This window comes from Hylobates moloch, unplaced genomic scaffold (assembly GCF_009828535.3).
Source record: "Hylobates moloch isolate HMO894 unplaced genomic scaffold, HMol_V3 SCAFFOLD_14, whole genome shotgun sequence".
In the NCBI taxonomy this organism is placed as follows: domain Eukaryota; kingdom Metazoa; phylum Chordata; class Mammalia; order Primates; family Hylobatidae; genus Hylobates; species Hylobates moloch.
The window spans coordinates 50247741-50370268 of NW_026652289.1; the positions used below are offsets into that span (position 1 = coordinate 50247741).

General features: G+C 42.1%; 2 protein-coding genes across 5 annotated transcripts in view; both read right to left on the minus strand.

Annotated features, from left to right (window-relative positions):
- The window catches only part of HYKK (hydroxylysine kinase), a 28629-nt gene extending 15144 nt beyond the window's left edge, over window positions 1–13485 (minus strand). The window contains exons 1-3 of the mRNA XM_032176008.2: window positions 13391–13485; window positions 7684–8025; window positions 6038–6177 (exon numbers count right to left, since the gene is read on the minus strand). Coding sequence (XP_032031899.1) covers window positions 6038–6177; window positions 7684–8020 — 477 coding nt within the window. The 5' untranslated portion in view covers window positions 8021–8025; window positions 13391–13485. The remainder of the gene's footprint in view (window positions 1–6037; window positions 6178–7683; window positions 8026–13390) is intronic.
- Window positions 13486–19886: 6401 nt separating this feature from the next.
- Window positions 19887–82793, minus strand: IREB2 (iron responsive element binding protein 2). 4 transcript variants are annotated; one of them, XM_032176009.2, is made up of 22 exons: window positions 82653–82793; window positions 81127–81216; window positions 57823–57988; window positions 55519–55656; window positions 54423–54641; window positions 50338–50407; window positions 48995–49178; window positions 47593–47732; window positions 44887–45058; window positions 42853–42953; window positions 37836–37952; window positions 36354–36513; window positions 35449–35584; window positions 33467–33551; window positions 32940–33096; window positions 32502–32626; window positions 30745–30849; window positions 30510–30652; window positions 27265–27412; window positions 27057–27179; window positions 24025–24210; window positions 19887–23306 (listed from the first exon to the last, which is right to left on the minus strand). In XM_032176009.2, the coding sequence occupies exons 1-22, from the start codon at window positions 82669–82671 to the stop codon at window positions 23196–23198; spliced, it is 2895 nt and encodes a 964-aa protein (XP_032031900.1). In that variant the 5' UTR covers window positions 82672–82793; the 3' UTR covers window positions 19887–23195. The 4 variants fall into 4 exon arrangements, with proteins under 4 accessions (XP_032031900.1, XP_058283393.1, XP_032031901.1 ...); XM_058427410.1 differs by having other exon boundaries at window positions 33048–33096; window positions 82653–82791; XM_032176010.2 differs by lacking the exon at window positions 82653–82793 and adding an exon at window positions 82153–82553.
- Window positions 82794–122528: the final 39735 nt, after the last annotated feature.

Consider the following 122528-nt stretch of genomic DNA (forward strand, 5'->3'; position numbering starts at 1 on the left):
TGAAAGATAATATTGGGTTTCCAGTGGAGCGACAGTCTACTCGGGGAAGGCTCTGAGTCCGCTTCTGAAATGATGGCACGATTGACCCACGCAGCTGTAGAACTTCTCAGCTCTAGTATGGGGTACTGGGAAGAATCCTGGGGTTGACTCAGAAAGATCTAGGTTTCAACTGGCTCTACCACTTAATATCCCAGATTTTAGTTTCCTTAGATAGCAAAATCAAGCTATCAATTACCGGCTTTACAATCAATTGTGGATTCACTAAGACATGAAATGAAAACTTCATACATATAGGTGCTCAATACATGTTTGTTAAAATCAGTGTTGTCCTTATCTGCCTGACTTCTCTGGCTTTTCTATCCACTTGGCTCCTTGCTACACCAACCTGAATTCTTGATAATTTAATCAGCACTCTTTATTAGCCTATCTTAGCCCTCCTCTTGTTATTAGGTTGGTGCAAAAGTAATTGCAGTGTTGCAATTAAAAGTAATGGCAAACCTGCAATTACTTTTGCACCAGTAGAATAACTCCCTCATTCTCCACCCCATACCCCAGCTCCCATTTCCCATGCATCTTGTTTCCTCTAGTACAAAGCTTTGACCACAATCATACTCATAAGCCTGTCCTATATTTTCTTCTTTCTTATAGTTAATGAAATCTCCTGAGATTGACTTCCAGCCCATCTGTGGACCAAATGGCAACCAAATTCCAGTACTAGTTGGTCCCTTCACTTGTTAACTCCTCAGTTCTGGCCCCTACAATCCCCAGAACTCCTGCCTACTTTGGATCCCACAGGCCTACCTGACCAACTGCTGGAAGCTTCAATGGCCCAACCATGTCCCCAGCAGAGCAGCCACAGCCTCGGCCATGCCTACATGACTAAAATACCACACTTGTGTATTATCTTTCATAGACTCTACAGTTCTTAGTACTTATAGAAAAACTAAGAACTCAGCTCCTGCAAAGGCATGGGGTGAGACTGGGTGAGGGGATGAGCAACAGGAATAATGCATGATAAAATGCATGTAATGCCAAATGAAGAATGCTTGGTTCCCTCTAGAGCTCCCTTGTCCTCTGTAAGACAACTTAAAGTAAGTTGCACAGCAAAGCAGCAGGTGGCTAAATGCATAGCAGAATTGACTCACTGTCAGCAATGATGTGGTGCTATTTCCCTCTGAAACTGTATTACTTTTTCAGAATATAGCAGGAAAAGTTGAAAGTTCAGTGGCCATAGGCATATGAATGAAGCCCACAGTTAGGGCAGAAGGAAAGGTTGCTGGTAAAGGAAAACTATTATGTAACAGACAGTCATTTAAACCTCAATAGTAGGTTTAAGTTTGAGGAAGGTAGACAGACTTTATTGAGCACTACAATCAGTTCAAAGGTTTCGGTTTTTGTTTTTGTTTTTTTGAGACGTTGTCTCACTCTTTCACCCAGGCTGGAGTGCAGTGGTGTGGTCTCACCTCACTGCAACCTCCACCTCCTGGGTTCAAGTGATTCTCTTTGCCTTAGCCTCCCAAGTAGCTGGGACTACAGGCACCTGCCACCACGCCCAGATAATTTTTGTATTTTTAGTAGAGATGGGGTTTCATTACGTTGGCGAGGCTGGTCTGAAACTCCTGACCACAAGTGATCCACCCACCTTGGCCTCCCAAAGCGCTGGGATTATAGGAGTGAGCCACTGTGCCCGGCCAAGTTCAAAGGTTTTTCTAAATAAAATTAATATGTGAAGAAAATTTCCTAAAAATATATTAATTAGAACGGGCTATTTAAATCCAACTTATATTATTGTGAACAAATGAACATTTTAACGAAAGTCCACAAATGAATTTGCTCAAACTTAATTGAAATCTATTTCAACGGAAATGTGTAATATGTTTACCACCCAAACCCTTGCAGAAGCTCAATAAATATTTGTTGAATAAATGGATAGAGTGCAATATAAAATGGTGATTATTGTAAGTATAGAAAAAGGTCTGTGGGTTTATAAACATATGCTGAGCACCACGTATGCCCCTGGGGCTATGGAATAGTGTGGTACATGGAATAAATGGTTCAGAGAATGTCATCTCTGGATGATGGAATTAGTGGTAACTTAATTTTTCTTTGTGTTTTTATCTGGTTTTCTTTAAATAATGGATCACCGAAGGATTTTTAATCAGAAAAAAAGGTTATAATATTTCTATTTGAGGATCTAAGGATAAATGAACACTATTTACACCGCAACAGGGGCTTCAGTTTTTTTTTTTTTTTTTTTTTTTTTAGACAGAGTCTTGCTCTGTCTTGTCCAGGCTGGAGTGCAGTGGTGCAATCTCGGCTCACTGCAGCCTCTGCCTCCCAGGTTCAAGTGATTCTCCTGTCTCAGCCTCCCCAGTAGCTGGGATTACAGGCGCCCGCCACCACACCCGGCTAATTTTTGTATTTTTAGTAGATGGGGTTTCACCACGTTGGCTAGCTGGTCTCTTAACTCCTGACCTCAGGTGATCCATCCACCTCGGCCTCCCAAAGTGCTGGGATTATAGGCATAAGCTACTGCGCCTGGCCTGGTCTTCAGTTTTTGGCCAAGAGGGGTGTAATGGGGGGTTTACCCTCCTGCCAGAAAAAGCAAAAACAGTGGACAAAATACGTTAAACACTGGTTTTCAAGTTATTAGATGTTAGGCAATGAAAAACAATGATCCCTGAGAGGATGGAAACAAACAAGGGGCCCAGGTGTGGTGGCTCACGCCTATAATCCCAGCACTTTGGGAAGCCAAGGTGGGTGGATCATTTGAGGTCAGGAGTTCAAGACCAGCCTGGCCAACATAGTGAAACCCTGTCTCTACTACAAATACCAAAAAATTAGCTGGGCTGTTGTGGCAGCTACTCAGGAGGCTGAGGCAGGAGAATCCCTTGAGCCTGGGAGGCGGAGGTTGCGGTGAGCTGAGATGGTGCCACTGCACTCTAGTCTGGGTGACAGAGTGAGACCCTGTCTCAAAAAAAAAAAAAAATAAAACACACAAGGGCAGTTTGCCCTAGCTCACTGCCTTGACAGAGGATGCAGTGCAGAGAGGGAAGACCCACGCGGAGCCCAGAGGACTCTCTGAGTTGAGGAGGTAGAGTTGAGAGTCCGGGGAGACCAAAGTAGTTTGAGTTTGCAGGACAGATTACCAGGGATGGGAGAGCTGCAGAGAGAGAGCACTCCAGGGATCTGCATTATGTCCCCCTTGAGAATTTAGCAGATGGGTGTATGACCCATGTGTAAATGTGAGGAAACTACTCAAAACTAGGGAAAGAGCCACCTGAAAAGATTAGAGGAAGAGTACACGGCACACACAGGGCCAGGAAGAGTGCCTGTTCCTACCGCCCGCACTGGAAAACCTCACAGCTCACAGGACACTGAAGGATTTTGATCAGTAGTAAATTGGTCCTTGGTCCCATCTATCAAGTAGTAAAAGCATGACCCAAAAGGATCAAACTGCTTCCAAGTAACTTCACTACATCCACTCAAGGAATCCCAGTGAATGGCAAGCATAACAAACATGAGGAAAACTATGCAAGTCATGCCTTAATCAAACTGCTCAAAACTGGAGATAAAGAGAATTTTTTTTTTTTTTTTAAGATGGAGTCTCAGTCTGTCACCCAGATTGGAGTGCAGTGGTGCAATCTTGGTTCACTGCAACCTCCGCCTCCTGGGTTCGGGTAATTCTCCTGCCTCAGTCTCCAAAGCAGCTGGGATTATAGGCGTGCACCACCATGCCCAGCTAATTTTTGTATTTTCAGTAGAGACGGGGTTTTGCCATGTGGGCCAGGCTGGTCTTGAACTCCTGACCTCAAGTGATCTGCCTGCCTCAGCCTCCCAAAGTGCTGGGATTACAGGTGTGAGCCACCCCACCTGGCCTCAAGAGAAAGTTTTAAAAGCTGCCACACACATACAAAAGACACATTACATTCAGAGGAACAATCTGATGGCAGATTTCCTCTCAGAAATAATGCAAGCAATGAGCCCGGGAGGCAGAGGTCACAGCATTGCACTCCAGCCTGGGCGACAGTGGAAACTCTGTCTCAAAAAAAAAAAAAAAAGAAAGAAAAGAAAAGAACAGATGCAAGCAAGAAGTGGAGCAATGTCTTTCTTTCTTTCTTTTTTCTTTTTTTTTGAGACAAGGTTTTGCTCTGTCACCCAGGCTGGAGTGCAGTGGTGCGATGACAACTTACTGCAGCCTCAACCTCCTGGGCTCAGGTGATCCTCCCACCTCAGCCTCCCAAGTAGCTGGGACTATGAGCATGCACCACCACGCCAGGATAATTTTTTGTATTTTTAGTAGAGACAGGGTTTCACCATGTTGCCTAGGCTGGTCCCAAACTCCTGGCCTCAAGTGATCCTCCTGCTTTGGCCTCCCAAAGTGCAGGGATTACAGGCGTGAGTCACCGCACCTGGCCTAAACCTCTTTTCTGTATAAATTACCTAGTCTCAGGTATTTCTTTATAGCAGTGCGAGAATGGCCTAATACAAAAATCAACCCCCTGGCTAGGCATGGGGTAGCTCATGACTGTCATCCCAGCATTTTGGGAGGCAGAGGTGAGAAGATTGCTTGAGCTCAGGAGTTTGAGACCAGCCTGGGCAACATGGCGAAACCCCATCTCTACAAAAAATATAAAAATAAATTAGATGGGTGTAGTGGCACACTCCTGTAGTCCCAGCTACCCGGGAGGCTGAGGTGGGAGGATTGCTTGAGCCTAGGAAGTCGAGGCTGCATTAAGCTGTGACTGTACCACTGTACTCCAGCCTGGGAGACAGAGTGAGACCCTGTCTCAAAAAAAAAAAAAAAAAAAAAAAGACCAACCCTTCTCTTCCTCCTCCTCCTCAGCCCACTCAAAATGAGGATGACAATGAAGACCTTTATGATGATCCATTTCCACTTAATAAATAGTAAATATATTTCCTTTGTCCTGTGATTTTTTTTAATAACATAAAAGGTACTCAGTCAATATTGAATAAATGAAGATGTTTTATGGGTGAGTCTAAAAGGTACCTGTCATACATTATATTGTTTCTGTAGGGCAAAAACATCCTTAACATACATCATTAATCCATTTGCAACCTCGTATTGCTTCATATGGAGCTGCAGCTGATTATACTGTGACTGGATGAAATCTTCAGGCTTCCATTTGTGAATATTAACTGTTTTCAGTGAGCAGCATGAAGAATATCATGAATTTCTAAAAATTTAGGTAATCTTTCCAATACACCAGTAAGATTTATTTATTTTTTAATTTTAAAAATTTTTTTGGGCCGGGGGCAGTGGTTCATGCCTGTAATCCCAGCACTTTGGGAGGCCCAGGTGGTGGATCACGAGGTCAGGAGATCGAGACCATCCTGGCTAATATGGTGAAACCCCGTCTCTACTAAAAATACAAAAAATTAGCCGGGCGTGGTGGTGGGCGCCTGTAGTCCCAGCTACTTGAGAGGCTGAGGCAGGAGAATGGCATGAACCCGGGAGGCGGAGCTTGCAGTGAGCCGAGATCACGCCACTGCACTCCAGCCTGGACGACAAGAGCGAGACTCCATCTCAAAAAAAAAAAAATTTTTTTTGGAGACAGTGTTGCTCTGTTGCCCAGGCTAGAAGTATAGTGGTGTGATCTCGGCTCACTGCAACCTCCACCTCCTGGCTCAAGCAATTCTCCTGCCTCAGCCTCCCAAGTAGCTGAGATTACAGGCACACGCCACCATGACCTAAATTTTTGTATTTTTTAGAAGAGATGGGGTTTCACTATGTTGGCCAGGCTGGTCTCAAACTCCTGGCCTGAAGTTAGATCCCTCTACTTCAGTATCCCAAAGTGCTGGGATTACAGGCGTGGACCACCACACCCAGCCTACACCAGTAAGAGGCAGAAGTTAGCTTTACTGTCATAAAATGTATGCACTCTAGGACTCCATTCCCTTCATAACATACCTTAGGTAGCACCATACATAAAAAGAGAATCTGATTCTTAGTTTTTTTTTAAAATAAAATAACAAACAAACGTCCCTTAGAATAAAATAAAGCCCCAAATCTTACCTGCAGTGTCTCATCCAATTTGGCAGCTAGTCTTCCAATTTCATACAATAGCTGGGGGCTGATGGGAAGCTCAGCGATGGGTGTTCCTGGGAGGTAAGTCAGCAGCCTCACCAAGTAGCTTTTGATTTCAGAGCCACTATCTAAATAGATGGAATAAAATATCCTTTGACTAAATATATATATATGGAGAGAGAGAGAGAGAGGTATTTAGATATAATAGAATTAGAAGCTATTCTGCCTCTGCAAGTATTACTGAAAAGAGCAGAAATTACAGAACAACAACAAAAATGTGCTAATCTAAAACAGCTCGGCAGGATTCTATGAAGTAGAGTTGAGTGGATGAAGCAAGAAGGTAGAATATACAAACCTTCAAAACATTGGAACTGGCCATTTACATACCAATGAAATTATAGCCCTAACTCTGCTGGCCTTAGCTCTACACAAAAATTACCTAGTGTGGTAAATGAAAGCAAAAACACATACTCTTTCATAAGTTCACAATTGAGGCGAGTGAGGTACAAATAAATGACTTCCAGAATCAGGCTTCTTATGGGACAGCCTGTGTTTGCAACACAGGACAATAACTGTGTCTCAGGGACCACAATGGGCCTCAGGTATTTGGAGCAACGCAAATTAAGAAAGAATGGTGAATAATTAAGAGAAAAAAAGACAATCAAGATTTTGAACCTTTAAAAAACTTCAAGAAATTGGTTTTAGCCTGTGCTTAAAGAGCTGAATTAGGTCCATTCTTAGCATTTTAGTATTTAGAGGTGAAAAGGGCTGTCTCACAGATGAGGACTGGTGGCCTTAGGGATTTAAGTGGTCTGTGTGTCCAAGGTCACATATACAGTAATGACAAAGCTAAAATCTAAAATTCCTGATTTCCAGTATTATATTCTTTCTACTATACCACAGCACCAGAATTTATAGCTTCTCTAAGTAATAAAAATGTTTTATTATTTTTCTGGTTAAAAAAAAAAAAACAGGCCAGGTGTGGCGATTCATGTCTGTAATCCCAGCACTTTGGGAAGCCAATGAAGGCAGATCACTTGAGGCCAGGAGTTCAAGACCAGCCTGGGCAACATGGCAAAACCCTGCCTCTACAAAAACACTACAAAATTAGCTCTGTGTGGTAATGCACACCTGTAGTCCCAGCTACTCAGCAGGCTGAAGTGGGAGGATCACCTGAGCCCAGGAGGTCAAGGCTGCAGTGAGCTGTGACTGCACCACTGTACTCCAGTCTGGGTGATAGAGTGAGACCCTGTCTCAAAAAACAAACAAACAAATAACCCCAAAACCACCACCAACAAAACAAAATAAGTGAAACAAACACAAAATGTTCCCCTGATTTCCACAAATGTTCCCCTTAGTTACTATCTGTCAGGGCCTTTCTAAACAGAAAACTTACACCACACTGGGCTCTAACTACTACTCAATCAGAGGACCAATCACCACTTTGATGACACTGTAGCTTCTCCCAACACTGAAAACATAACCACCTCTAAGGGTGTACTATTGAGGTTGCTAAAAAATAATAACCACATCTACACTTGGAGTTATGAACCTGCTCTTCATAGTTCTACTCGTGGCCAAAATGCAGTGATGTGTCTGGATAGGTAATGATCGGCGAGTTGTTCATCTCTTACCTACAGACACGAGAGAAGCTGTGTCGTCTCCTTTAGTGCGACACACAGAGGCTGTTGGAAATCCAGCTGCTTTCAGAAACATGATGATGCGATTCTGCACTTCAATCAGGTCTGGATTTTTGCTAGCCTTGGTGTTGCTTATTTTGAGGACATATTCAGTTGGGCCATCTTTGGTTTTTGAAACGTAGACATGAAAGTTTTGGTCATCATAGCTAGGAAGTGGCTGGACCTTGGAAACTTTCAACCCAAACACTGACTCCACTAACGCAGAAGCTTGTTCCTCACTGAAAGTGGGTTTGCTAAGAGCCTCTGACTGCTGATCATTTCCACTTGACATTACGTCTAGGGGAACAAAAAGCAACAAACAGAAAGGGGACACAGGATGAATATATTTATTTAAATGATTTTTCTCAAGACAGACCAATAATGTTTCTGTTGATTCTGTACTTCTTTTGATTGTTAAGTTTTACTCATAAAGTTAAAAAAAAAAATCAAATCAGTGAATGAGATCAAGAAGTAGATGTTTTGGCAACTGCATACAAATTCTTATAGGACACATTATTTTTAAACTTACCTCGCAAACGCAGACTAGAAAAGCACCTTGGTATCACCTCGTCCAATCCCTCCTCCTCCCCCATTAATTTTATAGAGGAAATTTTGGTCCTGAGAGGTTAAGTGACTTGCCCAAAGTTACACATTAAGTCACAGTAAGAATTCAGCTCTCGGGCTGGACGTGGTGGCTCAAGCCTATAATCCCAGCGCTTTGGGAGGCCGAGGCAGGCAAATCACCTGAGGTCAGGAGTTCGAGATCAGCCTGACCAACATGGTGAAACCCTGTCTCTACTAATAATACAAAAATTGGCCGGGCATGGTGGTGGGCGCCTGTAGTCCCAACTACTCGGGAGGCTGAGGCAGGAGAATCACTTGAACATGGGAGGTCGAGGCCGCAGTGAGCCAAGATCGCACCACTACACTCCAGCCTGGGCAACAAGGCGAGACTCCATCTCAAAAAAAAAAAAAAAAGAAAAAAAAGAAAAAAAAGAAAAAAAGAATTCAGCTCTCCAGACTCTAATCCATGCTTATGTCCTTTTGACTATATTCCTACCATCTTAGGTTAAACAATAAATTCAAATACAGTGATCTTTTATAGTCACAGTTTGGTTAAATTATAAGGATCATCATCTAATTTATTACACATATTTCAAACAGAAAAACATAGACTGATGAGCTAAGTATTGTGTGAGTCACTGGAGGAGATAAGGCCGGAGAGCCGAAGACAACCCTGTATTAACTATAAGTATTAACCTGAAATGACTGAATCAACACTGAAGTGACTGAGTTTACCTTAAATTGTAAAGAATATGTTTTCCACTGCTGAGAGGAATAGGGGCTTAAAATTAAAATTAAGGTCAATTACAAAAAAAAGGTACATTTGAGTTTGTGACCTATGAAATTAATATCTGCCAAAACTGTGACAGAAGCTGAGAGGGAGAGAAATTACTACAGCCTAAGGGAAGACATTCTTCAGAAGATAGATTTGAATTTTTATTTTTAAAGATAGAGATGGGGGTCTCACTTTGTTGCCCAGGTTGGTCTCAAACTCCTGGTCTCAAGTGATCCTCCCACTTACGCCTCCCAAAGTGCTGGGATTACAGGTGTGAGCCACTGGACCTGGCCTGAATTAATTTTTTTTTTTTTTTGAGACAGGGTCTCGCTCTGTCGCCCAGGCTGGAGTGCAATAGTGTGATTACAACTCACTGCAGCCTCAACCACCAGGCTCAGTGATCTTGAACCTCAGCCGCCCATGAACCTCAGCCTCCTAGGTGGCTGGGACTACAGAAGCCATCATTATCAGGCTAATTTTTTGTATTTTTTGCAGAGACAGACTTTCACCATGTTGGCCAGGCTGGTCTTGAATTTCTGGGCTTAAGTGATCTGGCCGCCTCCGCTTTGTAATCCCAAAGTGCTGGGATTACAGGCATGAGCCACCACGCTGGGCCTTGAATTTTTAAGTATGATTTGGATACATGGGCCGGGGAGGAGACTGTTTTCTTTCACTTAGTAATTCCACCCTCTGCTACCCATACCTGGTATATTTTCTGAGCATCCAGCTACATATGAAAGACAATGTAGTGCTTCTGAACATGCTTCACGAACCAAATATTTAAGGTCATTAGAATCTCATGCTGTTTTCCCAGAATAGTTTTATTCTAATCCTTCTTTCATACTAAGTTGTAAATAATTGATAACATTGTGAGGGTGAGCTGCATTTTAGGGTATGTTTTGATTGCTGTTCAGGGGATACAGTATTATATAAAAATAATCTTATGGGCTGGGCACAGTGGCTCATACCTGTAATCCCAGCCAGCACTTTGGGAGGCCAAGGTGGGAGAATCACTCAAGGCTAGGAGTTCGAGACTAGTCTGGGCAACATAATGAGACTCTGTCTCTAGAAAAAAAAAAAAAAAAAAAAAAAAGAATCTCACGAAGAGTTAGCTTTTGTGGAAAGTGGAAGATGTGTTGCTTCTGACAGGGAAGGGGCACGAGAGAACTTTCTGAGAGGCAAGTGTTCTACATCTTGATTAGGCTTTGGTGACATGGCTTACATTTGTCAAAACTTAACTTAAAACCTAAGTAAACTAGTAAGATCTGTGAATATCACTGAATGTAAAATTTACCTTTAAAAAAGAAAGCGCTTCTGAGAAATTGGCTAGGACAAGGGAGGTGGATCTTAGGACTTTCTTGGAACTCCAAAAATCAGACCATATGTCTGTTAATGCCTAATTTATTTGGCTGTATCACAGCAAAAACCCACCTAACTCCAGTGAGGGAAAGGGGATAACATTCAGGGAGATACACCAGAAATCTCCTATATGACCCCCTCCCTGCCTCAGTCCCAGGACTATAGCCTGATGGCTCAAGTTAAAATAAGGGTAGGTAGAGACAGTGGCTCACGCCTGTAATCCCAGCACTTTGGAAGGCTGAGGTGGGTGGATCACCTAAGGTCAGGAGTTCGAGACCAGCCTGGCCAACATGGCAAAACCCCATCTCTACTAAAAATACAAAAAAAAAAAAAAAATTAGCCGGGCATGGTGGCCAGCGCCTATAATCCCAGCTACTCAGGAGGCTGAGGCAGGAGAATCACTGGAACCCAGAGGGGTGGAGGTTGTGGTGAGATGAGACTGCATCACTTCACTCCAGCCTGGGCGAAAGAGCAAAACTCCATCAAAAAGAAAGAAAAGAAAAGAAAGAAAAGAGAGAAGAGAGAGAGAAGAAAGAAAGAAAGGAAAGAAGACAGAGAGAAAGAAAGAAAAGAAAAGAGAAGAGAAAATAAGGGAAAGGTAAACCTCAAACGCTAACCACCCCCTAGCCCCCGCCATGGCCTTCCCTGATCCTCCTACCCAAAGTGATTGCTCCAGCCTCTTAACTTGCATAGCTTGTGCCACTGATCGGTTTCCATCACCTGTTACTGCAAGTTAATGCATTCTTGACAATCATGTTTCCTGTTTACTTTCTAACCAGGCATTTGCTTTCAGAAGCAAGTTAAGCCGTTCAGATTTTGTTCACTGAAGACATTGTGACAAAGCCTAAATAGAGTTTCAAAACAGTCTTTGCACCTGAAACTTCTGGGAACCAACATATCCTGTCACACTGTATTTAGGCTTAAAACTTTACAAGGAATTTTAACATTCCTTCTGGAGATATGTAAACTGGCGTAAGGTAAGTATTCAAAATGTAATATGAACTGAAGCATTAACTCTAAGATGAAATCCTGGAGTCATTTTCAACTCCCAAAGCATTAAAGATGTCAGAATAATTCTGAATTTGAAATGAATGATAAGTTCTTAAAGTTGTAAGGAAGCTTAGAGGCAACTGGTGAAGGCCAGTCTCCTTTCTATTCCAGATGTTCCCATACAGTCTTTGACTTGTTAAGCTCCTCTTAGGAGAGCCCTGTTTTCCATAGCCGTGTAAAGCAAGGTTGTTAGCTCTGGCCATCCAAATAGACTGATGTAATAAAAGGTTGTGCTGGGAGAAATAGGACATATTTTAGTCCCAGCTCTGCTACCTAACCTCTGAAACTCTGGACTAGTCATGTCTCCTCTAAAACAGAGTTGGACTAGATTATTACTAAAAGTCTCCTCTAGCTCTAGTATTCTATGCTGCTAAAGTTCATTTAAGTTTGCCTTTTTTCTTTATACAAGGGCTCTAAATCATAGAACTAATGGCACAGATCAAGTCAACTCCTGAAAGTAAATAAAAACAAAGAAAAAAATATGTTTATCAGACATGTCTGTTTTAACCAAATGTCTCCTTTGTATGGAGGGGAATTTTTTTTTTTTTGAGACAAGGTCTCTGTCACCCAGTCTGGAGTACAGTGGCACAATCACTGCTTACTGCACCTTCCAACTCCTGGGCTCAAGGGATCCTCCCACCTGAGCTTCCCAAGTAGCTGGGACTGCAGGTAGGTGCCACCATGCCTGGCTTTTTTTTTTTTTTTTTGGAGAGACAGGGTCCCACTATTTTGCCCAGGCTGGTCTCGAACTTCTAGGCTCAAGCAATCCTCCTACCTTCGTCTCCCAAAGTGCTGGGATTACAGGTGCAAGCCATCATGCCTGTCTTTTTGATTTTATTATTTTTATTTTTTTAGAGACAGTGTCTCGCTATGTTGCCCACTCACACATTTTTAAAAATTATTAACTTTTTTTCCTACTTCATTCAAAGGGAGAGGAGGAATTCAGGTACTACAGATTGTGGGTCTATATATCCGGCCAACAGTATTTAGCTCCTGAAAAAGCCAACAGGAAGCAAGTGTGATTTCCAACTCCAAGATCTGCGCCAGAATCTCACCACCTTTGTCCTACAGCCAGGGGGGCTGGACCTTAAGCTCTGTACTTTGTGCAAGGTATACCAGACAAGAAATAGGAGTCATTCTTGATTCTTTCCTGTCCCTCACTCCCAACGTGTAACAAAGTCTAGTAAATTCTACCTTAGCATGTCTTCCAACTCTACCTTTCTTCTCCTACATTCCCTTTTGCTGCATCCTTCCAAGGGATTATACCCAGTCAATCTCTGTATTCTCAGCCCGTAGGCTAGTCCCTTATTTAATATTAAATGGTGAACCAAGGGTGACCTTCACTCCACAGACCCACGGGGCAGTTCACCCCCAAGGGGATCATGAAACAGAAAGGTGGTGAATCTAGCATCTGTAGTTTTTCAAAGACAACAGTGCATTACTAGGTGCTTTTAAGGGTCTTCCTGGTGGGTGAAGGGGAAAGAGCGGTGGGTGAGCGGGCTGCAGAGGGGTTGCTGAACCAAGAGGCAGGAAAAGAGAGGAGGAGGGCGCATGAGTAAGTGAGGTCCAGTGGAGCTCAGAGACTGCTCCCAGTAGACACCTGCCAGGCGCCGGCACAGCCCTTGGCCAGCGACCCCACACAGACCCGGGAGGACTGGCCTCGACAGCTTCTCGGGTGCCACGCTTTCATTCTGGGGGCCCAGCTCAGCCCTCGTAGGTTACAAGTGAGGTCCGGGAAGAAGGGTGACTTGCCCATCACGCACGCAGCGAGCTGACGGTAGTGCGGGCTGGAGAAGCCTGAGGCATAGGACTCCCGGCTCCACGCTCGCAGCGAACCTCCCTGCCCTCGGGGGCGCCCCCGACTCCCGCAGCGGGGACGCCGGGCTCGTTTCTGCTTCCCCCTCCTTGGCTCACCGGCAGCAACCCGACGTCCTGGGGTGGATCCCGCTTTCCAGCAGCCAGATATTGCGGCCTCGGCCCCGCACTGGCGCTAGGAGGTAGAGCAGGGGCCGCAGCGTCCGCGCCCCTCCTCCAAGCCCCGCAAGTCCTGACTTCTGATTGGCTCCTCCGGGTCCCTCGCCGCCCAGTCAGCGCAGACTACTGGAAGGCGGGGCGCGGCCGGGAGCCAGGATTTTTTCCTGGCCCCGCCTGGGAGGCTGCGAACAGAAATTCAGAGATCCAGCTTCTGTTGACTTTCTGCAACTCCGCCCCGCCTCTTCAAAGTGAGTATCCGAGTCAGAATCCGGCTACCTTTTAATGAACCGGACTCCTTATTCCTGATTGGCTCTCCGGGTTGCCGCCCCACCCCCGAGTGGGCAGGCTTTCGGCTCTTGAGTGGCACCTCCGAGTTCCGCAGGGTCCACGTTGTCGTCGCGGTAACACTGACAGCTCCTCACCCGCATCCACGTTTTCGTTTCCTAGCCTTCCTTCTGTTGGAGGCACGTATCCTGGAAGTGATACGTTTAGAAAACGTGGCCCCAGGGAGACTCGACCCCATCCCAGCCCCAGGAACTGCAAGGGTCCTGATTGGAAGGCCTGAGTAAGGCCTGGCTGCGTTCCGCAGGAGGATGCTGGAATGTTAGAACCCGAACAGTTTAGGCAGGGCACAGGTGGCTCACGCCTGTAATCCCAGCAATTTGGGAGACCGAGGCGGGAGGATCACCTGAGGTCAGGAGTTCGAGACCAGCCTGGCCAACATGGTGAAACCCCATCTCTACTAAAAATACAAAAATTAGACTCAGGGGGTATGCCTGCAGCTGCAGAAAGATGTATGGGAACAGACACACAACTCTCCCTCCGAGATAAGCACAACAAAGAGACACAGAAGCAGTCCAAGCCTCTGATAAACTCTCCCACCCCGAATCCTTAAAAACTTACTTAGTCTGTAAGAGAGTGTGCCTCTGACCTAACTTGGCCAGACGGCCCTCTCAGGTTTGTTTTCTCTAAAATAAACCTCTCATGACCGCCAAACCACTTTTCGTGTTTCTTTCCTCTTTCTTTAATTCTTACACGGAGTAGCTGGGATTACAGGCACCCACCACCACGTCTTTATCTAGGTAGTGGAATCAGTGGGCTGTCTTTCTGCGGGAAAGTCCGCAGAGACCCCATGATTTTCAGAAAGCTGCATGAGATTCATAGGGTAACAGCCAGGTTAGTTGGATGATCTTAACTGTCAAGGGCATGAGGCGCTGATAAATAGCTTGATGCTCTTCTCCAGCCAAGCAGGACTTCTCCGATAAGTCAGAGCACTCTATCTACTGTAGGCTACTGGAAGAGAGTCCTTGGCACTGGTCCACTCATGCCTGCAAGTTGGTCTCTATTTTGTTTTTGCCAACGCACATCCACCCTTTGTTTTCTGTCAGGATATAACATGCTCAGATTATCTATAGTCACCCTGATTAACTTGGATGATTCCCAAACCCCTATCAACGACCTACTGAGGGAGGCTTCTTCCCCTGCTTTAGATATGGTTCTTACCTGCTTCACTTCTCATCTCCAAAAGGCAGGGCTGTTTTTCACAACCCCAGGGGAACATAATTAATATCTCATTCCTTCAGATTGTCAAAGAGTGATTTCGACTTGGATTTTTCTGTAACCAGAACTAGAATCCTATTGGCTCCCTTAGGCCCCTCTGCATGCTTTTTGCCTTGAGTGGCTTCTGAGTTATTTCCACCCGTCATTATCCCAGCTCTATTGGTCTTTTTCTACTTCTCTTGGGATGAGGGAATGGGAATTAACATTGAATCTGGAAATTGTGAGAATCGGAGGCAGGACTATTGGATCCACAACTGCCCTCCTTGTTTTGTGCGTTTCAACTCCCCGAATTCTTTTGAAATATTGTATTTGGTAGGGTGTGGTGGCTCATGCCTGTAATCCGAGCATTTGGGGAGGCTGATGGAGGTGGCTTACTTGAGTTCAGGAGTTTGAAACCCGCCTGGATAACATGGTGAAACCCCATCTCTACTAAATAGACAAAAAGTAGCCGTGCGTGGTGGCCAGCGCCTGTAATCCCAGCTCCTAGGAGGCTGAGGTAGGAGAATCGCTTGAACCTAGGAGGTGGAGTTTGCAGTGAGCCGAGATCGCACCACTGCACTCCAGCCTGGACGACAGAGCAATGCTCTGTCTCAAAAAAGAAAAAAAAATGTACTTTGTAAATTGCCTTTTTCGCTTTAAGTGACCATTTCCTTGTTTTAAATAATATCCTCGGCCGGGTGCGGTGGCTCACGCCTGTAATCCCAGCACTTTAGGAGGCCAAGGCGGGCGGATCACAAGGTCAGGAAATCGAGACCATCCTGGCTAACACGGTGAAACCCCGTCTGTACTAAAAATACAAAAAAATTAGCCGGGCGCGGTGGCGGGCCCCTGTAGTCCCAGCTACTCGGGAGGCTGAGGCAGGAGAATGGTGTGAACCCAGGAGGCGGAGCTTACAGTGAGCCGAGATCGCGCCACTGCACTCCATCCTGGGCGACTGAGTGAGACTCTGTCTCATATCCTCATACATAAATCTTTCGTGCACTTTATGTGTTTAAACTGCTCAGAGTCATATTACTAGGTATAAGAGAATAAACACTTTTTTTTTTTTTTTTTTGAGATGGAGTCTCGCTGTGTCGCCCAGGCTGGAGTGCAGTGGCGCGCCGCCTCCTGGGTTCACGCCATTCTCCTGCCTCAGCCTCTCCGAGTAGCTGGGACTACAGGCGCCCGCCACCGCGCCCGGCTAATTTTTTTGTATTTTTAGTAGAGACGGGGTTTCACCGTGGTCTCGATCTCCTGACCTCGTGATCCACCCGCCTCGGCCTCCCAAAGTGCTGGGATTACAAGCGTGAGCCACCGCGCCCGGCCGCTAATAAACACTTTTAAGGCCTTTTTATTTTTTTTGAGACAGGGTCTCTGTCGCTCAGGAGTGCAGTGGCGCAATCTCAGCTCACTGCAGCCTCCGCCTCCTGGGCTCAAGGGATCCACCCACCTCAGCCTCCTGAGTAGCTGGGACTACAGGTGCGCATCACTACGCCTGGCTAATTTTTTGTGGAGACGGGTTTCGCGATGTTTCCCACGCTGGTCTTGAACTCCTGGGTTAAGCAATCCTCCCACCTCAGCCTCGCAGAGTGTTGGGATTACGGGCGTGAGCCACAGCACCTGGTCTAAGCCTCTCAATCAATACATGTTGCCAAATCATGTTTTCCTCTCAATAATGCCAACATTGGATTTTCAACATTGACGACATTGACAACATTTTAAAAAGTTCCACCAACGTAAGACAAGATGTGTTGTCATTTTTTTTTTTTTTGAGACGGAGTCTTACCCTATCACCCAGCCTGGAGTACAATGGTGTGGTTTCTGCTCACTGCAACCACCGTCTCCTGGGTTCAAGCGATTCTCCCGCCTCAGCCTCCCTAGTAGCTGGGAATACAGGCACATGCCACCATACCCAGCTAATTTTTGCATTTTTAGTAGAGACGGGGTTTCACCATGTTGGCCAGGCTGGTCTCGAACTGACCTCGTGACCCACCCACCTTGGCATCCCAAAGTGCTGGGATTACAGGCGTGAGCCACCGTGTCCGGCCAGATATGTCATTTTAAGCCAGGCATGGTGTTGCATGTCTATAGTCCCAGCTACTCCAGGAGGCTTGGGCAGGAAAAGTGCTTGAGCCCAGGAGTTTGAGGTCAGCCTGGGCCACATAGTGAGACTCGTTTCTAGGGGGGAAAAATGTCATGTCATTGTATTAACGTTTCTTCAGTTGGCTACTGGAGCACTTTTAAGTAGTGGCTCTCAAACATAGCTCAGTGGCTGGTCATGGTGGCTCAAGCCTGTAATCCCAGCAGTCTGGGAGGCTGAGGTGGGAGGACTGATTGAGGCCAGGCATTCAAGACCAGCCTGGGCAACACAGTGAGACCCCCACCTCTATTTTTATAATTTAAAAAAAAAAGCTCAGTGATTAAAAAAAAAAAACTGGAGTGAAACAAAATGAACAATTTGCAGTGAGATTATAGACATGATTTTACATTATAAAACAATGTCCCATAAAACAATATCCGAGCAGTTTTACGATACTTCCTTTATATATTACAAGTTGTTTAAAATGCTCAAAATTGGCTTTAGTCTCCACAGTGGGCTACAGCTAAAGCAGCGCTTAGAGGAAAATTTAAATATTTACATTTACATTGGAGGAAAAGTGTTACAAAGCTGGGGGAAAGGAGGAAATTAAATAAGAAACAGAAAGGAAATACTTAAGAGCAGAAACCAATAAAACAAAACAAACCAGGCACGGTGGCTCATGCCTGTAATCCCAGCACTTTGGGAGGCCGTGGCGGGCCGATCACATGAGGTCAGGAGTTTGAGACCAGCCTGGCCAACGTGGTGAAACCCCGTCTCTACTAAAAATACAAAACAAATTAGCCGGGCATGGCGGCGCATGCCTGTAATCCCAGCTACGCGGGAGGCTGAGGCAGGAGAATCGCTTGAACCCGGGAGGTGGAGGTTGCAGTGAGCCGAGATTGCACCACTGCACTCCAGCCTGGGCGACAGAGCCAGACTCTGTCTCAAAACAAAAACAAACAAACAAACAAAAAAAACCAAAATCAAACAAAAAACCAGAAAACAATGGAGAAAATAATGTAAAAAGTTGGCTCTTTAAAAAATTCAATTTTCAACGCTTTAGAAAGACTAATCAAGGAAAAAATAGAAAACACAAATTACCAATATTGGTAATAAAAAGGGACCCTGCCACAGATCATACAGATATTGATAGGGAAATATTGAAAAAAATGCTTAAAATTCAGTACTAACACCACATAAATACAAAATTCACAGTGACAACACACTTATTTAAGAGACAGGGTCTTGCTGTCACCCAGGCTGGAGTGCAGTGGCATAAATCATAGCTCGCTGCAGCTTCAACCTAGGCTCAAGCGATCCTCCTGCCTCAGCCTCCCAAGTAGCTGGGACTACAGGTGCACACCACCACACCAAGCTAATTATTTTTTAAGAAACAGGGTCTTGCTATGTTACCCAGGGTGGGGTCAAATTCCTGATTTCAAGTGATCCTCCTGCCTTGGCCTCCCAAAGTGTGAACCACCTCGCCTGGCCACACTTGTCATTATACAAGCAAATTTTGTGAGAATTACATATACATCTGCTTTTGCAATAAATGCATTTTTCAAGTATAGAACACAGGTTTACAACATACGGCAAATCAAAATGGTAAATCTGAAGCTACTTTGTAATTAAAAAGCAAAATTAGCATCAAGTGAAAACTGTAAACCAACTAAATGCTACACTGATGAAGCTCTTAAGTTTCCTCCTATACTGGATATTCAAACTATCAGCTTGTGCCTATGTTGGTATTAGCCTTTAGGTAATGCAAACTTAGAATACTAAATTGGAATCCTTAGAAAATTCTAATGAAGTGCCAATTATTGTTTATGATTTCTGAATTCTAAGAAATAAACCTTACTCATTTAGGTTGCTAATAATAGTGGGAAGAAAGGATATGTCTTTTTCGATGAGTGTCCCCGCCCAAATCTCATGTCGGATTGTAATCCCCAGTGTTGGAGGTGGGGCCTGGTGGGAGGTGACTGGATTATGGGGGCGGTTTCTTATGGTTTAACACCATCCCCCTTGGTGCTGTCCCAATAGTGAGTTCTCTGGAGATCTCGTTGTTTAAAAGTGTGTGGCACCTCCCCTGTCTCTCTCTTCCTCCTGCTCTGGCCATGTGAAGTGCTTGCTCCCACTTAATCTTCCACCTTGATTTTAAGTTTCCTGAGGTCTCCCCAGAAGCCAAGCAGATGCCAGCATCATGCTTCCTGTACATACTGCAGAACAATGAGCCAATTAAACCTCTTTTTAAAATAAATTACCCAGTCTTAGGCATTTCTTTATACCAAGGTGAGAACAAACAAATACACCTGGGATCCTGGCTCCCAGCTTCCGATGACTTGCCTCATGAACACTAATGAACAGGCAGCACAGGGAGCAGGCATCCTCAGCTGCTCCCGTAGCACAGAGGCACAAGAACACATAGCATCTGGATGGCAGCACATTTCTTTTTTTTTTTTTTTTTCGAGACAGAGTCTCGCTCTGTCGCCCAGGCTGGCGTGCAGTGGCGTGATTTCCACTCACTGCAATCTCTGCCTCCCGGGTTTATGCTATTCTCCTGCCTCAGCCTCCTGAGCAGCTGGGACTACAGGCACCCGCCACCACGCCCGGCTAATTTTTTGTACTTTTAGTAAAGACGGGGTTTCACTGTGTTAGCCAGGATGGTCTCGATCTCCTGACCTCGTGATCCGCCTGCCTCAGCCTCTCAAAATGCTGGGATTACAGGCGTGAGCCACTGCACCCAGCCGGATGGCAGCATATTTCTTACATCATGTTGTTTTATTTTCAACTACTACAAAATGGAACAAGAATCAAATGTGATAATACAATTTTCTTTATTAAAAATAATTTACAGCATCAGTAACATATACACAATTGTCATCAACTGAACTTTGCCTCCAATATATTTCTATACAATACTTAACATTATTGAACTTAAAACTGTTACACTGTTTTGTTGGCTTTAAATAATAGACAATGATTTTTGTCTATTACTTAGTGATAGACAAAGTGATTACTTTGTCTGTTACTTAAGTGAGATATATGGTTTCATAGCCACATATTATATGTAAAATTGATAGAAACATCAGCAATATCACTCTTTAGGGGAAAAAACACTGAAAAAGCCAAAGTCTACCCTCTTCTTCTCTCTTATTACTCCAACCAAACTAAGATAGGACAAACATCCAGTATCTTAGTATCTTCTCCTAAACCTAAAGACAAAAGAAAGGTGTCTTCTATTCAACCACAGAAAAATGTCAAATAATTTCTTCTCATCCTCTCACTCATCACTGTGAAAGCAAATGCACACAACCTTGTTACCATATATGCAGGCAACTATGATTCTGATTTAGGTCCTAGCTTTACTTTCCTTTAGTACAACTGTTGTTTGATTACCAACGAAAAACTAAGCAATCTGGCTAGAGGGATACTAGTACCTTCTTTCAAATGTCAGCATGGAGATAAAACAAAATAGTGACAACTGTCATCTTAGAAACTTTTTAGATATAATAATGGCAATTCAGTGGCTGGATGACATTTTCATTGATTCCATTGTATAAGAGTAGCAAAACCCCAAAATATGAAAATGGCAATGATATGTAGCATAATGTTTTTAAAGTATAAAAAAAAAAACCTGCTGTTGGTAATGACCTTTGAAATTGTACTTTAAGCTTACAACACTGATTTGCTTTTCTTGTGTGTCTGACATTACACTTCCTTATTTTTTTTGGTAACACAAAATTACCCAGGTATAGTCAACAAAGAAGATACAGACAATAAAAACTAACAGATGCCACATTTTGCAAACATAGCATTTGGCTAGAGGCAGAATTATAAGGTATACATATTAAAACATACATCCAAGACTCTCCTCCTCGATTTGAAACCATGTTTATCAAGTTTTTACTTCATTGTATATAAGCCCAAAAATTAAGAGAACCTTGATTTGTTCCTGAAATACAAGATTTGCTTGTATTATTACTGGACCAGGTAGACTGGATATGTGAATGTTTAATTCATAGTTAGCTAGCTTTACCATCATCTCCTGAATCAGCTGCTGAGGATGCCTGTGCCTCTGCCCATAACTATATATAGAGTATGCCTTCAAAACCATATAGGCCGGGTGTGGTGGCTCACGCCTGTAATCCCAGCACTTGGGGAGGCCGAGGCGGGCGGATCACTAGGTCAAGAGATTCAGATCATCTGGCCAACATGGTGAAACCCTGTCTCTACTAAAACTACAAAAATTAGCCGGGTGTGGTGGTGCACGCTTGTAGTCCCAGCTACTCAGGAGGCTGAGGCAGGAGAATCGCTTGAACCCAGGAGGCGGAGGTTGCAGTGAGCCAAGATTGCGCCATTGCACTCCAGCCCAGCGACAGAGCAAGACTCCGTCTCAAAAAAAACAAAACAAAACAAAACAAAATAGATTTGTTTCCCCCTGCACAATCTGGAATTACCATTTCTTCAGAGCACATACAGGCATTTCATCTTTCAACCTGTAATTTCTCCTAACTCATGTTTTCATGTAAATTAAAAACACATGCACTGACAAATAAATATACAGCATATATCAAGAACACAATATAATTGAAAGTGTCAAAGAAAATACTTATACAAAATTTAAATAAAGAAATCATTTTGTCAAACTCTAGTCCATCTTATTGTCTAAACACATATTTGCAAAATATTTTCAAAAGATTGTATGATTATGTGCAAAGTTCTTAGTGGTCTTCATCCACTGGTTTGGTAGTTTCAGCATTTTGCTTAAAACAAGTAATTCTTTATGCAATGTGAACTAATTCTGAATTGCAGTAACTAACTAGGTCATAGAAAGGTATCTATGTGAAAAAAAAATCACTACAATTAACCTTTAGCCTGCTAGATTTAGTTTCTTAATTAAAAAACGGTATAGAACCTTCTATAATTAATTTTCCAACCTTTTTTAAAAAAATTGCCAAACATCTTGTTGACAGAACATTTGATGTGATGGGCAGACATGCATATTGAAGATATATAGTACTCAGCAACAACTTAAGTGTTTTATCCTTACAGTCAGCTTTGGTTAAAACAGTAACATAACAAAATTAATAGAATCATGCATTGCAGGTGATAAATGATTCAGAATGACAGGAAATCAATTTGATTAAGAAAAAGCAACACTTAAAAAACGCATAGGGTTGAGCACCCGTATAATTGAGGGTGGATAATTTAAATGTATAGAAGAAATCAGTTCAGAGTTTAATGATTGAATAACATTCTCTTTAGCAACTATGAGTGTGAAATTTTGGTTAATGATACTGAAAATATTAGGTTATAGGAAGTTACAGTATTACATAAGGTGAGCAAAATAATCTAATCCAATTAATATAATGCCATCTGGGGGCTTGCCAGATAGTCACAGTGGCAAACTGCTGAAACATTAAAGGCTGCATCATATGTGATACATATTTCCACTGCTAATACATGGTGCCACACAATCAGTTGTATCTTGCCATGGTCCATCTTCATATGTGGAGAGAACCTTAGCTGGATTGGACAGAATGATTGTGACCTGGGGCAGGTTCTATCCCTTGCAGTTAGACTAAGGATAAACCTGGTTATATGACAAACTAAGAATGCCAAATGTGTCCAGCTCAATTCTGAAGAGGAATTAATATACCTAAAAGGTCCATTTATAAATGAGATTCCAATGACCACAATTTTAGAGTCTAATCTGGCTTCTTATATTTCAATCTGCTACTCTTAAACCAACAAACAGTAGTACACAGTTTTATTGGTGCAAAACTAAACAAATCCAGGAAGGTTACTCATATAAGAATCTTCAACACAAATTCTGCCTTTATTTACAAAATGGTCTGATAAAATATCGCCCCCCCATACTTACAGGTCTCTTCCACAACACACTTCACACGTTGATTTTAGCAATGTTAATAGCACCATTCGTATATTATTTAAAATCAAGAAGATTTCATTTCAGTTACTATGTTGATTCATCATCATTTACATCCATGGATGAGATAAGTGAGTATACTGGGACTATCTGCTGCTCCATGGTAAGGATTCCTGGGTCCAGCACAAAAGGCTTTGCAGTCACCAGTTATGAAAGGTATCCATGGTAAGTAGATACTATGAGAATTTTCGTGCCACAAAGTTTAATAATCCTCCATGTTTGTATAATGTTATTTCCACATCATCTTCAAACGAAGCAATCACGCTGAATACTTTTCCAGTGCTTGTCTTGAAAGAAACAAAAACATCTCATGTGAGCAAGTAAATCTTCCAGGTGCTACTTGATGGTTAAGACCATTTGTCTTCACATTTAATGACTGTACTTGCCACAGATTCTGTCTGATTTATGCTGGTTCTAATTTCTTATACTCTGATTGCCTGAAACTTTTCTGCTGCTTGAAAAACACCTGAGATACCTGACCATGGGCTTCATAGCTAAGTAGAAAAATAGCTGCATTTAGATTTTGACTTATTAATTGGGGAAGTTATACTCACTACTCATTTCATTTTACACCAAATATTGATTGCATGTAATCAATAACACCTACTCTTTCCCCTTTTTTCTTAGTTGTAAAGTCTGTTTTGCTCTAACTTTGAATGTTCAACTTTGCTCTCTCTTTGGAGTGGTATGTATGCCTGCGTTAAGATTAGATCAGGACAGCAAAAAAATGACCACCATGAAAAGGAAGCTGGCACTTGTTAAGTGGAAGTCAAGATTCCCCTTCATGTGTTCTTTTTTTCTGGTATAAGCATCCAGTTCTTTCCACTTTTCCTCAGAGAACATGAACTATTAACATAGCTACATCTAAGTATGGAAGAGTCATCTTAAATGGCAACTTAACATTCATTAAGTGACATTAGTATATAATTTACAGCAATTGATTCTTACTCAATAATTCATAAACATTTGAGTACATAATCATATATTTGAAAAATTTAGAGATACCTGTATATTCAATATAATTCCAGGAGATAGTTCTTCAGGAAATGTTAAAGAAAATGTTTCTCTACCGGAGAGGCCCAAGGAATCTGCATTTTCTCCTGGAAGGAACTGAAGTGGAGCTATGCCAATTCCAATCAAATGATCTTTGTGTATTTTTTCATAACTTTCGGCCAAAACAGCTTTCACACCCTGTAATAAATGTGCATTTTATTCCCTCTAATCACTTCTGAAAGTTATTTATTGAGCATTTAAAGGGGGCAAAAATCTACTTTGGCCTTTGTCTAAATACTTGTAGTCTAATACCTCATACTGAATCAATATTTTATCAAAGTATTTACAGATTATTTTTCTGATTTTTTACGGAGCTCTCTAAATTATTCTGATCCCTTTCTGCTGCTCTAGGGTTAAGTACTGCTGCTGCCTACCACATCATAAGAGCTCTATAAATGGGCTGGCTCCTTTGATTCCAAAGTAGGGCTCAGAAGGATTTCTATTTAAACATGGCAGATCTAACGCGTTTTCAACACTCTTGAAATGCCACTAAAATAAAGGAATAAAGAAGGTATATGGGGCCAGGTGCAGTGGCTTATATGCTTATAATCCCAGTACTTTGGAGGCTGAGGCAGAAGGATTATTTGAGGCCAGGAGTTTGAGACCAGCCTGGGCAATATAGCGAGACCCTGTCTCTACAAAAAAAATAAAAAATAAAATAAAAAAAGTAACAAGAATAGGCTGGATGCAGTGGCTCACAACTGTAATAATGCCAGCACTATGGGAGGCCGAGGTGGGCAGATCACTTGAGGCCAGGAGTTTGAGACCAGCCTGGCCAACATGGCGAAACTCCATTTCTATCTAAAAACAGAAAAATTAGCTGGGCATGGTGGTGCACACCTGTAATCTCAGCTACTATGGAGGCTGAGGCTGGAGAATCACTTGAGGTTGTAAGTGGAGGTTGCAGGGAGCTGAGATCATGCCACTGCATTCCAGCCTGGGCAACAGAGTGAGACCCTATCTCCAAAAAATATAAATAAGTAACAACAATAATGAAGAGGGTAAGAGCCCATAGCAACAAAGGGAATAGGATGAGAGAATTCTATAAATATTTAGAAAACAGAGATAGGTAACTGATTTAGAAGACAATGTTGAAACCACAGAATGATAAAATGAAATTAGAGAGTGATACCAGTAAGGTCTGAGTTAATGTGCAACACAAGACCCAGGAAAAGGATTGAGATTCAGAGGCATGAGGTTCTCAGAATACTCGTGGATAAGGGTTACAAGGCCATACAAAGCAGTCAGATCCAGCTCAATCCCCACTCCACAAGAGTAGAGGTTTATTCTCTGGAAAAAATGAGCCAAAGCCTCTAGACTTGTGTTTTTCAACTTTTTTCTCCACTGTCTACCTAAGGAGTCTTTTAATACTTTTTTCCCCCGAATTGTGTCTTCTTGTTCACCTCCCTTCTCTCCAAAATTTTAGTACCACTAAGATGCCGTGTATCTTTTAATGTACTCTTATCTGTACTTTATGTGCAAAAAGTAGAATTTTTTTTTTTACCACCTGAGAACCAATTTTTGTTCTTTTTTACTCATTTTTTACAAATTTTTACTCATTTTTTATTATAGCAGAAATAAGGAAGAGAATACATTCTCTAAACTGACAAACACTGGGCACAGGGGCTTGAGAATACCAGATTGAAAACGGGACTAAGTAGATGTCTACATACTGAACGAGTCTCTTTCCTTCAAGAAACTGGATGGCCTCAAAGAAAATACAGATAATGACATATAGAATCTCTTAATGAAAAAGGTAGCTTATCACCCAGTCACCTATAGTAAGGCCCAGTAACTGACAAAACCCAGCCCCCATCCACAGCTTGTAATCAGTTTTTTAATGTCTAACAAATGGAGGGCCAAGCATCACCTGCCATATGAGGAAAGCTTCCAACAACAAAAACAAACACACTAAAACAATTTCCAGAATAAAAATAACCTATACCTATCATTAATACTCATAATAATACTTATAATTAGTATCTTAGAAGGATGAGATTTTGGTTTATTCCCATAGCCCCTCAGAGTATTTACATTTTAAAGGAGATATTAAAGATTAAAATAAGAATGAGGCCTGCATGATATCTGTGTTTCAGCCAGACTTTTTACAGCTACAATTGTAAAGAGAAGCATTTGTGAATATGAAATGGCAAAAAGCACATGTCACATGACTATTCCCCCCAGCAGATGGCCTATTTGCTCTGCAACAAGGAAACAGTCTCAGGAGAAATGTCCTCCTGGCAGACAGCCAGGCACCACAATCTCCTATTTAGGGGGAAAAAAGGTGAAACTTGGCCCACTACTTCTGAGTCTTTTACCCATTGATGGGGCAAATCGGAGAAAATTAAATCAAAAGGAGGCAAGTAAAATTAACAGTGGGGGCCTGGCACATGGCTCAAGCCTGTAATCCCAGCACCTTGGGAGGCCACAGCGGGAGGATCACTCGAGTCCAGGAGTTCAAGATCAGCCTGAGCAAAATAGGGAGATCCGATCTCTACAAATAATACAAAAATTGGCCAGCTGTGGTAACTCATGGCGTAGTCCCAGCTACTTCGGAGGCTGAGGCAGGAGAACTAATTGCACCTGGGAGATCATGGCTGCAGTGAGCAGTGACTGCGCCACTGCACTCCAGTCTGGGTGACAAGGACACGGTCTCAAAACCAAAAAACCAAAAAAATATGATCAATAGGTATAAATAATTATAAAACAATAGTTTAAAACAGAATTTCCTTTCCCTCTATTATACTGACTTCTTCACATAAGACTGATGTAGGTTTAACCAAACTCAGAGTATTAAAATGATACTAACTAGATGAGTACAAAATATTACCAAAGATCACTGAAACAAACAAACAAAACCCTCTATACCTATAAGGTTCAAATAATGATAAAAAAGCCAACTAAACTTTGACAGGATGTTACTGACAAAAGGGAACATTTAAAACTCTTTGAAGCTTAAGATGATAAATTTTAAGATTCAATACCAGTAAATACGGTCCTTTGGCAGCCCAGTCTCTGGAGTTTCCTGAACCATATTTCTTTCCTGCTAAAATAATCAGTGGGATACCTTCTTTCTGGTACAGCTCTGCAGCCTCAAATACATCTAGCTGTAGATTAAAACAAACACAAAAATCTTTAATACAAATTTTGATCCAGTTATAAATTGTCTAAATACTTTGTGTGCATCCTCACCGTCTGTCCTGATGGAAAATGAATTGTTTTAGGAGCTGGTTTTCCAATAAACTTATTAAAAAGCTTGATATTTGCAAAAGTGCCTCTTGTCATTACAGCATCATTACCTCTTCGAGCTCCGTAAGAGTTGAATTCACGAGGGGTAAGGCTACAAGAAAGTAATGAAAGTCAGTTTTCATTACATGTGGAAAATAATCATATACTACTGAGTTGTAAGACCTATTGAAAAATTTTTTTATCACAGAAAATTTCAAACACAAACAAAAGAAAACAAAACCATGAATGTCCATGCGCCTATCACCAAGCTGTAACTTAATGGACTCTTGGTTTCTTCTACAGTCAACCCCATTAGATTATTTTGAAGCAAAACTGAGATATATTTTAACAGCACACTTTTCAGTACATTTCACTAAAAGATGTAGACTCTTAAAAAAAAATCTTTACACCAAAAAAAAACACAATAGTTTCTTAACATCAGATAGTCAATATTCAAATGTCACTGATTATTTCCAAGCTACTTTAAGTTGGTTTGTTCAAATCAGGATCCGAATGCAGTTCATAAATGTGTTCAGTTGATCTCAAGTGTTTTAATCTACAGTTGACCTTTAAACATGAATTTGAGTTGTGTGGGTCCACTTATACATCGATTTTTTTCAACCAAATGCTGACAGAAAATATATTATTCACAGGATGCAGAAAACTGCAAATACGACTTTTCATATATGTGCCTTCTGCAGGGCTAACTGTAGGAATTCAGTACGTGTGGATTTGGGTATACATGGGTGGTACTGGAACCAATCCCACATCTACACTGAGGAATGACAATATATGTTCCCTCTCCTTCCTCCTGCTTGTGCTCTGATGAAATAAAGTTACTTGTATAGTCTTCTGTACCCACATTGTGTTGACTGCATCTCCACGGATCATTTAACATGTTCTTCTGCCTTATGTTCTTGTAAATCACATGTCAGATCCAGTGGTTTGATAAGATTTGGGGTTTTTAATTTTTGGCAACAATGCTTCATAGGTCATATGTACTTCTATTAGGAGGCACAAGACAGCCAACTGTCTTTTCCTGGAATGTTACCAGTGATTGCTCATTGTGGTCTAGATTGCTTATTAGAGACTGTAAAATAGTGATACTGTAATTCACTCTTTCCTTCTTCATTTTTTAGGTACAAAAGTTCTATAAAGAAAAACTTCCCAGCAGGCATGGTGGCTCATGCCTGCAATACCAGCACTTTGGGAGGCCACAGTGGGAGGAATGCTTGAGCCCATGTGTTGGAGACCAGCCTGTGCAACAAAGGGAGATCTCATCTCTACAAAAAATTTAAAAATTATCCAGGCATGACGGTGTGAGCCTGTAGTCCCAAGCTACTCAGGAAGGTGAGACAGGAAGAATGCTTGAGCCCAGGAGTTCCAGGCAGCAGAGGGCCAACTGCCACTGCTTTTCAGCCCAGACAGGAGTGAGACCCTGTCTCTAAAAACAAACAAAATGACAAACTTTCCTTCATCAATGATTTGGTTATGCTGAAATACATTCCATACATGAAAGGCTGGTTAAAGAATTGATTATTTACCAGTTTTCAAGCTAATGAGCTGGTCCTGGCCCTGAGACCTTTAGACTGATGGTCTCTGACAACTCCCTTGTTTTTGGTAATCTTGGTAATTTTTGGTAAAATCGTGTACATTTTCCAGTCCCAGATCTGGAATCAATAATTTCTCCATGAAGCACTGGTTCACTATACTGGGAAATAGTATTTAGAAATCATAATCTGGGTGCTAGGGGTATTGCTACTGGATTAGTGACTATATATAACTTTTTAGGGAAAAATAACTGAACATAAGTATCTCAACAATCAACAACTGACTTATCAGCCTCTGATTTGGTCTTTTATGCAAAGGCAACAATACTCTAAATTTGTGCATTTAAATTCTTACTTCAGGATGGGAGTGGCAGGAGGTTTGAGTGTCTTTATTTTTAGAAAATTCTAATTGATGAGCACTACTGGATTAAATATGCTAAGAAATACATATCAGAAGGCATAATAATTACAAAAATTGTACAGTTGAGAGAAGTGTTGACCTTTTTTTTTGGAAGTATGTCACAATTATGATGAAGGTGGAAATCACAACCAAAAAAATATTTACAGGAAAGAAAACATTTCTCACCACTTTATAATAAAAGCTATGCAATATTATCACACGTCAAGACAAGCTATATTGACATTTTGGCTGGGCACGATGGCTCATGCCTGTAATCCCAGCAATTTGGGAGGCCGATGTGGGCGTATCACTCGGTCAGGAGTTTGAGACCAGCCTGGCCAACATGGTGAAACCCCATCTCTACTAAAAATACAAAAACTTGCTGGGCATAGTGCCGCGTGCCTGTAATCCAAGCTAGTTGGGAGGCTGAGGCAGGAGAATTGCTTGCACCAGGGATGCAGAGGTGGCAGTGAGCTGAGATTGCACCACTGCACTCCAGCCTGGGTGACAGAGTGAGGCTGTCTCAAAAATAAATAAATAAATAAATAAATTTCAATGAAAAAGCTTGTCATTTTAATTACTCAAGCATCAAAACAAGCATCCAATAAGCTAATCAGGTAGCAGTACTACAAATTCTGCTTTTAGCAAAACTTTGTCTCTATTGTCAAAACAGTCCTTTGATAACAGGGCAACTCTACATGATTAATCATGTAGAAATGAAATAAAATCTTACCAGTTTTAAATTTATATCTCCAATATAAATGGCCTTTACGTTTATTGTTCCTATAAAATTTTAGGCTCATGAAGCAGATATTCATTGTCTTTTGATTTGTACATATCATTCCCAGCCTCACACATGTATATTTTATAGCCCATGAAATACACATTTAAATTCCTTACTCCAATAATGGGAAGTTGGTTTTAACCAAATGAGCAGGCTTCATTTGGTAGGTAAAACCAAGCTGACTTTTCAATAAAGTAGCACTGAAAAAGAAAAGTCTTATTTCCAATCAGCTATTTAGACTATAAGGGCTCAATTTAAAATTGCAATTTCATTTTCTAAAGTCACAAGCAAAGACAAGTACAGAAGGTACCCCCCCACCCTGCCACTCTCCATTCTTGCTTAAGACAAACACATTGGGAGTCAGATACCTACGATAGCACGTATTTACTGGAAAAAAGGAACATGACCAATAGAAGCCTCTTAATCAGTAAGAAACAAGAAAAAACAAAAACACTCTAAAGCCATGTACACATACCCTCGGTTTGTCAAATACTTAGCGGCAGCACTATTCCTAGCGATACTTCCTGCAGGTGATATATGATCTGTTGTGACAGAGTCTCCCAAATATAATAAGACATGGGCATTTTCAATAGCCTGGAGTGCAACTGGCTCTTTGGTCTAGAAGGTAAAAGTTCAAGGCATTTAACTCTTTACAAGACTTCTTAGTTTATAACAATCTTTAAAAGATCAAATAGTAAGACAGTACTTACAAGTTTATCAAAAAATGAAGGGCATCTGATATAAGTAGACTTTAAGTCCCATGGAAACAAAACTGAATCCGGTGCCTCTAAGGAATTCCACCGTTTATTCCCCATCTGTGAACACAGTTTTGGTTGATGAACCAAAGCAAAGATAAAAGGACTCAGAAAAAGAGGCGCATGAAAATGATCAAGGGAATAAAATAGTACTTAGGTTACAACAACAACAAAAATAGGCCTTATCCATTTGGAAAGAAAATTAAGAGTGTATTCTTTTCTTTTTTTAAAATTTAAAATTTTAATTTTTGCCCAGGCTGGTCTTAAACTCCTCAGCTCAAGCGATACGTGCGCCTTGGCCTCCCAGAGGGTTGGGATTATAGGTGTTAGCCACCATGCCCAGCCAAAACAGTGTGTTCTAAAAAATCATGATGTTTTTGGACAGAATGATTAAAAATTTGCTCCTCAAATTCTAGCACACTAGATCTTCAGGAACACTCCAAGGGGCAAGTTTCAATATAAACTGAACATAAAGACTTCACAGAGTCCAAAAAAGTTAAAGAATTTAGAAAGATTTCTATGTGTTGCTACGGAGAGATTAAGCATGTATGAGGTATGCTGTTAATGTCTAAGAATGTTATAATGGAGAAAAACCTCTGCTTTTTCAATGTATTTGCTCCACATCAAAGCCTTCAAACTACAGCCAAAAATCTCACCATTTCTTAGGCCAGGCACAGTGGCTCGCGCCTGTAATCCCAACACTTTGGGAGGCTGAGGTGGGCGGATCACTTGAGTCCAGGAGTTTGAGACCAGTCTGATCATTTTTTATTATTTTACAAACAATAAAAAATTAGCTGGGCCTGGTGGCGAGTGCCTGTGGCCCCAGCTACTCGGGAGGCTGAGGAGCAGGATTGCTTGAGTCCAGGAGGTTAAGGCTGCAGTGAGCTGCTTCAGGCCACTGCACTCCAGCCTGGGTGACAGAGTGGGGTGCCATCTCCCAAAAAACACCAAAAAATAAATAATAAAAAATAATAAATATTGCATAATTTATCCAATTATTCTCTTTACAGCTTATTTGCCTCTCCCCAGGAGAATTTTGTGTTTTGTTCAATGATGCATTCTAAACACCTAATCTATTCTTTCTTTTCCCCCTCAACTTTTATTTTAACTTCTGGGGTACCTATGCGGGATGTGCAGGTTTGTTACATAGGTAAATGTGTGCCATGGTGGTTTGCTGCATGGATCATCCAATCAACACTAATGAATTCTGATACTCTAACACATGTTCTTTCTTTTTTTTTTTTTTTTTTTTTTTTTTTTTGAGGCAGAGTTGCACTCTTGTTGCTCAGGCTGGAGTGCAGTGGCGCGATCTCGGATCACCGCAACCTCCGCCTCCCGGGTTCAAGCAATTCTCCTGCCTCAGCCTCCTGAGTAGCTGGGACTACAGGCATGCGCCACCAAGCCTGGCTAATTGTTTTGTATTTTTAGTAGAGATGGGGTTTCTCCATGTTGGTCAGGCTGGTCTTGAGCTCCGGACCTCACGTGATCAACCTGCCTCGGCCTCCCAAAGTGCTGGGATTACAGGAATGAGCCACTGTGCCCAGCCGCCATCTTCTTTTTAACTACAGATTCCAGATACAAACTTACTATTACACATTAAAAACTGCATTCAAAATAATGTAATTTTAATTTTTATTCTGTTCAGAAGATATATGAAATAAAAGAACACTGCAAATTGATCAAACTATTTAAGAAACACATAAGACTCTTACTTCTATTTTATCTTTTAATGCTTTAAACATGGATAGTATAACATGTTCTTCCTCTACTCGATGAACTTCTTCTCGACTAGGCCAAATATCATGCAGGTAAATGTTCTTGCCGGTGGGGTCAGTACCTGGTTAAAATTTTTGAACATGATACTCAGTAAAAAAAATAACTCTCTGAAAATGTTCATACCTTTTCAAAGATATATCATGGAAATCAAGTAAATGATTCAACAGGGTGCTTCAGGCTTAAGCGGCTGGAAGAACTAATTACCTGCACATTTTATTTTCTTCACACAAACACAGAAATTAACAACTATATATTATCATATGTCTTCCTGAAATAATTCAAAGAATAGACGGTCTAAGAAACATTTCAAAAATATAACGACTTCTACTGGGAAAAGTATGTGTAGGTATACATATACATAAAGGAAAAGATACCTAAAGGTTCTGTCTGGAAATCTATATTCACTGTGCCTGCTATGGCATAAGCTACCACTAAGGGTGGAGAGGCAAGATAATTGGCACGAACACAATCACAAAGACGACCTTCAAAATTTTTGTTTCCAGATAAAATTCCACAGGTAACCAAATCACCCTGAAAAAAAACACAAACACACAAACAAATAAATTCAATTCTAGAGATGGTACAAATTTGGATAATCATATATAAGCAATCTTAAATATTAAAGTCTGAGGGCGAGATTAACCAAAAAACATATTACTAATTTTTAAATACAGAACTATCCATCTTGCAAATAAACTAAATCAATTCCTTGTATTATGAAGGAATTATCTCAAGGCTCTACAAATGACTCTTTGAATCATTTAAAGATTCACAGGTTACTATTGCCAAGAGATGCAGAGTTTACAGAAATATAAACACATCAATATATATTTTCTATAATTTAATAACAAAACATAGTTAAGAAAATCATTTAGATGTCTTGCCAATCCACACATTTTACCTGTTTTACTGCATTTAAAACTGCGTCTGATAAGGGCGCTGTATTTCCCACACAAGTTGAACATCCATAGCCAACGATTTCAAATCTACATTTCAAAAAAAAAAATGACTGAATAGCACATCACAACATTTATAGAGAAAGGACAAGTCTTATCTTGTATTTCTATCACTGCAATAAGATTACTTAAAAGACTATACATGACACATGGATTAACCTTCATCAATATATTCACTTCAGAAGATTCTGAGCAATCAAGTCTAATTCTCAGGCATGCTATTTGAACCAGTTCACTGCAGCCTTAACCTCCTGGGCTCAAGCAATCCTGCTCCTCGGCCTCCTGAGTAGCTGGGGCCACAGGCGCTCGCCACCAGGCCCAGCTAATTTTTTTATTTTTTGTAAAATAAAAAATAAAAATGCTCAGGCTGGTCTCAAAGGTGAATGCAAACCTTTGAAGAGCCTTAGAGCCTTAATAGCACTTATCACTGTACAGGAGAATTCCCCCAAATACTACTTGCTAGGAATATAACATGACCTTTTAAAATAATTGATACTGTACTTCCATCAAAGAGTTTAAAATGTAAAGAGGACCTGGCTATAATAACCTGACCAAAGGTCCCAAAAGAGGCATTGTAATTGGGCACTCTGATAGGAGTAATCTCTCAATTATCAACCAGTTAAACCCAAGAAGAGTCTCTGACAATAAATCCAAGATAATATAACTAAAAGATTACAGGCACAGTCCTCTAAATTACTTTCGGATGCTAGTCTAAAAGCAAAAAAATCTAAAATTTATCAGTTTTGCAAAAGAATTGATGACTCATATGTTCCAAAATACACACTGAAAATATAACTAGGCTGGGTGTGGTGGCTCAGGCCTGTAATCCCAACACTTTCGGGGGCCAAGACGAGTAGATCACTTGAGGCAACGAGTTTGAGACGAGCCTGGTCAACACGGTGAAACTCTGTCCCTGCTAAAAACATAAAAATTAGCTGAGTGTGGTGGTGCACACCTGCAGTCCCAGCTACTCAGGAGGCTGAGATAGGAAGACTGCTTGAGCCTAGGAGGTCGAGGCTGCAATGAGCTGTGACTGCACCACTGCACTCCAGTGTGGGCAATAGAGCAAGACACTGTCTCAAAACCAAAAAATTCCCACACAACTAGCATCAATTGTTTTGGATTACATAAAAAAACGTAGGTTACATTTTTTTTTTCTTTTTGAGATGGAGTCTCGCTCTGTTGCCCAGGCTGGAGTACAGCAGCACGATCTGGGCTCACTGCAACCTCCGCTTCCTGGGTTAAAGCAATTCTTCTGCCTCAGCCTCCTGAGTAGCTGGGACTACGGGCGTGCATCACCATGCCTGGCTAATTTTGGTATTTTTTGTGGAGATGGGGTTTCACCATATTGGCCAGGCTGGTCTCAAACTCCTGGCCTCACGATTTGCCTGCCTCGGCCTCCCCAAGTGCTGGGATTACAGGCGTGAGCCACTGCGCCCAGCCCAAAAAACAAAGTTACTATCTCCAAAGTTCAGGGGCAATTTAAACTTATGTATTATAGACCCAATAACCTCATAAAACTAAAATTAAGACAATTTTCAGTTAATAAATGCAAACTGTTAAGATTTCTTTCTTTTTTGAACTGACCTACACAACTCACAGAAATTGTGCATACTTGGTATCGTCTCTTACACTGTAACTGTTATTTGGTTGTACTTGTTTGTCTTGTCTTTCCAACTAAGTATCTTGAAGCTAAGACCACATCTCCTACTTCTGTGTATCCAACCTGGTGCTTTGCTCATTTGATATGCCCAATAAGTGTTTCCTGAGTGATAAGGCGTCAAAAATTGTATGGTAATGGCAAGGCAGCAAGTAAAACTAAAGCATATTTTTTCTATCTTCTCTTTGTATATGAAAGGCACAAACAAGCAGCTTCAATACCTACTGAACACCAGTATCAATATGAAGAGCGATAGCTGTCACTTACCCAAGCTTACTGAGATATGGTAATACTCCACTTGAACTGAGGTAATGTGTAACCATCCCACTGCCTGGAGATAAACTTGTTCTTATATAAGGTTTAACACGCAGACCAGCTTCAACAGCCTTTTTAGCCAAAAGACCTGCACAGCCAACAAACAATGATTTATTATGGCAATGTTTCTTTCCCTCTCTCACTCATATTAAAGTAAAAAGTGAGAAGTAATTTATTTAACAGATTAAAGTATGAATTCATAAACTTATTGTCATTATTTTGTCCAATTTATTCTACTGATTTGCTTCATTTACAATAAATTTAAAATTACAGCCTTTATTTTGAAAATTATTAAGATACAGGCTGACATCATTCACACAAATGTAAACAAAAGATGCACATATATAAGTACATGTTAACAAAACAATTTTTTTCTCTTCTTTTTTCTAAAGCGAACTATTTTAAAGTCACAATTAAAATAAGCTAAGGGCAATGTAACACATTATACATGATTTTATACAACTAAGGAATTGTTCCAATGGGCATACAAATTAATTTCATTTACAATCCTTGCCAAGACAATGATCTTTTACTACTTTTATAACTTTTAATGAAATCTACCACACTGTTATGGTTAACTTCTAGATAATCAAGAAATACCTGCTAATTAACTATAGTTCTAAATTAACAAGAGAAGCAGATACAACCTTTATAGTAAACAGTAAATTTACCTTCGGTATAATAAAAACAACATAAATCAAACTCAGGCTCCTTAACATCTAACTAAAATACTAGAAAGTCTCTCAGTATCAAATGTAGACACTCATGCATCATCCAAGAAACAGAAAGTTACAATAACAGAAAAGCTAACAATAATTAAGGAAAAAGAAAAAGTATGGCCATAAACCACAACCCACCTGCAGCAAGCATAACAGATGGATTGCAATTATTGGTACAACTGATAACTGCAGCAATGACCACTGATCCATGAGACAGCTTATATTCACTTCCTTCATAATGAATGGAGACAATATCCTTCTGTTTTTCAGCTGCAATTTGGAAGCCTTTAAATCCAACCTACACAAATTTCCACAAAAATATAACCTAAATATTCTGGGTATGTACAGAATAAAAGACCGGCAGAAAACATAGCAGACACCGGACATTTGATGATTTAACATTAAAAAATCCTTTTTGTGAGTGATGCTAAAGGCCCGTAACATTCAGTAGTTGTAATTCAGCTGAAGCATAAATCTGCATAGGCACGATAGGAGTCTGGTGATGTTCACAAGCAAAACTTTTATCTCCTAAGCGAGTCCAGCCTACCACCCAGAATCCAGATCTTATTTGGCTTTGTTGTTCTTAATCATCCCTGTTTATAGTAATTCTCAAGAGATGGCACAGATTTTTTTCTTTTAAAATGACCCCGAAGATTTCTTCCAAAGGGATCCTATGTGTGTGAGTGTAGCATAGCTGAAACAAGACTGGCTATGAGTTGCTAATTATTGAAGCTAATTGACAGGTACATGGCAATTCAGTGGACTATTTTGTTTTTGTACAAGTTTAACACTTTCTGAACAAAAAGTCAAGAAATCATAAAAAGGCTCTGAAAGGAAAGCCAAGTACTAGAGATCTCAGAATAGAGAAAGTGACAAGACTAAAACTGTGATTCTCAGACAGAAAATACAAACCCCCAAAAACCAGAGACCACTTGCTATTCGGTCACATTTACCAAATTTTATGACAGTAGGCCAGGTGCGGTGGCTCATGGCTATAATCCCAGCATTTTGGGAGGCTGAGGTGGGCAGATCACTTGAGGTCAGGAGTTGAAGACCAGTCTGGCCAACATGGTGAAACCCTGTCTCTACTAAAAATACAAAAGTTACCCAGGAATGATGGTAGACTCCTGTAATTCCAACTACTTTGGGGGCTGAGGCAGGAGAATCGCTTGAGCCCGGGAGGGGGAGGTTGCAGTGAGCCGAGATTGTGCCACTGCACTCCAGCTTGGGCAACAAAGTGAGACCCTGTCTCAAAAAAAAAAAAAAAAAGTTTCTGTGATGATGTAACTATTTAATTATCTATGCTGTTCATCAATACAAGACCCATATGTATTCAGCATTTAAAAACGAGACCACTGTGACTAAGAAACTCAATTTTAAATTGTATATAATTTTAATTTAAATAGACACAATCAATCACTGATCCTCACAATGGAACTGAGAACAAGCTTACCAAATGACTGACTTGCACATTAGACAGAAGGAAAATAAGGGGGCTGCTGGTGTGTGCCATAATATATAAAACATAGCAGTGAATTGAGTTTATGGGTCACCTTGTTGGTTCTTTACTACTTAGCACAAAGCGGGTTGAAAAACACGGATAACAATAAAGTAACCTACCTTTTCATTTAAGCAAGCCTGGAAATCGCTTTTCATATCTGTCACAGCAACTCTATCCTGAGGTCTTTTTGGACCACTAACAGATGGAACTATTGAATTCAGATTAATCTGGATCACCTAAGTAATGAGAAAGAGAAAAAACAAGGAATTAGAATTCCTTACAACAGATTCCAATTGAAGCATTACTTTCTAAAGCAGAGTAAGTATATGCAATTTATTTTAATAGTATAATACACCCTCAACCCCAAGAAATCAAGATTTTAAAACAAGCACATTTAAATGTATGAAACACGAAAATTTGCTAAAATCAAGACTAGTAGATCAGTATGCAATTAAACTACCACAACACCAATTGTACTGCATATACAAAATCTGGGGCTGGGCGCGGTGGCTCACACCTGTAATCCCAGCACTCTGGGAGGCCGAGGTGGGCGGGTCACGAGGTCAGGAGATCAAGACCATCCTGGCTAACACGGTGAAACCCCGTCTCTACTAAAAAATACAAAAAATTAGCCAGGTGTGGTGGTGGGCGCCTGTAGTCCCAGCTACTCGGGAGGCTGAGGTAGGGGAATGGCGTGAACCTAGGAGGCGGAGCTTGCAGTGAGCCAAGCTCACGCCACTGCACTCCAGCCTGGGCAATACAGCGAGACTCTGTCTCAAAAAAAAAAAAAATCTGGTTTCCCAAGTATTTTTTCCCACAAAGATAAACACTGTCTTAACAGATGTCCAATGATAAAATAGATGCCTGTGCCAGCTGTCAACTTATTGCCTCTGGGCTCCAAATTCACCCTCCTTTGCCCGCTCTGTGATCACAGAGGTAAACGGTTAGTAAACATTTCTCCTTTGTCAGCACACATGATGTGAAGACTGGTCACTAGAGGGTGCTGAAGGGACACAGCAGAGAAAGAGTTCTTTTTCCTGTTCCAGAGGGTTTCACTGGCCAGCCTGCTGCAACCCAGGCTTTTATTCCTTGGTTAAGAAATGTATTTTTTGTTAAAAACCCCACTTCCCAACTAGATTTCTATTTATTTCTTCTGGTATTTCTATCATTTCCTTCATGCATTTTATGTGAATATAACCATCTTGAAACTTTTCATCATGGCTTTCAACATTATTTTATATCCCTGTTTATTCTGACTGATCCAACTACTTACACTTTATTTATTTATTTATTATTATTATCATTTTTATTGAGAAAGGGTCTCACTCTGTTGCTCAGGCTGGAGCGCAGTGGCACAGTCAGGACTAAATGCAGCCTCAACCTCCTGGGCTCAAGTGATCCTCCCGCCTTAGCCCCACAAGTAGCTGGGACTACAGGCATGCACCACCACGCCCGGCTAAGTGAATTTTAGTAGAGGTGAGGTCTCACTATGTTGCCCAGGCTGGTCCTGAGCTCAAGCAATCCTCCCACCTCAGCCTCCCGAAGTGCTGGGATCACACGCATGAATAACCACACCTGGCTTACTTATACTTTCATTTAATGGATTCAGGCGATCCTAGTCTTTGCCCATAAATATTCATTTAAGAAGTTTCTCTTGAAATCAACATCCTAATGATTTTAGTTTTATTTCTTTATACAGTCAGGTTTGTTTTTGTTTTTTTCTTAAGAGACAGGGTCTTGGGCCGGGCGCCGTGGTTCATGTCTGTATCCCAGCAACTTGGGAGGCTGAGGTGGGTGGATCACTTGAGGTCAAGAGTTTGAGATCATCCTGGCCAACATGGTGAAACCCCGTCTCTACTAAAAATACAAAAAATAGGCCGGGTGCGGTGGCTCACGCCTGTAATCCCTGCACTTTGGGAGGCCGAGGCAGGTGGATCAGGAGGTCAGGAGATCGAGACCATCCTGGCTAACACGGTGAAACCCCGTCTCTACTAAAAATACAAACAATAGGCCAGGCGCGGTGGCTCACGCCTTTAATCCCTGCACTTTGGGAGGCCGAGGCAGGAGAATGGTACGAACCTGGGAGGCAGAGCTTGCAGTGAGCCGAGATCGTGCCACTGCACTCCAGCCTGGGTGACACAGCGAGATTGTCTCAAAAAAAAAAAAAAAAAAAAGCTGGGCATCATGGCGCATGCCTGTAATCCTAGCTACTCGGGAGGCTGAGGCAGGAGAATCACTTCAACCCAGGAAGTGGAGGTTGCAGTGAGCCGTGATCACGCCACTGCACTCCAGCATGGGTGGGTCTTGCTATCGCTCAAGGCTGGAGTGCATTGACTCGATCATAGCTCACTGCAGCTTCAAACTCATGGGCTCGGGCCATCCATCCCCTTTCTCTAGGGACAGGGCCTTGCTTATGATGCTGGTCTTGAACTTCTGGCCTTAAGTAATCCTCTTGCCTCGGCCTTCCAAAGGGTTGTAATTACAGGCATAAGCCACCACACCTGGTCTGCTGGGAAATTTTTTTTTTTTTTTTTGAGACAGAGTCTCGCTCTGTTGCCCAGGCTGGAGTACACTGGTGCGATCTCAGCTCACTGCAACCTCTGTCTCCCAGGTTCAAGGGATTCTCCTGCCTCAGCCTCCTGAGTAGCTGGGACTACAGGCGCATGCCACTACGCCCAGCTAATTTTTTGTATTTTTAGTAGAAATGGGGTTTCACCGTGTTAGCCAGGATAGTCTGGACCTCCTGACCTCATGATCCGCCCGTCTCGGCCTGCCAGAGTGCGGGCCTCCCAAAGTGCTGGGATTACAGGCGTGAGCCACCACACCCGGCCAGATTTTTTTTTTTTTTTTTTTTTTAAAGACAGTCTCACTCTGTTGCCCAGGCTGAAATGCAGTGGTGTCATCTCGGCTCACTGCAACCTCCGCCTTCTGGGTTCAAGTGATTCTTGTGCCTCAGCCTCCTGAGTAGCTGGGATTACAGGACCCCAACCACCACACCTGGCTAATTTTTTTTTTTTTTGTATTTTTAGTAGAGATGGGGTTTCACCATGTTGGCTAGGCTGGCTGTGAACTCCTGACCTCAGGAGGTGATCTGCCTGCCTCAGCCTCCCAAAGTGCTGGGATTACAGGCGTGAGCCACCACACCTGGCCAAGGGTTTTTAACATGCATATTTATTTCTTTTTATTCTACCACCAAAGTTTTCCCATTGTTCTTATTCTTTCCATTTATGTATTTTAAAAAATGTGAACAAGGAAAAAAAATGGATGAAGTACTAGATCTAATAAACAGAGGTGAAAATGATTGGAAAATGATCAGAAGTAAAAAGATCTGCCCAAAGTAGCACACATATTCAATTTCTATGGGTCCTATATGTATTCATTTATTCACCTAACATGTTTACTGAATATCTACTATGTGCCAGCATTGTTCTAGGAGCTGGGGATACAATACCAAACCAAAGTTGCCGTCCTCATGGAGTTTAATATACAGTTAACCAAAACTGTAAAACCATGTTGTTAGAAATCCTTGCTGCGCTCCTAGAAAATGAATTTTATTAAAATTAAGGCTTCCCTGGAAGTGAATTCTGCCTATTTTGATATAAATTTCCAACAGATTTTTTTTTTTTTAGACAGGGTCTCACTCTGTTGCCCAGGCTAGAGTACAGTGGCACGACCACAGCTCACTGCAGCCTTGACCTCCTGGGCTCAAGCCATCGTCCCCACTCAGCCTCCTGAGGATCTGGAACCATGGGAGCATGCCACTACTCCTGGCTAATTTCAGGTAAGTATTTACTTGGATTGTAAAATATCTTTAAAACTAACATGTAAGACTGCATAATAGTGTATATCTTTAATAGCGGAATTTTGCAAAATACACAAGTAAACCAGATGCAGATAACATCAAAACTGATTATTCTGAAGGGAGATATTACTCTTATCATAAAGTAAAAATAAATTAGAGCAAAGAATTAAGAGTCACTATTATTTTAAACACTAAAAAATTAGACTTCATAGGCTAGGGCTTGGTGGTTCACACCTGTAATCCCAGCAATTTGAGAGGCCAAGGCAAGAGGAATTGCTTGAGGCCAGGAGTTTAAGACCAGCCTAGGCAACACGGCAAAATCCTCTCTCTATAAAAAAAAAAACCCAAAAACCACAACTAGACTTCATAAGATATTACAAAATTCACTATAATAAAACTCTATGTAAAAGTAATGAATAAAAAGCACTGGGCTACAATAACATTACTTAAATAATAATAATAATAATAATAATAATGATAGCTACCCCCTCAGCCAGGTCCAGCGGCTCATGCCTGTAATCCCCGCACTCTGGGAGGCCAAGACTAGAGAATCCCCTGAAACCAGAAGTTTGAGACCAGCCTGGGCAGTAAAATGAGACCCTGCCCAGAGTCCAAAAAATAATAATATTAAAAATAGTAATATTAAAACAAAACAGGGGTTAAACATGGTGGTGGCTCATGTCTATAATCCCAGCAAGGTGGGAGCTTGAGCCCAGAGGCTGAGGCTACAGTGAACCATGATTGTGCCACTGCACTCTAATGTGGTGAGAGAGCCGGACTGGGTCTCAAAAAGCAAAACAAAAAGATTAGCTACCCTTTACTGAGCATTTACTATGTGTCTAGAACTATTCTATGAATTTGTTTTTAATATCTAAGAATCCTTAGAGGTAGATATTATTGTTGTATCTAAGAGATGAGAAAACTGAGGCAGAAAGGCTAAATTCCCCAAGGTTATACGGCTAACATGTCTTAGAGCTGGGATTCAAACCCAGGTGGTCAGGTGCTCCAGAATTTATTATTTTTTTCCTTTTTGACACAAGTCTCACTCTGTTACCTAGTCTGGAGTGCAGTGACACAATCTCAGCTCACTGCAACTTCCGCCCCACAGGCTCAAGTGATCCTCCCACCTCAGCCTCCCAGGTACGTGGGACCACAGGCACAAGCCATACCCAGCTAATGTTTGTATTTTTTTGCAGTGACAGGGTTTTACCATATTGCCCAGGCTGGTCTCAAACTCTTGAACTCAAACCATCAACCCACCCCAACCTTTCAAAGCACTGGGATTACATCACAGTTTACACTCTTTACTCGTAGGTGGGTTATTCTGCATATACCTGGGAGTATTCAGGTTCTCCTGAAGAATTCTGGTCATTTCGAAACAATTTCACAGCTTTAAGGTATGTTTCCATTGATTCGAGTTTGGCTTTGCTAAAACCTAAAACAAAGATGAACAAAACAACAACAAAATGCAGTGAGAAATTTATTTACTTATTATTTTTTTCAGACAGGGTTTCACTTTGTTGCCCAGGCTGGAGTGCAGCGCTGCAATCACAACTCACTGCAACCTTGACCTCCCGAGCTCAAGCAATCCTCCCATGTCAGCCTCCTAAGTAGCACCCCACCGTGCCTGGTTAATTTTTTTTTTTTTTTTTTTTACAAATGTTTTGTACAGATGGCGGGGGAGGGGTCTTGTTTTTTTTTTGAATAGGGTGGTTTTGAACTCCCAGCCTCAAGAGATCCTCCTGCCTTGGCCTCCCAAAGTGCTGGAATTACGGGTATGAGCCACCACACCCCACCAATAAATTTATTATTTTTAGAAATAGGGTCTCACTGTGTCACCCAGGCTGGAGTACAGTGGTGCCATCATAGCCCACTGCAGCTTTGAACTCCTGGGTTCAAGTGATTCTCCCGCCTTAGCCTCTCAAGTAGCTAGGACTACAAGTCTGTACTGCCACACCTGGCTAATTTTTTATTTTCTTGTACAGATGAGGGTCTTGCTATGTTGCCCAAGCTAGTCTTAAACTCCTGGACTCATGTGATCCTCCCACCTCAGCCTCCCAAAGTGCTAGGATCATAGGTGTAAGCCACTGAGTCTGGCCTCAGTAAGGAATTTTGAAATCTTTGGGGGTAAGGATACTGAATTCCAGTGATGAACAAGAAACAAATACTATTTACATATTCATTTACATTTCTCTTTCTCCTAACCCTTGAGAATCTACCACGTGAGCAAGCCCAGACTACACGGAGAAACCACATGAGGCTGTTTTGCCTGACAGACTTACCTAAGTCCTCAGCTGACAGCTCATAATTTGCTGTTAGACATGCAAGCAGAACAAGCCTTCAGGATTCCAGGACCTGCCTTTCAAATCTTGCAGTTGAGGTTCAAGAAATGAAACAGAGATGAGCTGTCCCCACTGTGTCCTGTCTGAATTACTGACCCCACTGAAACCATGAGCTAGTAATTAATGCTTGCGCAAGCCACTAAATTTTAGGATAATTTGTTACACAGGATCACTAACACCTTAACTCAAGATTAATATGCAAGAAATGAGGCACTTCTAACCATTTCTACTTTGAATGTTCTACTAACTCAAATGCAGAAGTTTTGCATTTAGGGGAATCATTCCCTCCACAATTCTATATAACCATTCATCAATTTTGCTGTCTGATTAACTAACATAATAATCTGCCCACACACTGAAGAATACTAGAATATATCCTCCAAATATATATCTATGCTTAGAAATGAGTAACTCAGCAATGATTACTTCATTAAAGAGATTAAAAAGAGATCTTACTTTTTAAATAGCAGACTTATGAAATATCAACATACCTTGTTTTGTAGGTACTTCCTATTTTAATCTAAACAGTCAATGGAAGAGTGGCCAAAATTCCTAGTTAATCAGGTTACAAAAAGATTTGGAACCTGTGTTCCTAATGTTTTTTGCAAAATTTTGCGCTTCTTCTTCTTTAGATAGAAGACTGGTTCCCAAACCCATGTCTGATAGCTCCTCTACTCTTGGTTGTAGAAGGGGACTGCTGTGAATATGTTTAAGGCTGACTTCCATTAAATTGCAACCTCTGACCCCTAAGTAGAGGTGAAGGTATCCATCATTATGGGGCAACAGTCAAGTCAGGATCAATGGTTTCAATAATTCCTTTAAATTGCTTTCAATGGGTCACAGGGAACTAGGTTTGAGGACACAACACTCTTTTAAAGACATCTGATGTTTGCTTGAAAGTTGTTGTTTCAACATAATGTAATTTTGTGAACAGTAAATAACATGTATAAGGTAGTAATTTATAAAACATTATCAAACACATTGGAAATGTAACATGTTTATTCTAATGATCTTTTATCTTCTTACCTGTATGTTCTAAATGTTTTAATGTCACATTGTCAACAGGGAAAAAGCTGAGGATAGCACCATATTCCGGACACATGTTTGCTATTGTAGTTCGATCAACTATAGATAATTGTGAAACTCCACTTCCAAAAAACTCAACAAACTTTCCAGCCACTCCTACTTGCCTGAGGTGCTATATAAGGGATACACAGAAACACATACAAAATTGCAAAGATAAGATTAGCAAGGATTGTCTGAAAACTATAAAATATAATTTTTAACCAATACTAGTGATGAAAGAATGAGATCCCTCATTGTCCTTATGAATCAACTCATTCTGGTTTTGGGAGTATTTTAAGATAAGAAGTAAAGAGAAGACTGGTCCAATGTCACTGTTAATCAGGGTAGAAAGGGGCCTGAAAGCTCAAGGTGGCTATAATTAACATTTTCATGTCTTTGAAATCAGGGTACAGCAACTCAATAGTGTGTCTGTTTAGCTGGCAGCCCTTTTTCTTCCTTTCTTTTAGAAACAGGGTCTCACTCGGTTGCCCAGGCTGGAGCGCAGTGGTGTGATCACAGCTCACTGGAGTTTCCAACACCTTGGCTCTAGCAATTCTCCCACCTTAGCCTCCTGAGTAGCTGGAACTACAGACATGTGCCACCACACCCAGCTAATTTTTAATTTTTTTTTTGGTAGAGACAGGGTCTTACAATGTTGACCAGGCTGGTCTTGAACTCCTGGCCTCAAGTAATGCTTCTGCCTTGGCGTCCCAAACTGCTGGGATTACAGGTGTGAGCCACTGCGCACAGCCCCTTATTCTTTCTTAGCAGTGCATAAAACAGTGGTGTTTGCTAACCACTGATGGCATCTTAGACTTAAATACTAATAGACTGATGAAACTGTATATTTAAGTAAAAAATTACATACTGGCTATAAACATTTTTCAAATTATAACTACTGGCCCAAATGTTTACAGCATCTTTAATCACAGGCAAATCTCACTTTGGTAGAATTTGTTAACATGTGGTTTCAAACTTAATTCCTTCTAAAATTATTTTTCTTGGTTATTATACTATCAAGTAACCCAACCAGTTATTTGTCTTTTCTAAATTGTAAAATGTTCTCAGATTGGTATAGGAAGAGTGACTAAGGAGGTGACTAAGAATGAAACTATCCTCGATCTATGAATAATATTAAGCCCTAACATTTTATAAGTGCCAGGGACCACTTAACCCAAACCCTTTTTTATAGATACAGAAACTCAAACCCTAAGTGTAAAGATGTTTCCTCATTTATGGTTACATTTTTTAGGATAAAAGAAACACAGATTAGATATTACAAACCAAATGCTGCTCTCATAAAAAAAAACATAGAGTATTACTCCTGTAAGGATCACAAATGGAACAGGATCTCAAAAAAGAAGTAATAATATATTCAATAAATGTAAACATATAATAGATTAATTTTTTAACAATAAATTGTCAAAAAACGCACCGTAATATTGTCAGGAAAAAACAGCTAGAGAAGGCTAAAAAGCAGCATTAATTTTCAGGATGTCTAAAGTAAAGAATTGATTTCTGTAAAAACATAATGGGATATTCCTTTTCCTTTAGGAATAATCCTGCAATTCCCAATTTACTACTTGATCTTTTGGTACCATACACTGAATCAATAATTTCTCTAAGATGCCAAATTCTTTTCTAATTAGGGAAGAAGGATCAATACCAAATGCTGAGAGGGAGGCATTATCATTTCCTTACGCTGGAGTATCCGGAAAGCCTTCATAACAATAATCTAACCAAAAATGCTGAGATTGATACTCCTGAAAGCCTTCGTACCAATAATCTAACCAAAAATGCTGAATTGGGATCCAAATTGGAGTTATATGTGGAACATTTTCCAGGTACATTCATTTAACAAAATAGAACTTAATCATTAAAATAAAGTTAGTAAAAGCCAGATATTTAGGAAGAAGAGTTACAAATTATTGTTCACTAGGAAATCCGTGAGCCTGTGTATTAATATGCTTAAACAGCTCAGTGTATGTATTGAAGTTCTGAAGCCAGTATTTTAAAAATTCAGAGAAAAGGTTTTTACATAATAATCCAGAGAAATGTTAAAAGGGCAACAGAAAAATGATATATGACATTTCTACAGTCCATGTTTTTGAAAGCACTACTTAGTAGAGCAACAGTTTCTAATGGGCAAATAATTTAATTAAAGAAGATACAATCAACTTTTGCTAAACATTTTTTAAAAATTCACATAGAAAGAGAAAAAAATAATGTAGTCAACAAGTGTTTATTAAGGCAACAAGGCACTAATAAGGCATAATGGTTAAGACAATGGACTCAAGAATCTGACTGCCTGGAATCTTTGCTCTACCCCTTACTACTCAGCCCTTCGACCCTATGGTACATCATTAAACTCTACTGTACCTTAGTTTTCTCAGAGTTACAATGAGAATAGTAATAGTATCCATCTCACAGGCTTGTTATAAGGAATAAATGAGCTAACATAAGTGAACACAACAAATTTCTTTGTATTTATTAGTACAAAGTAAATGTTACGTTTGTTGTTATTACTATGATAACTATGATGACGTGGCTAATGTCAAGAGACCTGAGGATGCAGTAATGAACCCAAATCCCTGCTCTCGTAGAGCTCTTCAATTTTTGTAAAAATAATGTTCACTAAGTCATAGAGCTACCACAACTTTAACTTACCTTTGTAATACCAAGAACAACATCTATGGATGTAACAAAAGGGTTTGATGACCCAGTTAACTCACATCCAACCACCTCTGGTAAAGTAAGAGAAACTGGCAGACCAAGCATAACTGCTTCTGTTTCAATGCCTCCAACCCCTAACGTAATAAAGACAGGTATATTAGCACAGTATATTTAAAGATAATTTATCTCTGTAACATCTGAATCTCTAGGTGTTTCATGAGTTTATCTTACACAGTACTTTACAGAGTTGCTATATTGCTATTAATGTGGACACTGAACCCAAGGCTTCCCAAAAGAAATGATTCCACTCGCATGGTTGAAAAACTATTATTTTACCTTTATATTCAAAGTAAAATATTAGTTTTAAGTATATTCAAGTTAAAATATTAGTTTAAGTATTCATTATGTTAGGCACTGTACTGTATTCAAGATAGACAGAAACAGAATCCAGTCCCTGCCAATCTCAACAAGTTCAGTCTAATGAAATGAGACAAAAAAATCAACAATTATAACACCCTGTGAAAGAGTAAGTTTACAAAGTGAGGTACACTGAACTCAGCAGGGGAGTTAAGACTTTCAGAAGATAACTGAGGCCAGTCTTGGATGAGTTAATAGTAGCCACATTTCAACAAAGTCATGGTCAGCAGAATGCATTCTTCCAGAAGAAATAGCCTATGCAAAGTCATGGGGTATAAAAGAGCATAGCTAGCTGGGCTCAGTGGCTCACGCTTGTAATCCCAGCACTTTGGGAGGTCGAGGTGGGTGGATCACTTAAGACTAGGAATTCGAAACCAGCCAGGCCAACATAGCAAAACCGTATCTCTGCTAAAAATACAAAAATTAGCTGGGCATGGTGGCACGTGCCTGTAGTGCCAGCTTCTTGGGAGGTTAAGGCACAAGAATTGCTTGAACCCAGGAGGTGGAGGCTGCAGTGAGCCAAGATTGCGCCACTGCACTCCAGCCTGGGTGACAGAGCAAGATGCTGTCTCCAAAAAAAAAAAAAAAAAGAAGAGACAGCCCACATAAGTAAAGAAATGACTAGTCTCTAAGATGGGTGTGGGTGAGTGGCTAAAGGGACACCAGAGGTTGGGGGAAGCCACAAAAGTACCTTACACAAAGAAGCAACCTTTGTAGACGTATCATAATCATTATCATTCAATTACTTCACAAATGGTAGTGCTGTGCTAGAACAATGTGTAAATTTCTCTTCATAAATTCCCTTTCACAACACTGATCACAAACTCTCAATTAGGATTTTGTTGTTGCTGCTGCTATTACAGATGAAAAACACACAGCCTCAAAGAGGCTATAAAAACTCAATAATTTATGTTCTTTTACAATGTTCTTGACATCCTTACCCCAAAAGAAATGAAAATATATTTAGTCATTTACTTACCCCACCCCAGAATCCCTAAACCATTCACCATTGTTATATGTGAATCTGTGCCGACTACACTGTCTGGGAAGAGGAGGTCCTTTTCTTCAAAAACCACTCTTGACAAATATTCTAAGTTTATTTGATGAGCCATTCCAGTTCCAGGAGGGATTACTGCCACATTCTTAAAAACTCTTGAACTCCACTATATTTTGTTTAAATTTAAGAAATACAAGTGTTAGTATATAAATTTGTGCTCACAACCAAGGTGTAATATTAACACTAAAAATATTTTGACTAATGTTCAATATGGTAAATACGAAATTCATATCACATAGTTAAAAACAAATATACAGATACTGAACCTAAATATATTTTTTATTAAGACAAAATTAATTTAGGTCAAATAAAAATGTTTAAAAAGTCCAGACAAATGGCAGTATTCAACTGTGTTCCAAAGATTCTCAGGAATGAGAAGAAAGAAAGGCTCAATGTACAAGGCCCTCCCTCCGAGCTCTCTGTCCTAAACTAGAGCCACTGTTTTCATCTTTCTCTATACAATAGGGTTTCCAATTAAGATTTCATTTGAGGAACAAAAGCGTTGTACTACTATAAAGCCTTTAGGAACTACTAAAGTGGCTGGGCAGAGTGGCTCATGTCTGTGATCACAGCACTTTGGGAGGCTAAGGCAGGCAGATTGCTTGAGGCCAAGAGCTCAAGACCAGCCTGGCCAACATGGCAAAACCCTGTCTCTACTAAAAATACAAAAATTAGCCAGGCAGTGGTACACACCTGTAATCCCAGCTACTTAGGAGGCTGAGGCATGAGAATCGCTTGAACCCAGGAGGTGGAGGTTGCAGTGAGCCAAGATCACACCACTGTACTCCTCTCTGGGCAATACCAAGACTCTTCCTCAAAAATTAATTAATTAATTAATAAAACAATAAATAGGACAGGCACGGTGGCTCATGCCTGTAGTCCCAGCACTTTGGGAGGCGGAGGCAGGCAACTGCCTGAGGCCAGGGGTTCAAGACCAGCTTGGCCAACATGGTGAAAACCTATCTTTACTAAAAATACAAAAATTAGTCAGGCGTGGTGATGTGCGCGTGTAATCCCAGCTACTCGGAAGGCTGAGGTAGGAGAACTGCTCGAACCCAGGAGGTTGAGGCTGCAGTAAGCTGAGATCACGCCACTGGACTCCAGCCTGGGTAACAGGGCGAGATTCTGTCTCAAAACAAAAAAAAAAAACAAAAAAAAACAAAACAACAAAAAAAACAAAACAGAAAAAGAACTAAAGATATAAAAATTGTACCTATCATTAGCTTATATATTACAATACAAAAATTTCCCTGAATCATTTATACCTTAAAAAACTGAAGCCTCTCTCGGTTTCTGCCGAATTCTACTTCTTGATTTTTTAACACTGTTTCAGGTCTAAAAGGAAGAAGAGCTGGCATTAAATGTATGTATCACAAAAAAGACTTGCCTTGTTACTTTCTAAGTCATCATTCTTAGGCATATGTATACACAAATATATTCTTAAAATCCTTGGAAGAACTATTTACTAGGTTTCTCAGAATTATTTTCTTTTTCAACAAAGTTCTGCTTTAAAATAACACACCAGAAAGCTACAAAAATGAGTTGTATTTTACTGAGTATAAGAAAGCCACATTACACCAATGTCCAAAACTGTATTTAAGTGATAATAAAAATATACTTTGTTGGGTTATCCACTGCAAGAAAAGAGGAAAGTAGTAGCTTCAACGACAAGCATGTACTCTCCTCCCCACCTGGCTCTTGTGCCAATTAAACTAGGAGATGGGCACTGATTATTTCTATGCAGCATTGACGAACAACATCTCAACATCGTTTTATAGTTTAAAAAGAGCTTTTGACAAAAATCTTTCATTCATCTCATACCAAAAGAAGGCTCTACTTTATGTATAAGTAGCAGTTCACTTTACATGGATTATAAATATAGTTTACATGAATTATTTAAACTAAGAGACAAAAATAATTGACCTCTAAGCAGTAGCATAGTACCATTTTTAGAAAATTATTTTTATCTAGTAGTTATTTTTAAAAATTATTTCAAACAGCTTTAAGCTGGTTCTTTTACCTGCCAGCTGGTGACTAGGTGTTGACTAGAATATCAATATAACTTAAATTATACATGTCCTCCAGGGACCAGATAATCAGTCCAGATAATTACAGTTGCTTAATTGTCAACCTTTTTTTTTTTTTTAGACGGAGTTTCGCTCTTGTTGCCCAGGCTGGAGTGCAATGACATGATCTCGGCTCACTACAACCTCCGCCCCACCGGGTTCAAGCGATTCTCCTACCTCAGCCCCCTGAGTAGCTGGGATTACAGGTATACGCCACCACACCCGGCTAATTTTGTATTTTTAGTAGAGATGGGGTTTCTCCATGTTGGTCAGGCTGGTCTCAAACTCCTGACCTCAGGCGATTGATCCACTCGCCTAAGCCTCCCAAAGTGCTGGGATTACAGGTGTGAGCCACCACACCTGGACAACTTTTTTTTTTTTTTTAAACAAAGATTACTTTAATAATTCATAGTTGAGTCATCTTCTGAAGCCAAGCATATCTTAGTGAGATTTTTCTCAGGGCCTCAGGGAAAACAGCTTTCTGAGCCACTCCAATTATTTTACCTTTCAATAGCACTTATGGCTACAAAGGGCCATACAAACATTTATTGGCTCATAACCTGACTTCAAACTAGGGATAATTTGAAGTGCCAAGGGTTATGCTCTCATCTTTCAACTCAACTTCTTAAGTCAATAATTCATACTTCATTGACATATTAAAAGATACCAATGAGTCACTATTATCACATAGCCAGGAACTACAATATAATCTATCTTAATACTTTGTAATTCGGAGTCAAAATTATGGGGAAATGTTACAGCAGATTGGATTTTTAGAAATAAAAATACAGCACCAAGCACTTATGATGTACCAGTTATAAAAAGAAACAAAAACTAAAGAAATCAATGATTTTGAATCAATAAATCTTCCTTTTCAGGAAATTAATTTCTGTATAAGAGGTGTTAATCTCAAAAGTCAACATGCTCCTAACAACCAGGACAACTAGGCAACAGGAACAAGAAAGTGATCACATAAAACTGTCAAAATTTGGTGGCAAAAGACTCACAGATTATACTGAATCCTTAGAAAGGAAGAGCACACGAGGTCACTATAACCTGTGGCTTTATAAAAATATTAAGCCCAAAATTTTAGAACTAGGCAGAATTTGGAAGATCCAGTCAGGGACAAAGGAATTAACGCGTTATTTGGTACTCAGGATAAATTAATGGACGTTACTCTTAGCTACTCTAAATCTTAAATGTGTTAAACTTTTTAAAACCTAAAGTGTAAGTAATTTTTTACTAAATTAAAAAAAAAAGCCAGGTGGAGTGCCACATGCCTGCAGTCCCAGCACTTTGGGAGGCCAAGGTGGGATGACTGCATGAGCCCAGTTCAAGACCAGCCTGGGCAGCATAGTACCCACTTCTACCCCCAAAAAAGGTAGATAAAATTAGTCAGGCCTGACAGCGTGTGCCTGTAGTCCCAGCTACTCTGGAGGCTGAGGTAGGAGGATCACTTAAGCCTAGGAGTTGGAGGCTGCAGTGGGCTACAGATGGTGCCACGGCACCTCAGCCTGGGTGACAGAGAGAGACCCCCATCTCAAAAAAAAAAGACAGTTTACTAACAATAGGATAAATTGTTATATTTTACATGAATTATTTAAACTAAGACAAAAACAATCCACATAACTCTCTTAAAAATAAAAATATGGCTGGGCACAGTGGCTCATGATTACAATCCCAGCACTTTGGACAGCCAAGGTGGAAGGATCACCTGAGGCCAGGAGTGCAAGACCAGTCCAGGCAACACAGTGACACCCCCGTATACAGAAAAAATTAGCCAGGCATGGTGGTGCATGCCTGAAGTTCCAGCTATTTGGGAAGCTGAGGTGGGAGGATCACCTGAGTCCAACAGGTTGAGACTGTGGTGAGCCATGCTCATGCCACTGCACTTCAGCCCAGGCAATAGAGTGAGACTCTGTCTCAAAACAAAACAAAACAAAACAAAACAAAACAAAAAAACCCACTTTGGAAGGTCAAGGCAGACAGATCGCATGAGCCTAAGAGTTTCAGACCAGCATGGGCAACATAGTGAGACCCTGTCCCTAAAAATAAATAAATAAATTTTAAAAGTTTGGAAACTTTATAGTATATATTTTTAAAGGCTGTACGACTCTTTTTTTTTTCCTGAGACAGAGTCTTGCTCTGTCACCCAGGCTGGAGTGCAGTGGCGTGATCTCGGCTCACTGTGATCTCTGCCTCCTGGTACAAGCGATTCTCGTGCCTCAGCCACCCAAGTATCTAAGATTACAAGTACCTGCCACCATGCCTGGCTAATTTTGTATTTTTAGTAGAGATGGGGTTTCGTCATGTTTGCCAGGCTGGCCTCGAACTCCTGACCTCAGGTGATCTGCCTGCCTCGGCCTCCCAAAGTGCTGGAATTCCAGGCATGCACCACCATGCCTGGCCATAGAACTCTTTTTCTTATTTAAAAAAATTACCCATTAGGAAATCTAGCCAAATCCTAGGAATAGCATGTTTACTACTTTCCATGTTACCATACAGGAAATCACTTATTTAAAATGACTTACTAGATTTGAAACATAAAAAACAAAAATTTTATTGTTAACATAGGTTTTTTTTTTTTTTCTGTCACGCCCAGGCTGGAGTGCAGTGGCATGATCTTGGCTCGCTGCAACCTCCACCTCCTGGGTTTAACCTCAGCCTCCTGAGTAGCTGGGACCACAGGGGTGCGACACCACACCCGGGTAATTTTTTGTAGATATAGGGTTTCACCAATGCTGCCCACGCTGGTCTCAAACTCCTGAGCTCAAGTGATCCACCTGCTCTGGCGTCCCAAAGTGCTAGGATTACAGTCGTGAGCCACCATGCCCAGCCAACATAGAGCTCTTAATGCGACAGGAAAAGATAAGAAACCCCCTAGTAGGAAAAAAATGTTAAAGATATATACAGGGAATTAACATAAGAAGTATGAATGACTAACGAGTATATGAATGGTACAAATATACTAAAATAAAAATTTTAGTTTAAAATGAGACCCCATTTTTCTGCTTACAGTCGTCAAAAAGATGAATTCTATTTACAGATAAATCTTAAGAAAAGTTTGCTTTCTTAGTAATGGTAAGAGAGAATGGTACTTACAGATCATCATTTTCACTAAATTTACTTCTTTTAGTATAACAGGAAATACATATAAAAATTCAATCCAGTACTTAAGTTTGAAGGTAACATAATAGTAATTGGGTGGGAAGGAGAGTAAATTTGATTTTCTTAACTGGAAAATAACCTGGTATTAATAAACATTAAGAAAAACAATCTCATACTCAGGCACTGGTTGCAAATGAAAAGGACACAGGATGGGTGTATTCTCAATCTGCGAAGAAAATGTTCCTGAGTTTCGGCCTAGTTCTCCAGAATCACAAGATCCTCGGCAGGTAGTCTGGCCTCTGCAGGGAAGCTTCTTAGGCTGCACTTTAAGTGGAGAGAGCTTTCCTGCTTTCTGCAGGTCACCACCTCCAGGATTTGGTGCATTCTGTATTGCACTGTCATTCCAAAAAGAAAACAAAATAAAGCCATTTAAAAGGGACACAAATTTAGCTCTTAAAAAGAAATGCACACTAGCAACGCTATCTGGAAGTAACTGAATGATGTTTGAAGGCTAATGTATCATTTAACTCAGGTTTCAAAGGCAAATCTCAGATTATATATATATAAAAAAAGAAACAGGTCATTTAAATTTACAGAAATGAAAACAGAATTCTAAGCGTCCAGTAAAATCACTTTCATATACTCTACTAATTTAAATAACTTTTAGCAAGTACTGAAATAGATTTTTTCCCTCTAACAACTTAAAATTTAGAGCTACAGTTTATCTCGAAGGCAAAACCCCTCTCATGGGCTATAATAAATTGCAGTCTTATTCCACTACTCCAGGGAATGTTTTAAAAAAGTTACTTTACGGCAACAGAAATATGTCTTCTCTAATTTGGTCTTGGTCAAAGGGACCTTATAAATACAAGAAACTTATTTCAGTGGAGGAAAATAGAGCTTTAGTGAGTTCAATGTTTTTAATCATCAAATAATTAAAAATATTCATGGCTCACATCTTTGGATTCTTTCTGAAAGACAAGTAGGTTAAAAAACAAAAAAGGAAACAAAGACTGAATTCAGAGGTTCACTCCAAAAAGCAGGTCCTAGGCTTATTCATTTCTATCAAAAACGGCAGCAGAAATACACAAATATGAAAAATACCCCACCATTCCATAAACTTTTCACCAGTTTTAGCTTTTATATACTAACCAATACTAAATTTAGTATACTTTTCTCTGCCATAAATTATCTCTATTCCTTTTCCTCTACATGACACATTTCCAGCCAATTAACTTGCATGGCTGTCTATAAATATCTGCATTGAAGTACCATTTACTGAAGTCAATTTGTAAAGAATGGTCAACTGTAAGATCTGTCGGACAAGCAGGATGGACTTTTTTAGGATCACCTCCAAGAGTTTTCACTGCCTCCCTCATAGCAGCAAAATCCACCATTGCTGGTATTCCACTAAAAAATAAAGAATGGTCATATTATAGTCCAAATTGTTTTTTATACATGCTTAATAAATGATAAATATAAACTTTTTCATTTTCATATTTTAAAAAGTATCCCTGTCTAGTTTACATTCATTTTTCATAATGTACTTTATAAGTTAGAAGTATCCTGTTCAATGAGAATTAACATTAAACATTATCTGAGAACTGAAGTACTTGGGCAAATATGCCAAAAATAATAAGAGATAATTTTTGAGGCATAAGTGAACTTCAGGGAAAATGCCTGTGAAACTCTTTTGCCATGTATTTTTTTGATGTACCCTCCCCTTTCCCTAGTTCCAGCCCCTTCCCCCAGTGCCTTTGTGTTACCCCAAAGCTATCCACAGTAGCTTTTGCCATTTTACATTCATCCACCCATCTATCCAGCCAACTATATAACAAGCATTTATCAAATGCCTTCAGTGTGCTAGACACCAATGGTACAAGGCCAAATAAGACATAATTCTGGCTCTCAAAAAAATTTTAGGGAAGATAATGATGAAAGAATAGTATCGTAAGTACTATAATAGCTGCATACAATAACAGCTTGAGCCCAGGAGGTCGATGCTGCAGTGAACCATGATCACGTCACTGCACTCCAGCCTAGGTGACAGAGTGTGACTGTATCTCAAAATAAGATCAAGTTTTCAATATGTTAAGTTTGAGAAACCTACTGGCTATGTGGAAATCATAAGCAGGTAGTTAAGCAAAGGCAGTTTCTGAATAGATGGTGTAAGAAATACCATTTATTTCTTATGCGGCTATGTATCGTAAGTACCGTAATAGCATACATAGGGTACAAAGAGCTGTGGCACACAAACCAGATTTGAGTGGGTGGGTGAAGAGGATGTTCCAGCTAACCCCTATGCCTCTTTCAAAACTCAGCTCAAGGTTAACTCTTCCAATAAATAATCCCTGGACACCCAGATCAGGCAAAATCTTTCAGAGTATGGTAAAGGCTCTGGATTTGAAGTGTGATGGAAGCCAACTGGTATATGGAGGGATAATATGACTTAACATTTGTAACCAAGTCACTCCATCTACTGTGTAAAGAACAGACTATTGATTCCAAGTGTGACAGCAAGGATACCAGTTAAGAGACTATTGCAGTTACAGTCCAGGTTAAGAGAGAATGGGACTAGAACCACAATGACAGTGATAGAGATGGAAAGAAATAATTGGACATAAGATATATTTAAAAGGTAGCACTGACGGAGCTTGCTGATAGACTGGGTTAGAGGGTATTAAAGAAAGAGAAAAATCAAGGCTAACTCCTAAATTTGAAGCCTAAACAAAACGGAGTGTATGGTGCCATTTACTATAACAGAAAAGATTTAGAAAGAAATAGGTGAGTTGAGATAGACAATCAAAAACTCAAGTTTTGATGGCTGGGTATGGTGGCTCATGCCTGTAATCCCAGAGCTTTGGGAGGCAGAGGCAGGAGGATCGCTTGAGCCCAGGAGGTTGAGGCTGCAGTGAACTATGACTGCATTACTGCACTCTGGCCTAGGTGACAGAGTGAGACTACCTCAAAATAAAATCAAGTTTTCAATATGTTAAGTTTGAGAAACCTACTGAGAAATCATAAGAAGGTAGTTAAGCAAAAGCAGTTTTTGAATAAATGGTATGCAAAACAGTGCCTAATTTTTAATGAATTGCTTCAGTTTAGAAAGGGCAAAATTTTTAAATTTATAAACTAACCTAAAAAAAAAAAACAAACAACAACAAAAAAACACAAAAAACAGAGCCATCCATTGGGGAGTCTGAATTTTTATTTTTTATTTTTAGAGACAGGGTCTTGCACTGTCACCCAGGCTGGAGTGCAGTGGTGTGATCACAGCTCACTGCAGTCTCAAACTCCTGGGCTCAAGTAATCCTCCCACCTCAGCCTCCAGAGTAGCTGGCACTACAGGCATGCACCATTACATTCGGCTAATTAAAAAAATTTTTTTGTACAGACAGGGTCTCACTATGTTGCCCAGACTGACTGCAAACTCCTGGACTCAAGTGATCTTCCTGCCTTGGCCTCCCAAAGTGCTGGGATTAGAGGTATGAACAACCACACCTAGCCAAGAGTCTGAATTTTAAAAAGGAAACACACTCTAAGAGTTCATTCACAAAAAATAAACCCATTACTCACGTAAAATCTTGAAGAAGAACACGGGCAGGGAAAAAGGGCACTTCAACATTGCTTTGTTTAGTTTTCCAGTCTAAAATGTTCATAACATCTTCCTTCTTCATTAAAAAGCCATCACAATTTCGTACAGCAGCTTCCAACAAGACCCGTATTGAGTAAGGCAGAACATCTGATTCAAGAAAATATTACTATTAATAAGCAGTCATACCTATGTATTATTTTAAAAATGCCATAGCAAAAAGTTAGACAAAGACAAAAATGCACTGTTTTCTCAATTTAAACAATTCATTTTTAGTCTGACAAACTAGAGTATAACACCATTCATGTTAACATCAGGTGTTTTGTAACTGACTTTCCTGTACATAACCTCAAAGCCTTGAAAAAAGCAGAGATAAAAACCTTCATACAAGAGCTGCATTAATTTAGGAATATCATACTGCAACTATGACAAATACTTCACATTCAAGGAATTCACAGAAAAACTAAAAAGCACAGAATATCAGAATTCAATTCAATAATGCAGACATCCCCTAGTATGGCAAAAAGAAAATGATTAAACTGTATAAAAGTCTGTAATAAATTTAAAATATTTCCATCAAAAATGATTAAAGTTTAAAAGTAAATTGGAATGCCTGAGTGAGTAAAATTCATTTCACGAAAACTTTGATTCACTCTTAATTACTTCAAGGACATAATTGAGAAAGTGATTTCAATATTTTAAAATTTTCAATCATATTAAATTCTCACACCACATTGTGCCACACAAAAGTGTTTCCTTAGGATTTAAAGAGAAGACTGAATTAATACGGGGTTAGCTGAATAGATCACTGTAATCCACACAATGGATTACCATGCAGCTGTTTAAAGGAGTGAAGAGTTACATGCTGATAAAGAGTGAGCTCCAGTATATATATCATTAAGAGAAAAAGCAGAGCAGAACAGTGTTTATAGTATGCTAACTTCCCTGTAAGAAAGGGAGTTTAAAAATATATCCATATTATTTTAAAATAATTAAACATAAGATCATCAAAAGTGTATTATGAGAAATATAATTTTAAAAATATATTAGCATGCATATTTTAATAAAAAGAAACAACAAAAGGATAAACAAAAAAACTAAGCATATATCTCACACAGTATTTCCACTGTACTTCCTTATTGGGAGTACCTTCTTGGTACTAAGTACAAAAAGAACCACAAAGAAAGAAAACTATATTCAGTCATTAGTGCTCCTATTCAGAGATTGTGATTGGTGTAACAAGCAGCAAGCAAAAAAGTACTTTTTGTTACTATGGTTTCAAGAGCATAGAAGTATAAAATCAGAGTAGCTAATGAGAGCTAAAGTAACACTAAGTATTTTTTTGTTATTTCACAGGAGTGTTTGCATTTCCTGCTCACTGGGTGAGATGGAGGGGGGCGAGGAGGAGGAAGCATGCAGAGAGAAGACTTCTGTGCCTGTGAGTTACATTAGTTCAGATTGTCTAACCATTGTTCTACGTATGTAATTTAGTTAATACTGTTGTGTGTAAAGGATAAACAACTCCTAAGGCTCAAAGTATGTTAAAAGTAGAGGCAGTAAAATAATCCATGTTTAAACATCTTTTTTTTTTTTTTAAGGAAGGCCTGTCTTCTGGGAGTGGTATTTGTTAACCTACTTCTTAGAGCTAGATGTAGTAATGTACTTAGTCACTGAAATGATAGAAGAGGGAAAAGGGGTGAAGGGTAAGGCTCTTTACTAGTGTCTCCATATCCAGAGGACAGGTTTTAGGTTTTAACCATAGGTCTCTATGTGCATTTCTGGTAATACATCTGTTTATTGTGAACAAAGTTCAATCTTTATTTTGCAACATCTAAGCTTTATAGATGTCCTGAGGTGACAATGTATGATAAAAAGCAGAGATAGTGAGTTAGCCAATTTGTAAATATCTTGGTATAATTGATGGAAAAGACGCATCTTGAACATGGAACTGTTAAACCACCTAGGTAGCGTGTATCAGGACTCATTCAATAGGTTGGCAGCTGAACGGCAGAAGGTAGCTTTGGGGTTCTGAACTAATAAATGTTCATGATATGTGAAAAAGCATGATACATACTGTATGATCTCAATCACATAAAAATGGATGTTATGTATATACACACACAAGACCTAGAAGGGCATGTCAAACTGCTTATGATTGTGGATGACTCTGTTCCTCATTTCTTGTGTTTTTCAGTTTCCAATAGCGCACGTTAATTTTTTTTTAAATGAAGCTTATTTTTAAAATCTGGAAAAAAAAATCACAGCCAAGTTAAGTCCTTACATTTCAATTATAAACATGTATACGAACTCATGATTTATTTTTCTCTTCCTAAAAATTAGGTATTTTCTAGCTCTGTCACTGAAAATGCCTAGAATAACAACCCAACAGTAACAAACTCTTAACAACTGTTTGTTGTTTCTAAACACTATTTCCTAAACACACACAACAGAACGGTTTTTCGGAGAAATGACTGATTCTAATCTGGAGAAGGATTTGTACAAAATGAGCCTGGGATATCTCGTGTTCGAAACCAAAGAAGTTATCAAAGACTAATGGGGACACTAACGGGTCAATTTGAGCATCAAAATGAGTAATAACTGTAATTCACCAAAATACATCAAATATATAAATAGCCCTTAGTTCATAATGACTCTTAAAAAACCTTTCATTGATCACCAATGAAAGTTGCTAAGGCATCGACTCATTACTCCGAAAACTGACAAATAAAGGGGGAAAATCAATAGTTAATATTATCTTTCCTTCTTTCAGGTAACCAAATAGAGAAAAGTACTTTGTTATAGACGAATTACAGCTAGTAAATGTGGAAGAAATGATGTAATTTGAAAGATCACCAATGTGCAACACCTAATGAAATAATGGATCTAGATAATGGTCACAAATGGGTGCTAAAATCATTAGGATTTATGTGGATGGGGAGCTTACAAGCTGGTAACACTCATACCCACTTAGCATCATCAAAAGTAAGATATTAGAGATACTATTTGCCTCCTGATGAAACAAAAAACTACATGTTCCAACTAGGAAGTGTTCTTGCAAAAATAAGGACATAAATAAACCTGATCTAATTAAGCCTCTAGCTCTAACTTCCAGTTAACTGGAAACATGGGGGTTAGTAGGAAAGTAAAATGAAACCCCAAAGAAGCTATCAGCCAAATCTAGAATGTGGGACATTCTACAGGATAAAGAACCTAGGTTTTTCAACATAAAAATGGCATGAAAGAAGAGGAGAGGAAGACTATTACAGATTAAAAGAAACTTAAAAGACGTAACAACCAAATACTGTGTTGGCCCTATTTAGATACTGTTTCAACAAACCAAATGTAAAAATGTATTTTTGAGACAACCAGAAAAATCTGAATATGAACTCAGTTTTAGATTTTATTAAGTGGCTGGGCATGGTGGCTCACCGTCTGTAATCGCAACATTGTGGGAGGCCGACGCAGGTGGATCACTTGAGGTCAAGGGTTATAGACCAGCCTGACCAACACGGCGAAACCCCATCTCTACTAAAAACACAAAAATTAGCCAGGCATGGTGGCATGCACCTGTAATCCAAGCTATTCAGGAGGCTGAGGCTCAAGAATTGCTTGAACCCGGGAGGCAGATTCTACACTGAGTGGAGACCTTGCCACTGCACTCCAGCCTGGGCAACAGAGCGAGACTCTGTCTCAAAAACAAAACAAATCAAAACAAAACAAAAACCAAAACAAACAAACAAAAAACCCAATTATATTAAGGGATTACTTAATTTTGTTAGGTATAACAATGGCACTGTGATTTTTTAAAAGTCCTTTAATATACCAGCTATGCATATGGTAGAATTTTACAGGTTAAAATATGGTGAAATATATGAAACAAAAGATTGGCAAAATGCTGATAAATGGCTGACAATTACATGGTGGGTTATAAAAGTATTCTCACCCTACTTTTTTTTCCTGTTAAGAATATACTTATTGGCCAGGTATGGTGGCGCCTACCTGTAATCCCTGCACTTTGGGAAGCCAAGGTGGGGGGACTGCTTGAGTCCAGGAGATCAAGACTAGCCTGGGCAACATGGTGGAAACCCCACCTCTACTAAAAATACAAAAAACTAGCCAGGTATCCTGGTGTGCGGGTCTGGCTCCAGCTACTTGGGAGACTGAGTTGGGAGAACCACCACCTGAGGCTGGGAAGTCAAGGCTGATCTTGCCACTGCACTCCAGCCCGGGCAATGGGAGTGAGACCTTGTCTCAAAAAACAACAAAACGAATACATTTATTGACTTTTCTAGTATGTTCCAGCACTAGGTGAACAAATGAGACGTGGTATCTGCTCTTACGAAGCTGGAGCCTACTAGGAGATTCAGTCCATAAACAAGTAAACAAACAAATAAATATTTAGAAACAGTGGCAGGTGCTATTAGGGAGGTGAGTAGGGTTCAGGACAGAAAATAACACCTTTAGATGGGGTGAGTGGTGAAGGCACCTCTGAGAAAGTGTGATGACCAGCTGGGAACGGTGGCTCATGCTTGTAATCCTAGGACTTTGGGAGGCGAGGCTGGAGGATCATTTGAGGTGAGGAGTTTGAGACTAGCCTGGCCAACATAATGAGAGGCTTAATTTTTTTAGAGTAGTTGTAGGTTCACAGCAAAACTGAGAGGAAGGTATACATATTTCCCATATATCCCCTACTCCCACATGTACGTAGCCTCCCACACTATCAACATTCCCCAACAGAGCTGTGTATTTATTATAATTGATGAACCTATATCAACATATCACAATCACCCCAACCCCACAGTTTACATTAGGGTTCACTCTTAGCGTTGTGTATTTCCCTACTTTCATGTTTGAAATTTTTCACACACAAAGACTCATAAAGTTGTACGTAAAGTAGAAAAAGGACTACAGTATCAGAAATACTAGATTCGAAGCCTGTATTTACTACAGGTATGGCCTTTGGAAAGTGACTAAGTTGATACATTTTCTCACTAAAATGGGACTGTCAGCTACCTAAGAGAGATGTGAAGAATATCTTTCTTACCTCATCCATCTAGTTAGTACATGTAAAGCTCTCAAATTACAATAAATAGTTGGCACTTAACCAATATTAGTTTCCATCCTTACTTCAGTCAGAAACATAAAAAGACCCCCAAACCAAGGGGAATTACAGGGGAAAAATTTTTTTAATAGAACATTTGGAGATAATGAGAAGGAAAATATTATCACAGAAATTATATACGAGATTAACCTTTTATTTAGATAATTATTATGGAAAAACAATCTCAGGAATATTTTTTGTTTATAAAAGTTATAAACCCACTAGAAAAAAAGTGACAGGGTGAGGCAAAGCCAACAAAATTTTGAAAAACAGGACAGATGACTGGTAATGGACTGAGCAGAACAGAGGAGAGATAGCTGAAACTTAAATGTCTACATGGGGGAAAGGTAAGCAGAAACAAAGTTTAGGAAATCAGGATTGCCTGAGATTTCTTATGAGGAGTGTTAAAACCTAGCAGACAATGGAAAAATGCCTTCGAAATTCCAAATGAAAATAATTTCCAACCAAGAAATTTACACACAGGAAAACTATCAATTAATCAAGCAAGGTCTCAAAAATGTATTTCTCAGGCATCCTTTCTTAGGAACCTAGTAGAGGACATGCTCTATAAAACCAGAGAGTAAACAAAAAACAGAAAACCACTAAATCTTGGAAAGTCTCCAAAACAAAGAGAGAGCAGAGTCTTCTACGACAACGGCTGTGCAAGCTACAATGCAGTCAGTCCCAGATAGACCAGAAGATGAAGTCCAGATAGCATGTCATCAACAGAAGAAAAAAAAAAATAACCGATAGATTACATGATTATACCAGGAGGAGGAATTTAGTTCTTTTGGAGAGTTCAGAGATGATTTATTCATAAGGACATAGAATACTAAGCAAACAAAAAAAAGGTAATCCATTAATCCCAGGAAAAATATGAAGTTATATGAGAGATGAGATACAATCATCATTTACTACAGGGATTGACTAAGAACATTTATAGTCATAATAACATAAATGCTGAACATTGATTCCACCAAAAATTATGAGTTGCATAAATATACAGAAGTGCCAAATTACCATTTTCACAGTACAAAACTACTAAAATCTAAAATTGGAAAATCAAGAAAGAGTAGTATAAGAAGGGCAATTTAACAACATGGAGGAAATCACCAGAAGAAACAGTCAGGAGAATTGAAAATAGTATTCTCTGGGGAGTAGAATTTGGGGACAGGGCAAAAGGCTACTGTTTTAGTTATAACTTAACAAGTAGGGTTTTAAAAAATTCTTATTTAAAAATTAAAAAGCAATTATCAAATAAGAGTGCTATGAGAAAGCACTAATCACAAAAGTATTTTAGTTTTTTGAGACAAGGACCTGCTCTGTCGCCCAAGCTAGAGTGCAGTGGCATGATCATGGTTCACTATACCCTTGACCTCCTGGGCTCGGGCAATCCTCCCACCTCAGCCTCCAGAGTAGCTGAGCTACAGGCGTACACCACTATGCCCAGCTGATTCTTGTAATTTTTTTTTGTAGAGATGGGGTTTCGCCATGTTGCCCAGGGAGTTCTCGAACTCCTGGGCTCAAGCAATCCTCCCACCTTGGCCTCCCAAAGTACTGGGATTATAGGCATAAGCCACCACACCTGGTCCCACAAATGTTAACTCAACATTTTGTCATGAAGAAGCACCAACTATCTCAAATTTGTCTAAATCTGTAAAAGTAATGACTAGAGACCTACTGCCAGGGAAGATGCAAATGAATAAAAATACCACTCTCTCTCAAAACAAAAACAAAATTTCTTATTTCTCCCTGTGGTAGCCAATCTCCAAGATGATATTAATAATACTTGCCTTCTGATAGTCATGCTCTCATATAATCTATACTGAAATCAGTTCTGCTTGTCTGACTCAATAGAGTATGGCAGAGACGACAGTGTGAGCCTTCCAAAGCTGGGCTATACAAGTATTTTGGCTTCAACCTTCCTCTCTTAGATTACTCAGTGAAATGCCGGCAGCCTATTATGAGACTATTGAGCAGCACCGAGGAGAGGCCCTTATGGAAAAGAACTGAAGCCTTTCCATCATCAGGGAGCGCCAGCCTATCAGCCATGTGAGTGAGGCCTTGGGCCAGGACTATCGACTAAGCCACTGCAAATTCCTGACCTACAGAAACTGTGACTGTCATAAATGTTTACTGTTGCTTTTGGTTTGTTATGCAGTAATAGATAACAAATATCTTTTCTTCCTCAACTTTTCCAACAATATCATCTGCAGTTGTTTATTTAGGACTAAGGGGCAGATACAGAGGTGCTTTATATAAATTATTCCATTTAACCCTTAAATTAAACCTACAGGTAGATATTCCAGTAGAAGAGTTACAACAATAGAGAGTAAATTAGCAGATGTGAAAAATGGACATATGCTCTGGATTTTTCTTTTTTAATAGAGATGGGATCTTCCTATGTTGCCCAGGATGGTCTCCCAACTTCTGGCCTCAAGCAATCCTCCAGGCTTGGCCTTCCAAAGTGCTGGGATTAAAGGCAGGAGACACCATGTCCGGCCTTGGTTTGCTTTTTCAACAATATTAATTCTACGTCCCCACTTTCAAACAGGTATAAAGTTCAGGAAGGCCCATTTATTCCCTTCCTTCCTACTCTCCCCATCTCACCTCTACATACGCTCTTATGCTCCAACTATACCATCTTGCAAGCTTCCTAAACTTCAGAACCTCTCTGATCCCCACTCTTACCACATCTGTTCTTCAATAATGTGGGGACTTTCTCCTTACTCGTTGGCACCAGCCTATCCATGCTTTCCTTACATAGGGTCAATGTGGTTCAATCTCTCACTTCCCCAAACCCTACATTTATTTCTTCTTTGTTCTTTTACCCCATTTGCCCAAGAAAACACCAATCCTGTTCTTTTTTCACCCCACCCCCGCAGCTGGTCCACTCCACATCACCTCCCTGCTTAAGAACTATTCTCTCTTTTTTAAAACTAACTTTACTAGCTGGGCACAGTGGCTCATGCCTGTAATCCCAGCACTTTGGGAGGCCAAGGTAAGAGGATCGCTTGACCTTAGGAATTCGGACAACCTGGGCAACATAACAAGATCATCTCTACAAGAAAATAAAAAATTCATCAGGCACAGGGGTGTGCACCTGTGACCCTAACTACTAACGAGGCTGAAGCGGGAGGCTCCCTTGAGCCCAGGAGGTCAAGGCTGCAGTGAGCTGTGATCATGCCACTGCACTCCAGCCTGGGCGACAGAGTAAGACCCTGTCTCTAAATAAATAAATAATAAAACAAGTCCTAAGTTTATTAAGGCATATTGTATATATCTTATAATTCATCCTTTCCAAGTGTATGATTTAGTGATTTTTGTAAGTTTACCAAGTTGTACAATCAACATCATAAATCAGTTTTAGAACATTTTCATCATCCCAACAGATCTCTCATGCCTATTTACTGTTAATCCCTCTCCTCCTCCTCTGTAACCCAAGAAACCACCAATTTACTCTTTGCCTTTCCTGGGCATTTCATATGAATGAAATCATAAAATAGTTTCTTATGTCTGTATTTTTTTCACTAAGCCTGCTTTTTACAGTTCATCCACGTTGTAGCAGGTATCTATAGTCAATTTCTTTTTACTGCCAAATAGTATTCCATTGTATACCAAAGTTTTGCCTATTCATTCACCCACTGCAGGACATTTAGGTTGGTTTCAATTTTCGGCTATGAATAATGCTGCTAAGATCATTTGAAAATCTTTGTGTAATAAATGTTTTCATTTTTCTTGGATAGATACTTAGGAATGATATTGCTGGGCCATGTGGTAAATTTATGTTTAACTTTTTTAACAAACTGCCAAATTGTTTCCCAAAGTGGCTGCACTATTTTACATTCCCACTAGCAGTGTATGAGGTTTCCCATTTCTCCACATCCTCCCCAACATTTGTCACTGTCTGTCTTTTATATAGTACCCATTCTAACAGGTATGAATGGTAATTTGTTGTGGTATTAAGTTTTATGTTGAGGAGAAGAATGAGGAAAAAATTCCTAAAACATCAATGCAGAGAAACTGGCACCAATGTAAATACATGATTATAACCTCAATCAGGTCCTCACTATTTTTATTTATTTATTTATTTATTTGAGACGGTGTTTCCGCTCGTCGCCCAGGTTGGAGTGCAATGGCGCGATCTCCGCTCACTGCAACCTCCGCCTGCTGGGTTCAAGCGATTCTCCTGCCTCAGCCTCCCGAGTAACTAGGATTACAAGCATGCGCCTCCACGACCGGCTAATTTTGTATTTTTAGTTTCTCCATGTTGGTCAGGCTGGTCTCGAACTCCTGACCTCAGGTGATCCACCCGCCTCGGCCTCCCAAAGTGCTAGGATTACAGGCATGAGCTACCACGCCCAGCCAGGTCCTCACTATTCACCCAGAAATCCTAATGTTTCTCTGATCTGCTTATTTTCCCACACTCCACATCAATTAATTCTTATCTTCATCCACTCTCCTTAAAATTTAATCTCTGTTTATCGTCTACAGGACCTAGCCCCATTTCCTACCTCACTGATAAATAGAAACTAACAGTTCCTACCTCTCAGCTTCCTCCTACTATACACCCACAAGCCTTGCTGCCTCTGGATTCACCCTTTCACCAGTTAAGGGAGCTGCAGACTTCCTCCTACTAAATGATAACTTCTCTATGGGAGTTTTGCATCCTATTTCCATTAACCATTTTAGGACTCAAGAGTCATCAATCATTTCCTCTCTCCTTTTTTGCAAACTGGTTTGCAATTCAATTGGTTTCTTCCCATCAACATTTAAACAGCTCCTAGCCCCAGTTGACAACAAAAGTACTGCTTCCTTCAAATTCTCTAAAAGTGCCCACTTTTCTACCTTCCATTCACCTTAGCCCTAATCAATATTATTTCTATCCTTAAACACGAATGAAGCAGGTCTAGCTAGAATCCTAACAGCCTTGTAGCAATATTCAGCAGAGCTAATAATTACCTCCTTTTTGAAACACTCTTTCTACGGGATTCCACAGCACCATCCTCCAGTTTTCTTTTTAACATATTGTTGGAAGACAATTTTCCATGTCTCCCATCTCACATTTCTTCAAGACTTGTGAACAGAGGCAATGACTACCTTTGTTCCAGACTATTTTTTCAGAGATGTCTATATAGTGAATAGTCTTCGAATACACGATAGCGTCTTGCTCTGGAGCAAAGAGCAGGCATGCTTACTACCCATTATTAAAGACTTGGGTTTCCTAAGCCACAGTTCCTTTTCTGTATGTAACACAACACCTGTGTGTGCAGGTGTTACCTGGCCTTCTTCAACATTACCCTATAGAAACTAGAGCTTGGGAAACCAACATAAATACTGTTAATAAGGATAATGCTTTGCTGTGAGTAATAAATTGTCCATTGTCTCTGATCCAGGAGTTGGGTGCCTCCTGCCAACACACATGAAACTACGTCAGGCTAATTTGTTAACTTCCAAGGAAGGTAAAATTTTAGATCTTTTATAGTTCTTTTTCATTTTTTAAAAATAGAGATGGGGGTCTCACTATGTTGCCCAGGCTGGTCTCGAACTCCTGGGCTCAAGAGATTCTCCCGCCTCAGCCTCCCAAAGTGCTGAGATTACAGGTGTGGGTCACCATGCCAGGCCTCCTTTATAGTTCTTAACACTTCTAGGTAGGCCTACCTTCCTTGTTAACCTCTACTCCTTTATCTGATATTTCAATGTAGGAGTTCCTCAGAGTTCATATTGAGACTCACTTTTTTTCTTACTCTATACTGCTTCCTCCAGGGAGTACAACTGCTCCTATGGCTTCAATTATCACTACATCTACACCAATAATTCCAAAATATTTTCTGTAGTCCAAGTCTGTCTTCTAAGCTCCAAATCTACATGCCCGATTCCTCCTGAACGTGTTTACTTTAATTCACTAGTACCTAAACTTGAACTCAAGTGATTTCCCCTCTGCCCCTTCCCCTTATCATCACCTCATCTTCCATTCCCTAGCGCAGTAAATAGCACCACCATCCTTCCAGATGTTTATGCCAAAACATCGAGGCATTTTCCTCAATGCCTCTCTCCTACATCTTTTTGTCTTCTATCAATATCACCATTAAATCTAGTCCCAACCACCACATCATCTCTCACTTAGGTTCCCTGGGTGGTCCCTCCAACCCCATACTGTGATTTTCAAAATGTGGTCCTAAACTGCTGATGCCTTAGCAGGACTCAAAGCAGTGGCACCAAATTGTACTACAGGTTGAGTATTCCTAATCCAAAAATCCAAAATCCACCAGGCGTGGTGGCTCACTCCTGTAATCGCAGCACTTTGGGAGGTTGAGGCGAGTGGATCACCTAAGGTCAGGAGTTTGAGACCAGCCTGACCAACATGGTGAAACCCTGTTGGACGCAGTGGCTCACGCCTGTAGTTCCAGCTACTAGGGAGGCTGAGGCAGGAGAATCACTTGAACCCTGGAGGCAGGGGTTGCAGTGAGCCAAGATTGTGCCATTGCACTCCAACCTGGGCAACTAGAGTGAAATTCCATCTTAAAAAAAGAAAAAAGAAAAAAATCCAGAGTGCTCCAATGAGCATTTCCTTTGAGCGTCGGTGCTCAAAAAGTTTCAGATTTCAGATTTTCAGATGAGGGATACTCAACCTGTAGTACTCGTATTGTTTATTATCACACAAAATACCAGTTTCACTTAAAAATGTCCCTAAGAAGCAGAAAAACTGTTAATTTTATTAAATCTCAACTGCTGAGGTCGTCTTAATATTCTGTGTGACAAAAATGAAATATATTTATACAATATTTCTACTCAAAACCAAAGTACATCAGTTGCTTGCAGAAAAACTCTTGTATGATTGAGCTGCAAGCTAATATTAAGCTTTTTTTTTTTTTTTTTTTAAAGAACAGTTTTTCACTTGAAGGAACTGACAAACTATGGTTATTCAAATGTGTACATTTGGCAAAAAGTTTCTCAAAAGTGAATGAAGGCTGAGCACGGTGGCTCACACCTGTAATGCCAGCACTTTGGGAGGCCGAGGTGGGTGGATCACCTGAGGTCAGGAGTTCGAGACCAGCCCGGCCAACATGGTGAAATCCCATCACTACTAAAAATACAAAAAATTAGCCAGGTGTAGTGGTGGGCGCCTGTAATCCCAGCTACTCGGGAGATTGAGGCAGGAGAATCGCTTGAACCTAGGAGGTGGAGGTTGCAGTGAGCCGAGATTGCGCCACTGCACTCCAGCCTGGGCAACAGAGCAAGATTTGAATGAAATAAGCTTCTACCAGTCTGCTCATTACATTATTGGTCTTTGAGAAATAAGAGTTCATCAAGTTATGCAGAACTTCCAAATGTGGACACCATTACATTGTATATTAAAACACACACACACACACACACACACACACACACACACACACACACACACAAATTTGTTAATATCACCACAGCCCTCTCAACTTAGGAGCCGGAGTTCCTACATAGCTGTATGCTCTGAAGGCATCCTGCCTGTGCCAGTACCTGGACTGAGGCACCCCTGTAAAGAAGGCCTGCTGCTCTGACAGCACATGGACTACATCTGTAAGCTGCCTTGAAGGTCACATATTGAGCTGTCACTCCTTCTGCAAGCTCCGACATGGCCCATGAGCTCTGAAGGGCTCTTGCCCCTACCAGCATCTTTTTTCCCAACACATGCCCACACCACTAGTTCCTGATCATCAGATCCCCTGCCAGTACTCCAGAGGGTGGCCTATTGCCTACCCAGCAACTCCAGACCAGCTCCAACCTGGCCAAAATCAATATACTTCTCTGTTATCTGTGGGCCAACCCACACCTCTTCCAAGTTTGTCCTTCCTTGGGTATTCTCCCTTAGCCCTACAGTACTATATACAATTTTCCTGTATTACCATTACTCTTACCATAGTTAATAATTATGTATATTAAGCTTCCTCTGTTTAACCTATTATGTGGTTTCTATCTCCTGACTGGACCCAAATTGCTACAACATAGTACTGTACTTCACACATACTTTCCATGTATGTCCCCATTACTAAACCGTGTCTTTTCTTTAGCACAGATACTATCTTAGCCATCTTTCATTTGCTAGAAATATACAAGTACTCAATAAATATTAGCTCAATAAATTAAATGATGTTGTTGAGAGACTCATGCAACAAGTAAAAAAAATGCACTGGATTACGTCTGCCTCTTCTCATCAGGAATTTCTAGAGTTCTATGAATCCATAAAGCTAACCCTTTAAGGACAGGTAATTAAGAACACCATGGAGGAACCGGGATGCTGACTGGTTAAGTATAGTAATTCAATAAACATCCTTTTGATCAGTTACTTAGTGGAAGATCCAATATGTGGTTCAGGCTCTGAAAAAAAAATGCTGAGGTCTGCTATTTGTATATGGGAAGCATCCGATGAAAGGCAAACCAAGGCACCCAAGACTGCAGATTCTACTATTCAAGGCTAAACAGCTGCTGCAAAGATTAGAAAATACAGTGTATCTCTCAGTACAGAGGTCACAAACTCTGTTTCATGTCTGCTGGCTTGCAGACATGTTTTGCTTGTTCTGCTGAGTTTTAACATTTTAAATTTAACTGCCAACATTTAAAAAACTACAGGTCTTTCAATCAGAAAACTTTACAATACCAACCTTATACTTCTGCTGGAACTTAGTAAGCACCTACCTCTCTATATAGGACATGTGCCTTCCTGTTTGCCACACAATTCCCAGCAGAACATTTCAGTTATTTACGTTGCCTCTCTGATCCCTATAAGCATGAGTTTGCAACCCCTGCTGTAATAGGTTTTTACAAGCATAGGTTTTGGAATCAAGATTTTTGTTCATGCTTCTGTTCCACCACTTAGTAGGTAACGGTAATTAGTTGTGGGACCTTGGCCAAGTGTATAATAGAGCTTATAGAACTGGATACAGTAAATACATACTCAACAAATACTTAAAAAAATTTTTTTTATTACTGACATTACTAAACTGGGAAACAGAATGGTACTGGAAAGAAAAGGCGTTGGTCTTGAAATCAGAAGATACGAGTTTAAGACTAAGTTTCCTCACCTAGAAGATATGTTGTGACCTTAGGCAAATTACTCAGATTTTTAACCTTATCTGTATTATCTGTACACGACAGATTTAAAACTATCTTCCCTGCTTATCATGAAGCAGCACACTGAAGTAAAAGGGTTTTGTTATTTGCAAAAATGGAAAATTCCAAGTTCAACAGTAGTGAAGAAATTACCCATGGGGAATATTAGTACTCTAGTAAGCAGGCTTTAGATAACTAAATGTAACAGAGAAACTCACCAACCTGAAGGAAGGGGGAAAGACTGAAGCCACAGGTTCTCTAGGTCTGCCAAAAGCCCTCAAAGAGATTGCATCTTTGGAGTCCAGACTGGGAAAGGGGGCTACGAGACCAGAGCAGAAACCAGTCAGCATAGCTACAGGGTAAAGCTAACCCTGCTAAAGGCTAGGGGCCTGGAGAAAAGATAAGGAAGCTGTTCTAGAAGGCCCTGTAATCACATCAGGCCTGGCAACAGGACTAACCCATGCCTATGTCTGACTAGAGTCAAGTCGGTGTTTCTGTCTCTAACCAGAACCAGGCAGGATAGGGCTGATTTCCAATAAAGTCTGACCTCCATAGAACAAGACCTTGTCTCTTCAAATAAATAAATAAATTCTGACCTTTTTTTTTCTCTCTTTTAAAATATATTGCCATTGGGCATGGCGCGGTGGCTCACGGCTGTAATCCCAGCACTTTGGGAAGCCGAGGCGGGCAGATCACTTGAGGCCAGGAGCTCGAGACCAGCCTGGCCAACATGGTGAAACTGCATCTCTACTAAAAATATAGAAATCAGCCGGGCGTGGTGGCATGCACCTGTAATCCCAGCTACTTGGGTGGCTGAGGCACGAGAATCACTTCAACTTAGGAGGCAGAGGTCACAGTGAGCTGAGATCATGCCACTGCACTACAGCTGGGATGACAGAGCAAGACTCTGTCTCAAATAAATAAATATACACATACATACATACATACATACGATGCCATTGAGAGAGTCTGAGGAAGCAGAAAACAAAACAGATTCCTGCATAAGATTTTGTTTTTTCACCTGTACTGGCAGGTCCTCAGAATGCCTATACCACAGCCCTCTTTCTAAAAAGTTCCTTCTACACCAATTGCTGGTAGCCTTGCCATCCTGGCATGAATAGCTGGGACCTGGAGCCAGCCTTCCAACAGACAACCAATTTACAGTCTGGCCAGTGGCATAGGGAGTTAGCCAAGCACAAATGTCACGTCCAATAGGCTGCTTCAGCCTCGTTCTGTGATACCGTGAACTTGACTTAGGGAGAAGGCAGAAAACAGATGGAAACAAAGAAGAACCAAGAGAAAAAGAAAAGCAGAATAATGGGCCGGGCATGGTGGCTCACATCTGTAATCCTAGCACACTGGGAGGCCAAAGCAGGAAGACTGCTTAAGGTCAGGAATTCAGGAGACTTCTGTCTCTATAAAAGATAAAAAAAAAAAAAAATTAGGGCGGGAGTGGTGGCTCACGCCTGTAATCCCAGCACTTTGGGAGGCCGAGGCAGGTGGATCATCTGAGGTCAGAAGTTTGAGACCAGCCTAGCCAACATGGTGAAACCCCATCTCTACTAAAAATACAAAAATCAGCCAGGTGTGATGGCACACACCTGTAATCCCAGCTATTCAGGAGGCTGAGGCAGGAGAATTGCTTGAACCTGGGAGGCGGAGGTTGCAGTGAGCTGAGACAGCACCACTGCATTCCAGCCTGGGTGACAGAGCAAGACTCCGTCTCAAAAAAAAAAAAAAAAAAAAAAATTAGCCAGGTGTAGTGGTGTCTGCTTGTAGTGGGAGGCTGAGATGGGAGGATCTCGAGTCCAGGAGGTTGAAGATGCAGTGAACTATGACTGCATCACCGTACCCCAGCTTGAGTAACAAATAGAGACCCTGTCTCAAAAAAAAAAGAAAGAAAGAAAAGAAAAAGAAAGGAAAGTAGAAATAGGGAAAATCAGCTGAGCCAGAATCATGGGCTCTACGCATGCCTACTGAAAGGAACAAAGAGTCTGATCTGACCATGCAATCAGATCCCCTCAATTTCCTTATTTCCTTCAAATCTTCACAATAAACCCCCCAATTTAATGTAGAAGAAAGTTTTTTTTTTCTTCACTTCATTCACTGACAGAAGTTGAGCCAACAAGAAAAATAGTATCTACTATTGATGAAGGTGCAGAAACACATATTCTTCTCATTCACTACTGGTAAGCATGTAAACTGGCATTATTTACTAACACAACAGATGTCCTTCATGGTGCCTGTCCAAACTGCTACAGTTCTCAGTGGCCTGTGGCCTCCTTGGCTACAGCAGCGAAGCAAAAGCCAATCCCCTGGTAGGCTGATGACCAAAAGTCTTTTGAGAAAGGAGACACTGGGGCAATTAGATTCACCTCTCAGAAATGTGTAATCAGGACACAGAGAGACTGAACTCGAAAGGTGTTAAGAGCTAAGCTATGGACTGAGGTTGCCATTTGAGGCCATGTACAAAGTGAGCAGGCAGAGGAGGCTTGTCTATAGTGAAGTGGAGGAAGCAGAAGAGTGGAACAGGGCAGAAATCTGAAGCTCCTAAGAGAAAATAATAAACAACTTCCTTAATTCTGGGCCACCACCATTTTCTTGAGAGACAGCCACATTTCACTGGCCTGGAGAGCGCTGTATCATTACAATAAATCCTTCTTCACTCGAGCTAGTGTCTGTTCCTTGGAACCAAAAGAGCCAATCTAGAATAGAAATTGGCAATAAAAGCAAAGTTGAAATGTGGAGGGTTGGTGAGCACATGGGCTATACATGGACTAGTAGGATGATATTAGATAAAGGTAATCCTTGGAAAGTTATGTACTATGTGTACAAATTACAAGCAAACTGTTACATTGCTTACCCAACCCAGTCTTTTTTCAAGAGTCCACATAAAAGACAAGATGAACAGATTTGTGTCTCTACCAGCAAGATCACCGGACCGGCAATAGACTCCTGACAAGTGCCATCAAAATAGGTTAAAAACAACAGGTGAGCTGGATACAATGGATCACACCTGTAACCCCAGCACTTTGGGAGGCTGAGGCAGGAGGATCACTTGAAGCCAGGATTCAAGACCAGCCTAGGCAACGTAGGGAGACCCTGTCTCTACGAAACATTTAAAATTTAGCCAGGCATGGTGGCATGTGCTTGTAGTCCCAACTACTTGGGAGACTGAGGCAAGAGGATCACTTGAGCCTGGGAGGTCCAGGTTGCAGTGAGCCATGATCGAACCACTGCACTCCAGCCTGGGCAACAGAGCAAGACCCTGAGGGAAAAAACAAAACAAAACAAAACAAGTAAGAGAGTCACCTAGAGGTACAGTCTTAACCGGTTAGTAATTCAGTCATAACATACAAGAATGGTCAGCAGTGGCCATATTGGGCATTATACAAAAATGAGTAAGTAAAGTAAGCTGTAGAGATGGAAGACTGGATATTCAAAAAGAAACAGAAAATAAGGAAACCAGGCAGCCATCAAGTGACAAACACTGCCTCTGGCTTAGAAATTCTGGTTCCCTGAAACTTGACTATGCTTTCTTCCTTTGTCTTTGGATGTCTGGAAACTGCAACCTATTTTTTACTTGAGTGAGTTTTTGTTCTTTATAGTCCAAGGTAAAGACTGAAACCAGACCGGGTGCAGTGGTTCATGCCTGTAATCTCAACACTTTGGGAGACCGAGGCAGGTGGATCACCTGAGGCCAGGAGTACCGAGACCAGCCTGGCCAGCACGGCAAAACCCTGTCTCTACTAAAAATACAAAAATCAGCAGGGTGTGATGGCATGGGCCTGTAATCCCAGCTACTCCAGAGACTGAGGCAGAAGAATCACTTGAACCCAGGAGGTGGAGGATGCAATGAACTGAGACTGTGACACTGCACTCCAGCCTGGGCAACACAGCAAGACTCTGTCACAAAAAAAAAAAAAAAAAAAAAAGACTGGAACCAACAGTAAATAGTAAAGTATAAAAGTGTGTGATGGGATGGAGGAAATAACATATTTTCAATCCAACAATTCTATATAATGATAAGTTTGCACAAAAATGTAAGTATTAGCACATACAAAGTTTATTTATAAATAGAGAAAAGTTACTGTCAGCCTCAATATTCAAAGGTCTGTTAACTAAACCACAATGCATTCATACAGGCAATATTGTGCAGCTATTAGAAGCTACAGAGAAGTACAGGTATCCCTTTCTACCTGAACTCATGCTCCCTGACTCAGAAACCAAATAGATTCAGATAGCAAGGGATACCTGTATTCAATGACATGGAAAGATGTTCATGATATATTAAGTGAAAAAAGGGGTTACAAAACAACATATATTTTATTTTTATTAAAAGTAGCATATTTACATATATTTTTGTATACACATAAAAATGAGACTTTCTGTACCGTCTGCAATGTTCTTGTCTTTTTGTGATTCTTCTAAATGATAAAAACTCTCCTAAAAAATTAAATACAGGATTTTCTTTCAAAGGCTGCAAGGTAGGATTTGGACACTAAGTCCCGGCTCTACTGGAGGACTAAGCAGTACTGTGGTTAAAAAGGCAAGCAGACAGGAAGGACAAAAGACAGGGTGAATAAGATGACCTGAGATAAAGGGTGCCTGGGGGCTTTACACCATCAGAGGCCCTGTTGCCCCGGAACAGGTACTCTCTCAAAACTATCTTTCACTCCAGCCAGGCCAGTCTCTCCACCATCTTCCCCTTCATTCAACATAGTCATTCATGTTTCCATTATGCTGTTCATTCTAATTCTCTGATGTTGACTGTCCTCCATCATACAGGAGACAACACTGATTTCTCCTCTCCTTAAAAATAGCAATAGTTTCAAATTCAGAGATCTACTTGAGAGTCACCCAAATCAACTACTTGAGAGGGTGAGGCGGGAGGATCTCCTGAGCTCAGGAGTTCAAGGCTCCTGTGAGCTATCATCATGTCAGAGCACTCCAGCCAGGGTGACAGTAACACTCCATCTTTATAATTTTTTTTAAGAGTTACTCAAAATTTACATTTTAAGACTACCTAGATTTTGACATGTTTCTAGTCAGCACATTGGAGTGCCAGACAGCCAGCTCCAGACTATTAAAAAGATTCCCCACAACTGGCTGAGTGCAGTGGTTCATGCCTGTAATCCCAGCACTTTGGGAGGCCAAGGCAGGAGGACTGCTTGAGGTCAGGAGTTTGAGACCAGCCTTGTCAATATGGCGAAACTCCATCTCTACTAAAAATAAAAAATTAGCCAGATGTGGTGGCACACACCTGTAGTCCCAGCTACTTGGGAGGCTGAGGCACGAGAATCGCTTGAACCCTGGAGATAGAGGTGGCAATGAACCAGGATCACGCCACTGCACTCCAGCCTAGGTAACAGAGCGAGCCTCTGTCTCAAAAAAACAAAACAAAACAAAACAAAACAAACAAACAAAACACAAAAAATAAAATAAAAAAACAAAAGAGATTCCCCACAAGCAAAATCATACAAGATCAAAATGTAATCAATGTCTAAGATGTGCCCACTTCCATAGAGATACCTTGAGTATAAATTTGGGAAGCAAAAGGATAAAATGGCAGTAAAAATGCAGAAATCAAATAATCTGTGTTGAACTCTATCTAAGGTCAGAATAAGAGAAGGCATCAGGTTGGTAACGCAGACAGACTAGGCTGGTTCACTCACCACCCACTCCCAACCACTTCTCTCTATTGTAAAAGATGTAAAGGTAAAATACAGTACCCCATCTTATCTATGGTTGGTCTTTCTGTGGTTTCAGTTACCTGCAGAACAGCACAATAAGATATTTTGAAAGAGAAAGACCATATTCACATAACTTTTATTACAGTACATTGTTATAACTGTTCTATTTTATTATTAGCTATTGTTAATCTCTACTGTGCCTCATTTATAAATTAAGTTTTATCATAGCTATGTATGTATAGGAAAAAAATATATACCAAACAGTACACGCACGGTACCAAACCAGTATTTGGTACTACCCCACAGTCTCAGGTGTCTACTGAGGGTCTTGGAACATATCCCCCATGAATAAGAGAAGACCTTGATTATTCCACCTTTCAGCCTTCTTGAAGCTAAGAGTGGCCACTGATACTTTGGCCAAAGAGGCAAAAGCCCCTAGAGAGGGCTTTTCTTTTTGTTTTGCTCCTCCAGCTGCTTGGAACATGGACATAATGCCTGGAGGTGCAACCAAAAGAATAAAAACAGAACGGGAAGAAAGGACGAGCCTAGATCCTTGCTGAGATTGGTGCTGCACAGCCCCAGTCTGCCCATCTCCACACTTCGTTATGTTAGAAAAATAAACTCCTATTTCTTAAAGTCATTGGACAGCAAGTTTTCAGTTCCTTGCAGCTGTAGGCATCCCTGACATAGTTAGCATGGAGCTTAGAACAGTGTTTCTCAACTATCTTTACTCTGCAACATTTATGAGGGATAGAATCCATTCCCTTCATTAATTGTTACTCATTACAACAGTCATTCTCAACCTAGCAGGCATCAAAATGTGGAATGGAGGTGGGGAAGACTGGCTCTGAACCTTGGTGACTACCAAAGCAATGTCTTCTTGTAAGCATATGTCTAGGAGGTAATTCAATCTGATCCTTTCAAAAATGCAGTAAGGATTTTTCGTTCTAAGGTTAAACAACCAAATACTTCCTACCTAAGTTCCTTTCTTTCAAAGTCAATTCTTCAAATTTTATTCCTTATTAGGAAACTCCTTAAGTAATTATTACTTAATAACCTCTCATAATAAGCACTCTATTAAAAAAGCAGGAGGGGCTGGGCGCAGTGGCTCACTCCTGTAATCCCAGCACTTTGAGAGGCTGAGGTGGGTGGATCACTTGAGGTCAGGAGTTCCAGACCACCCTGACCAACATGGTAAAACCACCATCTCTACAACTAGCCGGGTGTGGTGATGCACGCCTATAGTACCAGCTACTTGGGAGGTTGAGGCACGAGAATCGCTTGAACTCAGGAGGCAGAGGCTGCAGTGAGCTGAGCTCACACCATTGCACTCCAGCCTGGGTGACAGAGCAAGATCCTGTCTCAAAAAAACAAGTAAAATAAAATAAAATAAAATAAAATAAAAACTGGGGTACTGACCCCACATAAAAACCAACTTTCTGTTTTGAAAGTATTTATAGTCACAGGTACTCTATTATTACATTTATCATGGTTATAAAAACTGGTAATTCTAGAATTATGTTAAGTACACATGTACTCTGTACAGTTATGTACAAATTCCCATGACAGCTTATTTCCCATGGAAAATTTAACTTTCAGATTATCAGTCATTCCCTTTCAATGCATTTTACAGTTGTTTTTGATAGTTTCCTACTGATTCCTTAAATCTGAGAAATTTAGGTCATCTTCAAGTAAGCACATTTCTACAGATTATACACAGAAAGTATTTATACTCAATTTTCAAAACATCTTATGGTGCTCCTTTAATTTATTAAACTATGAAATTTGGATTAAAAGACTTCCAAGCCAGTATCACTAGATTATTTTGAAGAAGTAAATGGTAAATAAAACGACTATTCTTGTAAACGATCAATCTGGCTGTTTTCTTTTCAAAATTAATGCAAACTCATCATCAGTGAAGGGATAAAATTAATGTGAAAGACATACATCATTAAGAAAATGACCAACTTCCTTTAATAAACATATCAACACAAATCACTGCAGCTAAACACGCAAGGTAAAGGATATTGCTCTCATTTTGGCAAACTGTTTATTTTTAAATGACAGCCTAATTCTTAAATGGGGATTCTTTAAGATACTCCAAAAATAGCTGTATTTCACAAAACACAAAAAATATTGCACATAGCAGTCAAGAATATTTAAATTCCTCAAAATCTACAGAAAAATCACAAGAACAATCGTCTTAATTAAATAATCCAAGAAAAAACAAGATTTAAGCTCCTTCCAAAACTGACTGCAACAGATGTGGCATTCAATTTATCTTTTCATGTCACTGTCATGGAAAAGTTCACAAAGAATAATCAGTCTTCTAAACAGGGTCTCTCTATTGGCCTAACTGAGAAAGTTACTCAACTGTCAGTAAAGTCAAAACTTCCATTCAATGCCCTATAGGTCACCCACATTCACTCTTCTGAGACCATGAGAAAAGTTTGACCCTGATAAGGTCAATGAGAATGTCTGCCAAAACTGCAGGTGTGCAGGTCGGGGCAAACCATGCCCAATACTTCAGAACAACTCAGATCAATGGGTCCTGTTGGTGATTCCTATTCAACAGATGGCAAAAAGAATAGATGTGGGCACTGTTCATTTGACAAAGTAAAATAGGCCAGGCGTAGTAGCTCAGGCCTGTAATCCCAATACTTTGGGAGGCTGAGGCAGACGGATCACTTAAGGTCAGGAGTCTGAGACTAGTCTGAGCAATACAGCAAGACCCCAACTCTACAAAAAATATAAAAATATGTTTTTATATAAATGTGTTGGCATGCACCTGTAAGCCTTGTTACTTGGGAGGCTGAGGCAGGATTGCTTCAGCCCAGGAGTTCAAGGCTGTATGAGCTGTGATCACGACACTGCACTCCAGCCTGGGCAACAGAGCAAGACTCTGTCTCAAAAAAAAAAGAAAAGAAAAGAGAAAGTAAAATATACATTTAATTGGTGTAGAATTATCATCAGTCAGTCAGGTTCTTCTAAAAATCACATTAGGCCAGCTGCAGTAGCTTACATGTGTAATCCCAAAACTTGGGAAGGCAGAGGCGGGAGGATTATTTGAGCCCAGGGGTTCAAGACTAGCCTGGGTAACATAGCAAGACCCCTGACTCCACAAAAACAAGAAAAAAAAAGTTTGAAAATTGCATTATTGGTTCCTTTGAGGGAAAAAACTAGTGCTTAATTAACTTAGATTTTTAAATGAGAAGTTAAGGTGTGGGCCTACATCTTCCCTGAACAAAAGTTGTCCCAAGAGGAGTTTTTAAAATGCTATAGGTATGTGTAGGTGTACCTGTTACAATAAGGTGGAAATACATTTAAAATTTCTTCAGCTCAGCTTGACAAATGCATTTTCATTAGAGACTAAACAAACCCAAGAAAATGTAAAGCAACATTACCATACTTGGTGCCTCCAAGTTTAGATACATCGAAGAACTTCTTATGTGAACTGTCATTTAATGTTTCAATAAGGTACTCAAAGGCGTATCCTGAAAAAAAAAATTATATTTTCATTAAACGCAGCAACAAAATATTTTAATCAACTGAAAATACCTGGAAACTAGCTTTATCCAATAGAATTTTCTGCAATGGTAGAAATACTCTATGTTTGAGCTGTCCAGTAAAGTAGCCATTAGCAACGTGTGGCTATTGAGCACCTGAAATGTGGCTATCGTGCCTGAGGAACTGAATTTTTAATTTATTTAATTTTGATTAATTTAAAGTCACACAGGGCTAGTATCCACCACACTGGACAGCATAGCTCTAAACCATAATTTGTCAAGTAAAAACTAGTAAGATAATTCACTCCTGAAATGTGTTAAGAATACCTGGAAAGGGACAATAAGAATGATTTAAACAATCCACGGGGACGTTTTGGAAAGACATGTCTTGAAAACTGCAGGGACAGGAATTTGTGAATTCCGCAATTAACATTAGAGGGACTGATTAAAAATAAAAACCAAAAGACGTATTTTTACAGAACATTCAATAAACCAAAACAAAAAAACTTCTCAGTTAAGTCCTTACCAGGGCTTAGTACTGAAAATAAAAGTAACAGAATCTCTAGGAAAATAGCATATTCTCCCCGAAAGAGACAAGTCTTCTGGTTTTGCACGAACTGAAGCTGAACTACAAAGTCAAAGATCCAGAGGTCTCATTTAAATGTGCCTCAGCTCCCAACATTCTAGGGGGCAGTGGCGGGGAGGCAGCCTTAAGGTTGAAAAGAACCTTCAGATCTTTTGTGCAGACTCATAGCGGTGGGTGGGCAGGACCCTCAACATTGTTAAGGCTTTCATCCAAAAAGAGAAAACATAAGCACAGCCCATTTTCTGAATGAATAGTATTTTTTTCTTTTCTTTGTAGAGGGAGGTGGACGGGGGAGGAGACAGCGTTGCAATAAATAAATGGTCGGAGAACTGACTGACCAATGTTCAACCTTGACTGCCCCTCATTCGGCTTCCAGAGGCACAGAGAGACTGAGGGGCCTTAGGCTGGACCGTGGAATCAACATCTAGCTGCGTGAGACCCGAACACGGAGACGCAGGCCCCCGCCTTCATCGCTCGCCAATGGGGGGCGGGCAGGAGAAGACGGTGGGCCTCTCCCTGCCCCTGGTGTTGCTGACGGGGACCAGGAAGCCGCTGGCAGCAGACAGCGGCCACCGGAGAGAAAGGGGTGCGGGTCAAGGCCAGCGGTGGGGCGGCCCGCCCTGCGGGGGTCGCGCAGGAGGGTGGGGATCGGGAGCCCCAGCTTCCGCGGCCTAGGCTCAAAGGGCGGCCCAGCAGGCAGGCCCCGAGGGGAGCACAACCCGAGCCCCGAGGGCCTGGGCGCCTGCCGAGCGACTCCAGGCGAGAAAAGCAAGGAATTCGGCGCCTAGGCAGCGCGCGTTTCCAACTGCCAGACCCAGCTCGGAGGCCCGAAACTGACCTGCTTTTGGGGCGTCCATCGCCGGAGACCATATTATCCCTCCGGGGAGGGGGCCAGCGGGGGAAGGAGGGGGAGGCCGGGCAGGGAAGAAGGGGAGGAAGACAGGCGGACGGGCAAGGGAGGAAAGAAGGAAGCAGGCTCGCGCAAATATCGCGAGAGCCGCAGAGCCAGCCCCGGGTCTGCGCTCGCGGGATTTGTCGCCTAACTCACGCGAGATCGTCGGACAGGAAAACAAAGAAAGAGAAGGGGCGGAGCTAACCAGAAAGCAATTTCTCGCGCCGTCGCCGCTGTTCTCGCGAGCGGGGGCGGAGCGCTGGGGAGGCTCCAGTGGTGGCGTTGGCGTGGCTAGTTTGGCCTTCGCAGCGATCCGTTACTTAGTTGTGGCCTTAAGTTTTCTATTGGGGTCATGAATCGAGCGGTGTATGCGTTCCCGCAAGGTGTCTGTGGGAGTCAGGGTCGGAATCGGAACTACTAGGAGAAAGAGCTCAAGGAGAACCGCTTTCCCCTAACTATAAAGCCTTGCATTAACTTGTCAGACATGGGCGGCCCACACGCGTGTTTTCAAGCGGGGGCGGCCATACTGATCGGGCGCTTGGGAGGCGCTCAACTGTTGAATGAATTAATTTTTTCTTACCCTCTGGTAGCTTCCGTCATTGCCGACTTCTTCCCAGTGGCAGTTAACACATGCTTAAGCCTCTCCATCCCTCCGCCTCAGCTCCTCCGGTCCCTGTTCTCCACCTACCCAGCATTATCTCCTGTGGGCAGCAACTTACCAGAAAGAGTCGCTCATACTCGCTCTCCCCCACCCACTTCTTATCCTCTTCCAGTCTGGCTTCCACTCCCACAAATGCCCTTAGCCAAGGCCGGCTATAACTCCACTTTCTAATCTCACATATCTCAATCTTGGCTGGTTCTCTCCCATTGTTGAGAAATACTCTTCCGTCAGCTTCTGTGACCTCAGACTCTACTTTTTTTTTCTTCTAAGGGTGCTTGAGCTCAGGCTCCTCTGCAGACTTCTTCCTCCGCCCAGCTTTTAAATGTACTGGGCACTTGATGGGCACAGTAGCTCATGCGTGTAATTCCAGCACTTTAGGAGGCCAAAGTGGGAGGATGGCTTGAACTGAAAAGTTCAAGACCAAACAGAGCAACGTAGTGAGACCCCATCTCTACAAAAAATTTTAAAAATTAGCTGGGTGTGGTGGCATGCACCTGTAGTCTCAGCTACTCAGGAGGCTGAGGTGGGAGGATCACTTGGGCCCAGGAGATTGAGACTGTGGTGAGCCATGATTGCACCACTGCACTCCAGCCTGAGCAACACAGCAAGACCCTGTCTCAAAAAAAAAATGTATTGGACATTAAATGTGTCCCAGGGCTCTGGCCTTGTACCTCCTCCCTCTGTCCATTTTCCCTGGCCCATCTCACACTTCCTTTGACTTCAGTTATTAGTTAATATGTTGATGCTTCCCAGTCTGCCTGTGACCTGAGCCTATCTCCTAAACCCGGAGGTGTATATCCTAGTACCCATGGAATGCCTCCACATCCCAAGGCACCTCAAACTAAAAATCTCCAAAACTGAACTCATCATTTCCCTCCTTAAACATACTATTCCCTTGCCTGTATTAGCGAATGGCGCCACCATCTACCTGGTTGCCGAAGCCAGAAATCAACACACTATACCTGACTCCTTCATCCACTCCCTTTAATCATTGATCCAAGCCCTGTCAACCCAAACTCCAATATATTTCCTTTATTCACCTTGCTATATTTTGTAACATCTCCTTCACAATCCCAGCATGAAATTCATAGGTAATATAATCTACATACACAACAATAAATAATCTACTTAATGACCTAACTGTAATATAAAGGAGAAAAATAGGAAAGTAATTTATTAGAAAATAATATGTATTATAATATGTAGGTGCACAGGCATGTCTATATTAGATGACAAAATTGAGTAGTTAGATGCTTGTATCTACTTATAACGAATGAGTTTGGTTTTACAGGACATATAATATTCGACTGGACCAGGCACAGTTGGTGGCTCAAGCTTGAGTAGCACTTTGGGAGGCCAAAGCCGTAGGATTGCTTGATGCTAGGAGTTTAAGACCAGCCTGGGCAACATGGTGAGACCCTGTCTCTACAGAAACTTAAAGAGTTAGCCAGGCATAGTGGTGCATGCCTGTAGTACCAGCTACTGTGAGACAGAGGCAGGAGGATCACTTGAGCCCAGAAATTCAAGATTACAGTGAGCTATGATTGTGCCAGTGCACTCCAACCTGGGAGACAGAATGAAACCCTGTCTCAAAAAAAGATAAGATACAGGCTCATGCCTGTAATCCCAGCACTTTGGGAGGCTGAGGCGGGCGGATCATGAGGTCAGGGGATGGAGACCATCCTGGCTAACACGATGAAACCCTGTCTCTACTGAAAGTGCAAAAAATTAGCCGGGCGTGGTGGCGGGCGCCTGTAGTCCCAGCTACTCGGGAGGCTGAGGCAGGAGAATGGCGTGAGCCCAGGAGGCGGAGCTTGCAGTGAGCCGAGATTTCGCCACTGAACTCCAGCCTGGGCAACAATGCAAGACTCCGTCTCAAAAAAAAAAAAAATAATAATAATATTCAGCTAAATATGGTCAACGCTTTTTATTTATGTCTGACATTGCAAAATAAGGATTCAATATATACATACATATCATGCATAAATATATATTATGAATGCATATATGGTAAATGCACATATGTATAAAATGTACATATATATCATGAATGGCCTCTAAAGACTAATGAAAATATATTAGTGACTCAAATATTGGAAGTGTTGTCACTATTGTGATTTTCTGAAATGGTGAATAACTCTTGATAAAGTTCAAGACAAAAAGAAATAAAACATTTGCTTTTTTTACATAATAGTTGTATTTCTAGAAAATTCCATATGTATTAAAACCATACACAAATTACTTTTGTTTTTACTTGTATATGGGGTTAAAATCTAGGCTCAGATAATTATAAACAAATTTGTTGTTATTGTTTTTATGTTTGTGTGTATGTTTAATGTACATGAATATCTGACAGTATGGGTCTTGTTTGATTCTTTTTTTTTTTTTTTTTTTTTTGAGACGAAGTCTTGCTCTGTAGCCCAGGCTGGAGTGCAGTGACATGATCTTGGCTCACTGCAACCTCCGCCCCTCGGGTCCCACTTCAAGCAATTCTCCTGCCTCAGCCTCCTGAGTAGCTGGGAATACAGGCACGTGCCACCATGCCCAGCTAAGTTTCATATTTTTAGTAGAGATGGGGTTTTACCGTGTTGGCCAGGCTGAGTCTTGAACTCCTGACCTCGTGATCCGCCCATCTCAGCTTCCCAAAGTGCTGGGATTACAGGCGTGAGCCACCGGGCCTGGCCCTTGTTTGATTCTTTGTTGTGTAATTTTATAGTGTGGAATGCAGGCAATCTAACATTCATTGGATCCCAAAAGTGCCCCATGATGGTGACAAACAAAAACACCCATTTTCTCAGTGTCCCACTTCCACTGAGAAGCACTAACTTAGAACAATCATGATATGCTGCTGTGTGGCTGGACTCATTACTTTTTTTTTTTTTTAACAGTTTTATTTACTTTTTGAAAATTTTATTTATTTTAAGACAGAGGTCTGTTTATTTTGCCTGGACTGATCTCAAACTCCTGAGCTCAAGGGATTCTCCCACCTCAGCCTCCCAAGTAGCTGAGACTATAGGCATATGCCATCTCAGTCAGCTTGAACAGTTTTATTGAGATTTAATTTAAACATCATAAAATTTACCTATTGTTAAACCTTCTTATTTTGTGACAATTGTAGATTTACATGTAGTTGTACTAAGTAATAAAGATCCCATACACTCTTCACCTAGTCTTCCCCCATGTAGCATAGTACAATATAAAAACGAGGAAATTGATATTCATACAATCATTCCACCTTACTCAGATTTAGGCAGTTCTACATGTACTCCTTTGTAGGGTGTGTGTATGTGTGTGTGTGTGTGCGTGCGTGCACACATGTGCACATCCACATGTGTATTTAGTTCACATGTGTGGCTTTGTGTGACCATCGCTACAGTCAAGATATGGAACATTTCCAAGGATCCTTCCTGTTGCCCTTCTATAACCGCAGCTGTTTTCCTCCTAGGCTGCCATTTCCTCATCCCCTACACCCTATTTTGAATGTTATGCAAATGGAAGCTTATGGTATGTTTTCACCATACATTTTTTTTTCAAGTTACATTTCCAGTGAGATTTTAGCACCCCTTTAGATCAGTGTCCTGGGCAATGTCCAGGCTGGTTCATCTCTCCTTTTTTTTTTGAGAGAGAGAGTCTCACTGTGTTGCCCAGGTTGGAGTGTAGTAGGGTGATCTCGACTCACTGCAACCTCCATCTCCTGGGCTCAAGTGATTCTCCCACCTCAGCCCCTGAGTAACTGGGACCACAGGCGCACTCCACCACACCCAGCTAATTTTGGTATTTTTTGTAGAGACAGGGTTTTCCTATGTTCCTTAGGCTGGTCTCGACTTCTGTACTCAAGCTGTCTGCCCACCTTGGCCTCCCAAAGTGCTGAGATTACAGGTATGAGCCACTGCACCTGGCCCATCTCTACTTTTTAAATTAAACATTCTATTTTGAAAAACAAAATTCAAGAATACAGAAGAATTGCAAGATAATTACAATAAAACTTCATATACACCTTAACTAGATTTATTTATTTACTGTTAACATTTTGCCACATTTGCCTTGTCTCTCACTCCCTTTCTGCTATTGCAGAGATAAGATCCTCATTATTTCTTATTCTTTTTCTTTTTTTGAGACACAGTCTCACTATGTTGCCCGGTCTGGAGTGGTACCTGAGAATAAAGCCATTCTCTGTGGAGAGATTGGAAGGCATTTGATCATTTTTAACCAGAAAAAAAAAAAAAGTGATTTTATATGGTTCAGCCTAAGAGTCATTTCCTAAGTGGTTTCCCTGTTTCAGGCTTGCCTCCCCAACCCTCTCATCATTGGTCTAATCACGCTTTACAATCCCACCAGGATATTCTTTCTTTTTTGTTTTTGTTTTTGTTTTTTTGAGATGGAGTCTCGCTCTGTTGCCCAGGCTGGAGTGCGGTGGTGCGATCTCACCTCACTGCAAACTCTGCCTTCTGGGTTCAAGTGATTCTCCTGCCTCAGCCTCCCAAGTAGCTGGGACTACAGACACGTGCCACCACGCCTGGCTAATGTTTTTGTATTTTTAGTAGAGATGGAGTTTTGCCATGTTGGCTAGGCTGGTCTCCAACTCCTGGCCTCAAGGGATCCACCCACCTCGGCCTCCCAAAGTGCTGGGATTACAGGGATGAGCCACCGCACCCAGTCCCGTCAGGATATTCTTTTTGAAAGGCAAATTTGATCATGTTTGCTTAAAATCTTCAAAATCTCCCCGACCACCTTCAAGATGAAATCATAACTTTCCAGCCCAGCCTTTGAGGCCTTCTGGGGCCTGATCTTCGCCTACTCTCCAGACTTACCTCTTGTCCAAAGCCCCATTCTTAACTAACATGGAACACAAACAGAATTAATACCACCTGGATTTCCCTGAAAATAAGCCTCATGCTCCTTCGAGCCTTTGCACATTCATCAGCCAACTTCTACTTGTTAATCAGAAGCAGAAGCTCCTCTTTTTGAAGTTTTTCTGTTCCTATGCACTCCCCTTCACCGCTACCCTGGGTTCCCTCTTTATTGCCCTCAAAGCCACCCATGCCTCCCTCTCACAGCGCTTAGCTCGCCATGCTGTAATTCTTTGTTTGTCTGTTCATTCACTACACTGAACTCCCTGAACACAAGCACCAAGTGTTTACTCTCTCTCCCTATCTCCTAGCACAGGCCCTGGCATATGACCATTGCTCCAGAAAGTCTTGTTGAGTAAATGAATTGATAAGTGAATGAATAAATGAATGAAAGAAACCTGATTCTGCATGTAAGAAGTTCCAAATCTGTACAACAGAGACAATTGAGACATAAGTGATTTGAATTATGAAGTGATTCATCTTTCAAAAATAATTTTCTACGGGAATTCTGTAAATAGCAAGCTATCCTACTGATTTTGAAAATATGACTTATATTTTAAAATTCCATCGATGGAAACCTGACTCTTGTAAAGTGGTGGCCTGGACACTTTGGTTTGGTTCAACCACCATTTAAGTATTATGTACTAATATCAGAACAGTGAGGAGGATGAGACCTGCCCTTGAGAAGCTTACAAATAGATAACATTAGTATAAGTGATAATAAAAGTAATAATAGCTAACACCTATTAAAACTTGTTAAGGCAGAGGGCAGTGGTTCACACTTTTGGGAGGTCGAGGCTGGCAGATCTCCTGAGCCCAGGAGTTGGAGATCAGCCCAGGCAGCATGGTGAAACCCTGTCTCTACCAAATATACAAAAAAATTAGCTGGGTATGGTGGTGCATGCCTGTGGTCCCAGTTACTCAGGAGGCTGAGTTGGGAGGATTGCTTGAGCCCGGGAAGTGGAGGTTGCAGTGAGCCAAGATTGCATCACTGCATTCCAACCTGGGTGACAGCGTGGACTCCATCTCAAAAAAGAAAAAAAAAACAACAAAAAACTTGTTAAATACTTTACATACATTATCTCATGAGCACAGTGGCTCACCTGTAATCCCAGCACTTTGGGAGGCCGAGGCAGGGAGATCCCCTGAGGTCAGGAGTTCAAGACCAGCCTGGTCAACATGGTGAAACCCTCTCTATGAAAAAATACAAAAATTAACTAGGTATGGTGGCACACACCTGTAGTCCCAGCTACTGGGGAGGCTGAGGTGGGAGAATATCTTGAATGTGGGAGGCGGAGGTTGCAGTGAGCTGAGATCGCCGCACCACTGTACTCCAGCCTGGGTGACAGAGTGAGACCCTGTCTCAAAAAAAAAAAAAAAAATCCTCAAAACACCCCTAGAAGGCATGGTATCGGGTTGTTTTCAGCTATAAGTAAAAGAAACATTCAACTCAAACTGGCTTAAATATAATACAAGCCACACTTTGTACCAAATGAAGTTCTTGTATTTTCTCAGAAACATTAGCCAGCTAGCTGCATGGGCAACAGAGCAGCTCCCTTACAGAATTAGAGAAAGGTGGAACTTGAGCAGCTTTGTGAATGGCTCACCTGCCAGGAAAGAGCAGTCCCATTGAACAACACACATTTATCTGATGGCTGATCTTAGCCAGGCTCTATGGTAAGGGCTGGGGACACGGGATATAAGGCTAGCTCCAGGATATAAGGGTCGTCCCTTAGTTTGAAGAATTGGGACAATGAGAGACAAACAGAGAGTAACAATGTGTCTGAGGAGTCAGAAAAGATGTTACTGAGAGGCAGTAGTAATTGAACTCAGATACTTGGTGGTCAGGTTCTTTGTGGACATTTGATAGTCATTTCCTGTGTCTCCTGTTCAGATGACTCTGAACTTCCCCTGGGCAATTCAGCTCTTCCCCAATTCCCATCCATAGGTCCACCACGGATCCAGTATTCGGATCAGAAATTGGGGATTTAACCTAATTAGAAGCAACAACTCACAAGACTTGTTGGGGCTTCTGAGAAAGGGAGGCTTTTTTTTTTCCTCAACAAGTTGTGAGAGCAAGGTTCTGACATCTGGAACTGCTGCAGCCATTTTATCGCCACAGGGGTGAGTTTGGAGGTGTGGCCTCCACTGTGTGGTACCTGAGAATAAAGCCATTCTCTGTGGAAGGCACAGACAAGAGAGAGAGAAATTCTGGATCCCGGGTGTCATTCTTTCAGATTCTGAATCAAGCCTTACCTGTTCTCTACAAGAACTTCATCTGGAATTCTCCTCAGTTATGTGAGCCAATGAACTTCCTTTATGGTGTTAAAATGTATAGGAGGTCATTGGTTTCAACTGAGCTCATGCACTAGGCCCAGCAGACCAAACCATAATGGAGTCACTCACACTGAAGTTCCATGCCACCAAGCCTAAATTAAATTGTTTACCTGACCTTAGAAGAAATCAAGAAAGAGAAGTAGTCAAATCCCCAAACAGGCCAGCTTTAGCTGGTGTGATAAGGAAGTCCCTTCTGCTTCTACCTTACAAGGAAGGTAACTTTGAAACAACCAATCTGCTTTTCATTCTCTGTTTCTACTTTCTTCAGCCCTTTTCTGCCCATAAAGCCAACCTCCTCTGCTCAGCTCATTGGAACACTCATTTTATTTTATAGTGTCAAAAGACAAAACAAATTAGGCTGAGCCAGGGCTTGAGCCAGGAGTTTGAGGCCAGGCTGGGCAACATCGTGAGACCCCGTGTTTATTTGTTTTAAAAAAGTATAAAGAAATTTAAAAAAATTTTTTAAGTAAAAAAAAAAAAACAAATTCAGTTTTGTTTAAATATCTCTCCATATCAAAATATCAATGACATTCTTCACAGAAATAGAAAAAATCCTGAAATTCATATGGAATCACAAAGATCCCAAATAGCCAAAGTTATCCTGAGCAAAGCTGGAGGCATCACACTACCAGACTTCAAAATATTATTACAGGCTGAGCACGGTGGCTCACGCCTGTAATCCCAACACTTTGGAAGGCTGAGGTGGGTGGACCACCTGAGGTCAGGAGTTTGAGACCAACCTGGCCAACATGGTGAACCCTGTTTCTACTAAAAATACAAAAACTAGCCAAGTGTAGTGGTGCGTGCCTGTAATCCCAGCTACTCAGGAGGCTGAGGTGGGAGAACCGCTTGAATCCTGGAGGTGGAGGTTGCAGTGAGCTGAGATAGCACAACTGCACTCCAGCCTGGGCGACAGAGTGAGACTCTGTCTCAAAAACAAACAAACAAACAAACAAACAAACAAACAAACAAAGCAAAATATTACTACAAAGCTATAGTAACCCAAGCAGCATGGTACTGGCATTAAAATAGATGCATAGACCAATACAACAGAATAGAGAAGCCAGATAGATGTAAACCCACAGGTTTACAGCCAAGTCATCTTTGACAAAGGCTACACATTTAAAGCCAACTGATTTTTGATAAAGGTGCCAAGAACATACATTGGGGAAAGGACAGTCTCTTCAATAAATGGTGCTGTGAAAACTGGATATCTATAGGCAGAAGAACAAAACTAGACCCTCGTCTCTCATCTTATATGAAAATTAAATCAAAATTGAATAAAGACCTAAATGTAAGACCTGAACTATGAAACTACTAGAAGAAAACATTGGAGAAATGCTTCAGGACATTAGTCTGGGGAACGATTTTTTGGATAAGACCTCAAAAGCACAGGAGACCAAAGCAAAAATAGACAAGTGAGATTATATCAAGCTAAAAGGCTTCCGTGCAGCAAAGGAAACGATCAACAGAGTGAAGGGACAACCTACAGAATGAGAGAAAATATTTGCAAACTATCCAATTAATAAGGAATTAATAACCAGATATATAAAAGGCTCAACTCAATAACAAAAAAGTAAATAATTCAATTAAAAATGGGCAAATGGTTTGATAAACATTTCTCAAAAGAACAGGTGTATGAAAAATGATCAATATCACTAATCATCTGGGAAATGCAAATCAAAACCATAATGAGATATCATCTCATTCAAGTGAAAATGACTTATCAAAAAGATAAAAAATAACTGGTGAGGATGTGGAGAAAGGGGGCCTCTTGTACACTGTTGGTGGGAAGGTAAGTTAGCATAACCACTATGGAGGACAATATAGAGGTTCCTCAAAACTAAAAATAGAACTACCATATGACTCAGCAATCCCACTGCTGGGTATATATCCAAGAGAGAGGAAATCAGTGTATCAATCAATGAGATTCTGCACTCCCATGTTTATTGCAGCACTGTTCACAATAGCCAAATTATGGCATCAACCTAAGTGTCCATCAACAGATGACTGGATAAAGAAAATGTAGTATATATACACAATGGAGTATTATTCAGCCATAAAAAGGATACAATCCTATCATTGGCAGCAACATGGATAAAACTGGAGGTCATTATGTTGGGAGTCCCAAGTTTTTATTGTTCTTTCACAGAGCCATGCACAGAGATGCAAATATCACATGTTCTCATGCACACATGGGAGCCAAAAAAGCGGATCTTATGGAGTGAGAGAGAAGAATGAGAGTTACCAGAGGCTGGGGGAGAGTTAGGGGGTGGGGGATGAATGAAGGGAGGTTGGTTAAGGAATACAAAAATAGAGAGAAGGTATAAGTTCTAGTGTTTGGTCTTGCTTTGTTGCCCAGGCTGGAATGCAGTGGCACTATCTCGGCTCACTGCAGTTTCAACCTCCCAGGCTCAAGCAATCCTCCCACCTCTGCCTCCGGGGTAGCTGGGACCACAGGCATGTGCTACCAAACCCCACTAATTTTTATTTTTTGTAGAGACAGGGTCTTTCTATGTTATCCAGGCTGGGCTCAGACTCCTGGCCTCAAGCAATCCTTCTGCCTCAGCCTCCCAAAGTGCTAAAATTAGAGGCGTGAGCCACTGAGCCCAGCCCAATTTGTGTTTTTGTTTGTTTTCCGAAAATTGCACCAAAGGAATTTAACTGATGTAGCTATTTACTAGCTGTGCAGTTTTGGGCAAGTTACTTAACATCTCTGAGCTGCAGTTTCCTCAGCTGTAAAGTGGGGACAATACTACTGACTACTTGGATTGTTATGCCAATTAAATGTATGTGAGGGTTTGTATTTATTTCCAATGGTGGCTGTAACAAATTACCACAAACTTAGTGGCTTAAAACAGCACAATTTAATTATCTTACAGTTCTGGAGAAGTCTGAAATGGGTCTTATTGGGCTAAAATCAAGGTGTCAATAGAGCTGCACTCCTTTCTGGAGGCTCTAGAGGAGAATTCATTTTCTTGCCTTTTCTGGCTTCCGGAGGCTTCAGACATCCCTTGGCCCTGGCTCTCTTCCATCTTCAAAGCCAGCAATGGTGTCACTTGGACCTCTGCCTCAGTCTTCACATCTATCTCTGACTCTCTACCTCCTTCCTTCATTGATAATGAATCTTGTTATTACATTGGGCCCATTGGATACTCCAGGATAATCTCCCCATCTCAAAGTCAGCTGATTAGCAAACATAATTCCATCCTAAGCCTTCATTTCCCCTTTTGCCATGTAATATCACCTATTCACAGGTCCCAGGGACTAGGGCGTGGACATCTTTGGAGAGGTGGGGGAATTATTCTGCCTACCACTGTGGTCATTTTGGGTATGGACATGTATCTAGCACTCAGTGAATCATTCCCATAGACTTTGAAGGACAGATGAAGAACTTTTTTTTTTTTTTTTTTTTTTTTTTTTTAAGACAGATTCTTGCTCTTTCGCCCAAGCTGGAGTGCAGTGGCACGATCTCGGCTCACTGCAAGCTCCACCTCCCAGGTTCACGCCGTTCTCCTGCCTCAGCCTCCCGAGTAGCTGGGACTACAGGCGCCTGCCACTACACCCTAATTTTTTTTGTATTTTTAGTAGAGATGGGGTTTCACCGTGTTAGCCAGGGTGGTCTCGATCTCCTGACCTCGTGATCCACCCGTCTCGGCCTCCCAAAGTGCTGGGATTACAGGCGTGAGCCTCCAGGCGCGGCCTCAGATGAAGAACATTTAACCCCACTTGGAGGGAATTAAAAAAGGTTTCTAAGAAAGCTTAAGAGAAAATGATTTTTTTTTTTTGAGCTGCGTCCATTTAAAAACAGTGTCCAAGGCTGGCGCAGTGGCTCATACCTGTAATTCTAACACTCAGGGAGGCCGAGGAGGGCAGATCGCTTGAGCACAGGAGTTCGAGACCAGCCTGGTCAACATGGGAAAACCCCATGCTGAAACTCTACAAAAAATAGAAATATTAGCCTGGTGTGGTGGTGCACACCTATAGTCCTAGCTAGTTGGGAGGCTGAGATGGGAGAATCACCTGTGCCCAGGGAGGTCTAGGCTGCAGTGAGCCATGATCACACCACTGCACTCCAGCCTGGGTGACAGAGTGAGACCCTGTCTTAAATAAATAAATACATAAATAAATGATAAAATAAAATAAAAGCAGTCTGCCATTTATTGAGTACCTCAGACAGTGTATTCAACAGTTTAGGCTGTTTGCATAAACTATTTGTAATCCTCATAATAACCTTGAAGATAAATATTATTAGCCCTGTTGTACAGAGAAGAAAACTGAGATGTGGAAAAATATAATCCCTCATTAGCACTCACTCATTAGTTGGTGGAACTAGGAAAAGTCGTTTTTGATAAGAGCAAAAGAAGAAAAAATGTCTAAAGTTTAGGGCCCCTGCTAAGGGGAAGACGGGCCCAGGAGGGACCTTGCACTGTGGTTTCCCAGATGGCCAGAGGACAATGTCTGGGTGCTGGGAGGGATGTTTGGGGAGAGAGAGAAAAAAGGGTACAGGAATATAAAGGGAATTTGGGATGATGTGGAAGCCATGTCCCACTTAATTTACAGATTTCATAAACACTTTAAAATGTCACATGGCCAAGCATGGTGGCTCACACCTGTAATAAATGTGAATAAAATAATAAAATTAAATGTCAGCACAAGAAGGGAAGATGAGAAACCATCTAGTTTAATGGCTTTATATATGGGCATAGGACTTGCTTAAATTCCCACAGTGAGTTATCCAGTGAAATAATGGCAGAGCAAGAATGGGAAACCAGATTGTGGGCCCCAATCCCATATGCCTTCTGGGAACAGGGGCTAACTGCTCTGGTTTCCTGGATTCAGGAACAAGCTGAATCCTCTTAGAACCACTCCTCTGTTCTCGATTCTCTGAGGGCTCTTCCACGCTATTTTGCAGGCTGAACCAAATGGTTTGTGCCCAGAAAATACCAGGTGAAGTTCAGGTTACAGCTTGAGCTGCTGTTAGGCCTAGTGGCCTCCAGGGGGCAGCAGTAGGCATCGTCCCTTCCAGTGATGTGAACAGAGACAATAAGCAGCGTCTGACCTTGACATTCGTGGTTAATAAAACACCGGAGGGAACAATAAGGGATTGAAGTTCCCACTGTACCCTCTAGCATGGCAATAAAAACGGATTTTTTTTTAAACATTTAAAACACCCAAATGGCCCTTTCAATCAAAGCCAAAGGGTCTTGCTCTGTCGCCCGGGCTGGAGTGCAGTGGTGTGATAGCTCAGTGCAGCCTCAACTTCCCAGGCTCAAGCGATCCTCCCACATCAGCCTCCCAAGTAGCAAGGACTACATGCCAGGTGTACGCCACCATGCCTGGCTAATTTTGTTGCCCAGGCTGGTCTCAAATCCTGGGCTCAAGCAATCCTCCCACCTCAGCCTCACAGAGTGCTGGGATTTCAGGGGCGAGCAACCATACCCAGCCTCAAAGCAGCTATTCTACTAGACTAGATGTCTATTCCAAATGAAGCTGTCCCTAGTCAAAACATTGCAGTCATTCTTCTTTCAGAGTGGCCTTCAGAGCTGGGACTGGACCAGAAGGGTCAGGCTTGAGGGTGAGCATCTGCTTTGGAGGCTGTTCCTCTAAAGCCTGTAAGACTAAAATCTGACTTTTTCAGGTGCCCTGGGCCTGTCTCCTACAAACTTCCACTCCTTCCCCACTGATAAAGAAATGTCATCCTGGACTGGGCAGGGTAGCTCACACTTGTAATTCCAGCACTTAGAAGGCTGAGGCGGGAGGATCGCTTGAGGCCAGGAGTTGGAGATCAGCCTGGGCAACAGAGTGAGACCCCATCTCTACAAAAAATTAAGAAATTAGCCAGATGTGGTGGTACATACCTGTGGTCCTTGCTATTTGGGAGGCTGAGGTGGGAGGATCACTTGAGCCCGGGAGTTCAAGGCTGTAGTGCGTTATGACTGCACCACTGCACTTCAGCCTGGGTGACAGAGCAAGACCCTATCTCTAAAAAAGATATATATATATACACACACACACACAATCCTGGTTCAGGCCACCATCATCTCTGCTCTGGATGATGACAGCAGCCTCCTAACTAGTCTCAGCACAACAGCCAGAGGATGCTGTTAAAGTGGAAGCCGGCTCATGTCATTCTCTGCTCAGAACTCCACACTGGCTCCCATCTTACTCAGTGTAAAATTCAAAGTCCTCACGATGGCCTCCAGGGTCCTGATCTGACTGCTCCTCTTTGGCCTCATCTCCTACATCCTTTGCTCCCTCTGCATTAGTCTCATTCCTTGCTCTTCGCTGTTCCTTGAACACCAATCACAATCTCTTCTTTAGGCCTCTGCATTTTCAGGTACCTCCTCCTAGATAGCCACATAGATTGCTCCTTCACTTTCACTGGGTCTCTGCTCCAATTTGCCCAGCTCGGTGAGGTCTCCCTGAACACCCAAACCCCAGCACCCCTTATACTCATTCTTTTCATTCCTCTCCGTAGCACTTATTGATACAGAATGGCTGAGCGCCCAGCTAAACTCCACCCTTAAGCCTGGAGCCACGGCCCTAAGTGAAAACAGCTGACCCCCCTTTTCCATGAAAATGTTGCTTGTTTGGCCTGCCCTGCCCCTCTCCTGTGCCCATAAAAAGACTTCAGCTGGTAAAGCAACACAAGCGGCTGACCGGTGGGGATGCAGGCTGCTGGGAGTTGGGGATACAAGAGTCTGAGCAGTGAGCAGAGAAGCAGCAACTGAGCGTTGGAGACTGTGGATAGATGCAGCTAACTTCAGACAATGCGGCTTCAGGGAAAGATCACCTTCTTCCTGCACCATCCCCTTTCCAACTCCCATGTTGCTGAGAGCCATCACCCAATAAAATTCTCTGCATACACTACCCTTGAACCCATTCATGTGACCTGATTCTTTCTGGATGCCGGACAAGAACCTGGGTGCTGAGAGGGCAGGGGCTTGAACACTGCTGCAGGGATGCACAGAGCCTGCTCTCGCCAGAGAGAAGTGACTGGCCGGTTCCAGCATTCGTTCCTTCCAGTTCCTGTACTCACTTGCTTGCATGCTCCCTCTCATGAGGAGTGGCCAGCGGTGGGCTGAGTGAAACAAGCCACTCCAGTTCCTGCCCACGAAGGGGGTCAAGGTCAAGGGAACCATCCCATCTCATTATCATGGTCTAACATGCTGCACATTTAACTCATTTGTTTGTTGTCTATTTCCTACTAGAATGTAGGTTCCATGAGGGCAGGGACTTGGTTGTTTTGTTCACTGCTGTATCCCCAGCCCCTAGAATTGGCACATGGTAGGTGTTCAATAAATATTTATTGAAACAGAAGCATGAATCAAGTGACCCTGCAGGCAAGCTCAAAGAGAGACTCAACTTGTCTCTCTGAACCTGGAGTGGGAAACGTCAGAGGCAAAGATACCTCTATTGATTCTGGTCATATTCACCTCTGTGACTTCAGTTAAGTGAGCGCTTAAATTTTCAAGTTGAAAAGGTTTTTCCTCATTGAGGGAGTATCTATGGTGTTGGCATCAGGGATGGTGGAAAATTGCTCAAGCAGCAGCAAAAAGCAGAAGCCAGACAAGCTGAGGCTCCTCCAATCCATGCGGTGGAGTGCCCTAGGGAAGGTGTCTCATTCCTGGGTCAGATGTCACATAACCTAGTGCTTTCTCTCTCTTAGTTTTAAAACTACCTTAGCAAAATTATGACAGTAAGAGAAATCTGACATAGTTGACTCCATCTTGCTTCTGACTTCCAAGCTGTTCTTGGTCATTCCTGGGTGTAAGTCAAGTTAACCTTGGGAAGAATTTATAGTTTAACTTGAAAGCAAAGATGATAATAGTCCCTCCCTAAAACTAACTCCTCGCTCAGGGACTGACAACAGCCTATGTCAGACTAATGAAAAGCCATAAGAGGCTAGGTGCAGTGGCTCACATCTGTAATCCCAACAGTTTGGAAGGCTAAGGCGGGGAGGTGGGCAGATCACTTGGGGTCAGGAGTTCAAGACTAGCCTGGCCAACATGGTGAAACCCCATCTGTACTGAAAATACAAAAATTAGCTGGGCATGGTGGCACATGTCTGTAATCCCAGCTACTCAAGTAGGCTGAGGCAGGAGAATCACTTGAACTAGGGAGTTTGAGGTTGCAGTGAGCCGAGATTGTGCTACTGTACTCCAGCCTGAGCGAAAGAGCAAGACTCTGTCTCAAAAAATAATAATAAATTTTAAAAAGCCATTAGAATATGGGAGGGGCTTGAACTCTGCTAGAATGTAGGTATAACTTCTATAATCCCTGAAACATCAGCAGTAATGCTCAGGGGTCATGTGGCCAGAGGTCACAAGACTTGTGATTTTCCTAATTGCTCCTATAGATAACATCACTATTGTAGAACCTAAGATTAGATTTTTTTAAGATGTTTTCCAGACTGACCCAACCTGGACTCGTGACTCATGACTCAACTGGTCCTGTGGCCCCACCCAGAGGCGGGCTCTGTGCATGAGGACTGCTTTCCACACCGTTGTGAGTTCATCCCCAACTAATCAGCAGCACCCGTTCCCTAGCCCCTTGCCCACTAAATTGTCCATGAAAACCCTGGCCTCTGAGCCTTCAGGGAGACTGGTTTGAGTGATAACTCTAGTTCTCCTGTCTGGGTCAGCTTCGTGTCAGTTAACTTGCTCTACTCCAATGCCACAGTCCCAGTGAATTGATTTTGTCTGTGCAGCAGGCAGGAAGAACTCATCTGGTGATTGCAGTTTTAGGACCCAGAATACCTTTGTGTGTTCTTAAAACAAGAAGCTTTGTCCCTGGAAATGTAATGACTTGATCCTGACATTCAGAGAGAAGGGAGATTAACATACTGTTCATGGAAGGAATTGAAGTTTGGTTCCATAGCTCAGAGCATGCCACATCCCTCTCCTATGTTCTCCCTTTCCATGCCCTCGCCATCACCTCATCTGGGGCTGGATTTCCCCTGGCTGCCTGACTCTATCTGTAACAGCCCAGCTGAGCTTCCCGAGGCACCAAATTGATGACAGCCACTTTACTGTTCAAAACCCCCAGTCCATGCACAAAAGATCAAAGTCTAAACTCTCTAGCTCGGCTGGGCGCGGTGGCTCATGCCTGTAATCCCAGCACTTTAGGAGGCCAAGGGGGGCAGATCACTTGAGGTAAGGAGTTTGAGACCAGCCTGGCCAACATGATGAAACCCCATCTCTACTAAAAATACAAAATTTAACCCGGTGTGGTTGCGGGCACCTGTAATCCCAGCTACTCGGGAGGCTGAGGCACAAGAATCGCTTGAACCCAGGAGGCGGAGGTTGCAGTGAGCTGAGATGGTGCCACTGCACTCCAGCCTGGGTGACAGAGGGAGACTCAGTCTCTAAATAAATAAATAAATAAATAAACTCTCCAGCTTGATATTTGAGCCCTCTCACCTTCCTGGATCTTCTGCATCATCTCACTGAGTCATCTGCTTTTCAGGGGAAGCAGGCCCTGAGCTTCCCCATATCAGCCTCTCTGTTTCTGCTGTTCCACCCTCACCCCCCATTCATCTCCCTTGACAGAATGCCACCCCCTTCCTCTCCAGCTAGGCAAACCCATCCATCCATTGCCTTGCACCCCTTTTTTCCCTGAAATCTTCCCAATCTTTCACATCTCAATGTCACTGCTTCTCTCTCAACATGGATGACATCATTATTGGAGCCTTCCTGACAGCTCTTCCGGCAGACCCATGGAAGGGCCCTTTCAAACCAGGCACTGCTGAGCAAAAGGGAGGCTGGGTTGGAAGGATTTGGCAGGGCTACTGAGGACCCTTCAGCACCACTGCCTCCCACTAGCCCCATCTCTTGAGGCCCTCCCCCAGCCTCTTGGCCTTTGAACTTTCAGAGCCCTGCCCTACACATTCTGCCTGCTCTTTGTCACCCCGCTCCCCCCAGCTCAATCTTTCATAATGTGAGCATCTATCTCCCAGCACCAGGTACGTCTGTAGGATGGAACTTTTTTTTTTTTTTTTTGAGACAGGGTCTCGCTCTGTCACTCAGGCTGGAGTGCAATAGTGTGATCTCAGCTCACTGTAGTCTCCGCCTCCCGAGTTCAAGCAATTCTCCCACCTCAGCTTCCCGAGTAGATGGGACTACAGTCATGTGCTACCACTCCCAGCTAATTTTTGTATTTTTAGTAGAGACGGGGTTTTGTCATGTTGCCCAGGCTGTTCTTGAACTCCTGATCTCAAGTGATCTGCCTGCCTCAGCCTCCCCAAGTGCTGGGATTACAGGCATCAGCCACTGCATCTAGCTGTATTGAATATTTTCTATTTTTCATACAATTCAGCCCGCCCAAAACACAAGCCCACTACTGTATCTGGTACTCAGCTGAAGACGCTGCTGTCTGTCTATGCTGGAGGAAAAGCTGGCTGTATTGATCTTATTCAAAGATACTTTTGTCATGCAATAATGCCGTATATAGAAAATCTAGAGGATTTTCAAGGTCATTTTGACTGAATAGGATTTTTACTTTAAATGCTGACTTCAGAACCTATGCCTGTATAAGATGTGGCTCTGCTATGTAGTGTTTGTGAGATTATTAGGAAGTATGACTCCATTTGGAAAAATAGCTGCTCTGAATAGGTAGAGACCTTTGAAAACTGTCTCTGAATCCTAGGATGTCTTCTGTAGGGCGTGAGCCTTGGGAGGAAGCTGGGAGCTGATTCAACTGATGCAACAGTGTTCTGACCCCTTTTTGTCAAATGAAGCAACTGAGGCCTGAAGGAAATAATGTATACAGTGGTCCATTTCCAAGAAAAAGTGCCTTAAATCAGCTTAGGTCAGCAAACTACATAAGAAACAGGATATACTAGGCCCTGCTTGGATAGCCCATGCCATGTTGTACGCAGCCCCCTCACCACCCCCCACCGCCTTAGTTGCCCTCACCCGAACCAAAGAAGTTTAGTCTAAAATGAAAGTTTATTAGTCTGCAAAATAGCTTGCTTTGTCTGTTCTTATCAGCCTGCCCAGCTACTTAGGTCATAAGTCAAATACTTAAAGAGCCCCTGAGCTAACTAGGATTGCAATGCATTGTAGGCTGCAACAAAATGCAGCAAGACAACCCTAAAGAAAACACCTAAAGCCCCTACCCAACAACCAATAGACGATGTCCAGGAAGATTGTGACCCCACAGTACTCAAGCCTATGAGGAACAGGGCTTATCCCCTGCTCACTAGGGGATAAATTGCTTGTTAAAACTGTGCTGGGTGTGTCTGCCCATCAGACACCCAATCTTGCAAGACCATCATTAAAAGTCTCACTTTTGCTGATCTCCAGGTCTCTGAGTTCATTCTTTGGGTTAGGACAGGGAAGTTTGTTTCTCACAAGGCCCAGAGAAAGGAAGCAACTTATCAGAAAGTCTGAAGAAGACAGCAGGTGAGACCCAGCTTGGCAAATTGTCACAATCAGGACACCACCATGATCAGATACCACAACAACTGCTGCTAGCTGAAGAGTCACTCTGTGCCTGCCACCATCTATACTAGTTAATGCCTCATGCTTTGCTTCTTAATACGCATAAAGCGTGTGACTGGACACTGGAATTCTCAAAGGCCACTGAAAAATCAGCAGACCCAGCAGAAGTATGGCCTCCTCCTCACCTTCCATGCAAGCCCATCTGATCTGCTGAGCCCAAATCACACCACAAATCCTGCTACAGGGGAGTCTGGGAAATACAGATCTGAGCTTTCCAGCTTCCTCAGTGGAGGAAGGCACACGAGGAGAATGAAATTGATGCTGAGCATCCATTCATCATTATAAACTTGTTTCTGTTAAACAATTAGCTGCAGTAGACTCAGATTCAGGTGTCTACAAATCAAAACCCCTGTCCCACACAGGTTCTGTCTCTGGTGAGAGTGTCCCTTCTCACTCCCTCCAGGAGATGCCTGTTCCATTGTGTGACAGGCTGTCTATGAAGATGTTTTCTTTTATGTTGAGCTGAAACCTGTGCTCATCTGGTTCTCACCTGTCCCGACTTTGCTTTCTGGGACCAAACAGAATGCATCGACTCCTGTTTCCATTTAACTGCCCTTTGGCAATCCTAAGGTGGTGATAGTGATGTTCCCCATACTGTTCAGTAGCGCTGAAAACACTGGTTTCCAAATGAAAAAGTATTGAGGCAAGCCAGGCACCAGTGTAAAGGTGGAGAGAGTTGTGGCATTAAAGAGATGACAAGGGCAACCATTCATTGTCTTCCACTGAGGGGGGAATATATTCACCTTGTCTTAGCAAAGGTAAAAACCACAGCTAATCCACAACTCCCAGGCTACTAAGAGGCTGTAGAAACCAATTAATTCAAAATGCATTATATACCGTGCGCTAAATTGGTCACCAGAGGGAGTCTAGATATAACAGGATCTTTGGCTAGAACCATCATTATGACAGTTTGTATTTGGAGAGCTTTTTCCTTCTCTCAGCCAAAGGAGTCCCAGCACCTTGCCACCACCTGTCTCATTAATGAACACACTATCTCAGTAAGCGAGGCAGGTGGCCAGTCTCATTATCTCACTTTTTAAAGAAGGGCACCTAGAGGTCAAGTGACTTTTGTTTCACAGCACGCTAATTAAAACCTTCTGTAGCTGTTATTTGCAAGTTCATGGGCTCCTTAAAAGCTTTGTCAGTGATTTCAAAAGCCTAATTCACTTATTGACTGCTTTAACACTCCCATTAAGAAGAGAAGTAAAAAACAAACCAAAAAAGAGCAGTTTTGTCTTCATTCTGGTTATGTATTACTGTCAAAGGATTTGGTTAAAAAAATTAACTGCCTGCTGAGGCAGGATTTATTCATTCACAATCTTGCTGGTTTCTCACTTTGAGTAAATATTATGCACTATACAAAGACCAAGACTTTGGCCCCAAGAAATTACATTTATGGACTATAATTAAATATTATGGACTATATAAAGATCAGGACCTTGGCCCCAAGAAATTACAGGTGGGAAGGCTGCAGCGGTGGGCTAGAGGAGGATAAAGCCATTTCTGGCTGGGGTGATATGGAAATGCTTCGTAAAGAGATGGCAAAGGATGGGGAGAAAAACAAAGCAAGCAGTGGGCATTCATTCCCTACTGTGGGGCATCCTGGGCACCTGGCCAAGGCGTGCTGGATGCCCAGTCCTTGTCCTGCCTCCTGCTCTACTCCCCAGGCTCTCACAGATTCTGGTGCATCCCACTATCTTTCTAGCAAATTCCATTTTGGCTTAAGCCAGCCTGAGTCTCTGGGCAGTAGACTACTTTCTGGGCAGTACCAATGAGTGAACAAAGTCCTGGAGGAGGGGAAGACCAGGACTTTCAGGGGGTTGGACAGAGTAGATTTGCAATGGTAAGGTGTGAACTGCCACATCTTCTTCCAGATGGTTCCAAGTACCAAACTCACATTTTAAAAGTGTGCTGCCATTATATAAAATGTGACCATTGGAGGAAGCTGGGTGGAGGTTCCATAGGATCTCTCTGTATTTGTTTGGCAACTTTCTGTGAGTATAATTACAGCAGGTCCTCAAGTAATGTCATTTTGTTCAATGTTGTTCAATTTTATTTCATTATAATGTTGATGAGAAAAAAATGGATTCCTGGCTGGGGTCGGTGTCTATAGGGAGTTTGCACATTCTTCTATATCTGCCCGGGTTTCTTCTCTACATACTCTGGCTTCCTCCCACATCCCAAAGATGTGCATATGAGGTGAATTGGCATGTCTACAGTGTCTCAGGATGAGTGTGTGTGTGTGTGTGTTTGTGCGTACACACACCCTGTGATGAGATGGTGTCCTGTCCAGGGTAGGTTCCCACCTTGCACCCTGAGGGGCCAGGATAGACTCTGGCCACCTGTCACCCTGAACTGGAATACGCAGGTTGGAAAATGAATGCATGAATAAATTAAAATTGTTTTAAAATAAAAACTCGGCCGGGTGCGGTGGCTCATGCCTGTAATCCCAGCACTTTGGGAGGCTGAGGCAGGTGGGTCACGAGGTCAGGAATTCAAGACCAGCCTGGCCAGCATGTTGAAACCCTGTCTCTACTAAAAATACAAAATTAGCCAGGCACAGTGGCGGACATCTGTAATCCCAGCTACTTGGGAGGCTGAGGCAGGAGAATTGCTTGAACCTGGGAGATGGAGGTTGCAGTGAGCCAAGATTGAGCCACTGCACTCCAGCCTGGGTGACAGAGCAAGACTCTGTCTCGGGAAAAAATAATAGTAAATAAATAAATAAATAATAAAAATTCATGAAGTGTATGATAATCACCCAGATGTTCAACAGCATACACTGCAGTACAAAAGTGCTCAGCAAGCTCTCTGGATCTGAGATTGTTTTTGAACTCCAACTCCACGGTGGTAGGAGGTGCTCCTTACAATGTTCACTTTGCAAACATTTGTTCCTTGGTTTTATTTTTAAAAATTATTTATTTATTTTTATTTATTTATTTTGAGACAGAGTCTCTCTCTGTTGCCCAGGCTGGAGTGCAGTGGCATCATCTCAGCTCACTGCAGCCTCTGCCTCCTGGGTTCAAGCAATTCTCACGCCCGAGCCTCCCAAGTAGCTGGGATTACAGGCATGAGCCACCACACCCGGCTAATTTTTGTATTTTTAGTAGAGACAGGGTCTCGCCGTGTTGGCCAGGTTGGTCTTAAACTCTTGACCTCAGGTGATCCACCCACCTCGGCCTCCCAAAGTGCTGGGATTACAGGGGTAAGCCACAGTGCCTGGACTTTTCCTTGATTTAATCCATCACTATGATGGCTGTCACTCACTGATTCGCCAAAAATGGGGTAATTACCTACTTGTTTTTATTACTCTTTGTTAAATGCATGTATAGCTCACATTTATTTTGATGTTTAATATTATAAGTGTTTTGGGTCTTTATTTAGAAGTTTGGTGATATTTTAATGACCAGAAATATGCCATAAGAACTTAACTCTTATAAAAAAAAAAAAAAAGAACTTAACTCTTATTTATATCAATTAACCTGTAGTGGCTGGGCTTGGTGGCTCACACCTATAATCCTAGCACTTGGGGAGGCCAAGGCAGGCAGATTGCTTGAGACCAGCCTGGGCAACATGGTGAAACCCTGTCTCTAAAAAAACCCAAAAATTAGCTTATAGTAAAATTGGTCTTCTTATACATTGTTTCACTAATGTCATGGGTTACAAAAACCTATTGACAACATTGAGAACTCACTGTATTTTTAAAAAGGTTTTTTGGGGTTGAGAGAAGGCTGAGGCAGGAGGATCACTTGAGCCCAAGAGTTCAAGTACAAACTGGGCAACATGGTGAGACCCCCCAACTCTACTAAAAATAAAAACTTAGCCAGGCATGGTGGTGCCTGGAGACCCAGCTACTTGAGAGGCTGATGTGGGAGGACAGAGCAGGTGAGGATGTGAGAAATTGCCTCCTGGATCCACTGCTGCCTGAAGTTTACTCTTACAAACTGCTGGGATGTGATGCGTGGGTGTGTTGGCCCCAACTAAAAAGGCCAGGGGAGAGGTGAAGGGACAAAGATAGTGTCTTAGTCCTTTTGAACTGTCATAACAAAATACCATAAATGAGTAGTTTAAACAACAGATTAACAAACGTATTTCTTTTCCTTTCTTTCTTTCTATTTTTTTTTTTTTTTGAGACAGGATCTTGCTCTGTTGCCCAGGCTAGAATGCAGTGATGTGATCTCAGCTCACAGCAACCTCTGCCTCCCTGGCTCAAGCAAACCTCCCACCTCAGCCTCCTGAGTAGCTAGGACCAGAGGCCCAAGCCACCACATCTGGCTAATTTGTGTGTGTGTGTGTTTAATAGAGATGGAGTCTCGCTATGATGCCCAGGCTAGTCTTGAACTCCTGAGCTCAAGCATTCTGCCTACCTCAGCCTCCCAAAGTGCTGGGATTACAGGCATGAGCCACTGTGCCTGGCCGGAAATGTATTTCTCTCAGCTCTGGAGGTTGAGAAGCCCCAGATGAAGGCGCTGGCATATTCAGCGTCTAGTGAGAGCTCACCCTCTGGTTTATGGATGGCGACTTCTCACTGTGTCCTCACATGAATGACAGGGACAAGGCAACTCTCTGGGGCCTCTTTATAAGGGCACAAGTCCCACTTATACTCATAATCCTTCTATATCACCACATTAGCGATTAGGTTTTGACATCAGAATTTTGGAACAATAAAACATTAGCATAGCAGATGGGAAGAACAATAATCAGATGAATGGATAAATGGCTGCTCACTAGTCATGCGCAAGACACTGAGCCAGGGGCCACATGTGGATTTCATTTAATCCTCACATCAACCCTTCCTGACAGGGGATATCATCTTCCTCTACAGATGGAGAAAAGAAGCAAAGTGACTTGTCTTAGCTAGTAGGTAGCAGAGGTATGATGAATGTGCAGGTCTGTTGGCTAAAAGCCAGTACCGCGGCCACCAGGCACTGCTCCACCCCAACCTGCACCTCCAGCCCCTCCTCAACTCTAGGGGCACAGACTATTTCCCCTCAAGGTACTAAAAAGGCTTCACATTACCTCATCTACACCCTATCCTGTTTCGTTTTGTTTTTTCATCTGTAGCTGTTTGATTTACAAAACAAAAGCAGGAAGCCACTCAAATATCCATAAACAGATGAATGAATATACAATGACATTTTACAGCAGAGTATATTTATCAGCAATGTAAAAAGAATGAACAATTCATATGTCTACATTGATAATATCAAAATAAGCATGATGACAGAGTACCCACGGATTATAAGAGGAAACACTTTATTACATCAGTCCAAAAATTCCAGAAAGTGGAAAGTACTCTATTGTACAGCAAAGTAAATCAATCGTTATCTGGAAGGCAGAGAGAAAGACTTTATAAAAAGGCTCCAGGTAAAGCATTCCCTCTGAAAACTGGCACAAGACAGGGATGCCCTCTCTCACCGCTCCTATTCAACATAGTGCTGGAAGTTCTGGCCAGAGCAATCAGGCAGGAGAAGGAAATAAAGGGTATTCAACTAGGAAAAGAGGAAGTCAAATTGTCCCTGTTTGCAGATGACATGATTGTATATCTAGAAAACCCCATTGTCTCAGCCCAAAATCTCCTTAAGCTGATTAGCAACTTCAGCAAAGTCTCAGGATACAAAATTAATCTACAAAAATCACAAGCATTCTTGTACACCAATCACAGACAAACAGAGAGCCAAATCATGAGTGAACTCCCATTCACAATTGCTTCAAAGAGAATAAAATACCTAGGAATCCAACTTACAAGGGATGTGAAGGACCTCTTCAAGGAGAACTACAAACCACTGCTCAATGAAATAAAAGAGGATACAAACAAATGGAAGAACATTCCATGCTCATGGGTTGGAAGAATCAATATCGTGAAAATGGCCATACTGCCCAAGGTAATTTATAGATTCAATGCCATCCCCATCAAGCTACCAATGACTTTCTTCACAGAATTGGAAAAAACTACTTTAAAGTTCATATGGAACCAAAAAAGAGCCTGCATCGCCAAGTCAATCCTAAGCCAAAAGAACAAAGCTGGAGGCATCACGCTACCTGACTTTAAACTATACTACAAGGCTACAGTAACCAAAACAGCATGGTACTGGTACCACAACAGAGACATAGATCAATGGAACAGAACAGAGCCCTCAGAAATGACGCCGCATAGCTACAACTATCTGATCTTTGACAAACCTGACAAAAACAAGAAATGGGGAAAGGATTCCCTATTTAATAAATGGTGCTGGGAAAACTGGCTAGCCATATGTAGAAAGCTGCAACTGGATCCCTTCCTTACACCTTATACAAAAATTAATTCAAGATGGATTAAAGACTTATATGTTAGACCTAAAACCATTAAAATCCTACAAGAAAACCTAGGCAATACCATTCAGGACATAGGCGTGGGCAAGGACTTCATGTCTAAAACACCAAAAGCAATGGCAACAAAAGCAAAAATCGACAAATGGGATCTCATTAAACTAAAGAGCTTCTGCACAGCAAAAGAAACTATCATCAGAGTGAACAGGCAACCTACAGAATGGGAGAAAATTTTTGCAACCTACTCATCTGACAAAGGGCTAATATCCAGAATCTACAATGAACTCAAACAAATTTACAAGAAAAAAACAAACAACCCCATCAAAAAGTGGGCAGAGGACATGAACAGACACTTCTCAAAAGAAGACATTTATGCAGCCAAAAAACACATGAAGAAATGCTCATCATCACTGGCCATCAGAGAAATGCAAATCAAAACCACAGTGAGATACCATCTTACACCAGTTAGAATGGCCATCATTAAAAAATCAGGAAACAACAGGTGCTGGAGAGGATGTGGAGAAATAGGAACACTTTTACACTGTTGGTGGGACTGTAAACTAGTTCAACCATTGTGGAAGTCAGTGTGGCGATTCCTCAGGGATCTCGAACTAGAAATACCATTTGACCCAGCCATCCCATTACTGGGTATATACCCAAAGGACTATAAATCATGCTGCTATAAAGACACATGCACACGTATGTTTATTGCAGCACTATTCACAATAGCAAAGACTTGGAACCAACCCAAATGTCCAACAACGATAGACTGGATTAAGAAAATGTGGCACATATACACCATGGAATACTATGCAGCCATAAAAAATGATGAGTTCGTGTCCTTTGTAGGGACATGGATGAAACTGGAAAACATCATTCTCAGTAAACTATCGCAAGGACAAAAAACCAAACACCGCATGTTCTCACTCATAGGTGGGAATTGAACAATGAGAACTCATGGACACAGGAAGGGGAACATCACACTCCGGGGACTGTTGTGGGGTGGGGGGAGGGGGGAGGGACAGCATTAGGAGATACACCTAATGCTAAATGACGAGTTAATGGGTGCAGGAAATCAACATGGCACATGGATACATATGTAACAAACCTGCACATTGTGCACATGTACCCTAAAACCCTAAATTTAAAAAAAAAAAAAAAGAAGTAATCAGTAAATATGACATCCAAAACCTTGAAAAAGAAAAAAAAAAAAAAAGGCTCCAGGTAAATGTAAAGATGATAGATAAGTTCATTATTGTGACTCTGATGATGGTTTCATGGGATTATGTGAAATACAAGATTATACTACAGCTTAAATATGCATAGTTTGTTGGATGTCATTTATACCTTTTATTTTATTTTGTTTTTGAGATGCAGCCTCACTCTGTCGCCCAGGCTGGAGTGCAGTGGCACAATCTCGGCTCACTGCAACCTCTGCCTCCCAGACTCAAGTGATCCTTCCCAGCTCAGCCTCCCAAGTAGCTGGGACTACAGGCACATGCCACCAAGCCTGGCTAATCCCATCCTGTTTTAAGTGAAGTTGCCCCTGCCCCATGATCCTGGCCACAGCTGATTGAATCTGGCGTGGTCGCCACACCTGAGGGTCGGCAGTCCACAGCTGGCTACCACTGGTGCAATACTGTGGTGCTGGACCCACTGGCATGTATGTTACTAATTTTGATGAATCTTGCCAAATTGCTTTCCACAGAGCTTGCACCACTGGATACTTCCACTTCCCTATGCCCTTTGATAACCATCTGTTATCAGGATTATTTTTATATATATTTTTTCAGACAAGGTCTTACTCTGTCACCCAGGCTGGAGTGGGATCACAGCTCACTGTAGCCTCAACCACCTGAGCTCAGGTAATCCTCTTGCCTTAGCCTCCCAAGTAGCTGGGAAAACAGGCACACATCACCAAGGCAGGCAATTTTTTTTTTTGAGACGGAGTCTCGCTCTGTCGCCCAGGCTGAAGTGCAGTGGCATGATCTCGGCTCACTGCAAGCTCCGCCTCCCGGGTTCACTCCATTCTCCTGCCTCAGCCTCTCGAGTAGCTGGGACTACAGGTGCCCGCCACCATGCCTGGCTAAATTTTTGTATTTTTAGTAGAGACGGGGTTTCACCATGTTAGCCAGGATGGTCTCGATCTTCTGACCTCGTGATCCACCCGCCTCGGCCTCCCAAAGTGCCGGGATTACAGGCGTGAGCCACTGCACCTGGCTGCTAATTTTTTATTATTATTATTTTTTGTAGAGAAGGGGTCTTACTATGTTACCCAGACTAGTCTCAAACTCCTGGCCTCAAGTGATCCTCCTGCCTTGTCCTCCCAAAGTGCTGGGATTACAGGTGTGAGCCACTGGCCAGGATTTTATTTTTTTAAGAGGGTCTTGCTATGCTGCCCAGGCTGGCCTCAAACTCCTGGGCTTCAGCAATCCTCCCACCTCAGCCTCTGAAGTAGCTGGAACTACAGGCATGAGCCACGATGCCCGGCTTGTTATCAGGATTGTCGATCTTTACAATTCTCAGGGTAATGTTTTAAAAATCAGCTTTATCAAGGTATAATTTCATATGATACCCAGGGTAGTTTTGATTTGCATTTCCCCCTTTAAGAAGTGAGGCTCCACCTCGTTTCATAAGCTTAAATGATGAGAAGATTTCACAATCCCTCAAGGAGAAATACTGTCCTGCTTGGTATCTTAGCACACATTCCCAGTATGTGCCAGGCAGTAACACACCCTGTTTAAGTCCCCAGGTACAGTCGTTTGGGTCTTCACTGGTTTTAATCCCAAGGCTGTATGAGCTTCCTGTACGTTATCCTGTCTGTTGCCCACAACACTTCTATGAGATGATGATGATGATTCCCATCCTAAGAATGAGGAAGCAGAGGAGACACAGATAAGCCAGAGGCAATGCTGGGTTTAAACCCTGGTTGGCTTGAGGCCACAGCCCATAATCTTCTCACTCTCTCACTCCAACTTGAATTGGAATCAGACCACCAGCGGCTCCCACCGCAGCTTGGCCATTAGTTGCTGTGAGACAGTGAGAAAATCCCTTCCCCTTTCTGGTCTCTGTGCAATGAGTGGATGGAGTTGCTGACTTCCATGAGCTGGATGGGAGAACAGGACAGGAAATGATCCAGGACTGTGAAGCTGTCAGTCTTCTCCTGGTTCATCAGAATGAGTAAGTAGCAAAGCAAAGGAAAAGCAAAACTCCCACTCCCCAAAATGCAGGCAGCATCCATTCACTCCTGAATTCCAGGGAAAGGCAAGAGATGGGGACAGCGTTTATCCAACATATGCAGGGCAGGCCAGCCTCCTCAAGAGGCTTTCTTTGTCCCAGGAACAAATTACAAAGGCAGGTGGAAGTAGTTATCCTCATTGAAAGAAACAGGGCACAGGAACTTGCTCAGAGGCCCTGAAAGATGATGAGAATGAAAACCAGATTTCACAGGGTTAAGGGAGCAAGTAAAGAAGAGCTCCCATTTAGTTTTAGAGACACAAGACACACATTTTAAAGGAAGGGGAAATGAGGCATAGACAATCACATGACTTACGCAAGGTCACACAAGTTTTAACACATGAACACAGGTCCGTTGATTCCCAACGTGATGTTCACCATCTCCCCATCCCCCTGCCAATCAGCCAAGCTTTACCCACCTACCCATGTGCAGGGAGACTTGAGAAGGCCTACACTGCTGGAGAGGAGCAGTAGGATTTAAGTCTTGATGACACTAATAGGATACATCTGCTGGGCTTCCTAATTTAATTGGACTGTTATTACTTGCACACTGATGATGCTGTTGAATACTCTGCCTTTGGATGTTTGGTTAAAATGACTCTGTGTTTTGCCCCACCATTTGCTGGAATCTGTAGGGACAGAACTATACTCTCTAAAGGGACACATGAACAATTCCAAAGGTGTGGTTCATCCTGGGAACACATGGGAATTTTTACCCACAGTTTATAAAACATCTCCATCCTTTTAAGCCCCTCTCAGCTGTCATAGTACATGAACTATATTTCCTCAGGGAAGCTCAGAGAAGCTCACCTCTCTCAAAGGTGCCACTCTATGTTGACCACAGTTCTGGCTGCATACTGTCATTTGGGTGGGTGGATGAGCTGTGCTGGGTCAAGCCTGGCAGTGCTGAGAAATGAGGAAGGCAGTGCTGAGGAAAAGCCAGTCCATACATTGCTGACTATTGTCCCAGCTGTCTTTTGTCATTACTATCCATGCCCTAGATTGCCAGGGCCTGGAAAAAAGGATACGGGTTTGACTATAGTTCTGAACCAGGATGAAAAGGCTGAGCACCAAGGCTTTGAAGTTCAAATAAACTGGGTTTGAGTCCCAGCTCTGCTTACCAGCTGTTGACTTTGGGCAAGTTACTCCACTTCTCTGAAGTATGAATGAACAATAACAGCACATACACTATAGGGCTGTTGAGAGGATTAAATAATGTGTGCCACCTGATTAGGACTCCGTAAAGGATAGCAAGGCACCATTGTTTTACATACCATTAAAAAAAAGAAACTTTGTCAATTAAACTATTGCGCAAGCCTTTCTTATCTAGAACAGATAGATACCATCTTTCTTTAAATAAGAAAGATATCTACGAAAAATCTCTGACTTTACAAGTTGATATTTAATAATGTCACTTTTATACATATATAAACGGGAAAATGTAAGCAGGATAAATTCACTTCAGAAGGGTGCAACTCTTTTGAATCAATTTAAATTTAAAAATTTTTTTCTTTCTCTGTACTTGAATGGATGCAAACTGAATCACTTTTTGATTTAGCATCACTAGTGACCATATTTTCCACATAGTATTGTTATGGGCACTTTTCTGGCTGGAAAGCTGTGGCCGATGGTGCCTTTGCCCAAGTTTTGCTTGGGCTGCTGGGCTCGTTCCACCCACTCAGGTTGGTTGCTGGCAGGTTGCACTCAGCTCACACTACTGGCCTGGATCCCACACCTCCAAGAGAGACTGGAGTCAGGCGTGGAGTGGTGAGGGGTGCATGAGCTAGCTGAGAGAGTGTGGGGTCTGGCCACCGCACAGTCACACACACCAGTTGCCATGGGACAGACAGCTCCAGAAGCTGGCATGGGTGCCAGATCTCTGTGAAGCTGCAGCTGGACCAGGTGTGCTGCAAGCAAGCGTCTTCCCCAGCTGGCGCCGGGGAATGTGGCAGCACCTGGAAGCTTGGAGATGCCAGGAACCACAGGGCCCCAAGGAGGGAGTCACAGCCCTGGCTCAGGGAGCTCCCAGGTCTGGACTCCCTGAAGGGCCACAGCTCTTTGACCACAACGTGGCAAGCAAGGGGCATGTTTCAGCCCTGTTTGTGTTACAGCAGCTCTTTTAGCCTCACCATTGTGTGGGTCTCGAGTTCTTGTCCTGCAGTCCTAAGTTCTTGTCCTGCAACCAAGAAGAATGATGTAGTCAGACAAGTGGAGGGTGAGCAAGATGAAGGGGAGTTTTATTGAGCAAGAGAACAACTCAGAGAAGAACCTGCACTGTAGCCAGGGCGTTCGGAGGAGTGTTCGGCCCCTAGCAGAGAGGGTAGCTCCTCTCTCCTGCTGGTAGTCCAGTCATCCCTGTGTCCTCTGCTCTGCTCTGCTCTGGCTGAGCCCGGGGCTTTTATGGGCCTCAGAGGGAAGGAAGTGAGCACAAATTGGTCCATGGGCAGACACAGGTGGGCCAGAAAAGACACAAGTCTCCACTCTGGTCCATAGGATTGGCAGCCCAGTCCCCAACCTTCAGACCCTCCTTGGCCTGAAAGTGGAGCCTCACCAGGGACCTGCCCCCCTCCACCCAGGAGCCCATCTGCCTGCTGCGCTGACCATGGCACCCAGGCTGCTCGTAGCAACGGGCACCTGCAGGCCAGCACCGAGCCACCCTCAGCCCCTCACTCCCTGACCCCTCATTGTCCAAAGTCCAGAGGGGAAAAAGGCAGCAGGGCACAAGCATGTGCACACCCTTCCTGGGCTCAGTCCCAACCCCACTCTGGGGTTGGAGCAGGTGCCAGCAGTGGGGAGAGGCCAGGCAGTGGAAAGAGGCACTTCCAAGCCTGCAAGGGCAGTGCAGGGCCTTCCCAGGCCCCCAAGAGCACACAGAGGCCTGGGGCCACAAACCCAACTTGGGCGGCTGCAGCAGCACCCAGGAGGGCTGGGCTGCTGCCTGCTCCCCGCTCCTTCTGGCTCTGTGGAGCATGCAGCCCCGGCGGTATCCCCTCACAGCCTGAGGGAGGGGCTTCACGTCCTCTCTGGGCCCTGAATGAGCATTCAGGGCAGAGGTTACATCACCACAAGCTCCCCGATGTTGCCCGGGTGCTCAGGGGCAGCCGGGCCATCAGGAATGTCAGGCTTAGCAGTCACCCTGATGTGGGGCGGACCCCAGGGACGCGGTGCCGCTCCCACTTCCAGCCCCGGCAGGGCGGTGGTGGCAAAACGGGGCCCCAGCTCTGTGCTCCCTCCCCAGTTCCTGCATTCCTTGTGCAAGTGCAGTGCCACCCCGGGCCCAGCTCCGCTTCCAGTCTCTCTCTGCCAGACGGCGCTGCTCCCCCACCAGCTGGTGACTCGACCTGGCCCCGTCACCCACCAGGGAAGCAGGCTGCAGTGGTGGTGGGGGTTGGTGGGGGGGCTGTCTGCCTCCTCCCCATACCCTCCCTGCAGTGGCTGGCGTGATGGCAGTGGCTGCTCCGGACGACCCGCCACCACCATCAGTATCATCTTCCAAGCCATCAACAGTGTGAGTGATGCACCATTTCTTACAAGGGATCTTTCCTACTGTCCCCAGGCTTTCCTCACAAATCACCCAGCCTGCCCAAGGTTTATATATGTGTGACAGCTATATCTATGGCCACATGCTAACCATGATTGTAAGATGCATCCTGCATTCAGAGATGTCGAAATGTGAAAGTGTCAAAGTGTGCGTTATTTATTTATTTATTTTTGAGACCAAGTCTTGCTCTGTTGCCCAGGCTGGAATGCAGTGGAATGATCTCTGCCCACCGCAACCTCTGCCTCCCAGGTTCAAGCGATTCTCCTGCCTCAACCACTCGTGTAGCTGGGACTACAGGAGCATACCGCCATGCCCAACTAATTTTTGTATTTTTAGTAGAGGTGGGGTTTCAGCATGTTGGCAAGGCTGGTCTCAAACTCCTGACCTCAAGTGATCCTTCCGCCTCAGCCTCCCAAAGTGCTGGGATTACAGGCGTGAGCCACCATGCCCAGCCCAAAGTGTGTGTTTTAGAATAATAAAACATGATACTACTGATGTGTTACAATCAGTGATTAAATGCAGTGAGACATTAAAGCTTTTTTTTTTTTTTTTTTGAGATAGAGTATTGCTCTGTCACCCAGTCACTGCAACCTCCGCCTCCTGGGTTCATGTGATTCTTGTGCCTCAGCCTCCCTAGCAGCTGGTATTATAGGCATGCACTACCACACCCAGCTAATATTTGTATTTTTGATAGAGATGGGATTTTGCCATGTTGGCCAGGCTGGTCTTAAACTCCTGGCCTCAAGTGATCTGCCCACCTTGGCCTCCCAAAGTGTTGGGTTTACAGGCATGAGCTATCATGCCCAGCCTAATTAAAGCTGTAAAGTTTGTAAGTTGCTTACTTCAAAAATTAGAGTATTCATTTCTATTGTTCTTCACAGCCAAGTTGCTACTACTATTATTACTATTACGTTTACATAACATTCTCTAAGTGCCATTCACGGACATAAATGCTTTACATAAATTAGTAACACATTTAATGCTCACAACAATTGTATTAGGTAAACATAATTATTATATTCACTTTACAGATGAGGAAGCTGAAGCAGAGAGGTGAAGTAACTTGCCTGAAATCACAGAGCTAGTTTGTTTCCAGAATCTTGTTCTTAATTACTACAGCAGGATTTCTCAGTCTCAGCACTACTGACATTTTGGGCCAGATGAATGAATCTCTGTTGAAGGGGCTATTCTGTGCATCGTAGGGTGTTTAGCAGCATCCATGACCCGTATCCACTAGATGCCAGTAGCACCTGTTACCCAGGTGTAGCAACAAAAAATATGTCTAGACATTGCCAAATGTACCCTGTGGGGAGAAATCACTCCAGTTGAGAACCACTGCATTATACCTGGCCCCTTTAGGCAGCCACCGGGGAAGCCAGATCCCAGGCCTTGATGCAGAGTGTTTCATTCAAGTATAGAAATCATGAGAAGAACCCAAGACTCTGGTCATGTGGCTGGTCAGCCTCTGGTGAAGCCATGTAGACCTGCAGAGAGCTAGCTGCTGTGGTAGTGGCCAAGGCAGAGCCAGTGGCTAACGGTTCAGGAGATAAGTGAGGCCAAGAGAGTCTGGGAGATAAATCAGCTGTGCCTGACATGACAACAACCTCACAGAGAAAGTATTAAATAAGTCTCCTTTGTCCTTCAGACCCATCCCACTCCTTTTTTTTTTGCTTTGAGACAGGGTCTCACTCTCTCACCCAGGCTGGAGTACAATGGCGTGGTCTCAGCTCACGGCAACCTCCACTTCCTGGGCTCAAGCGATCCTCCTACCTCAGCCCCACTCCTCTTTGTTCACTTCTCAGGGACAATCACTATCATGAATATAGTACATATCCTTTTAGTGTGTTTCATGCTTTCACCTTTATACATTTATATTCATCAATGATAAATACACAGAACTGATTTTTGTTTGAAAACATATAAATACATTTTTTTTTTTTTGAGACAGAGTCTCATCCTGTCACCCAGGCTAGAGTGCAGTGGCACAATCTCAGCTCACCGCAACCTCTGCCTCCCGGGTTTAAGCAATGCTCCTTCCTCAATCTCCCAAGTAGCTGGAATTACAGGCGCCCACCACCATGACTGGCTAATTTTTGTATTTTTAGTAGAAATGAGGATTCACCACGTTGGCCGGGCTGGTCTCGAACTCCTGACCTCAGGTGATCCACCCATCTCGGCCTCCCAAAGTGCTGGGATTACAGGCATCAGCGACTGCACCCAGCCATAAATAAAATTTTAATTTTGCATGATACATTCTGTTTTCACTCAACAGTATATTTTGAGATCTAGCCATAACACATACAGCTTTAATTCATTCCTTTTAATTGCTGTGAAATATTCCATTGTATAATTATGCCATATTTTACCTTGTCATTCTCTTATTGGCAGATATCTGAGTTGTTTCCAGTTTTGCCTAATTACCAACATCTGCAGTGAACAACATCCTTGAATGTGTTTGCTTGTGCGCACACTGAACTTCTCTTGGGTATATGGAATTGCAGGCTTATAGAGAATGTAATTGAAATTAAATGTTCCATTTTGTCAGATGCTGCCAAGTTTTTCTCTATTGGGTCTATATCAGCTTACACTCCCATCAACAATGCATAAAAGTTAGCCTTTTCTACACTCTTACCAACACTTGATATTGCCATTTTAAGAAATTTGTGTGAATCCAAGTGAGTCTATTCTTACTGGGGGTGGGTCAAGCGTGTGAACAAACATCGTCCATCGTGTGTGTCTCAGAGGGGAAAAGGCTGAGCGTTGCTCGGTCTGTGAGAACAGTCATGTTTGACCACAAACATATTGAGATTTAAAAGTTGATGAATTGCTTAACAACCCCTCATAGTAAGTCACTTTAGCCAGTGAAACAAAAACTTCTCTTAAAACAAAGCAGTCATCAAATTAACTGCTGTGATGAAAGGACTTCCCAGTGGATTTCATCAATGTGGTCTGAAGTTTACGCAGCAGGTCCCTGTAGATGTTCCTCAGTGGTGCAATAACGTTGAATCTGGAGGTCTGCCCTCCCGTCCACGAGGCTCTGCATGTGGGCAGGTGTGAAATGAGAGCCTTGCCCCATCCTGATGCGTGATCAAGTATTGGTAGGGTAGATCGTGGTGGTCTGTATCTCTGCCCATCATGGAAGAAGCTAGGGTTGACCTAGCAAGACTGCTTCAGGAGGTGAGCTCTGCCGGTTTTAGTCCTCTTCTGTACTGGGACCACCTCCTGACCCAGGCCTTTTGGGCCCTTCTGGCTCACCTGCTCGCTCCCAGTCATGCACCTCCTCCCCTCCAAGTCACAGTCTTTAGGGTGTCACAAAAACACAGCAGGAAGCCCAGGAACCAGACCTGGGTTCCACTTGTAACCCATTGCTCAGTGGGCTGGCAACTGCATCTGTACAGCGGGGACAATCCCTTCCCCTAGGATCTGCAGGGGTTAGTGTGAGGAACAGCACACAGCAGGAAGGTCTTTGGAAACTACCAAGTGTCAGGCCAGGTGCAGTGGCTCATGCCTGTAATCCCAGCACTTTGGTAGGCTGAGGCGGGCGGATCACCTGAGGTCGGGAGTTCGAGACCAGCCTGACCAACATGGAGAAACCCCATCTCTACTAAAAATACAAAGTTAGCCGGGCATGGTGGCGCATGCCTGTAATCCCAGCTACTCAGGAGGCTAAGGCAGGAGAATCACTTGAATCTGGGAGGCGGAGATTGCGGTGAGCCAAGATAGCACCATTGCACTCCAGCCCGAGCAACAAGAGCTAAATTCTGTCTCAAAAAAAAAAAGAAGGAAACTATCAAGTGTCGTAGATAAAAGGTTAGTTGAGAGGAAAGGTGGTTTAGTGGAGGGAGCTCCACTTTGGCTCTTCAGTAGCCTAGTCTTCACCACTTAACCACCTAAGTAACTTCAGGAAGTCTCCTCCTCTCTCTGGCCTCAGTTTCCCCATCTATGAAATTAGAGCACTGGACTAAATTAGCACTCCCCAAGTCATATGTCACAGAACTCCCAAGCTATTTCATGGAAAGGAGGTTCCGTTGTCTGCTCAGTCTGAGTTCTTACCGAATGCAGTAACTACCTTGAGCTCACATTGAAAGCCAGCATTTAAAAGCTCTGAAACATCTTGCGGAAAAGGTGTCACCCTAACATCTTTGGCTTTGGAACCCTTTTGCTATTGGGTGAATTATACCATTTTAACATCTCTGAAATCAGGGCTGTGTCTCACAATGGCTGTATCTTAGAGTCTTTCAAATATGTTTTGTTTTTTTTGAGATGGAGCCTCACTCTGTCGCCCAGGCTGGAGTGCAGTGGCAGGATCTTGGCTCACTGCAACCTCCACCTCCCGGGTTCAAGTGATTCTCCTGCCTCAGCCTCCTGACTAGCTGGGACTATAGGCACATGCCACCATACCTGGCTAATTTTTGTAGTAGAAATGGGGTTTCTCCATGTTGGCCAGGCTGGTCTCAAACTCCTGACCTCAGGTGATCTGCCTGCCTTGGCCTCCCAAAGTGCTAGGATTACAGGCATGAGCCACCAAGCCCAGCCTCAAATATGGTTTAGTAATAGCTATCAATCTTGAGTGTCAACTAAATGCAGGCACTAAGTAATTTAATAAATTAGTATTTATTTAATTTTTTATTCAGTATTTCCAGTAATCCTGAAAATTAGGGACTGTTATTATCCCCACATTGCAAATGAGAAAACTGAGTTGCAGGGAGGTTAAGAAACTCACCCAGGATAACATGGCTAATAAACAGCAGAGCTGGGACTTATATCCTGATGAGGCTGAACTCTTTTTTAAAAATTATTATTATTATTATTATTATTATTATTATTATTATTATTATTTGTACAGATGGGGTCTTGCTGTGTTGTGGGTCTTGAACTCCTGGCCTCCAGTGATCCTCCTGCCTCAGCCTCCTAAAGTGCTTGGGATTATAGGCATGAGCCACTGTGCGCAGACAAGACTCTGATCTCTCAGGCCCATTTGGAATCCTGTCTGTGATTCAGTGACCGTGAATGACATACGGCATAGTTCTCAAAGGCCTTGAAAGTACCATGTTCCTTTAGAAAGAGCAGAATCATAAATGAGCAGAACCTTTCTAGTACTGGCATCAGAAAACAGGACAGTGGGCCCCTGAATGCACCCAGGCTAGCATGTGGAGCAGCAGGGGTGTGGCAGTGGGAGGCAGGCAGGCAGGCATGCATGGAAGCAGAGGGACCCGGATCCGGCCTTCCAGCAAAGGGTTTTATGAAGTGGCTTTGCTGGGCAAAGGGGAGATCAAACAACTGACCCACCTAGTAATAAGGATCGTACCCTAGACCTGGATCCTGCTCTGAACTTTGCAAAGCCTTTCCCACTCTGACAGTCCTCAAGGCACACCTGTGAGGTAAGCAGGCTGATTCACTGCCCTCACCCACCTAGGTGAGGATGCAGAGGCCCAGGGGAAGTAAAACCCAGAAATGCCTCCTTGCAGCTGTTTCTCACTGGGGTCTACTCAGGCTATCTGTACTCCCAACTCTGCAACATGCAGGAAAAAAGCATGCAGAAAAAAAGACATTGCTTCACCTTGGAATACGGATTTCTAGGCCAACCCGTTTCTGATGATGGCAATTACAAAGGCCATCCCTTCCACTTCCTTGTGAACCTCCACAGCCTGGTGGCCCCGCTGGGTTCCTAACATCCTGCTTCCGACGGAAGAGCTGAAACTCATTCCTGTTGAAGTATCTCTGTCTGGTATCAGCTGTGTTCCTCATGCGAGACGGATTTGCGTCTTGCGAGAGAAGGAAGCTCTTATAACCAGGCACGTTTCTCAAACTGTAATGTGCATACCAATTCTGGGGATTGTGTTTAAAATGCTGAGTCTGATTTTGCAAGTCTGGGCAGGGCCTGAGATTCTTGCATCACAAGCTCCCAAATAACTCTACGACTGCTGGTCTAAGGACCACACTGTGAGGAACAAAGACAGTGGTTTGGTGGAGATCCTAGGGTTGGGATGTCTGAGCTCTGCTTCAATGCCTTCTTTCAGACGAGATTGGGTGCATTCAGGGTGGTATGGCCATAGACTTCAACGCCTTCTTTCTATCTAGCTGACTTCGGAAAGCTACTGACCAACTTCTACTCTCAATTTTCATCTGTAGAATGAGAAATGTTTTTAGTAATTAAGAAATACCCAAATATTAGTAAATACTGAAAATAGTAGTACCTTCCTAGTAGAATTGTTGAGAGGATTAAATGAAAAAAGTACATACAAGGTACTTAGCTCAGAGCCTGGCACTTGGTAAACCCTTGCTAAATATTAATTAGCAGCTATTATTAGGGGGAATGGAAAAGCTAGTCTGGTAGAATCACAAGCACCAGGAAGCCATCAAGGAGGTGGGGAAAAGGGGGGATTCTTTCTGGAGTCAGGAAGGTAAAGCCATTCTTATCCAGCCTTGGAGCCTTGGAGGCAAGGTCCTCTTCTGTCATTCACCAATGCTGCCCACTGGTTTCCCTGGAAAAAATGAGAATCCTGGGTCATTCTGGGCAGCGGTGACAGGTCCAGCCTCTTATCTCTGCAGCTTTGTCTTCTCAGGAGTGTCTCTGTGGGTTTTTCACTTGCTTACAGCCACCCTCGGCTGCTTCTTCTTAAATCATCTCCACATCACAGAGGGTTGGGAGCCTGCCTGCATCTCAGGGGCTCCAGCTGTCTCCCGTGGAATATGAATAGCACTGTCGGGCTGTTTGTCTTGTTGCCTTTGCAATCTGCTTTCTGCACAATGTCTAGGTTGAGTACATTTGCAGGCTCAGTGAAGCCATTATTTTTCTTGGTGACATTTCCTGGCAGCAGTCTAAATTCATGAAGAGCTGAGGACAGCCTTTACCTATGCCTGGAACTGGGTGGCCTACTTCCCCATTGCCATCTGTGTCTATTTGTCCCTGGACTTAGACACAGACTCATTCACACTCAGACCAGAGAATCCCAGGTCAGTGGAGCTCAGGTGTAGCCCTTGTCAAATTAAAAGGTACATGGGATGCCCCAGGGATCCTGTTAAACTGCAGACTCAGTAGGTCTGGGGCCAGGCCTGAGAGTCTGCATTTGTAACAAACTCTCAGCGCCATCTCATCTGATGGTGCTGGTCCATGGACCAACCACACTGAGTAGCCTAGTGGTTCTCAAGCTTCATCCTGCATCAGAATGACCCTCAGGTCTTATTAAAACACAGATTGCTGGGCCTTTCCCAGTCTGATTTTGAAGGCCTAGGGTGGAGTCCAATATTTTGCATTTCTTTTTTTTTTTTTTTTTACTTTATTTTTATTTTATTTTATTATTATACTTTAGGTTTTAGGGTACATGTGCACAATGTGCAGGTTTGTTACATATGTATCCATGTGCCATGTTGTTTTGC

Excerpts from the sequence above, each read along its gene's own strand:
- IREB2 (XM_032176009.2), bottom strand. Across the intron at positions 33,097-33,466 it reads TTTTAAATGCAGTAAAACAG|GGTGATTTGGTTACCTGTGG; the intron begins GTAAAATGTGTG and ends GTTTTTTTTCAG. Across the intron at positions 27,413-30,509 it reads AAGTATTTGACAAACCGAGG|CCTTACCCCTCGTGAATTCA; the intron begins GTATGTGTACAT and ends ACTTTCTTGTAG.